Source organism: Panthera onca, chromosome F2, assembly GCF_046562875.1.
Source record: "Panthera onca isolate mPanOnc1 chromosome F2, mPanOnc1 haplotype 2, whole genome shotgun sequence".
In the NCBI taxonomy this organism is placed as follows: domain Eukaryota; kingdom Metazoa; phylum Chordata; class Mammalia; order Carnivora; family Felidae; genus Panthera; species Panthera onca.
In genome coordinates, this window is record NC_138356.1 from 61,185,052 (window position 1) to 61,329,230 (window position 144,179).

Here is a 144,179-nt window from a genome sequence, read left to right on the forward strand (position 1 = left end):
CATGCATACACACACAACTGAGAATGTGAAACAAAAATAGTTACAGAGAAAAATTACCAACTGATTGGTAATTATTTAAGATTTACACACAATTTTGTAGACCTATTCCTTTGAGTAGCCAAATTTTAAAAGGAGGGTTATTTTATAATATAAAAAATATAGGGGCGCCTGGGTGGCTCAGTCGGTTAAGCGTCCGACTTCAGCTCAGGTCACGATCTCGCGGTCCGTGAGTTCGAGCCCCGCGTCGGGCTCTGGGCTGATGGCTCAGAGCCTGGAGCCTGCTTCCGATTCTGTGTCTCCCTCTCTCTCTGACCCTCCCCCGTTCATGCTCTGTCTCTCTCTGTCTCAAAAATAAATAAACATTAAAAAAAATAAAAAAAAAATTCAAAAAAATATATATGGTAAGTAGGAGGCATTCGATTAGGAGAGATATAAGGCAAATGGATAGATGTTCAGGAGTATTTCAATGTTAGTAATGGGTGAGTAATGAGCATGTGGCACCAGAATTTTTAAAAATTTTATTTAAATAAAAAAAATCAAAGTATAAAATATTTGTTGCATGAAAGTTCTAAACTTTATTTAAGAAAATCTAGAGTGAATAGCCTCGTTAAGGTTCTGGACTAAGCAGAGAAATGGACAGAAAGTAACTGGGAAAACAATCGTATATTCTGGCTTTTCCTCTAATGTCAACAATATCCATTTTATCTTTAAAAGGGACTGGAGGGGCACCTGGGTGGCACAGTTGGTTAAGTGTCTGCCTCTTGATCTTGGCTCAGGTCAGGATCACTTGGTTTGTGAATTTGAGCCCTGCCTCCAGTTCTGTGCTAACGGTGCGGAGCCTGCTTGGGATTCTGTCTTTCCTCTCTACCCTTTCCCACTGTGTGTGCACACTCTCTTTCTCCCTCTCTCTCAAAATAAATAAGCTTAAAAACATTTAAAAATAGAAGGGACTTTAATATTTTGATCAAAGCGGGAATGCATTTTTTTTTTAACGTTTATTTATTTTTGAGACAGAGAGAGACAGAGCATGAACGGGGGAGGGTCAGAGAGAGGGAGACACAGAATCTGAAACAGGCTCCAGGGTCTGAGCTGTCAGCACAGAGCCCGACGCGGGGCTCGAACTCACGGACCGCGAGATCATGACCTGAGCCGAAGTCGGCCGCTCAACCGACTGAGCCACCCAGGCGCCCCAAAGCGGGAATGCATTTTAAGGACAACCATAGTCAAAAATATTATAAAGAGACATAGAAATTATATAAGAAGACATAAGAAATTATATCAGATTGAGGACAAAACATGGAAATATTAATTCTTAATGTGCTGAGGTATTAAGTAAATGGGTAATGGGGTGTGTGTCAGAGAGAGCTTTGTGAGCCACATAAATGGTAGATTTCATTCACAGCCCCATGCTTTGAGCATATGGGTTTGAGTCAGTATCATACACTGGAGAGGGACTGCAAATCTCTCTGTCCAAGTGTACAAAAGATCTGATCAGACAGGTAGGTGTCAGCAAAGAAAAATCACCAGAGGCGAGCAGGCCCAGGGATGCTATAGGTCTGTGGGCCAGGTGAGACTGTGAGTTTGTCAAGAACTGAGGTTGAGACCAGGTGAAGCTGCAAAAGCAGAAGCTGGGTAGGGGCCTATGCTAATCACTTGGACTTGTCTCAGAAACTTTCATCATACTAACTGCATTTCAATGCCGAGAGCAGTTTTAACTCTTTAGCTGGGGATTTTTGTCAGTGACTATTTTAATGCATTTCTTCTGTCTTCAAGCCCATCATCTCTTCTGTGCATTGTGCTGCACCTTTGAGAATAACGGGTATTTATCCAAAAGTAGATGGATAGTGTTTCTTCTGAACCCCTCTAATCATTGCAGAATGTGGGCATTTGTGTTGTTGTAACACTATATACTTTGTTCCTTTCATTTAGCAAAACTGCTTACTAAAAATAATAGGGCAAACTGGAAGAAAATTAAGCTGGGTAGGTCTCTTAAATCCTATACAACTATCAAAAATGTTAACATCTTAATGAAAAATCCTTGCAAACTTAAAAAAGACATACTAAGTTACCATGCATCAAAGACGTAACCTAGTAAATAGAGTACTTTTCCTAAAAAGAAGGGGAAGGTGGCTTGATGGAAGGGGTGAAAGGGAAGGTGGGAGCTGCTAAGTTAAGAGGCAAGGACAAAATGCACAGAGATAAAGGAAACTCCAGCAGTAAGCACTTTAGAGACACAGCATGTGGCTAAACTGAGCCAAGTACTGACTTGAAAGTGATTGGGAGTGATGTACAGTCTTGTGCTTTCTGTGGCTAGGTGCTCAACTGTATTAATTGCTTTGCATTAACTTGATGGGGGCAAAAAGTTAATGTGCTGGGGAAAGGAATCATATTTGAACTAATGTAATTTCCATGTTATTTGGAAATTATTCCCCTATCTGCTAATCCTATGTGAGGAATTAACATTATTATATAAACTCACACTAAAATATAACTGACTGAAATTCTTTCCCTAAAGAATAAAGGCGAACTTTATTATCAGTGAGGTCTGATATATTTATGGCAGAATGGCAGGGAATGATGCTTGTCCAACTTTAATAGATTTACAGTTCAGGAACTTGTTAAATTGCAGATCTGCATTTGGCAGTTTAGGGTGGGGTCCAAAAATTCTATTTTTTGTTTGTTTGTTTGTTTGTTTGTTTTTTTTGGCGGGGGTGGGGGGGCAAGATTCCAGGTAATTCCAAGGCTGCTGGTACACGAACCATATCAAGGAGCAAAGATTTTTACAGAACAGACTTTGGAACCAGGTAGACCTTGGTTTATATCATGGCTTTTCCATAGCTGTGTGACCTTCAGCAAGTTGCTCAACTTCTCTGAAACTCAGTTTTCTTATCTGTAAAATTAGGCTAAATAGTATCTATAGCCTCATGGCTGTGGTGTTCATTGCCCAAGATGAACTAAAGCATCTAGCTCAGTAAATCATAGTTACTATTTTAATATTATTGTAGTTGGATCTGATAATTTTCTCTTTCCTATTGATATAGAATAAAGGTCTACATTGAGTTCCATGCTAAACTGAGAACTACTTCCCACTCTCTTTCCCTTTTCCTTTAGTTTGGCACATGGCCCCAGGTAAAACATTACATTTCCCAAACTCCCATGCATGTAGGTGTGGCCAAGTGAATATGTTCTACTCAGTGATATGTGAGTGTTCCTAAAAGATTTCTTTAAAAGCAGCAACCCGGGGCACTTGAGTGGCTCAGTTGGTTAAGTGTCTGACTTCTGCTCAGGTCATGATCTCATGGTCTGTGAGTTCGAGCCCCACATAGGGCTCTGTGCTGATATCTCAGAGCCTGAAGCCTGCTTCGGATTCTGTGTTTCCCTCTCTCTATGCCTCTCCCCCACTCATGCTCTGTTTCTCTCTCTGTCAAAAATAAATAAACATTAAAAAAAAAAAAAAAGGAGTCCAGACTTCTTTTTCCTCCATTTTGCTGCTTGGAATGTAGATATGATAGCTGGTGCTCCGGCAGTAATCTTGGACCATGAGCACAAGGGTTATGCTAAGGATAGTAGAGCAGTGAGATGGACAAGTTTGGACCCATGATAACTTTACAGAGCTCTCATGTGACCTCTCAAGTGTCCATCTTCAGGCTTCTTTCTTATAACTTAGAAATAAAGTCATGTCTTGATATTTTTGTTTTTTCTGTTATTTGCAGCGGTATCCAATCCTCACTGATACAAACACACCTGGTTCAAGTGCTTTATAAGATACAAGGGATATAAAAATGAATGTCTGGTCTTTAACTTCAAGTAGCTCAGTCTTATATGTTACATCATTTAGTTGTCTTTCATAGAGTACTGTTTTATAATTTCATTGAAAGAATTTTGTCACCTATAAACTTCACTTTCAAGCATCCTGTCCCCTCATTATTTTTTTGGCCATGCAAATAATAAATCTTCCACCAAGTATGTTCTTCCAAGTCTTTGTCATATATTCCATTTTTCTTTAAAAAACCCATTTTAGGGGTGCCTGAGTGGCTCAGTTGGATTAGTGTCTGACTTCGACTCAGGTCATGATCTCACAGTTCGTAAGTCTGAGCTCCATGTCAGGCTCTGTGCTGACAGCTCAGAGCCTGGAGCCTGCTTTGGATTCTGTGTCTCCCTCTCTCTCTTCCCCTCCCCTGCTCATGCTCTGTCTCTGAAAAATAAACGTTAAAAATTTAAAAACCAAAACCAAAACAAAACAAAACAACCCATTTTAAATCATGAGGGAGAAAATCAGGACCCATCAATCAAAAGTCATGGTCAGTTTCTCCAGCATCTTCCTTTAGCTTTCCCAGTAACCACCTTCATGGTGAAGAAATAAATTTACATGTTTCATCCCAAGACTTGGCAATTCCCTATTTTAGACTTTAAGTTCACTGGCAATACTTCATGGTTTTCCTTGGAAGGCAGCATTTCATGTTATCTGAAACTGTTAGTACATGATGAATTTGTTGAGCCCCAGAAAGCTCTCTATTACATTTCTCTCCAAGATACTATCTCCCAAACCAAGCAGCATTTTTCTTTCGCATGTCAAGTCCATATGGGAAATCTCTGCACATACTGTAGAATTATGAAGGTGTAGCAGTCATGGATTATTCCTGGGAGATGTTTTCTCACTAGCACCTTTTCCTCCTTAGCATTATACGAGTATAGGTAACAATAACTGCTTCTTTTGATGGTCCACAATTGATCACCGTTTATTGGCAAAGGTGCATCTGATATAAAACTCTTTTCTTATGCACTGTACTTCTTGTCTGGAATCAGTTGGATTTAATTTAAGTTTTACTTCAACCACTGATAGGATTTTAAGTTGCAGAATAAAACTGGGCAATCTCAGGGCATCTGGGTGGCTCAGTCGTCTGAGAGTCCGACTTCAGCTCAGGTCATGATTTCACAGTTCAAGAGTTTGGGCCCCACATTGAGCTCTCTGCTGTCGGTAGAGTCAGCTTCAGATACTCTGTCTCCCTCCGTCTCTGTACCTCCCCAGCTCATGCTCTGTCTTAAAAAAAAAAAAAAAAAACAAAAAAAAAACATTAAAAAAATACATTTAAAACTGAACAAACTCTTTGTCCACTAGCTCATGGAAGGTCAGGTTCAAAAGGATGATAGTAAAGAATTATTTATTTTAGATATGGAATGGTATTGTGGTTATATTTTTATTTTATCATTTTTTAAATGTTCTGATGCTTTATGTCTTTACTGATTTTTTTTTTTTTGGTCTAGTTGTTCTATCAATAAGGCATGTTAAAATCTCAAGCTATAATTATGGAATTGAATATCTCTCCCTTTATTTCTATCAATTTTTAATTAATATATTTTAAAACTCTGTTATAAGACTTAACTTCCTAACAACAAATTCCTTTATCATTATAAAATGTCTTTATCATTGATAATGATCTTTGTCTTGAATTCTGTTTTATCTGCAAGTAATTCCACTCCACTCTTCTTATGGTTACTATTTGTATGGTATATATATTTTCTGTCCATTTACTTTTTTAAAAATTAAAAACACTTTTTTTTTTTTAAGTTCTTCCAACACATTTATTTTTTTATTTTTTTTTTTTATTTTTTAATATATGAAATTTACTGTCAAATTGGTTTCCATACAACACCCAGTGCTCATCCCAAAAGGTGCCCTCCTCAATACCCATCACCCACCCTGCCCTCCCTCCCACCCTGCCCTCCCTCCCACCCCCCATCAACCCTCAGTTTGTTCTCAGTTTTTAACAGTCTCTAATGCTTTGGCTCTCTCCCACTCTAACCTCTTTTTTTTTTTTTTTTTTTTTTTTTTTCCTTCCCCTCCCCCATGGGTTTCTGTTATGTTTCTCAGGATCCACATAAGAGTGAAACCATATGGTATCTGTCTTTCTCTGTATGGCTTATTTCACTTAGCATCACACTCTCCAGTTCCATCCATGTTGCTACAAAAGGCCATATTTCATTTTTTCTCATTGCCACGTAGTATTCCATTGTGTATATAAACCACAATTTCTTTATCCATTCATCAGTTGATGGACATTTAGGCTCTTTCCATAATTTAGCTATTGTTGAGAGTGCCGCTATAAACATTGGGGTACAGGTGCCCCTATGCATCAGTACTCCTGTATCCCTTGGATAAATTCCTAGCAGTGCTATTGCTGGGTCATAGGGTAGGTCTATTTTTAATTTTCTGAGGAACCTCCACACTGCTTTCCAGAGCGGCTGCACCAATTTGCATTCCCACCAACAGTGCAAGAGGGTTCCTGTTTCTCCACATCCTCTCCAGCATCTATAGTCTCCTGATTTCTTCATTTTGGCCACTCTGACTGGCGTGAGGTGGTATCTGAGTGTGGTTTTGATTTGTATTTCCCTGATAAGGAGCGACGTTGAACATCTTTTCATGTGCCTGTTGGCCATCTGGATGTCTTCTTTAGAGAAGTGTCTATTCATGTTTTCTGCCCATTTCTTCACTGGGTTATTTGTTTTTCGGGTGTGGAGTTTGATGAGCTCTTTATAGATTTTGGATACTAGCCCTTTGTCCGATGTGTCATTTGCAAATATCTTTTCCCATTCCGTTGGTTGCCTTTTAGTTTTGTTGGTTGTTTCCTTTGCTGTGCAGAAGCTTTTTATCTTCATAAGGTCCCAGTAATTCACTTTTGCTTTTAATTCCCTTGCCTTTGGGGATGTGCCGAGTAAGAGATTGCTACGGCTGAGGTCAGAGAGGTCTTTTCCTGCTTTCTCCTCTAAGGTTTTGATGGTTTCCTGTCTCACATTCAGGTCCTTTATCCATTTTGAGTTTATTTTTGTGAATGGTGTGAGAAAGTGGTCTAGTTTCAACCTTCTGCATGTTGCTGTCCAGTTCTCCCAGCACCATTTGTTAAAGAGACTGTCTTTTTTCCATTGGATGTTCTTTCCTGCTTTGTCAAAGATGAGTTGGCCATACGTTTGTGGGTCTAGTTCTGGGGTTTCTATTCTATTCCATTGGTCTATGTGTCTGTTTTTATGCCAATACCATGCTGTCTTGATGATGACAGCTTTGTAGTAGAGGCTAAAGTCTGGGATTGTGATGCCTCCTGCTTTGGTCTTCTTCTTCAAAATTACTTTGGCTATTCGGGGCCTTTTGTGGTTCCATATGAATTTTAGGATTGCTTGTTCTAGTTTCGAGAAGAATGCTGGTGCAATTTTGATTGGGATTGCATTGAATGTGTAGATAGCTTTGGGTAGTATTGACATTTTGACAATATTTATTCTTCCAACCCATGAGCAGGGAATGTCTTTCCATTTCTTTATATCTTCTTCAATTACCTGCATAAGCTTTCTATAGTTTTCAGCATACAGATCTTTTACATCTTTGGTTAGATTTATTCCTAGGTATTTTATGCTTCTTGGTGCAATTGTGAATGGGATCAGTTTCTTCATTTGTCTTTCTGTTGCTTCATTGTTAGTGTATAAGAATGCAACTGATTTCTGCACATTGATTTTGTATCCTGCAACTTTGCTGAATTCATGTATCAGTTCTAGCAGACTTTTGGTGGAGTCTATCGGATTTTCCATGTATAATATCATGTCATCTGCAAAAAGCGAAAGCTTGACTTCATCTTTGCCCATTTTGATGCCTTTGATTTCCTTTTGTTGTCTGATTGCTGATGCTAGAACTTCCAGCACTATATTAAACAGCAGCGGTGACAGTGGGCATCCCTGTCGTGTTCCTGATCTCAGGGAAAAAGCTCTCAGTTTTTCCCCGTTGAGGATGATGTTAGCTGTGGGCTTTTCATAAATGGCCTTTATGATCTTTAAGTATGTTCCTTCTATCCCGACTTTCTCAAGGGTTTTTATTAAGAAAGGGTGCTGGATTTTGTCAAAGGCCTTTTCTGCATCGATTGACAGGATCATATGGTTCTTCTCTTTTTTTTTGTTAATGTGATGTATCACGTTGATCGATTTGCGAATGTTGAACCAGCCCTGCATCCCAGGAATGAATCCCACTTGATCATGGTGAATAATTCTTTTGATATGCTGTTGAATTCGATTTGCTAGTATCTTATTAAGAATTTTTGCATCCATATTCATCAGGGATATTGGCCTGTAGTTCTCTTTTTTTACTGGGTCTCTGTCTGGTTTAGGAATCAAAGTAATACTGGCTTCATAGAATGAGTCTGGAAGTTTTCCTTCCCTTTCTATTTCTTGGAATAGCTTGAGAAGGATAGGTATTATCTCTGCTTTAAATGTCTGGTAGAACTCCCCTGGGAAGCCATCTGGTCCTGGACTCTTACTTGTTGGGAGATTTTTGATAACCGATTCAATTTCTTCGCTGGTTATGGGTCTGTTCAAGCTTTCTATTTCCTCCTGATTGAGTTTTGGAAGAGTGTGGGTGTTTAGAAATTTGTCCATTTCTTCCAGGTTGTCCAATTTGCTGGCATATAATTTTTCATAGTATTCCCTGATAATTGTTTGTATCTCTGAGGGATTGGTTGTAATCATTCCATTTTCATTCATGATTTTATCTATTTGGGTCATCTCCCTTTTCTTTTTGAGAAGCCTGGCTAGAGGTTTGTCAATTTTGTTTATTTTTTCAAAAAACCAACTCTTGGTTTCGTTGATCTGCTCTACAGTTTTTTAGATTCTATATTGTTTATTTCTGCTCTGATCTTTATTATTTCTCTTCTTCTGCTGGGTTTAGGCTGCCTTTGCTGTTCTGCTTCTATTTCCTTTAGGTGTGCTGTTAGATTTTGTATTTGGGATTTTTCTTGTTTCTTGAGATAGGCCTGGATTGCAATGTATTTTCCTCTCAGGACTGCCTTCGCTGCATCCCAGAGCGTTTGGATTGTTGTATTTTCATTTTCGTTTGTTTCCATATATGTTTTAATTTCTTCTCTAATTGCCTGGTTGACCCACTCATTCGTTAGTAGGGTGTTCTTTAACCTCCATGCTTTTGGAGGTTTTCCAGACTTTTTCCTGTGGTTGATTTCAAGCTTCATAGCATTGTGGTCTGAAAGTATGCATGGTATAATTTCAATTCTTGTAAACTTATGAAGGGCTGTTTTGTGACCCAGTATATGATCTATCTTGGAGAATGTTCCATGTGCACTCGAGAAGAAAGTATATTCTGTTGCTTTGGGATGCAGAGTTCTAAATATATCTGTCAAGTCCATCTGATCCAATGTATCATTCAGGGCCCTTGTTTCTTTATTGACTGTGTGTCTAGATGATCTATCCATTTCTGTAAGTGGGGTGTTAAAGTCCCCTGCAATGACCACATTCTTATCAATAAGGTTGCTTATGTTTATGAGTAATTGTTTTATATATCTGGGGGCTCGGGTATTTGGCGCATAGACATTTATAATAGTTAGCTCTTCCTGGTGGATAGACCCTGTGATTATTATATAATGCCCTTCTTCATCTCTTGTTACAGCCTTTAATTTAAAGTCTAGTTTGTCTGATATAAGTATGGCTACTCCAGCTTTCTTTTGGCTTCCAGGAGCATGATAAATAGTTCTCCATCCCCTCACTCTCAATCTAAAGGTGTCCTCAGATCTAAAATGAGTCTCTTGTAGACAGCAAATAGATGGGTCTTGCTTTTTTATCCATTCTGATACCCTATGTCTTTTAGTTGGCGCATTTAATCCATTTACATTCAGTGTTATTATAGAAAGATACGGGTTTAGAGTCATTGTGATGTCTGTATGTTTTATGCTTGTAGTGATGTCTCTGGTACTTTGTCTCACAGGATCCCCCTTAGGATCTCTTGTAGGGCTGGTTTCGTGGTGACAAATTCCTTCAGTTTTTGTTTGTTTGGGAAGACCTTTATCTCTCCTTCTATTCTAAATGACAGACTTGCTGGATAAAGGATTCTCGGCTCCATATTTTTTCTGTTTAGCACACTGTAGATATCGTGCCAAGCCTTTCTGGCCTGCCAAGTTTCAAAGGAGAGATCAGTCACGAGTCTTATAGGTCTCCCTTTATATGTGAGGGCACGTTTATCCCTTGCTGCTTTCAGAATTTTCTCTTTATCCTTGTATTTTGCCAGTTTCACTATGATATGTCGTGCAGAAGATCGATTCAAGTTACGTCTGAAGGGAGTTCTCTGTGCCTCTTGGATTTCAATGCCTTTTTCCTTCCCCAGTTCAGGGAAGTTCTCAGCTATAATTTGTTCAAGTACCCCTTCAGCACCCTTCCCTCTCTCTTCCTCCTCTGGGATACCAATTATGCGTATATTATTTTTTTTTAGTGTATCACTTAGTTCTCTAATTTTCCCCTCATACTCCTGGATTTTTTTATCTCTCTTTCTTTCAGCTTCCTCTTTCTCCATAACTTTATCTTCTAGTTCACCTATTCTCTCCTCTGCCTCTTCAAGCCGAGCCATCGTGGATTCCATTTTGTTTTGCAATTCGTTTAAAGTGTTTTTCAGCTCCTCGTGACTGTTCCTTAGTCCCTCGATCTTTGTGGCAAGAGATTCTCTGCTGTCCTGTATACTGTTTTCAAGCCCAGCGATTAATTTTATGACTATTATTCTAAATTCACTTTCTGTTATATTATTTAAATCCTTTTTGATCAGTTCATTAGCTGTTGTTATTTCCTGGAGATTCTTCTGAGGGGAATTCTTCCGTTTGGTCATTTTGGAGAGTCCCTGGCGTGGTGAGGACCTGCAGTGCACTTCCCCTGTGCTGTGGTGTATAACTGGAGTTAGTGGGCGGGGCCGCAGTCCGACCCGATGTCTGCCCCCAGCCCACTGCTGGGGCCACAGTCAGACTGGTGTGTGCCTTCTCTTCCCCTCTCCTAGGGGCGGGATTCACTGTGGGGTGGCGTGTCCCGTCTGGGCTACTTGCACACTGCCAGGCTTGTGTTGCTGGGGATCTGGCGTATTAGCTGGGGTGGGTAGGCAAGGTGCACGGGGGCTGGAGGGGCAGGCTTAGCTCGCTTCTCCTTAGGTGATCCACTTCAGGAGGGGCCCTGTGGCAGGGGGAGGGAGTCAGATCCGCTGCCGGAGGTTTGGCTCCGCAGAAGCACAGAGTTGGGTGTTTGCGCGGAGCGAGCAAGTTCCCTGGCAGGAACTGGTTCCCTTTGGGATTTTGGCTGGGGGATGGGCGGGGGAGATGGCGCTGGCGCCTTTGTTCCCCGCCAAGCTGAGCTCTGCCATCCGGGGGCTCAGCAGCTCTCCCTCCCTTTGTCCTCCAGCCTTCCCGCTTTCCGAGCAGAGCTGTTAACTTATGACCTCCCAGACGCTAAGTCGCGCTTGCTGTCGGAACACAGTCCGTCCGGCCCCTCCGCTTTTGCCAGCCAGACTCGGGGGCTCCGCTTGGCCGGCGAGCCGCCCCTCCGCCCCGGCTCCCTCCCGCCAGTCCGTGGAGCGCACACCGCCTCGCCGCCCTTCCTACCCTCTTCCGTGGGCCTCTAGTCTGCGCTTGACTCCGGAGACTCCCTTCTGCTAATCCTCTGGCGGTTTTCTGGGTTCTTTAGGCAGGTGTAGGTGGAATCTAAGTGATCGGCAGGACGCGCTGTGAGCCCCGCGTCCTCCTACGCCGCCATCTTCCGGCACTCAAAACACTTTTTTATTAAGTTTTTTATTTTAATTTCAGTATAGTTAACATACAGTGTTATGTAAGTTTCAGGCATACAATATAGTGATTCAATAATTCTATACATCATTATTCAGTGATCATCATGATGAGTGTACTCTTAATCTCCTTCACTTATTTCACTTATCCCCCTACCCACCTCCCCTCGGATATGTTTTGAGTGAGTACCCTCAGTTAAAGTAATTTTTTTCAACAAGAACATTTTTTACTTGAGGCATACTTCAGAATAGATGGTTCTAAAAGATAAGTATAAAACATTCTATCCAAGAAAAATAGAAAGAATATGCATTTTATTCATGTACACAAAGAAGAATCCTCTGGTTAAATCACATACAAAGAGAAATAACAGATATTACAAATTTAAGAAGACTGAAAACATACCAATTGTATTTTCCAACCACAATCGTACAAAACTAAAGATCAACAAAAACATACTGAACAATCAACAATGTAAATAAATATTAAATATTTAATTTGTAAATATTAAACAGTACACTACTGCACCAGCAATGAGCCGGATAAGAAATAAAATGGCAAATCAAAAAAATGCCTCAAAATAAGAGAAAAAGAAAACACATTATTCTCAAATCTATGGGATGCAGCAGAAGCAAATGTTAGAAATTTATGCTATAAATGCTTATATTAAGATAAAAATTTAATATAAACAACATTACATCATAAGGACCTAGAAAAAGAAGGAACTTAGCTGAAATTTATCAGGGAAAAAGAATAACAAAGAAGAATCAGAAATAAATAGGGACCAGAATAAACAATAACATAATATTGAAAGTAATCACCAGTTTAAAAAAAAATAAAATTGGTAATGCTTTACCTACATTAACTAAGAAAAAAAGAGAAAAGATTCAAAAACCAAAATGAGAAATGGAAGAGAAAACAATACAACAGATAACCACAGAAATAACATAGTATGATAACATTACTGTAAATAATTATATAATAACAAATCAGATACTTAGGAAAAAACCCAGACAATTCCTAAAAATACATAATTTATCAAGATTGAATCATGAATCTTTTTTTTTTTTTTTTTTTAAATTTTTTTTCAACGTTTTTTATTTATTTTTGGGACAGAGAGAGACAGAGCATGAACGGGGGAGGGGCAGAGAGAGAGGGAGACACAGAATCGGAAACAGGCTCCAGGCTCCGAGCCATCAGCCCAGAGCCTGACGCGGGGCTCGAACTCACGGACCGCGAGATCGTGACCTGGCTGAAGTCGGACGCTTAACCGACTGCGCCACCCAGGCGCCCCTGAATCATGAATCTTGAATCCAAGATGTGGGAAATTATCTTAGATCAATAACAAGAACGAATGTTGTATTAGGAATCAAAAATCTCCCAGCAAAGAACAGCCCAAGACTACATGGGTTCATTGGTGAATTCTAATAAACATTTAATTAATGGTAATCTTTATCAAAATCTTACATATAATGGAATAGAGAACACATTCAAAATAATTCCATGAGGCCAGTACTACCCTGATACCAAAGAAGGATAAAAACAAGACCAAAAAACCTGGTTTGTCCAATTTTTACATCTTTCTTTTTACATCCATTTGCATGATAAATGTTTCTCTACCCCCTCACTTTCAATCTGCAGGTGTCTTTAGGTCTAAAGTGAGTCTCTTATAGGCAGCATATGGATGGGTTTATTTTATTTTATTTATTTATTTAATTTTAATTTTATTTTTTTTTAACCCATTCTGGCACCCTATGTCTTTTGATTGGAGTGTTTAGTCCATTTACATTCAACGTAATTATTGATAGATACGTTTTTGTGTGCCATTTTATTACTTGATTTGTTATTGTTTCTGGAGATTTTCACTGATTCTTTCTTGTCTTTATTACTTTTGGTCTCTCCTTTGCACTCAAAGAGTCCCCTTTCATATTTCTTACATGGCTGGTTCACGAAATCCTTTAATTTTTGTTTGTCTGGTAAACTCTTTATCTCTTCTTCTATTCTGAATGATGGCCTTGCTGGATAGAGTATTGTTGCCTGCAGATGTTCCCCATTCAGCACATTGAATATATCATGCCACTACCTTCTGGCTTGCCAAGTTTCTGTCGAGAAATCTCCAGCTAGTCTTATGGGTTTTCCCTTATAAGTTAAGCCCTTCTTTTGTCTTCCTGCTTTTAAGGTTTTCCTTTATCACTGCATTTTGTAAATTTAATTCATGTTGGCCTGCTTTTGTTGATCTTAATGGGAGTTCTCTGTGCCTCAAGGATCTGGATAGCTATTTCTTCCCCCAGATTTGAGATGTTTTCTGCTGTTATTTCTTGAGATAAATTTTCTGCCCCATTTTCTCTCTTCTTCTTCTGGGTCTCCTATAATACAAATGTTATTATATTCTAATGGAGTCACTGAGTTCGTCAAGTCTATTCTTATGTTGCATAATTTTTCTTTCTCTCTTTTGTTCAGCTTCATTATTTTCCATTACTTTGTCTTCTAGGTCATTAATTCATTCCTCTATTTTTTCCAGCCTGCTGTTCATTGCATCAAGCTGTTTCCAATCTTGTTTATTGCATTCTTTATCTTTGATTGATTCTTTTTTAAAATTTCTTTGAGAGAGACAGAGAAAGCATGAGTGGGGGAGGGGCAGAGAGAGAGGGAGGCAGATAATCCCAAGCAGGCTCAGCTAGTTTAGCACACAGAGCCTGATGTGGGGCTAGAACTCATGAAACTGTGAGATCATGACCTGAGCCAAAATCAAGAGTTGGATGCTTGTCTTTCATTCTTTTCTCAAGCCCAATGAATATCCGTATGATTTTTGCTTTAAAGTCTTCATCACGCATGTTACTTATATCTGTTTCACTTATATATCTGACTGTGACCTTATCTTGTTCTCTCATGTGGGACACATTCCCCCATCTTGGCATTTTGCTAAGTCTCTGCCTTCTTCTGTGTGTTTTCTAGAAAAGCCTTTTTTGCCTCCTGCTCCTAAAAGTAATGGCTTTATGAAGAAGAGGTCACATAGCACCCACGGTCTGTGCTTCATGGAGTGTCTCCAGTGTGTACTGTATGTGCTCTGCTGTTGCGTTTTGGCTGCTCTATATCCTTTAGGCCATTCATTTGCAGAGGCTCTTCTTGCCTGCAGTGGGCATTGTTTGGTCCTTGGCCTAAATGTGGCAACTTTAACTAGGTGTGCTCTGGTCTGCTTGTAAAATGAGATCCAACACCAACTCCACCAGAACTGAGGCCCTGTAGAACTCTCTGGTCAGGAGACATGGTGTGGATAGGGGTTTGTGCTGGCGATGAGGTTTGGGGTGATGGTGGGGACAGCCAAGAAAGAATTCTTGAAGACATCTTTGGTGCAAAAAGGTGATTTTGTTAAAGCATGGGAAAGGACCCATAGGCAGAAAGAGGTGCACTGGGGTTGTGAAGAGTGACAGGTTATATACTATGGAGTTGGAGAAGGTAAAGTCAAGGGAAAGTTTTCAAAGAGATTTTCATATGCTAAAGAAGATTCACAGGATATTAGAGGTCTAGCTATTGTCAAAGTAAGGTTGTTTTTCCCTCCAGCAGAGCATTAACATTAAGAGAGTAGGGAGTTCCTGGAGAAATGTTCTGCTCTGCCAGTCCCAAGTATTTGTCAATGGGCTGCAGGTTATAAGGAAATTTAATTTTACCTGCTATTTTCCTTCTTGCCTTTGTTCCCCATATCACTATGGAGGGGCGATGTTGGGGCTCCAGGAAACTGAGTCTACAGGTTTCTGGAGATTAGGCTATTGATAAGATTGCCTTTTTGTTGTAATTTACTAAGATATTTGTAAACTGATGGAGACCCATGTATTGTATGACTGTGATCTCTATCAGCTAACCATTTGTTTTCTTTCCTTTCCTTTGTTCTTGGGCAGCCAGGAGTGCCTGAGGAATATCACACATATCCCACCTGGGGTGGTGGTGGTGGTCATGTGCTAGCTTGTGCTTTGCCCTTAGCCTGTGTTAGGTTTCCACATCACTAGTGTTCTTGGGAAAGGGTCTGCCATGCTGGTACTGAGGCAAGGTTGACTGAGAAGAGCCATCCCTCCAGACCGCAGTGGGGTGGGACTTGGTGTAAGCAAGTTAGGTAGCCTGTGTTGGAGCTGCGCTGCTTCCTGTGGGTGGCTCTGTGTTTATGCTGAGGGGTAGGAGAGTGAAATGGCACCAGACGGTCTTTTGTTCCTGGAGAGGAATCACTGTGAAAACTGCCTCACAGGGAAGCTCCTAGACTAGTGAATAATATCTGTACTGTGTGCCCCAGGCATTCTTCAGATTGCTGTTTTCACACTGTCTGTCCCAGCCCCTCCCCCTGTTGTTTGCCTGCCTTCTCTCCTGGAGCAGGACAGTGCCCTCAGGGGTCTATCCCAGCCAAGCTCACTGACTTTTAACACTACAGGCTTTAAGCCCTGATGGTTTCATGAACTCACAAAATTCAGCCCCTCTTGTTTTCCAAGCCAATGGCTTTGGGGAAGCATCCTCCTTGTGTGTTCTCCTGTGTGCTCCTCTCTCTCTCTCACCCTTTTCTGTGACCATGGCTCCCTTCCCTTTGCAGCACCTATGATCCATTTCTCCCTAAACCACATCCTGCCTTCCTGCCATCTTCGATGTGGCCTCTTCTCTCCCTTTAGTTGTGGAATTTGTTTTGTATTAAGGTCAATTTCCGGGGTATTTAGGATAATTTGATAGTCATCTAATTGTGTTCATGACACGAGATGAGCCTAGTGTCCTCCTACTCTGTTGCCATCTTGTTCCACTTGTAGTTATATTTTTAAAGAGCATTCTTATCCTTTAGAGATTCATACTAAAATATTTATATGTTAAATGATAGGATGTTTGGCATGTATTACAAAATAATCCCCAAGAAGGAGGAAGAGGAGTGGGTAAGGCTATAAATAAAACAGGATTGGCTCTGAGCTGACAGTTGTCAAATTTGGGTGAAGTGCATATAAAGGATCACTTTAAATTCTTTATCTTTGCATATGTTTAGAATACTGAACATTTTAAAAAAATTAAAAAAAAAATGAGATTGAGAAGTGAATAATTTTAACCTTAAATAAGCAAATTTCCAAAGATTCACAGAATGGTTTTCAACTGGCATTTGCTGTTGACCACTTGGAATTTATTAAAGTACACTTATGTATAAACACTCAGTTCAACAAATTTTTTCACCATCAATTGGAAACTGAAAAGATTTCTCATTTACATACCTTGTTGTTAAGCAGAGAGCCTTTATCCACTGTCTCACTATAGGAAGATCAACTGGGGTGAAATCTACTTGATATTTTAAGCAATGCATTAGTTAGGCTCTATGGTTTTCCATGCCTTATGTTGCTTCTCTCCTGCCATGATTCATTTCTTTAGCAAAGTGAGGCTATGAGTATCAGAGGCAAAGGTGGATCATGATGTCATCTGTCAAGGATCTGGAAGATCAATGGCAGTCTTCATCTTTTCATTCCCAGGTAAGCTCTGCCTACATCTAATCATCCATTCAATAAGCATCTATTTGATAACTGTTACATAGCAGCAAGATTTCCAATGTTTAAAAAACTTACTCGTCCCTCCACATCCCCTTTCAACTACTGTACCATCTCTCATTTTCCCTTTAGAACAAAACTTCTTGAAAGAATTGTTTATGTTTTCCACCTCCAATTCCTCTCCTTTCATAATTTATCTTTTTACTGTGGTAAAATACATATAAAATTCACCATTTAACCATTTTGTAGTGTACAATTCAGTGGCGTTTAGTGTAGTGCATTCACAATGTTGTATAGCCATCACTACTATCTAGAATATTCTCATCACCCCAAAAGGGAACCCCATACCCATTCAGCAGTTATTTCCTATTTCCTCTTCTCTCCAGCCCCTGGAAACCACTAATCTATGGATTTTCCTATTCTGGATATTTCATATACATGGAATTACACAATATGTGACTTTTTTTGCCTGATTCTTTAACTTAGCATAATGTTTTCTAGGCTCATTCACATTGTTGTCTGTACTTCACTCATTTTTATGGCTGAACAATGTTCCAGATATACCAGATTTTGTTTATCCATTCATAAGTTGATGAACATTTGTACTGGTTCTATCTTTTGTCTATTGTGAATAGTGTTGCTATGATCATTTGTGTACATTTGTTTGAATGCTTGTTTTCAATTCTTTTGGGTATATGCCTAGGAGTGGAATTGCTAAGTCACATGGTAATTACTGAACAGCATGACTCTTTTCCAGTGTCTGTACTATTTTAGATTCCTACCAGCAATGTATCAGAGTTCCAGTTTCTCAATATCCTTACCAACACTAGTTATTTTATGTTGCATTTAAAAAATTCTGAGTCGATATGAAATGGTATCTCCTTATGATTTTAATTGACATTTTTCTGACTAATGACATTAGGTATTTTTTCATGTCCTTGTTGGCCATTTATATATCTTCTCTGAAGGATGTCTATTCTAATACTTTGTCCATTTTTAATTGGTTATTTTGTCTCTTTGTTGAGTTGTATGAATTCTTAACATATTCTGAATAATAGATTCTTATTAGATATGTGATTTGTAAATATTTTCTCTATAATTGGTCATTTTTGACAAAGGATAGTGAAGAGCCTAAGGATCTCAAATGTTCTGATATTCAGTAGGATGGATTGCAAGTGTAGATTAAAAAATGTAGTTTGCCTATAGTCTCACTATTAGCAGGAATAAAAAATATTTCAAATTCTTGAGTTGTAGGCAATAGTAGTCCATTTCTGATACCCAAACACACCCCCAAACTTGAAATATGTAGATGTGCAATTTTTAAAAAATTTATTTTGGGAGTGGGAGGGGCAGAGATAAAGGGAGAGGGAGAGAACTCCAAGCAGGCTCCACACTGGCAGTGTGGAACCAGGCACAGGGCTTATCCTATGAATCTTGCAATCATGACTTGAGCTGGAAACAAAGAGCCAGACGCTTAACCAATTGAGCTACCCAGGTGCCCCGAGATGTGCAATTTAATTCTCAGACTGATATTTGAAATGTTGTCTTGGACCACAATTAAAATGAATCTTAATGAGTTTAAGGAAGATCACCACAACTGAAATTCAATGTTTTTGAGTCTTTCCTTTTCCTGGACCTTTGCAAAATAATATATATTGATTAAATTTAATGTACTGGATTTCCAGGTTTGGAAATTTGGCCTGACATTACAACTGATATTTGGAAGTTAGTAGACTCCTGACCTTTGTGTGAAATAAAGATACGCCATGCAGAATTCCTATGAGTGACCTAGAGATGATGTGTCAGTCAGGATCTATCCAGGAGATAGAAATCGCTCAGTAGTTTGAGTGGAACATTTTAACATAAAGTGTTACTATTTAATAATGAACTAATAAACTTATCCTATGGAATTAATTACTAAGGGATTAAATAGTTAACTAATGACAGAGGATTAACAACTAAGCAATAAAGAGAACTCAGATTACAAGAATAGTAGGTAGAGGGAATAACTTCTACAGCTCAGGATCAGTACCTATGAAAGGAAAAAACTTGAAAGGAAGCAAACACTGACATCCAGACCCTGATGGAGAGGGTGTGGCTGTGCCCTACTTAATGGCAGAGAAATCTGCTGCAGTGCCACCAGTCAGGGCCAGCTGAAAACCACCTGCCACCACCTGCTGGGGCCCCAATGAAACTAGGTGGTAATCAGTGTTCTGGAATGTTGGGGAAACTCACTGGGAAGCCACCCTCTGCGGTGCTAGACACTTTGCAGTGGTTCTGGCATTACTTGCTGGAGTGTGAACTCCCCTGGACGTCCCCTAGGTTTCTTGCTTTTAGGGGGTGGGGGAGCAAAAACTGCACAGAGGAACCGGGAATGCAGCCCCTTCCTCCAGTAATGTCTCTTCCACGCCCCCTACTGACAAAGCCTAACATTGCACCAGCTGCCAACCGGGAAAAGTTCACTTAGTCCAGCCCCTGTATCACAAAGCAAGACAAAGAAAGGTGGATTTGGAGCTGACAGACAATAAATTGATAACTGGCACAAAGGGTGTTTTGTGACTATTTGAGGGAAGAATGCAGAAAAAATATGGTTGATGAGGAAAAATCCTCAGAGGTGTTATGTGTGCAATGCATGGTAGCAGTGCGATTAATTTGAGTACGAAAGCTTAGCAATAGCTGAACCAGGAAACCTGTAATAATTAAAAAATAGATATGTTGAAGATTATCTGAATTTGTGAGCCAAAAGTTCCCAAAACAGGAAGTTCTCTTTTGGAGCAGACCCAAAGATAATGCCCAAAGCAGGTGCTATACAATCAATTATGAGTCAATATCACATGTTCTAGATAAAGTATTCCATTAAATGAAGAATTGCAGATATCAACAAGCAGATGACTTTTTTGTTTGTTTCTTTGTCTGGGAGTGTTGTGGTAAAGGGGTCTTGAAATCAGACCAGGCCTATTTTTGAGGATAAAAGATAAAATTTTCCTTTTAGGTGTGTATCAATTAAGAATGCATTTTTTTTTTCTGAAAGTAGTAAATGACCCCCTCCCCCACAAGGAATAAAAAACAGTGGTTTCAGGAATAAAGAATAAGACATTTAATTATCTCGCTTGACAAAACATCTGGTGGAAGAAGTTCTGATAGCCTCACAGTTCTGCTCTTTCATCCTTAAAATATTGTGGCTTCATGGTTGGAACATGGTATCTGTTGCTCTAGGTATCACTTCACCATTTAAGACAAGAAGAAGGAAGAAAGGAGTTGTCATATGTACCAATGCTCAGCAGACATCATTGGTATCAAACTGCGTTTGACAAATATTTTAATGAGCTATCATGTGCGTGGCAATGTGTCAGGCTGTGAAATTTAATGCTTTATATTCTGGGTCTTTCCTACATATCCAAATATGAAACTTGTCCTTCCTAGGGATTCCTTTTCCACTCTATGCATGCCTGACCTTGCGTAGCAGGGTCTTTCTCCAATCCCTATATACTTAAGGTAATTCCTCTGCTTTGAGCCTTCCTGGTACATTTTAAGAATTATCCTATTATTTATTTTTGCTATAAAATGTTTTTAGGATAACTTTTTCTAATTTTTTTGTGATAGAATTAATATAAAATCATTTTTAAAAATATAATTTATACTGATGGTATGAAAGATTAAAAAAAATTTTTTTCTTAACGTTTATTTTTGACAGGAGAGTGAGAGACAGAGCATGAGCAGGGGGAGGGGCAGAGAGAGAAGGGGACACAGAATCCAAAGCAGGCTCCAGGCTCTGAGCTGTCAGCACAGAGCCCGACATGGGGCTTGAACCCACAAACACGAGATTGTGACCTGAGCCAAAGTCGGATGCTTATCCAATTGAGCCATCCAGGTGCCCCTGATGGTAGCAAAAAATTTATTCTTTCTCTCTCCCCTCTCTATCTCTTCTCTTTTAAACCTAATAAACTATTATGCTAAATAATATGAAAGTGCCATCTTTCAGGCACATTCTTTGTTATGAGAGTCTGATTTCTATTTAAGCAGGGGGTGATTTATGGTTGATTTTGATGGCAGAAAGAATATTTCTTTTCTTTTAATAACTTTTACTAATAATGACAATTTCTTATTATCTTACAACTTTAGGAAGACTGTTCATTCCTTCTGTAATTTCTTGGACTAATTCTTAACACTCATGGAATAACTCTTTAAGTGAACAGAAAAAAACAATTTATTAAAAATTCAATATAGGTGGGCACCTGGGTGATTCAGTTGGTTAAATGTTCAACTTTTGATTTTGGCTCAGGTCATGCTCTCACAGTGGTAAGATTGAGCCCTGTGTCAGTCTCCGTGCTGGGTATGGAGACTGCTTAAGATTCTCTCTCTCCTTCTCCTTTCTCCCACCCCCCCTCCCCCACCAAAAACCCCCATAACATAGTTAACACATGTTATTTGACAACCTTGTATTACTAAGTTTCAAGTATCTATGAAAAAATTCATCCTCTGATATCTTCTCCTTCATTTGCTTCCTATATTATGGAATCCTCTCTTACCAAGTTTGTCTCTTCGGAGAAGTAGCCTGTCCTTGGCTTGTTTGTATAAACATTATATAAATAATGGAGAGGATTTCCCCCCGTGATATTTTTCTGAGATGGTTTTTTTCTCCAAAAACGTTTTCAGTTTCAAAAGCAAACTCCACAGATCCACGAAAGATAAGTAGACACAAAAACAGTTTAGCTGGTTCAACAGAATGTGCAAAAGACAGGAAGCAACAGCTAGATTCTCAGTCTTTCATTGTCCCAAATCACAGAAGTCATCAACTGAGTAATCACAGAAGGAAAACAAGCCACTTTTAGTTGCAAGAAGATTTGAATCCGTAATATGCACTGTAAACCCACAACGGATGTTTCATAACCATACCAAATGATTTTTGTGACTTAATTGGAGTTTCCCAGTACAACATACACTGAAAATTCCACAAAAATACCATACAGGATCATTGTGTAAAAACACTCAAATACTGAGATACAAGATTTTCTTGCCTCTTGGGAGCAGTCTTAACAGGCATCAGTAGCAGGTGCAAACTATTCCAGGCAAAGGGCGGCTGGAAAGAATATATGTATTCCTCAGTTCCAGAAATCGATGTTTCTGAGGGATTAGGAGGAGGAATATCTGGTACCAAGTAAATCTTAACTATTCTGAGTCACTGAAAGAGGAATCTAGAAGTGTTCATTTCGTTTGTGTGATCATATAAACTTAAGCTTGACTTATTGTTCTTTAGTGTTCCTGATGTTCAGCTTCCTAGTTGTAAAATGGGGATATACTGTTGTGTCTAATAGGCAGCATCTGGATAATCTAAGGTGAATGAGGTAGATTGTGGAGAAGGGCTGGCTCTAGCTGTGTCTCCAAGAGTGACTCTCAGAATATCAACTGAGGAAGAGTAACTTCTACCACTGTCAGGAAGCTGAAAAATCAGGAAGGCATTGTTGGGACACTTGGTTCCATGATCACACCACCTTGGCTTTGGATTGGAGTTCAAACTGCCACTAGAAATAGCGCTCCAGAGCCAGACCATGCCTACTAAATCCACTCCAGCAGGACGGATGTTGCTGGCATCCCCATCTTTCCTTCCTTTTTATTTACTAAACGAACGCAGCACACATTTATTGAATACTTACTATAACAAACAAGTAAAATATTTGGCATGTTAGACAGCGATGAGCGCAGTGGAGAAAAGTAGTGCAGGAAATGTGGAGAGTATCGAGGGGGTGAGGGAAGGCCCCCCAAGAAAGTGACATGTGAAGACGTGAAGGGAGTAAGAGGATGAGACGTGTGAGTTTTGGGGAGAGCGAACAAGGTGAAAATCTCTGAGACAGAAGCTTCCCTGCAAGTTTCAAGGAACAGTATGGAGACCAGAGTGGCTGGATGAAGTGAAGACATGAGATCTCAAAGTAGAAATTTCTTCAGAGATTTCTAAAGTAATTAATCTCTTGGTTTGCTATATTATTTGTATTTTGAACTAGGATATTCAAGATTCAAATAGGATTCAAACTAACATATGCTTCTTGAAATGAAAGAACTGATACCAATCTATTGGAAGCCATTGTGCTTTTAGATAACATTCTGTGCTATTAAAGACGTTATGTGTAGTTTGGTGTTTTCTTTTTATTTATTTGTTTTAGATATTATCAATGAAAAATTTAAAAATACATGCATCTTTTATGTAACATTTTTGTGTGAAGAATTGATGGGTTACATGATTAAATCAACCATTTAGGGGATTTTTACGATAGGCTTCAGGTTTATTATAGTACAGTCATTATATCTGAAGAAAATCTGAGTATAAGTTGTCAGATGCATCATGGAAACATGTCTTAAGGATGGAGAATAATAAGCAGGCTGTCTTTGACATACTACCTATTTCCAATGGAAGGCTAAGAGTGAGAAAATAAACTCATTTCTGTAGGAGACAGCAACTTACATTTATCTTTCTATGACAAATACTCCACCCTCACAAATAATATACATATTCTATGAATATTAGTTTCTGTCTGAGGCAAAAGAGATCTTATTGTAAAAACCATTGTGTGGTCATGTATAACTCTAGAGATTAAGAAAAACACATGGAAGGTGGGCTGAGAAGAAAACTACTCAGAAGATATCTGAGAGAGAAAGCATTTGAGCAGAGGTTCTCAGCCTTGGCATTATTGTTATTTTGGGCTGTACAATTATTTGTCATGGCAGCTGTCCAGTGCCTAGGATTTTTAGAAGTATCTCTGGCTTCCACCTACCAGATGCCAGTAACATCTCCCTCTCCCTCCCTAAATTACAACCAAATATGTCTCTACGCATTGCCAAAATGTCTCCTGGGGGCAAAATCACCCAGGTTTGAGAACCACAGAGTAAGAGTCAGAGGAGTGAAACAATTTTAAAAATAAATCTGAGCTTGAAATTTGGAAGAGACAGCTCCCTTCATGAATATGGGAGCAGAAAGACTCAGTGAAGAGAGACGTAGTGATTTAAAATTGGATCTTAGAGACAATTTTAGTATTAATTGCAGCTCTAGTTACATAATTATTGGTAATAATTGCTATTTTAATATCTAGTTTTCAGACTAGATTGTAAGCTACATGAAGGAAGGGACTGTATCTCTTACTGTCAGAGTCATATCATAATACTAAGTCAATCACCAGTTATTTACTGCATTGCTATTAGAGGTTTAGCAATGGGCTATTGTGCTTTGGAAATAAAACTGAGGATTTAGGCTTGAGTCCTTAGAATAGTTTCTTATCTAGTTGCACAGAAAAGAACTATTGTATATAAAACAACGAAAGAATAAGCCATGAACTCAATAGTACTCAGGACCCTTGCTGGAAGAAGGGTGAAAAGAATATGAAATAGACTTTCAGGGAGGGAGAAGGACTGGACTGGAGCTGCCTCTTGTTAGATGCACAAGTGGGTGGAAGAAAAAGTAAATGAGTGTCCAGATATGGCGACCAGCATAAGCAAACTCCCTTTGATGGAATATTTAGTTGGGAAGGTGGCCAATGTTTATTGGTAATAGGAGTTTGTGTTATCATAATAGGACTTTGTTTGGGGTATTTTAAGGCTAAAACAGGTCTTTGATGCCAGATATGAGTCTAACAACCAGACAACCAAAAGGACATATCTTGTCTGACACCAGAATCTTCATGGGAAGATACAGGCAAAGGCATATTTTTGGATATCATCTTCTAAGGGAGTAGATTAGACTATTATTAAAGGAATTAACCAAAAGAAGAATTGCTTGCTGAAGCCAGAGCCTTAAAGACACCAGGTGTTGAAGCACAGAACAATGACTAAAAGGCAGCAAAATGGGTAAGAGAGAAAGAAATCAAAAAGGAAGGAGAAGAACCAGGAAAATACAAGGTCAAAACATGTTTAGAAAGCAAATGATGTATAATCTTTAATATTTTCTACTATTCTGTGAAATACAAGGGAGACAAAGCCAGTTTGGGGAGCCCCTGAAGTCATCAGACCTGAGTAATTAAAAAAAAGTTTTAATGTTTATTTATTTTTGAGAGAGAGAGAGAGAGAGAGAGAGAGAGAGAGAGAGAGAACGAGCGAGTGAGCGCAGGGGAGGGGCAGAGAAAGAGGGAAACACAGAATCTGCAACAGGCTCCAGGCTCTGAGCTGTCAGCGTAGAGCCTGAACCCACGAACTGCAAGATCATGACCTGAGCTGAAGTCGGACACTTAACCGACAGAGCCACCCAGGCACCCCTGACCTGAGCAATTTTATCAAGAAGATGAAGAGCTCCATTTGACCCTTCAGTTCTCATGGCTACAAAACATCATGAGAGGATGATTCAGTTACCCTGTAGTTTGTATTTCTATCTGTGGTTACAAATTGGATGGTTTACACTTGGTAACAATTTTTATAGAAAAACAATTAAATTTTAAAAAAAGGAATTACTGTAAAAGGGTGAGTGTGGAAGGACAAGTGTCACATGTACAATTGACAATGAGATCTAACACAGATCATAACAAAGTTCTCTAAACATGCTCAGTGTTACAATGAGCTAGAGCAACATGTCTTCTCTCATGTATCCACCATTATAGTAACATACAGGTTTATTTTCACAGCCTTAAAAATCCTCTGTGCTCTGCCTATTCATCCCTCCTCTCTCAACTCTTGGCAACCCCTGATCTTTTTGCTGTCTCCATAGTTTTGCCTTTTCTAGAATGTCATACAGTTGGGATCATACAGTATGTGGCCTTTTCAGATTGGCTTCTTTCACTTGGTAATATATATTTAAAGTTCTTCCATGTCTTTTCATGGCTTGATAGCTCTTTTTCGAAAAGTGTTGAGGGGCATCTGGGTGGTTCAGTTAAGCATCTGACTCTTGATTTCAGCTCAGGTCATGATCTCACATTTCCTGAGACCCAGCCCCACATCAGGCTCTGTGCTGACAGCACAGGAAACTGCTTGGTATTTTCTTTCCCTTCTCTCTCTCTCTCTCCCCTGCTCATGCTCCCTCTTTCTCTCTCTCAAAACAAACATTAAAAAAAGTTTGTATAATAGTCTACTGTCTGGAGATACCAGAGTTTATTTATCCATTCATCTACTGAAGCAAATTTTGGCTGCTTCCAAGTTTTGGCAATTGCAAATAAAGCTGCTGTAAACATCTGTGTACAGATTTTTGTGTGGACATAAGTTTTTAACTCCTTTGGGTAAATGCCAAGGAGCATGATTGCTGGATTTTATGGTCAGAATAGGTTTAGTTTTGTAAGAAGCCGCAGCTATCTTTCAAAATGCCTGTACCACCTTGCATTCCTATCAGCAATGAAAGTTGATCCACATCCTCATCAGCATTTGGTGTTGTCAATGGATTTGACCATTTTAATATGTGCATAGTAGTATCTCATTGTTTTACTTTGCATTTTCCTGATGACATATGATATGGAGTATCTCTCTGTATGCTTATTTGCCATCATGCATTTTCTTTGGTAAGGTGTGTGTTAAGGTAGTTTGCTTATTGTTGAGTTTAAAAGGTCTTTGTATAATTTGGATAACATTCCTTTAATAGATATGTATTTTGAGAATATTTTCTACTATGTGGTTTGTCTTTTTATTTTCTTGATATCTGGAAGATCAGAAAACTTTAACTTTTTAAAAAGTTTATTTATTTTGAGATAGAGAGAGAGCATGCACGAGACAGGAGGGGCAGAGAGAGACAGGGAGAGGGAGAGAGAATCCCAAGCAGGCCCTGTGCTGACAGTAGAGAGCCCCATGCAGGATTCCATCTCACAAACCATGAGATCATGACTTGAGACTAACAAGAGTCAGAGGCTTAACCAACTGAGCTGCACAGGTCCCCCAGAAAATTTTAATTTTAAAGAGGTCTAGCTTATCAGTTATTCCTTTCACAGATTGTGCCTTTGTTGCTTTATCTAAAAAATCATCAACAAACTAAAGTTATTTAATTTTTCTTATAGTTTTGTGTTTTACATTTAGGTCTGTGACCCATTTTGAGTTAATTTTTGTGAAGAGTGTAAGGTCTTCCTGGTCTTCCTCATCCTCCCCCTTCTCCCTCTCCTCCCCTTCCTCTTCCTCCTTTTTTTTTGCATGTGGATATCCAGTTGTTCCAATATCATTTGTTGAGAATCTAAGCACATTTTAGGTGTTAATTTATTTAACCCTTATGAAAACCTTATGAATTAAGTGCCATACCCATTTTATAGACAAGGAAATTGATAGCAGAGAGGTTTAGTAACTTATCCAAGGTCACTAGGAAAGAGTGGAGGTTGTATTTAAACCTTTAGTCTAGGTTCATAGACTGATTGTAACCATTGGGCCAATGTTAACTCTTGCCAATAACTATAATAATGATATTGATAATCACTGATATTTCTTCAGCATTTTCTATAGTAAAGGAACTTTGATAGGTGGGGAGTGAAATTAGACATGGCACTATTTAGTTTCTAGAAAGAAATATTATATGCATATATTATGATATCTATATATTATTTATTCTGCTGTAGGTAATATTTTTATCCCATATCATAGCTAGAGAAACTGAGATGGAAGGAGGTTTAAATATCTGATAGTAAGTGGCAGACACACTCTGAAACGAGGTCTGTCTGACTCCATAACCATGTGCTCAGTTGTACTTGGCTTTTGGAAATTTAGTTTTGCCAGTTGTCTCTGCTGCATCCTGCAGGTCTTTCCCAATAAAAGGAAATAAAAACTCTGCCTGAAGTCTAAAGATGGGATTAAGAACCCAGTGTCTCCTTTAAATTGTGCCATTCCAGCCCATCTAGTGTGGTTTTACAACTCATCCCAGATTGCATTTATTATTCTTGTTCCAAATACAGGCCATAGAGACCAACTAGTCCAATTCGTGAAATATGGGAGAACAGACAGTCTTTTGGTTTTCTAATGGGGAAGTAGAGGATGCCAGCAATAACTTCCCATGTTTCCATTAAGATATATTATTGGTGTTTGCATTCACATAGTTGGATCCATAAATTTATGGAAAATTGTACTCATTTTTTCATCCCAGAAGTTGAAAGTTTCCAAGTAGGAAAGCAAATTGACTTTCATGTAATTTTCTTAGTTCATTTATGTTGAAAAGCCTTTTACTATCTGAAGTTTTCTGAGTGTAGCTCAGAGGCAAATGAATCTTTCACTTTAAATAGCATGAAACATCTGGGAGTTAGTTCTTATCTGTTAAATTAATAGTTCATGGAACTCCACTTCTGTAGAGTTTGTCCTAAATTCAGGGTTGAATGAAAGTCCTTTTCCCTGATGGAAAAAAACCTTTGCTGCTATGCTGAGATTGGTTTTGCCAAAGATTGAAGTCTGCTCATTGATTTAATTAGGTGATTCTCATTTTATTTGACTTTAAGAAGATATCTCTATGGGATTAAGTGAATTTTTTTTAACAGATATGATGCAGACAAAAATTAGCTATCAGCCAATATCAGAAATTGTTGATTCAACCATTAGACTGTCAAGCTGAAGTCACCTGAGGTTGAGATACTTTTCAGGAGCACTCTTCAGATGGTAAAAATTGAACAATGTTCCATACAAGTTCACCCTGTTCTATTAACCATTTCACTTTTTAGAATTCAGCAAATGGTAAACATGAAATTCTGTATTAAACACCTTTCTATAATAAATACTGTTAGACATTTTCTATGGAGAATTTATTTCACTAGAAACTTGCAAGCCCAAACATGCAATTCCATTCAACATACAAAACTGTCCCCTTTTGATCCAAACATAGCACTGTTCTTCAAATGGGGTCTGACCTTCACAGAATAAAACTGATTGATCTCCTTTCTCATTGTAAACCTTTAATGATAATATGGAAGACCCAAACATAGTGTAAAATAAGAAGTTACTAAATATTAATTGCATTTGAAAATAGGCTAAGTTCATATGACCTTTTTTCTGTATCCTACATTTAACCCATAATAAGCCGTCAATCAAAGCCCCTCTGATTTTTAAAATTATTATTATACCTGCTGCTGTTAAGTCACATCTCCCTGGATTTGTGCAAATGTTTCCTACATTTGTTCTTAGTTAACTTCTTATTTGTGAATTTTTGGTTCATCTTAGTTCATATAGGTCTTTTTCAGTTTTGATTTTGTTAACAGTGTCTTCTGGAAATTTTTTGGCTATAACCTTATCCAAGTCATTAACAGCAAACAATGAAGTGAATAAGAAATATTACCTGGACAGCACCAAGGACAGAGTCAATATCTAGTTAAAGCCTTTGGACTGATTCTGTTACCTTGTGTGTATATACAAGGACTCAACTTTAGCATTAACACAGACTTTTTTTTTTAATGTTTATTTTTGAGAGGTGGGGGGGAGCAGAGAGACAGAGAGGGAGACACAAAATCTGAAGCAGGCTCCAGGCTCTGAGCTGTCAGCACAGAGCCCAATACAGAGCTTGAACTCATGAACCATGAGATCATGACCTGAACTGAAGTCAGACACTTAATTGACTGAGCCACCCAGCTGCCCCTAACACAGACTTTTTAACTTACAAAAGACTAATTCACACACCAGAATGCCAATGGATTGATTTGTAACAGAAGATTTATATACTGTGACTAATGTTATCGTGTCCATCAGCTGAAATTCTCCTTCCTATTATCAAATACCTGGGACTTTAACTCAACTAATCAGAGTTGCTTTTTTGAGAATGATCTTGCTGAGCATAATCCAGTTGAATTTATCTAAGAATTATTTTCATCATTTTATATTCTCTCACACAGATAGCAAGAAGTCTTGAATTACCAATTGGCTCTGTTTCAAATGTCAACTTGGGATTTTTTTTTTTTTTTTGGTTAGAATTTGTAACATATTTTTTCATAAATAGTGACATTATCATGGTGGTTGAATTCCAAGCCATTCCCAAAAGATTTGCGTGAGCTGTCACATAGGTAAAACAATGTACTTTTAGCAAAAAATAGGTAGGAAATGATACCTATCTTATAACTAATGATTAAACAGACACATTGAATGAAAAGTGGTCCATGAAATATTCACAGAAATTCTCCAACCTTCAATTTCTCTTGTGTTAACCCAGTCCCAGTCTACTTTCAACACATCTCCATCTATCACACTGGATAGATTTATAAAGTGGCATTATTACACTGCACTGTAATTATCAGCTTATTTCACTGTCTTCTTTACTAGAAGATTCTTTTGTAAACTATGATGCTAATGGAGATGTTCAAAAAAGTTTTTGGAGGAGTTAATTATGAGCAAGACACAAGCAAAAAGGCATCTAGAAGTTTAATTCAAGGATTCAGTCTTGGTAAGGATACTTAAAGGAAAAGGGGATGATTATCTAATCTGTATTGAATCATAGAAAGTAATGTTTTGTAATAGTCACTGAGTGAGTCAGCTGGGAGGGTGGATGAATGATTGCTTTCTCAGAAGTCTTAAACCCATTAGACCTCATGAGAAAATGCTTATCCATTTTTTTCAGGAGGGCTAATTTCTTCCCAGAGGCAGGTTTGGAATAACATTACAAAATAGGGCTCTGTCTCATACTAGGCATTGATTTTTTTTTTTTTTTTTTTACAAAGCTAATGAGGTCTTGTATATATAAACAACATTAATGAAAAAATATGTGGTTTAGTTCAGTCTTGTTAATGAACCCAAATTTAGCTCTTCACTCTTGGAGATCACAGGTGTATAATTAATGAGGATATTACAGACAGAAAGTGTGTGTGTGTGTGTGTGTGTGTGTGTGTGTGTGTGTGTGTGGTATGTGTGTGTGTATAAGCTCCATCTCTACAGATATGAGATCAGGAAAACCTTGCCCTCAAGCACTGTGATCGTTTATGATAAGGCAGATGTTGCTGAGCACGTTGAAACAAATAGCAAGAATGCAAGTGTTAACCACATTACATTTCAAGCCAGTAAGGGCTAGTTCAAGCATATGAAGACCTTAAAGACCTGCAAGGTATTAAAATTGTGGAGAAATCATTTTTGTCTTAGCAAAATGATACTATAGCAATGTATCCTGAACAACAGAAGAAGGTGATTAATGAGAAGTGTTACCTAATATGTCTGGGTTTTAATGCCATGGATCTGATTTGTTTTGGAAGCTGCTTCTTTTAAGAATATATTTAAAATTGCCATTTCAATCATTATAACTCCCTATTTTATATGAGACCCTGGTTTGTGCCAACCTAATGCTTGACAAAAGTACGATTTTCCAGGATGATAGACCCCACAGGTTGACAAGAGATTAGTATATATATTCACCTAAGGCAGGGATTATCCCTAATTTGTTTTTGCTCAGTGGGTGGTTGGAAATTTTTCATGGGTGAACTTATTGGATAGAAGAGAAAATGTTTTCTGCAGTTCTGTTTAATCTATCAGGGGTTAACCAGTGCAGGATACTATGCCAAGTCACAGTAATTTGATGAATGAATGAATGGAATTACTATTGATCACCATATCTGTCTTTAGTAACTACTCATTTCCTTTACTCTTTTTAACATATCACTTAAACTAAAATATTTTACTTTTTCAAGAGGCTTTATTATTATTCCTTTTTATTTTTTAATAGCTTAAGAACAGCTATTAAAAAGATTAGACGGAATATAGACGTTAAAGTAATGTGATGCCATTACAGATTTGTCTTGTGATTATATTTTTCTACAACTAGTATTACTTTTTATATAAAAACACATAAAAATATCTTATACCTAATGTTTACTTACTTTCTTCTCAATTCCTGAGTTTCCTCATACCCAGAGCTAAATACTCACAAAACAACTGGACCCTATGCTCACATTCACGTAGCCCTCAGTAGATATACTAGAAGAATTGTAGTACAAGGAATTCAAACAGCAAAAATAAGATTGGACTAGATTTTATGTTTCTACAACATTCATGAAACAGCCTACATTAAATAAAATTTATTATTTATTTTTGAGAGAGAGAGAGTGTGAGTGAAGTGCAGAAAGACAGACAGAGAGAGAGAGAGAGAGAGAGAGAGAGAGAGAATATCCCACAAGGGGCAGAGATAGAGAGATGGAGGGAGAGAGAGGGAGAGAGTGCAGAGCCTGAAGCGGGCTTGAGCTCACCCAATGCAGGGCTTGAACTCACGAACCGTGAGTGTGCTGTGCCTGTCCTGTGCCAAAGTTGGATACTTAACCAACTGTGCCACTCAGGTGCCCCAAACAGCGTATATTTCTTTTAAGCACATAACTGGTATGATAAGGAAGACCAAGATAAATAAGATGCTGGTCCTATCTCCATGAAGCTTTTATGTAGGCAGGTACACATACTGTCTACAATTCAAGTAGTGAGTGATAGATGAGTAAAATTCCAGGGATGCTATGGAGTCCAGAGGATGTTGTGACTCATTGCACTGTCCCAGGAGTATCAGCACGTTTTAAAATAGGCAACTGATTCCTTTTAATCTGAGTGTTGAAGGTTTGAGAGTTGTGAGGTAGACAAGGGAGGAAGTTTAGTCCTGGTAATGAAGAAGGAACCTGTACAAACATGTAGCCAATGTCACAGATGGCCATGGTAGTAACATGGTTAATTTAGAATTGGTGGTCATCACAATTTCTGGGTTCACTTTCATTGTTGCCACTAAATGAAAGCAACTCACACAAATTGGCAATTGTTAAAATGATAAGACTCAATAGTACAATAGAAGAGGTTATATGTCTGTTCTCAAAGTATTAGAGTCCCCTTGACATCAAGAAAAGAAGTGGGGAGCCTGGGTGGCTCAGTTGGTTGAGCAACCAACTCTTGATTTTAGCTCAGGTCGTGGTCTCATGGTTTGTGGGATCGAGCCCTGCATTGGGCTCCATTCTGACAGTGTGGAGCCTGCTCAAAACTCTCTCTCTCCCTCTCTCTCTCTCAATCTCTCTCTCGCTCTCTCTCCCTCTCTCTGCCCCTCCCCTGCTCTCTCTCTCAAAATAAATAAACTTAAAAAATCCTGAAGTTTCAGTAACTATATGACATTCTATTGAAATGCTATTAAAAAAAAAAAAAAGAAAAGATTGTGAAGTGAGGCAGATAGTGCTTTTAAATGTAGATTCTAGAGTCAGACTTGCAGGGCTTCATATTTCCAGCCCCACCATCTGGTCCATCTTCCAACATAAGATTACTTGGCTTCTCTCTGCTTCAGTTTCCTCATCTGTAAAATGGGAATAGTTCAAAGTGACTATTTTACAGGGTGTTTGTGAGCATTGAAAAGTACAATATAAGAAAGATCACTGTGGGTTTCTGTGTGTGCATGTGTGTGCATAATGGAATATTACTCAGCCATAAAAAAGAATAAGATATTGCCATTTGCAACAAAATGGATGGATCTAGAGGGAATAATGTTAAGTAAAGTAAGTCAGAGAAAGATAAATCCCATATGATTTCACTCATGTATGAAACTTAAGAAAAAAAAATGAACAGAGAAAAAAGAGACAAAAAAAAAACCAGACTCTTAAATACACAGAATAAATTGGTGGTTGCCAGATGGAAGGTGAAGTGGGTAGGGGGATGGGTGAAATAGGTAAAGGAAATCAACAGTACATTTATCATAATAAGTAGTAATGTATAGAACTGTTGAATATTACATACCTGAAACTAATATAAGAAATTATTCTTCAATTTAAAAAATTAATGGAAACAATGAAATAGAAATAACCTAATGCATTTTTTTTTGCCTTCATTGAATGTTTCTCCTGACAATTTACTATTAGCACTACTATTGCTACTATTTACTCATAGCTTCTTGGAGAGACATTGTTTTCTGTTGGAAAAATCCCATACTTACTGAGTTATCCAGGAAACATTGAAAATTGAAGAATATATAACAAAGGGTTTGCTTTGGCCTGTTCATGAGTCAGTGTTTTGGGGATGCTGGTAATGTGCATTAATTTTATCAAAAAAAATTTTTTAATGTTTATTTACTTTAAGGGGGGGGGTGGGGAGAGACAGAGCGTGAACAGGGAAGAGGCAGAGAGAGAGGGAGACATAGAATCTGAAGCAGGCTCCAGGCTCAGAGCTGTCAGCACAGAGCCTGACGCGGGTTTCAAACTCATGAACTGTAAGATCACGACCTGAGCTGGTTGGACACTTAACCGACTGAGCCACCCAGATGTCCCTGTGCATTAATTTTAGACTTAATTTGTCTTCTTTACCCTCACATTGCTGGCGTTTTATTCTAGGAGGAGCTTCATGATGGTTTAACTCATCCTGCATTGTCATTCTTGATGGTATTCATCATGAAACAGAGACATACGGATGCAGCTCAGGATAAGAAACTAAATTAAAATTTGTTAGTTTGAAGTTAAGACTGGTTATAGTTGTGAACCTAAAACTGTCTTTATCTGGAAGTCAACCCTACCCATGTACCTTGCCTCAGATTTAGAATGCAATTCTTCTTTTTTATTTGATGTTCACATTTTTCTTCAACCCATGTAATTTATTTTTATGATTGGCATCTTGGTTAGATTAATTTTCATCATTTATGCTAGTTATGTTAATACTTACACATAACTTTATTAGTTCCTGCTTTGACAAGGTACAATTTATACTTAATTAATGAAATATCCTACCTAGGCTAAAGGATATTCACAGAGAATTGTAATAAATGTATCAGAGAAATAAAATATATTGAGTTATTTTTAGAAAGTGAATCAAGATAAGTTTTAGTGAGGAATAGCATTTTTTTTTACATCCACCCCTTCATTAATAATACTGTTTGATTGCTATTACTATTAAACATGTGCCTACAATGTTTCTTAATTAATATAATAAAATATTTCTACTGAATTTCATAATCTCAAGTAGTTACTAGAAAGACAAAAATTGATTCTCTGGTCCAAGACTCATAAATATCCATTGAGAGGTGTTTAAAAATTTAAACAACTTGTAGAATAAGATCTTTGGCTTATAGCTTTTTTATTTAAATAGAAATGTTCCCGTTCTGGTGAAATTTTTAAGGTATAAGACAGAGCCGATTTATAATGCTGACATTGGAAGAAAGGTTCACACCTGATTAATAAGTTTATGTATTATGTTTAGAGGAAAGAATGTACTATAGGAAGTTTATTTGACTCTCAAGCTGGTTACATAAATATGAGCCACATTTTTGCTTTCTGATTTGTCAAACAAAAAGAGCCACCTATTAATTTGCCATAAGAAATACAACTATCAAGCCAATCAGAACATTCTTATTATTTTAAAATTTTTATGTATGTACACACACACACACACATTTAATTTGAGAGAGAGTGTGAGTGGGTGAGTTGGACAGAGGAAGAGAGAGGGAATTTCAAGCAGGCTCCATGCTGTCAGCCTGGAGCCCGACATGGGGCTCAATCTCACCAACCATGAGATCATGACCTGAGCCAAAATAAATAATTGGATGCTCAACTGACTGAGCCACCCAGGTGCCCCTTTCTTTTTTAAATCAAAGTATAATTAATATACAGTGTACGATATAAGGATTCAATAATTCTATACATTACTCAGTGCTCATTATGATAAGTATACTCATGATCTCCTTTATCTATCTCACCCCTCTCCCACCCACCTTCCCTTTGGCAACCACCAATTTATTCTTTGTAGTTAAGAGTCTGGCCTTTTTTTTTTTTTTTTTTTTTGGTCTCTTTTTTCTCTGTTTGTTCATTTGTTTTGTTTCTTAAATTCCATACATGAGGGGCGCCTGGGTGGCGCAGTCGGTTAAGCGTCCGACTTCAGCCAGGTCACGATCTCAGGGTCCGTGAGTTCGAGCCCCGTGTCAGGCTCTGGGCTGATGGCTCGGAGCCTGGAGCCTGTTTCCGATTCTGTGTCTCCCTCTCTCTCTGCCCCTCCCCCGTTCATGCTCTGTCTCTCTCTGTCCCAAAAATAAATAAAAAACGTTGAAAAAAAAATTAAAAAAAAAATTCCATACATGAGTGAAATCATATGGAATTTATGTTTCTTGGACTGATTTCACTTAGCATTATATCCTCTAGATCCATCCATGTTGCAAATGGCAAGCTCTCATCCTTTTAATGTCTGAGTAATATTCCATTGTGTGTGTGTGTGTGTGTGTGTGTGTGTGTGTGTGTGTGTGTTTGTGCATACACATACCACATCATCTCTATCCATTCCTCTATCGATGGATACTTGGGTTGTTTCCATATATTGGCTATCATAAATAATGCTGCAATAAATATAGCAGTGCATATGTCTTTTCAAATTAGTGTGTTTTTTTTTCCTTTGGGGAAATACCAGTAGTTGAATTACTGGATCATATGGTAATTTTTTCTTAATTTTTTGAGGAACCTCCATACTGTTTTCCACAGTGGCTGCACCAGTGTGCATCCCCACAAACAGCCCATGAGTGTTTCTTTTTCTCCACATCTTTGCCAACATTTGTTATTTCTTGTGTTTTTTATTTTAGCCATTCTGACAGGTGTGAGGTGATATCTCATTGTGGTTTTTATTTGTATTTCCCTGATGATTAGTGATGTTGAGCATCTTTTCTTGTGTCTGTTGGCCATCCATTTATTCCTATGTTTTCTTTGGCAAAATGTCTATTCAGGCCCTCTGCCCGTTTTTAATTGGATTATTTGGTTCTTTTTGATGTTGTGTTGTATAAGTTCTTTATATACTTTGGATATTAAGCCCTTATTGGATATATCATTTACAAATATCTCCTCCCATTCAATAGGTTGCCTTTTTGTTTTGTTGGTGGTTTCCTCCAACATGCAGAAGCTTTTTATTTTGGTGTAGTTCCACTTATTTATTTTTGCTTTTATTTCCCTTGCCTGAGGAGGCATATCTAGAAGAATGTTTCTCCGGCTTATGTCAAATAAGTTACTGCCTATGTTTTCTTGTAGGAGTTTTATGGATTTAGGTCTCACATTTAGGTCCTTAATCCATTTTGAGTCTATTTTTGTGTATGGTGTAAGAAAGTGATCCAGTTTTATTCTTTTGCATGTAACTATCCAGTTTTCCCAACACCATTTGTTGAAAAGACTATCTTTTCCCCATTGTATATTCTTGCCTTCTTTATCACAACTCAAAATAATAAAGGTCATATATGAAAAACCCACAGCTAACCTCATACTCAGTGGTGAAAGTCTGGGAGCTTTCCCACTCTCATCATTTTTATTCAACATAGTACTGGAAGTCCTACCCACAGCGATCAGAGAAGAAAAAGAAATAAAAGGCATCAAGTAAGGAAAAAGTTAAGTTTCACCACTTGCAGATGACATGATACTGTATACAGAAGTGAGTTTGGTAAAGTTGCAGGATACAAAATTAATATACAGAAATCTGTTGTATTATTATCCACTAATAATGAAGTAGAAGAAAAAGAAGTTAAGAAAATAATCCCACTTACAATTGTACCAAAAAGAATAAAATACCTAGGAATAGACTTAACCAAGGAGGTGAAAGACCTATACTCTGAAAACTATAAAACACTGATAAAAGAAGTTGAAGATGACACAAACTAATGGAAAGATATTCCATGCTCATGGGTTGGAAAAACCAATATTATTATAATGTCCATACTACTCAAAGCAATCCCTATCAAAATACCAACAGCATTTTTCATACAACTAGAGCCAATAATCCTAACACTTGTATGGAACCACAAAAGACCCTGAATAGGCAAAGCAGTTTTGAAAAGGAAGAACAAAGCTAGAGGTATCACAACCCCAGATTTCAAGACATATGGCAAAGCTGTAGTAATTAAAATACTTTGATAGTTGTTACTGGCACAAAAATAGACACACAGATCAGTGGAAGAGAATAGAGAGCTCAGAAATAAACCCATGTGTATATGGCCAATTTTCCATTCAATTTTTAAATTATAATTTCTAATTTTTTGCAAAATTTCCCCTTAATTGACACACACCCATTATAGAAAAAGTTTCAAAATAAAGAGAAATCAAAAGCAGAAAAATATCCTATGAAATATTTACTACTTAAAGAAAAACACTCTAAATAATATTGTACACTCTCCTAAACAGTTTTAACCTAATATGTTCATACTGAATATACATTCAAAATGTATATTGCATTCTTTATTCAATATGCACACATATTATATTCTGTATTTTATTCATTTATCAATGTATCATAAACATGTATCCATATTATCATTTGTAACAATTTCACAGTATTCTGATAAGTATACAGTCCCAGAATACATGAACATTTTATTAAACTGATACATATAGACCAGTAGCTTTCCAAAGATTGTACCAATTTACACAAATAGATCTTCATATTATGTGGGAGTATTTCCCTATTTTTTTAAATATTAATCTGTTTTTAGATGGTTTGTTCCATTTCTTAGATCTCTTTATCAATTCTTTTTATTTTTTTATGTTTATTTTTGAGACAGAGAAAGAGAGAGAGAGAGAGACAGACAGAGTGTGAGCAGGGGAGGGGCAGAGAGAGAGGGAGACACAGAACTCAAAGCAGGCTCCAGGTTCCAGGCTCCGCACTGTCAGCACAGAGCCCCACATGGGGCTGGAACTTACAAACTGTGAGATCATGACCTGAACCAAAGTGGGATGCTTAACCAATTGAGCCACCCAGATGCCCCTCTTTATCAATTCTTAGGTCAGCACCACAGTTTAAATAATAAAGCTTTAGAGCGTGTTTTGGTTTTGGACAGGCAAATGCCCCCAAAGATTCTCCTTTTGCACCACGTCTTTAAAAAATGTATTAGGCTTGGGGCCCCTGGGTGGCTCGGTCGGTTGAGCGTCTGACTTCGGCTCAGGTCACGATCTCACAGTTCGTGAGTTCGAGCTCCGCATTGGGCTCTGTGCTGACAGCTTGGAGCCTGGAGCCTGCTTCAGATTCTGTGTCTCCCTCTCTTTCTGCCCCTCCCCCACTCATGCTCTGTCTCTCTCCTTCAAAAATAAATAAAAACATTAAAAAAAAAGTGTATTAGGCTTTCCCCCATAATAACATTACAATTGTTTCTAAATTTTTAAAAATGTTTATTCATTTTTGAGAGACAGAGAGAGAGACAGAGCATGAGTGGGGGAGAGGCAGAGAGAGAGGGAGACACAGAATCCGAAGCAGGCTCCGGGCTCTGAGCTGTGGGCACAGAGCCTAATGTGGAGCTCAAACTCACGAACCATAGGATCATGACCTGAGCCGAAGTCAGACGCTTAACTGTTTGAGCCACTCAGGCGCCCTGCAATTGCTTCTAAATGCAGTAAAAACAACCTTGCAATTTTTATTGTGTCTTATTGCTTTAAACTCTTTAATGACTTATCTTTTGTTTAGGGCAACTGTGCTTAGCTAGGGGTGACTTTACTCTCCAAAATCTGGCAATCTTTGGAGGCATTTTGGTTGTTGCATTTGGGAGGGCAGTGCTGCTAGTGCATCTAGTGGTTAAAGGCCAGGGATGTTGCTACACAGTCTTCCACAAGGGAAGGGACAACCTCCCTTGCAACAACACACAGTTTCTCCACATTGTTCAGTGTCAACAGTGTGGGAGTAGAGCAACCCTGGCTATGGGAGAAATTGCAAACTCCTTTGCTTGGCACATCAGTGCCTCATTCGAGTAACTTAGTCTTCAAATATATATATATATACATATACACCTTTGGTGGTCAGTTTTCAGATCCTCAAACTGGTCTGCTGGATCACCTGCCCAAGTTCAAAAAATATTTCTACATTAAAAGAGAGGGAGGCAGGGGAGGAGGTGAAGGAGAAAGAGAAGAAGGGGAAAAAGGAGGAAGAGAAGTAAAGAAGGAGGATAGAAGAAGCAGAAGAGGAGAGAAACATTTTTTACCCATCTCAAATCATACTATGCATAAATCCATGTGTCTATCCATGTGGCTTCAGCCTTTTTTTAAAAAAAGATGGAACACAGCATATTGGGTAAGGCTAGTCTTTAATTTTTTCTAGATAGTCTCACAAATTTATGATTACGTTTGAGCTTGAAAGCTGGTTCAGTTAAAAAAACTCAATTCACTGGCATAATTGGATTACATTGACTTTATGGATTAATTTAGGGAGTGTGAATGGCCATTTATCCTTCTTTTATATCCTTCAGTAAAGTTTCAGAGCCTTCTTTCCATTTCTTATTATTGTGAGTCAGATCTATTCTCCCTTGACATTTAAAACGGTTAGTGTTTGAATATGAAATTGATCTGATGTAGACTCCCCTCCCTGTGACTCTTGACCACACATACTTGTTTGCAATTCTCCAGCCTTGTGGGCTGGCTGGGTCTCACTCATCTTCGTATTCCCCATGCCCAGCAGGGTGCCTTATACATAGCAAATGGGCAAGAAATGTCTGCTGGATTAAGAACTGTTAAATGTTTGAGATAGGACGCCTGCATTGTAGTTCCAAGTACTTCACACAGTGCGGCGTTTCCCTCTAGTTTACATCCAAATTAGGATATAGTGCAACAATGATTTCAGGAATAGATTCCTTAATTCCCCTTACCCATTTAGCCCATCCCCTCTCCCATTACCTCTCCAGTAACCCTGTTTGTTCTCCATATTTAAGAGTCTCTTATGTTTTGTCCCCCTCCCTGTTTTTATATTATTTTTGCTTCCCTTCCCTTATGTTCATCTGTTCTGTGTCTTAAAGTCCTCATATGAGTGAGGTCATATGATATTTGTCTTTCTCAAATTTCGCTTACAATAATACCCTCTAGTTCCATCCACATAGTTGCAAATGGCAAGATTACATTCTTTTTGACTGCCGAGTAATACTCCATTGTATGTATGTATGTATGCATATTGCATACACACACACACACACACACACACACACACACACACACACATATATACCACATCTTCTTTATCCATTCATCCATCGATGGACATTTGGGCTCTTTCCATACTTTGGCTATTGTTGAATGCTGCTATAAACATTGGTGTGACCCTTTGAAACAGCATACCTGTATCCCTTGGATAAATACCTAGGAGTGCAATTGCTGGGTCGTAGGGTAGTTCTATTTTTAATTTTTTGAGGAACCTCCATACTGTTTTCCAGAGTGGCTGCACCAGCTTGCATTCCCACCAGCAATGCAAAAGAGATCCTCTTTCTCCACATCCTTGCCAATATCTGTTGTTGCCTGAGTTGTTAATGTTAGCCATTCTGACAGGTGTGAGGTGGTATCTCATTGTGGTTTTGATTTGTATTTCCCTGATGATGAGTGATGTTGAGAATTTTTTCATGTGTCGGTTGGCCATCTGGATGTCTTCTTTGGAGAAGTGGCTATTCATGTTATTTGCCCATTTCTTCACTGGATTATTTGTTTTTTGGGTGTTGAGTTTGATAAGTTCTTTATAGATTTTGGATACTAACCCTTTATCTGATATGTCATTTGCAAATATCTTCTCCTATTCGGTTGGTTGCCTTTTAGTTTTGCTGATTGTTTCCTTTGCTGTGTAGAAGCTTTTTATTTTGATGAGGCCCCAATAGTTCATTTTTCCTTTTGTTTCCCTTGCCTCCAGAGACGTGTTGAATGAGAAGTTGCTGTGGCCAAGATCAAAGAGGTTTTTGCCTGCTTTCTCCTTGTCCCTCTCCTTTTTTTAACCAAGTATTTAGATTATTTCAGTATTATGCAGGAAATACATGTACAAATTAAGCAATTGCCTTGTTTATGTTTTTCCCAATGACAATAGCAATGATAAACATTGAGCAGTTATAATATGCCTGGCATTGTACTAAGAGCTTTCCCTATAGATAGCTCATTCCATTCTTCCCAAAGCCCATGATGAAAGTATTGTTACTAGTTATATTTAAAAAAAAATAGACTATAATTTTTAGAGCAGTTTTAAGTTCACAGCAAATTGAGCAGGAAGTAACAGAGATTTCCCATATACCCCCTACCTCTGCACTCCCACCTCCAAGCCTCTCCTACTATGAATATCCCCCTACCTGAGTGGTACATTTGTTTTAACTGATGAACCTACATTGATACTTCTTCATATGTATACATATACATCATTAACATACTCATACTACCTTTGTGATTTTGGAGAACTGTATACTTTTTGTGTTTCTAGTTATAAAATGCAAATAATCTTTCCTGAGGGCAAAGAACAGGATCTATTTCCCTCTGTCTGAGGAGCTCTTTCTAGAATTATCCCAGAAGGTGGGTGGGAGAATTCGAGAAGTGTTGCACTTGAATACAGGGTGGGTGGGAGAGAAATGTGAATATCAGGTTCCCCGAGTAAACCAGTGAAATCAAATAAAAAAGCTAACTCCCACTAAAAGAACAAAAGAAAGACTAACCTCCTTTTCCCCCAAAAGAGAACACAATGAAAACACAAAACACTACACTAAAGTTGGTGGTATTATGATCCTTGTTTTATGAGGGAAACAGGCTCAGAGCAGTAACTTGACTCAAGTCATAAATCCATGAAGTATCTAGATTAACTCAAATCTATCTGATGACCATATGGTCAGTTTTTTTCCAAACAGCAGTCTTTTGGGTTTTACCTCCAGGTGTGTGTGTATGTTTCGAGGATAGTTTTGTCCTAAGCAATAATTTCAGGGAAATTATGTTTTTGATGTGTTAGTTATATTTCCCCCAAACAAGATTGAACACATTCTACCTGCAATTCTCTCAGAGACACTGACTTTCTGGTTTGTGTGCAGTTAGGAGCACCTTGCTTGAAAGGCTAACACAACAATAGCCCAAAGGCAGGGACATGAGTGTTGAGTCTAATAGGCTTCAGGGTCTGTTATGGAGGGAGGGACTAGTGACCAAAAGAACCCTTGTCCTCAAATACTTTACCAATGGCATTGGATTCCTGAGCTTGTCCTATTCCTACATCTTAGGCATCCAAGAGTGATGTGTCTTGTAAGTTATTCCTTCTCAGTCACTTATAGGAAATATCAGTCATTACACCAATAAAAATTATTTTTTAATACCACCTATGCTAATTAACACACCCTCTGGTGTAGATATCAATAAGCATATTTCAAGGACACATTAACCAATTCTTAATCACCTGTTGCAACCACCCATTACACAAACGAAAGATTATTTTTAATACTGCTTATGTTAACTAACACACCCCCTGGTATAGCTATTGAAAAGAGTACGTTAAGTACCAAATAATCTCTTAAAATGTCGATCATTTTTAGCACATTTGAGGTAGTAATTAATTGCCCCTACAATGTGGATTAGGGATAATTTGCATTACACTGCCAATTGCATGCCTACAACCCCCCTCCCCCTCTTTCCCCACCCCCCCCCACCCCTGCCCCATGCTATGTTGATGCAATTTAAAGTAAATGATCATGCACACCACAGAACAGCCTCAGCAAGTAGTAATTACTAGGGTATTCATCCCAATGTTATGTATACAAATGCATTTTATTTAAATGTCTAATAAGAATGGCTTGTTTTAAAAAAATCATGATACATTCTCAGGTTTCTCAATCGCAGCACTTTTGAAATTTGGAGCTGGAGAATTGTGGGGGATTTTCCTGTGCATTGTAGGATTTTTAGCGGCACCCTAGATGCTCACTTTCCCCAGTTGTGCCAATCAAAATGTGCCAATCAAACTTTCAAAATGTCCACTGGGGGCAAAATTGCACCTGAGAACCACGTATTCTACAGCACAGAATACTATACTATAAAGCTATTATATATACATTGTAAAGAATTTTAAGGGCCTAGGAAGATGTTCATAATATTTTAATAAAAAAATCATGATATGAAACAAAAGGTAAGTATGACTCCGATTTGCAAAATTAAAAATAATGGAGATAGGCGTTGAAATATAATGACAGCTAATCTTTTGTGTGTGTGCATACTCTGACCAAACATTAAGCTTTCACATGTTTTATCTATTTAATTCTCAGAATAACCTTATGAGGTTGGTACTATTATTAACTTCATTTAACAGATAAAGCAACTAAAGCTCATAGAGGTTAAGAAACTTTGAAAACCATAATATTAACAGCAGTCGTGCCCAAGTAGTGAAACTGAGTGGTATTTATCCCTCTGTATTTTTCAAGCTTTCCTCAATGAACATTACCTTTTATCAGAAAACTTAAAAAAAGATACAGAGTCATAAACCTTTCTTTTACTGAGTGCTTTCTGATTGTTTCATCTAATACCTACATCCTTAGTCTTTTTCCTATGCCTTAACTTTTAAAAAATTTTTCTTTTTTTATTGTGATATAACTGACACAATATTATGTTAGTTTCAGGTATACAACATAATGATTTAATATTCACATATATGTAAAAGGATCAGAAGTCTAGTTAACATTTGTTACTGTACATAATTACAACTTATTTTCTTGCGATGAGAACTTTTAAGATCTACTCTCTCAGCAATTTTCAAATATGCAACACAGAATCGTTAACTATAGTCACCATGCTGTACCTTGACTTCTTTCTAGATAACATTTTCTTATTTGATTACTAAAAGCTGTAATGAAGAATCTTCCCCATTATTCTACTCAGATGTATATTTAGTGCTTCAACCTAAAGCCTTGAATCACTAAAATAAAACCTTGATGAACTCCTTCTTGAGAAGCAAGGTACCCAGATACTTTGAAACATTTTTTTTAATTAACTTATAATTACCTAGAAAATCAAAAATCCCTGTTGAAGATCTTTTGAAAAGAGATCACCCAATGTCTCCCTCCTTGGTGAAGTATACTAACAGGCCGAACAAGTAAAAACAGCATTCCTGTTCTTTGAGGATGGAGCTTCCTTGGGGCTGTAGATGCATAGGTTTCATGATTAGGACACAATACTGATGTTGAGAAAAGACATTTCTGACCACTGGAAACTTACATATGTTGCTCCTTGCCTGTTTGAGGATTATTCAAAGTTGCAGACATAGTTGGTTTCTGATTATTAATTCAGGTATTTTCTGTATCCTACTTATTTATGTTATACTCCTGATAGGACAGAGAGAAGCCTTCATGATTGGCCTTGTCTTTCTCTTTTGGCCTTGACTTTTCTTGGCAATTCCTCCAATTTCCCGATCCTCATCCAATCTGCCTTAGTAGCCCTCTCTTTGTATTTTCCTAGAAGCCAGTGAGCTACCATCACAAATTTATCACAGTGCCATCAATGGAAATGTTCAACTTCATAAGCTGCCTCTTTCTGGAAGCAGGTCGGGGTATTAGTGATGAATAGGTATCAGCGTTGAGTGGTAAACATCATCCAAAGCTCACATTATTTTTTATATATTTTTTGATGAAAAAAATTACCAAATGATATTTGACTATAAGCTTCCATGCAAGTTCCAAATTATGGAACATTCAGCTCTACTTTTCAAGTTCCCATTCCTACAACCTGCTCACCAAGAAGATATTTCGCAAAATAATCATCAAACAAACACACACAGTTTTCACATGTATATTGGATCTTTGTCCAATATTCTCTTCATTCAATACCTTTTTCTTTGGAGTAATTCTGTAAGAAAATAAAAGTCAGGTATAAATTTTAGCCAAACGTACTTTAAAATAGACATCCAGAGATGGAAGAGCTAGATTCAGTATTAGCCATTTCATTACAATATGTTTGAGCAACCTTAGAATCAATGAGGTCTTCTCAGGTTGGTTTTTGCCTCTAAAGTAAATCTTTATCAGCAGCCAGGAAAGGACTCTGCAATCTGTGAGGTTCAGACCACTTTTGTCCTCTACCTATTCTCTTCTTTCCTATCCCCCACAAATGTACGTGGCTAGAGGTGAGAATGTTTAAAACATCTTAGTGTATATGATGGGAAAAAGGAGACAACTGGGGGAGGAAGGAGAATGGATTCTGCATACTCAAGTGCATTGAAATGTATCTTCTATAGAAATCAAATCAAATCAAAATGCTCAAATGTGTGTGCCAGTCACTTGTTTGAAATTATCTGCTAAAAGATTTTAGGTTAAAAATTAGCAAAGTGAACAACGGCTCAATCTATATTCAACTAGCATGCATTTACTAATGTATGTTACTAGTAAAACATTTTAATAATTCAAAAACATAAATTATCATTAATGTTAATTTGTATTTGCTCTTACAACATTCACTTATCTAATGATTATTTCATATGCTCATATCTTACCCTTCACAAAACACCTACTAAATGCTATTGTTACAAGTTAGGTAGTCAATTAATTATAGGTATTATTATTTCAAAGTTTTTTGGAGAAGAGAGTATTAAGAGTGTAAAACAATGGAATTATTAAAATTCATTTTGTATTATCTGTACAATGACTTGGGGAAAACATTTTAAATATTCAGTTCTATTACCACATTAGGCTAGATGGTAAGTCTTGTTCAACATAATGCAATTAATAGGTAGCTAGCTAAGCAGGGGCTCAAACCCACATGTCTCCAAAACCAACTCTTCCAGTTATTATGCCATTGGTAACCCAGCTTTGGTGGAAGAACACAGAAGTTGAGGTAGTGCTGTCAGCATTAGAAGACAACAAAAAGTCTGTTGAGCAGACTCATGACAAGATGGGAAAGAGAGATCAAGTAAGTCTCTTAGACCTGAAACATGGCTTTAGGACTTTAAAGGTCAAAAGTCCAGCAATTCTAGAAAGAGTGGATACTTCTCGAATGTTAGGAAACCAGTTAACCAAATTGATAAAACTAATGGTGAAATATCAGATGTCAGCAGAATGAAACAAGAGGGGAGGAGCACAGCCAGGACTTTTATCATGGTTCAGGTGTGATATAATAAGGAGCTGAACTGTAGTAGCACAGGGCTTTAAAAGGAGGACTCAGGCTGGATGCAGAAGCAGTGGGTTGGAAGGGAACACTTGCTTAAGAGCTCTGCAGCCAGAATTCCTGGTTCAAATCCCAGCTTTGGGCCCTGCCATATCTATAACTTAAGACAAGTTACTTAACCATCTTAAGCCTCAGTTTTCCTTTCACAAAAACATAACAGCTTGTCCTCAATAAGGGCTATTGAGACTACTGAGAGATTAAATGATGTTTAGTGCATGTGAGGAGCTTAGTGCAGTGCCTGACACATAGCAAAGTTCAATACATGACCATGATTACTGAGAAAGAGGATAAGGAGGAAGGACGGTTTGATCCAGGATGATGTGGATCATGGTGGTACCATTAAGAAAAACTGAAAACTCATAAAGAAGACTTGGGTGATTCTTAAGGAAGATGTTTAATAAAAGCAGTTGATAATGATGACCTGGTATAAGAGATGGTGAAAGTAAGTTTTTAAGGTTTATGTTAAAGTGTCTAACACCATTAGCCTGGGGGGAGGTTGCAGTATTTATTTTTATTTTTCTGGACAGCAGGGGGCTCCAAGGCACTGGAAAGCAGTAAGCAAGTCTACTGTTTTCTGTACTTTGCAGTTAACTTTCTTACTGCTGGCAAAAGTGAGCTGGCCTCGTCTGATGTCATGGTTAAAAAGAAGTTATGTAATTCTAGAATCATAAAGGCACAACTTTCTCTATTAGGTACCTGACATCCACTGAACCTTACAGAGCTGGAACGTATCTCAGTCTATAGCTTAACATCCATCCATCCAACAATCCATCCATCCATCCATCCTTTCTGCAGCAATTATGGAACAGTCGCTAGACCCCATGAATAAGACAAGATGCCTTCATCAGAAACTCACAGGTTAAAGGGGAAAACAAAGGAAGAGCATCTAGCATAAAAAGGAATAAAAGTTGGAGTTACAGATCCAGCAGTGGAAACTCACAAGAGGGAGGTTGTATTCCTGCTCAGGGAATTTGAAGACTCATCATAATAGCTGGGTAAGGTGAGAAGGGCATTCCACACACAGGAACAGCACATGTGCAAAGGCGTGGAGGAATGAAAATGTCTGAGAAGTGTTCCAGGAGGAGCAAATGTAGTTTGTAGAAAAGGAACAAACAGGATAAAGAGAAGTCAAAATTCAAGTGAATAAAGAGTCCACGTCTGTAGATTTCTAGTTCCCTACTTCCTTCACTTCACTGTTTTATAGAGAGTGGGTCACAGAGCTATGGGTGACTAAATCACAGATGCTGTAATTCTAGACATGGTATTTCTTTCAGCATATTTTTTAGTTACTAATTCCTTTCTTCCTCATTCAAAGAATCATGTCTCAGAAGTCACTTTTCTCTCTTTTTCTAATTTTGATATTACATTTTTTCTTTAATAATTTTTCTGTTATTTAAAAAATAAGTTTTAAAAAAGTGGGTATCTACATAGTCTGACTTTAACCCAAAATAGCAAACAAGTAGAATCCACTCCAGGTACTCACTTTTCATTCTCTTAGTTCACATTTAGCACTTACCTGTCCTAAGCAATGTGAGTGTACCTGTAGCCAAATAAATTAAAAGTCAACCAAGATGCCGGGTCTCTTTGAAAACTTTGGAGTCTAATCATTAGATGAATTTAAAGCAAGAGAGATGCTGTTGTTTTTGTCTTATTAGTGGAGTAGTTTCAGGTATGTAAGTTAATTTTGAGCATTACTATTTTTCAAGACTGAGAAATTTTTACTGTGTGGATTTGAAGGGATGGAAGGAAATAAAAGGTTAGTAAGGACAACCTAATTAATGTAAAAACAAAACAAAACAAAAACAAAAACAAAACCAACAGTGACAAGAAAAATGTCCACACTAGCATCTAGAGCACTGTGCCTGGCAAATAATAAGTGCTCCAAAATACTTGAATGTTGAATGAATGTTGATGCTCTGCCCTTTACCTCCATAAACATTAAAATCAGTGTGAATTGGTGCACATGAGTTTAGATGCTAGGCTATTTCAATACTGCATAGAAACCAAGCCTCTACTTGATAGCCTTGGTGTTTTTTTCAAAACAACAAACTGTAAGTTGAAGTACGAACTGTTTCTTCTTATCTTATGCCCATCTAAAATGCCAGGCTCTTTTTTTTTTTCTGTTATATGCATCATCATTTATTAAGTGTTTTTCTATTCTGTGTCTGCCAGAAGTTGTCAATATGGTTATGATGGTGATGACTCTATTAACTGTTCCTTTAAAAGAGAGATTCCATAAAAAGTAATACTGATGTGTAAATGAGGTGTAAGGAGCAATGCCCTTCATTTCTCTACCCAATAAGAGGGAAGAGTGACTAATAGAATTCTTTTAGAAATTCTGATTCTCTTTCTGATTAACTTGACACAGGTCAGATGGAAATGGTCTCTTGGTAGAAAACAATGGCATTTTTTGCCCAATGGAGAAATGGAGAAATCTTATCTGTTCCCGGTAAACTCCACTTGGTTTTATTGATCTATGAGTATTGCTAGGTTAAGTTATAGTTAAATGTTACCTTGTTTTTCCTACTAGAAATGTAATGTTTTCGAGACAGGTTGGAAGATGGGGGCATACGAGGACGCTGGGCTCACCACGTGTCCTGCTGATCACTTAGATTCCACCTACACCTGCCTAAATAACCCAGAAAACCACCAGAGGATTAGCAGAAGGGAGTCTCCGGAGCCAAGCCCAGACGAGAGGCCCACGGAAGAGGGTAGGAAGGGTGGCGAGGCGGTGCCCGCTTCACGGACTGGCGGGAGGGAGCCGGGGCGGAGGAGCAGCCTGCCGGCCAAGCAGAGCCCCCGAGTCTGGCTGGCAAAAGCGGAGGGGCCGGATGGAGTGTGTTCCGACAGCAAGTGTGACTTAGCGTCTGGGAGGTCATAAGCTAACAGCTCTGCTCAGAAAGTGGGAAGGCTGGAGGACAAAGGGAGGGAGAGCTGCTGAGCCCCCGGACGGCAGAGCTCAGCTTGGCGGGGAACAAAGGCGCTCGCCAGCGCCATCTCCCTCGCCCATCCCCCAGCCAAAATCCCAAAGGGAACCAGTTCCTGCCAGGGAACTTGCTCGCTCCTCCGCGCAAACACCCAACTCTGTGCTTCTGTGGAGCCAAACCTCAGGCAGCGGATCTGACTCCCTCCCCCTGCCACAGGGCCCCTCCTGAAGTGGATCACCTAAGGAGAAGCGAGCTAAGCCTGCCCCTCATGCCCCCGTGCACCTTGCCTACCCACCCCAGCTAATATGCCAGATCCCCAGCAACACAAGCCTGGCAGTGTGCAAGTAGCCCAGACGGGACACGCCACCCCACAGTGAATCCCGCCCCTAGGAGAGGGGAAGAGAAGGCACACACCAGTCTGACTGTGGCCCCAGCAGTGGGCTGGGGGCAGACATCGGGTCGGACTGCGGCCCCGCCCACTAACTCCAGTTATACACCACAGCACAGGGGAAGTGCACTGCAGGTCCTCACCACGCAAGGGACTCTCCAAAATGACCAAACAGAAGAATTCCCCTCAGAAGAATCTCCAGGAAATAACAACAGCTAATGAACTGATCAAAAAGGATTTAAATAATATAACAGAAAGTGAATTTAGAATAATAGTCATAAAATTAATCGCTGGGCTTGAAAACAGTATACAGGACAGCAGAGAATCTCTTGCCACAAAGATCGAGGGACTAAGGAACAGTCACGAGGAGCTGAAAAACGCTTTAAACGAAATGCAAAACAAAATGGAAGCCACGATAGCTCGGCTTGAAGAGGCAGAGGAGAGAATAGGTGAACTAGAAGATAAAGTTATGGAAAAAGAGGAAGCTGAGAAAAAGAGAGATAAAAAAAATCCAGGAGTATGAGGGGAAAATTAGAGAACTAAGTCATACACTAAAAAGAAATAATATACGCATAATTGGTATCCCAGAGGAGGAAGAGAGAGGGAAAGGTGCTGAAGGGGTAGTTGAAGAAATAATAGCTGAGAACTTCCCTGAACTGGGGAAGGAAAAAGGCATTGAAATCCAAGAGGCACAGAGAACTCCCTTGAGACGTAACTTGAATCGATCTTCTGCACGACATATCATAGTCAAACTGGCAAAATACAAGGATAAAGAGAAAATTCTGAAAGCAGCAAGGGATAAACGTGCCCTCACATATAAAGGGAGACCTATAAGGCTCGTGACCGATCTCTCTTTTGAAACTTGGCAGGCCAGAAAGGCTTGGCACGAGATCTTCAGTGTGCTAAACAGAAAAAATATGCAGCCGAGAATCCTTTATCCAGCAAGTCTGTCATTTAGAATAGAAGGAGAGATAAAGGTCTTCCCAAACAAACAAAAACTGAAGGAATTTGTCACCACTAAACTAGCCCTACAAGAGATCCTAAGGGGGATCCTGTGAGACAAAGTACCAGAGACATCACTACAAGCATAAAACATACAGACATCACAATGCCTCTAAACCCATATCTTTCTATAATAACACTGAATGTAAATGGATTAAATGCGCCAACCAAAAGACATAGGGTATCGGAATGGATAAAAAAACAAGACCCATCTATTCGCTGTCTACAAGAGACTCATTTTAGATCTGAGGAAACCTTTAGATTGAGAGTGAGGGGATGGAGAACTATTTATCATGCTCCTGGAAGCCAAAAGAAAGCTGGAGTAGCCATACTTATATCAGACAAACTAGACTTTAAATTAAAGGCAGTAACAAGAGATGAACAAGGGCATTATATAATAATTACAGGGTCTATCCATCAGGAAGAGCTAACAATTATAAATGTCTATGTGCCGAATACCGTAGCCCCCAAATATATAAAACAATTACTCATAAACATAAGCAACCTTATTGATAAGAATGTGGTAATTGCAGGGGACTTTAACACCCCACTTACAGAAATGGATAGATCATCTAGACACACGGTCAATAAAGAAACAAGGGCCCTGAATGATACATTGGATCAGATGGACTTGACAGATATATTTAGAACTCTGCATCCCAAAGCAACAGAATATACTTTCTTCTCGAGTGAACATGGAACATTCTCCAAGATAGATCATATACTGTGTCACAAAACAGCCCTTCATAAGTTTACAAGAATTGAAATTATACCATGCATACTTTCAGACCACAATGCCATGAAGCTTGAAATCAACCACAGGAAAAAGTCTGGAAAACCTCCAAAAGCATGGAGGTTAAAGAACACCCTACTAAAGAATGAGTGGGTCAACCAGGGAATTAGAGAAGAAATTAAAAAATATATGGAAACAAACGAAAATGAAAATACAACAATCCAAACGCTTTGGGACGCAGCGAAGGCAGTCCTGAGAGGAAAATACATCGCAATCCAGGCCTATCTCAAGAAACAAGAAAAATCCCAACTACAAAATCTAACAGCACACCTAAAGGAAATAGAAGCAGAACAGCAAAGGCAACCTAAACCCAGCAGAAGAAGAGAAATAATAAAGATCAGAGCAGAAATAAACAATATAGAATCTAAAAAAACGGTAGAGCAGATCAACGAAACCAAGAGTTGGTTTTTTGAAAAAATAAACAAAATTGACAAACCTCTAGCCAGGCTTCTCAAAAAGAAAAGGGAGATGACCCAAATAGATAAAATCATGAATGAAAATGGAATGATTACAACCAATCCCTCAGAGATACAAACAATTATCAGGGAATACTATGAAAAATTATATGCCAACAAATTGGACAACCTGGAAGAAATGGACAAATTCCTAAACACCCACACTCTTCCAAAACTCAATCAGGAGGAAATAGAAAGCTTGAACAGACCCATAAGCAGCGAAGAAATTGAATCGGTTATCAAAAATCTCCCAACAAATAAGAGTCCAGGACCAGATGGCTTCCCAGGGGAGTTCTACCAGACATTTAAAGCAGAGATAATACCTATCCTTCTCAAGCTATTCCAAGAAATAGAAAGGGAAGGAAAACTTCCAGACTCATTCTATGAAGCCAGTATTACTTTGATTCCTAAACCAGACAGAGACCCAGTAAAAAAAGAGAACTATGGGCCAATATCCCTGATGAATATGGTTGCAAAAATTCTTAATAAGATACTAGCAAATCGAATTCAACAGCATATAAAAAGAATTATTCACCATGATCAAGTGGGATTCATTCCTGGGATGCAGGGCTGGTTCAACATTCGCAAATCAATCAACGTGATACATCACATGAATAAAAAAAAAAGAAGAACCATATGATCCTGTCAATCGATGCAGAAAAGGCCTTTGACAAAATCCAGCACCCTTTCTTAATAAAAACCCTTGAGAAAGTTGGGATAGAAGGAACATACTTAAACGTCATAAAAGCCATTTATGAAAAGCCCACAGCTAACATCATCCTCAATGGGGAAAAACTGAGAGCTTTTTCCCTGAGATCAGGAACACGACAGGGATGCCCACTCTCACAGCTGTTGTTTAACATAGTGTTGGAAGTTCTAGCATCAGCAATCAGACAACAAAAGGAAATCAAAGGCATCAAAATTGGCAAAGATGAAGTCAAGCTTTCGCTTTTTGCAGATGACATGATATTATACATGGAAAATCCGATAGACTCCACCAAAAGTCTGCTAGAACTGATACATGAATTCAGGAAAGTTGAAGGATACAAAATCAATGTACAGAAATCAGTTGCATTCTTATACACTAACAATGAAGCAACAGAAAGACAAATAAAGAAACTGTTCCCATTCACAATTGCACCAAGAAGTATAAAATACCTAGGAATAAATCTAACCAAAGATGTAAAAGATCTGTATGCTGAAAACTATAGAAAGTTTATGAAGGTAATTGAAGAAGATATAAAGAAATGGAAAGACATTCCCTGCACATGGATTGGAAGAATAAATATTGTCAAAATGTCAATACTACCCAAAGCTATCTACACATTCAATGCAATCCCAATCAAAATTGCACCAGCATTCTTCTCGAAACTAGAACAAGCAATCCTAAAATTCATATGGAACCACAAAAGGCCCCGAATAGCCAAAGTAATTTTGAAGAAGACCAAAGCAGGAGGCATCACAATCCCAGACTTTAGCCTCTACTACAAAGCTGTAATCATCAAGACAGCATGGTATTGGCACAAAAATAGACACATAGACCAATGGAATAGAATAGAAACCCCAGAACTAGACCCACAAATGTATGGCCAACTCATCTTTGACAAAGCAGAAAAGAACATCCAATGGAAAAAAGACAGTCTCTTTAACAAATGGTGCTGGGAGAATGGGACAGCAACATGCAGAAGGTTGAAACTAGACCACTTTCTCACACCATTCACAAAAATAAACTCAAAATGGATAAAGGACCTGAATGTGAAACAGGAAACCATCAAAACCCTAGAGGAGAAAGCAGGAAAAGACCTCTCTGACCTCAGCCGTAGCAATCTCTTACTTGACACATCCCCAAAGGCAAGGGAATTAAAAGCAAAAATGAATTACTGGGACCTTATGAAGATAAAAAGCTTCTGCACAGCAAAGGAAACAACCAACAAAACTAAAAGGCAACCAATGGAATGGGAAAAGATATTTGCAAATGACATATCAGACAAAGGGCTAGTATCCAAAATCTATAAAGAGCTCACCAAACTCCACACCCGAAAAACAAATAACCCAGTGAAGAAATGGGCAGAAAACATGAATAGACACTTCTCTAAAGAAGACATCCGGATGGCCAACAGGCACATGAAAAGATGTTCAACGCCGCTCCTTATCAGGGAAATACAAATCAAAACCACACTTAGATATCACCTCACGCCAGTCAGAGTGGCCAAAATGAACAAATCGGGAGACTATAGATGCTGGAGAGGATGTGGACAAACGGGAACCCTCTTGCACTGTTGGTGGGAATGCAAATTGGTGCAGCCGCTCTGGAAAGCAGTGTGGAGGTTCCTCAGAAAATTAAAAATAGACCTACCCTATGACCCAGCAATAGCACTGCTAGGAATTTACCCAAGGGATACAGGAGTACTGATGCATAGGGGCACTTGTACCCCAATGTTTATAGCAGCACTCTCCACAATAGCCAAATTATGGAAAGAGCCTAAATGTCCATCAACTGGTGAATGGATAAAGAAATTGTGGTTTATATACACAATGGAATACTACATGGCAATGAGAAAGAATGACATATGGCCTTTTATAGCAACGTGGATGGAACTGGAGAGTGTGATGCTAAGTGAAATAAGCCATACAGCGAAAGACAGATACCATATGGTTTCACTCTTATGTCTATCCTGAGAAACTTAACAGAAACCCATGGGGGAGGGGAAGGAAAAAAAAAAAAAAGAGGTTAGAGTGGGAGAGAGCCAAAGCATAAGAGACTGCTAAAAACTGAGAACAAACTGAGGGTTGATGGGGGGTGGGAGGGAGGGGAGGGTGGGTGATGGGTATTGAGGAGGGCACCTTTTGGGATGAGCACTGGGTGTTGTACGGAAACCACTTTGACAATAAACTTCATATATTGAAAAAAAAAGAAATGTAATGTTTTCTTAAACACTTAATATTAATGATATTTAATTTTAATTTAATGTTTAGTAGCATATTGATGAAAAGGAATACTTTTTTTGGTTATAATCTTATGTTTAGTGTCTGTATATTTGATATTATTTATCAATCAGGATAGATTCTAAAAAGAATATAATAAAAAAGGAAGAAGTTATGTTTCCCTCTCTATTCAGAGGTTTAAGAAGAGAATCTCAGGTGTTGGGGTTCCCCAACTCCTTTTGATTAATGGTAAAGGAGCATTATGAAAATATTCTTGTGCAGATGGACATACAGAGTATACTTCGTATTCTTAAAAAAATTCATATAAACATTGTGGGTGTCTGTGTTTGGATTAAACAATGGATCCATTGTATGCTTGGCATTGATATGACTGAAGATTTCTACTGGCTTCCTGCATTTACCAATAGTCCACAAAGGATGCATTTACATACATTTCCTACCAACCCCACAGTACTTTGGCTGAGTTTTCCAAGTCAGGTAAACCTCTCCTATTGTTTATATTGGTGTCTATGCCAAAGAGAAGTGATTCAATGGAAAGGCAGTCTTGCAGCATATAGCTGCCAAGTTTCTGGAACATAACTATTTAAAAGATGTAAATTTGGGACAAATTCTAGAAGCAAGGAAAAATACAGGATAATGAATAGCTTAATATTTTACATTTTATGTCTCTATATAACATTTAAGCCCTAAGGAGAAATCACAATGAAATGTCAAAACAATGAATCTGAACTTTTAGACTCTATTTTAATGCAGTAAGTACACTGATGCATTCAGACTACTGCATAAGCATTCTTTACAAGCTACCTCCAATATTACTGAGGTAGAACTCTGTGTAAAGAAATCCCAGGGACTTATAGAATGGATTGTGATTGGCTTCTCTTTTTCTTCATCCCTATTATTTTTATAATACAAGTAATGTAGCATATATCTGTTGTTAAAATTGAACAGTCCTGGGCAGATGTTACGACTCCACAATGTTTTTGGGAATAGGATGCCTTCGGTGTTCTGATACTGAGTGTGGCTCCTATCCTCAAAGGAATATCATGGTCCCGAAATGTCTATTGGAACTCTAGCAATCAAATCTTTTTGATTTGAGCCTGCTTCAGATTCTGTGTCTCCCTCTCTCTCTGTCCCTCCCCCACTTGTGCTCTCTTTCCCAAAAAAATAACTAAATGTTAAAAAAAAAATTTAAAAAAAGTTTATATGTAGGATGATTGGAATGGAGGCAGAAAGAGAAGGTGAGTGGTGTTCAGAGTCCAGAATAGTTTTTGTGAGGGATTTGAGATGGCCAAAATGGAGTGAATTAAAGGATTATTGAACAATATGGAAAAGACAGCTGAGGCTGGGAATCATGTATTTATGATGAACATGGGCACATGGCAGTACTCGACTGCTTAGGAACAGGAGTGAAGACAATGGACAAATAGATTAAATTAGGGTTAGGACTGACAGGGTCGGGCTGGCAGAAGACCCAGAGTATAGAACGCTAGATGGTGCTGATATGAGTTAGAGAAACAAATTTACCACGGGGTTCTGGCTAGGAAAGAAGAAATATAAAGGCAGGAGAAGACTTCAAAAATTAATTTCTCAGGGCACCTGTGTGGCTTAGTTGGTTAAGCATCCAACTGGACTTTGGCTCAAGTCATGATCTCATGGTCATGAAATCAAGCCCCATGTCTGGCTCTATCCTGACAGCACTGAGTCTGCTTGGATACTCTCTCTCCCTCTCTCCCTGCCCCTCTCCACTTACACTCGTGTGTGCGCTCTCTCTCTCAAATTGATTTCTTTTGAATGAAATCAAGAGTCAGATGCTTAATCAACTGAGCCACCCAAGTGACTCTCAAAATAAATTCTTATAGGAGCACAGTAAGCTACAAGAAAAAACAGATAAATAAAAACAGGAAATTAATACATGAACAAAATGAGAAGTTCAGCAAAGATACAGACAGCATAAAAAACAAAATTCTGGAGCCGAACAATACAAAGATTGAATGGAAAAAATGCAATAAATATCTTCAATGGCAAACTGGATCAATCATAAGAAACAGCAAACTCAAAACAAGTTATTTGAAATTATCCAGTCAGAAGCACAAAGGAAAAAAGAATAAAAAAGAGTAAAGAAAGCCTATACAACTTATAGGACAACATCAAAAAAACAAAGATACCTATCATGGGATTTGCAGAGGTGAAGAGAAAGGGACAGAAAGCTTATTTTAAACAGTAATGGCTGAAAATCACAAAATCTGAGGAGGGAAATAGTCATTTGTATTGATGAAGCACAAAGGTTCCAAATAGGTTGAACCTAAAGAGGTCTATAATGAGAAACATTATAGCAAAACTGTCAGAAGTTGAAGACAAAGAGAATTTTGAAAGCAGCCAGGGGAAAATTACTAGTCAGATACAAAGGAATCCCCATAAGACTATAAGTAGATTTCTCAGCAGAAACCTTACAGGCCAGGAAAAAATGGAATGATACATTCAAAATGCTGAAAGAAATGAATTGTTATATCCAACAAAACTCTCTTTTAAAACTAAAGGAGTGGTAAAAACTTTCCTAGGCAAACAAAAACTGAACAGTTTCATCACCACAAGACTTGCCTTAGAAGAGGTAATAAAATGAGTTCTTCAAGTTGAAACAAAGTTGTTAAACAACAACATGAAACCTTATGAAATTATAAATTGTACTGGTAAATATATAGGCAAACAGAGAATAATGTAATAGTGGTATGTAAATCACTTTTAACATTAATGTAAGAGTTAAAAATACCAAAATATTAACAACTATAAGCACAAACAATTTGTTAATAGATACACAATACAAAAAGTAAATTATGACATCAATAACATACATGGGTTGGGAATAAAATGTAGCACTTTTTGTACACAATTGAAGTTGTTATCAGCTTAAGATAGATTGTTATAACAACCAAAAGTTTTTTGCAAGGTTTATGATAACCACAAATAAAAAAACCTATATAGACGTAAAAAAGATGAGAAAAAAAATCAAAGTATAGCACAATAAAAATAATCACATCATAAAAGAAGACAGCAAGAGGGAAAGAGAACAAAAGAACTACAAAACAGACAAAAAACAATGGATAAAATCACAATAGTAAGTTCTTACCAATCAATAATTACTTTCTATGTCACCAATCAAAAGATAAATAATGGCTGAAGGGATGAAAAAATAAGATTCAATTATATGAAGTCTACAAGACTCACTCTAGGTTTAAGAACACATATGCTGAAAGTATAGGGATGGAAAAAGATATTCCATACAAAGGATAACCAAAATAGAGCAGGAATGGTTATACTTATATCAGATAAAATAGACTTTAAGTCAAAACCTGTCACAAAAGACAAAGAGGTCATCAGTCAATGATAATAGAGTCAGTTCAAAAGGAACATGTAACAGTTATAGATATGTATAAATCTAACATTAGAGCACCTAAATACTTAAAGCAAATACTGACATATCTGAAGGGAGAAATAGACAGGAATATAACAATAGCAATAGAACTGAACAAAACAAACCAAATGGACCTCACTGATATAGAGGAAACATTCTAAATATATATTCTTCTTAAGCTCACATGGAACATTCTTTAGAATAGATCACATGCTAGATTATAAGACAAGACTTAACAAATTTAAGAATACTGAAATAATTCCAAGCATCTTTTATGACCAAAATGGATTGAAACTAGAATTAAAAAACAATATGAAAATGGAAAAACTCAGAAACACATATAAATTAACATATTATTGAATATCCAATGGGTCAAAGAAGAAATCAAAAAGGAAATGAGAAAATATCTCAACACAACATATACAAACTTGGGAAATGTAGCAAAATAAGTTCTAAGAAGGAATTTGATAATAATAAATGCCTACCTTAAAAAAGAAGATTGAAATAACCTAAATTTTTACCCCTACAAACTAAAAAAAGAACAAATCAAGCCCAAATTTAACATAAAGAAGGAAATAATAAGGATTAAAGCAGAAAAATGAAAGAGAATAGAAAAAAATCAACAAAACTAAGATTTACTTTCTTTAGAAGATAAATTCAACACATCCTTAGCTAAAATGAGAAAAAATTAGAGAAGACTCAAATAAATTAACCAGAAATGGAAGAAGAAACTGCATAACCAATATCACAGATATAAAAAAAAGATCATAAGCAAATATGAATTATACGCCAGAAAACTGGACAACCTAGGAGAAATAGATATATTCCTAGAAACATACAACCTGCCAAGACTGAATCAAGAAGAAATAGAAAACCAAAACAGACCAATAATAAATATGGAGATTGAATTAGTAATCAAAATCATCCCAACAAAGAAAAGCCCAGGATCATATGGCTTTACAGATGAATTCTATTAAATGTTTAAAGAATACCAATCCTTCTTAAACTCTTACAAAATATAGAAAGGAACACTTCCAAACTCATTTTATGAGTTCAGAATCACACTGATGTCAAACCAAGACAAAGATACCACGTGAAAAGAAAACTACAGATGAATATCTCTGATGAACATGGATACAAAAATCCTCAACACAATATTAGCAAGGGGAATTAAAGAGCAAACTAAAAGGATTATATACCATGGCCAAGTAGATTTATCCCTGGGAAGCATGGATGGTTCAATATATGCAAATCAATCAATATGGTATACCACATTGATAGAATGAAGCATAAAAATTACATGATCATTTCAATAGATACAGATAAAACCTGACAAAATTTAAAACCTTTCCATGATAAAAGCTCTCAACAAATCAAGTATAGGAAGAACTTTCCTAAACATAATAAAGGCCATATATAAAAGCCCACAGCTAACATGATACTCAGTGGTGAAAAGCTGATCACTTCCCTATAGAATATGGAACAGGGCAGGGATGCCCACTCTCACCACTTCTATTCAACATCATACTGGAAGTCCTAGCCAGAGATACTACGTGAGAAAAAGAAAGAAAATTATCCAAACTGGAAAGGAACAAGTAAAATTATCTGTTTGCATATGACATGACCTTATATGTAGAAAACTCTAAAGACTCCACAAACACACAAAATACTATTTGAATTAATAAATGAATTCAGCAAAGTTTCAGGATACAAAATCAACATACAAAGATCAGTTGCATTTCTATACAGTAACAATGATCTATCTGAAAAAGAAATTTGGAAGACACTCCCATTTACAATACCATAAAAAAATACTTAGCAATAAACTAAATGAAGGAGGTAAAATATCTGTATACTGAAAAGTATAAAACACTGATGAAAATATTAAAGAACACAGACATAAATGGGAAGACATTCTTTGTTTATGGACTGGAAGAATCAGTATGTTAAAAAAGTCCATATAACCTAAAATGATGTATAGACTCAATGCAATCTTTATCAAAATCCCAATGGCACCCACAAGTATATGGTCAATTAATCTTCAACAAAGCAAGCAAGAGTCTCTAATGGGAAAAAATAGCCTCTTCAACAAACAGTTTTGGGAAAACTAGAAAGCAAGCAACATGCAAAAGAATGAAATTGGACCACTTTCTTATACCACACACAAAAATAAATTCAAAATAGTTGAGAGACCTAAGTGTGAGACTTCAATTCAAACCATAAAAATCTTAGAGGATAACACAGGCAGTAAACTCTTTGACATTGGTTGTAGCAGCTTCTTTCTAGGTGCCTCTCTGGAGGCAAGGGAAACAAAAGAAAAAATAAACTATTGGGACCTCATTAAGGTAAAAAGCTTCTGCACAGCAAAAGAGACAATAAATAAAACTAAAAGGCAGTCTATGGAAGGAGAGAAGATATTTGCAGATGACATATCCAATAAAGTTAGTATCCAAAATACATAAAGAACTTATAAAACTCAACACTCAAAAAACAAATAATGCAATTAAAAGTGGGCATGAATAGACATTTTTCTAAAGAAGACATAGAGATGGCTAACAGACACATGAAAAGATGATCAACATCACTCATCATCAGGCAAATACAAATCAAAACTACAATGAGATATCACTTCACACCTGTCAGAATGTATAAAATCAACAATACAAGAAACAATAAGTGCTGGTGGGGATGTGGAGAAAGGGAATCCTCTTGTACTGTTGGTGGAATGCAAACTGGTACAGCCGCTCTGGAAAAACAGTACAGAGTTTCCTCAAAAAGTTAAAAATAGAGCTAATTTACCATCTGGCAATTGCACTCTTAGGTATTCACCAAAAGAATACAAAAATGCTAATTCAAAGGGATACATGCATCCTGATGTTTATAGCAGTATTATCTACCATAGCCAAATTGTGGACAGAGCCCAAATGTCCATCAACTGATGCACGGATAAAGAAGATGTGGTATGTATGTGTATATAATGGAATATTATTCAGTCATAAAAAAGAATGAAATCTTGCCATTTGCAACAACATGGATAGAGCTAGAAAGTATTATGCTAAGTGAAATAAGTCAGAGAAAAACAAATTCCATATTATTTCACTCATATGTGGAGTTTAAGAAACAAAACAAAGGGGGGGAAAAAGAGAGGGAGGCAAACCAAAAAACAGACTCTCAACTATAGAGAACAAACTGATGATTACCAGAAGGAAGCTGGGTGGGGGATGGCTAAGATAGGTGATGGGGATTAAGGAGAGCACTTGCTGTGTGAAGAGCACAAGGTGTTTTATGGAAGTGCTGAAGTCACTATATTGTACACTTGAAACGAATATTATATGTATGTTAACTAACTAGAATTAAAAAAAATCTCAACAGCATTTTTTAGAGAAAAAGAAAAAAAATCCTAACATTCATGTTAAATCACAACAGACCCAAAATAACGAAAGCAATTTTGAGCAAGAACAACAAAGCTGGAGGCATACTTCCTGATATCAAAACATATTATAAAGCTACATAATCAAAACAGCATGGTACTGATATAAAAACAGACATATAGATTGATGGAACAGATAGAGAGCTTAGAAATAAACATGTAGATAATTAACAACTTGTCTTCAACAAGGGTGCCAAGAATGCATAATGGAGAAAGGATAGTTTCTTCAATAAATGGTGTTGGGAAAACTGGGTATCTACATGTGAAAGAATAAAATTGGACCCTTATTTTACACCATACACAAGAGTTAATTCAAAATAGATTAAAGACTTAAGTGTTAGACCTGAAACCACAAAACTCATAGAAGAAAACATAGGGGCAAAGCTTCTTGACATTGGTCTTGGCAATGATTTCTTGGATATTACACCGGAAACATTGGCAAGAAAACCAAAAATAGACAAAGGGATTACATCAAACTGAAAAGCTTCTGCACAGCAAAGAAAACAATCAACACTATATAAAGACAACCTATGGAATCAGAGAAAATATTTGCAAACTACACATCTGACAGAGGATTAATATTGAAAAAATATAAGGAACTCATACAACTCAACAGCAAAAGCCAAAATAGCCTAATTAAAAAATAAACAAAGGAAGTGAATAGACATTTCTTCAAAGAAGACATTCAAATGACCAACAAGAATATGAAAAGGTGCTCAACATCACTAATCCTCAGGGAAATACAAACCAAAACCACAATGAGAGAAAACTTCACACATGTTAAGATGGCTATTATCAAAACAAAAACAAAGATAACAAGTGTTGGCAGGAGTGTGGCAAAAAGGGAACCCTTGTACACTGTTGGTGGGTATGTAAATTGTTATAGCCATTATGGAAAAACAGTAATGGAGGTTCCTCAAAAAATTAAAAATAGAACTACATTATGATCTGGCAATCCTGCTTCTGGGTATGTACACAAAGGAAGCTAAATCAGGCTCTGAAAGTGATATCTGCACTCCCATGTTCACTGCAGCAATTATTCACAATAGCCAAGACATGGTAGCAACCTTTACACCCATTAATAGATAGATGGATAAAAAAAAAAATGTAGTGTACACACACACACACACACACACACACACACACACACAGGAATATTATTTAGCCATGAGAAGAAAATCCTGCCATTTGTGACAACACAGATGAACCTACCACAGATGAACCTGGAAGACATCATGCTAAGTGAAATAAACCGGAGATAGAAGGACATATTCTACATAATACCACTTATATGAGGAACCTAAAATAGTCAAACTCAAAAACAGAGAGCAGAATGGTGGTGTTCAGGGGCTAGAGGAGTGGGCAATGGGGTATATGGCATACAGTTTCCTTTATATAAGATGAATAAATCCTCAAGATCCACGGTACAGCATACAGCCTATAGTTAACAATCTTATACTTACTTAATCCAAAGTTAATCCTATACTTAATCCAAACACTTAAAATTTTGATGAGAGTAGATCATTATTATCACAAATAATAAAAGAGGAAAGGAGTAAATTTTTGGAGGTGATGGATATGTTTATGGCATAGATTGTGGTGATGGTCTCATGAGCGTATACTTAAGTCCAAACTCATCAAGTTGTACACATTAAATATGTTCAATTTTTTGCATGTCAGTCACATCTCAATAAAGTTTGTTTTTAATTAAAGAAGTTAAACTTTACAAGCTTAAAATAATAAATATTTATTATCTTGAAATTTCTGTGTTCAGGGATTTCGTATTCTCTTGTAAGGATGCAATCAAGGTGTTGGGTGGAGCTACAGTGTCATTTGGAGGCTTGACTGGGGGAGGATTGTCGTTCAAGCTCATGCACGTGGTTGTGCCAAGATTCAGTCCCTCATGGCTACTGGATTGAAGACTTGAGTTTCTCAGTGGCTCCTGACCAGGGGCCTCCCTCTATTCCTTGCTACATGGGCCTCTCCATAGATCAGCTCACTGTACAACAGCTGGCTTTCTTCAGAACAAGCAAGAAAGGAGATAAAATTCACTCTTTTTGTAAATCTAATCTTAGAAATAACATCCCATTCCAAGAGACCATTTTAAAGGCTGCCTACCTCCAATACTAAAACCATTTCTGTCAGTTATCACCATTTCAATCAAGTTGTGTCATCAGTTACAAAAGGAATACATTTGTTAACATACTTCCTTGCTTGGGTATTCTTTGAATGGTGCATTGCACTAAGTACAGTTCAACAAACGTTTATGATGATTCCATAATATTTTGATTTTACTGAAAAGAAAATTAAATCTTAAAATGAGGTAGCAATGTTTTCCAGCAGATATTGCTTCTTGAGTACTAATAACTATTCTTAGAATTGAAATTGCCAAAGAAAATAGTTAACTTGTATATCTTATTCTAAAATATATTTATTAAAGCTGTTTGGACAAATTTGACATTTATTCTATGTCTCAAAACTCTTGAATGTCACAGTACACAAAAGGCCCTACAGAAAAGTGCCATAAGTTTTCTAGTTTCTATGATTTTCTGGTGTCATGTTTAGTTGAATCTTAGAAAAAGGCTGTAATTGAAATGTCTTCAAGATACAGAGCATGAAGAGAAGATAAACAGCCAATGCTATATTAAAAGAAACATATCTCTTTTTATACTTGCTATACAAATGAAGTTGTGATATTCTTTTCAGACTATAAACTGACAGCCTAAAATTATACAGTATCCTGAATATGAGCTTTAATATATTCTGTCAATAAAAAAGTTACTGTTATCTATATTTCATACATGACTTTCATAAGTCATTTAAATTCATCTAATAAAAGAGCAAATGTATTTGGACAGATACTAGAAATGCTTTGTACCTTACAAGAACTAGATTTTTCTTGTTTGAGGCAAATAAGCTTCTGTGCATCTCTACAGAAACTATTCAGTAAAACTTCTATTTATTAGATAAAACTCAGTCTTCTGGATGCTTACTTTTGCATACTACTTTCAGAAAAGGAAATAAATCAAAAAGAGAAACTGATACCAGGGCTTTCAAGAAAGCAAACATCCTAACCTCCTTGAATTACTACATATGTTTATTTCTCAATCAAGCTATATATTCATGACAGGCCAGCTTCCACTCTGCTTGATGCTATCTTCATTTCAGGACCCAGGATGAAGGAGCTGCCTGCCTTAAGACACTGAAGGAAAAGAAAAGGCGGATTGTGTGATGGCACCAAAGATGTCACTGGGAAGCTGCATATGTCCCTTCTGCTCACAGTTTACTGAGTTAAGCAAATCCTGTGACCAAGCTTGAGGCCAGTGGAGTGGAGAAATATAATCTTCCTGCCATAAGACACAGAGAATATCTTGAACAGTAACACAACTTACCATACAGTTACAAGATGCGATGGGCATGATTAAATGTGTCCTATATGATCACTGACAATTTAAAATGGTCATCCAACCCACTGGAATGGGCATTGTCCAACTCAATTTCACTGTTGTAGGTCAGACCTCATTCAGTTTCCCTCGTAATCCTAACACCAATTCTCCTGGATCTTTTAGATCACATAGTATTGTGATGTTCATTGATGCAATGTTCAGAAACATGTGCCCATGGCAAGAACCCCACTCACATCCCTTATGTCAGATGGAAGAACCACATTTATAAAGGTCCTATTTGGTTCAGTGAACTCTTGGGTACTTTAATCTACTCAGCCACCAAGTGAGAAAGAAAAGATTATTCTCATTTTACTTGTGAACAAATCAACCCAGACAGCTTATACAAAGTCACGTGGCTAGCAACATGTGAAACTGGGATTTGAAACCAGCATTTTGACTTCAGAGTTCTGGAAAACTGTCCTAGAAAGACAATGACTACATTTTGGACATTCCATAACCAATAAGGAATTTTTGCCAGCCACAAGACAACATGACTGTGTTCCCCAAACACTTTCAAATGGCTCAAGCCACTAAACTGTTCACTGAAAAAATTACAAGTATTTGTTTTAAGCCTTATAAGGAAAATTTCCTCTCTCTGATGCCTAGAGAAATATTTTTTTTTTTTCTTTTTGCACAGAGCACTCAGAGGCATTCTGTTTGCAGTTGGAAAACATAGGGCCCATTGCTCAAAAGAATAATTGTCAAGGGATGGTTGAAGACGAGGCAAAGAAGTGGAATTAGATCTAAGGTTCCTAAGGCACAGCTAAAGAACACATAAAAGGGGCACCTGGGTGGCTCAGTCGGTTGAGCGGCCGACTTTGGCTCAGGTCATGATCTCGCGGTCCCTGAGTTTGAGCCTCGCGTGGGGCTCTGTGCTGACAGCTCAGAGCCTGGAGTCTGTTTCGGATTCTGTGTCTCCCTCTCTCTGACCCTCCCCCGTTCATGCTCTGTCTCTCTCTGTCTCAAAAATAAATAAACGTTAAAAAAAAATTAAAAAAAAAAAGAACACATAAAAGAACTGGGGACTAGGTTTCCTAGGGAAAGGTGAACAGGCAGGAAAAAAAGATAAGAAATGAGTTGCAACAAAGGTAGATATTAAATGATGAATTTATGTAAGAAGATGCAGAGAGACAATTGGGCTTTTGTGTAAGGAGTTTCAGGCTTTTGTTTGGCTGCTGTTCTGCATGAATTAGGAAGGGAGCTAAGGAAGATTGGTCTAGGTAATAGGAATAAACAAAATTTAACTTTCAACTTCCTTTAGCTGAGTTTTAAGGCTTGATGTGGTATAAGGGAAAGAGCATAACCCTTGGAGCCACCTGGATCTGGAGTCAAATCCTACCTCAGCTGTTTCCCTGCCTACTATGTGACCTTCGGCAAGTTTCTTACTTTCTTTGAACCTCAGATTTCCATCTGAAAACAAAACAAAACAAAACAAACAAAACAATCTAACACAGAATTTTTGTGATTAAATGAATTGTATACCTACCTGTATCTGTGCCATATCTGTAGGGCATCTGTATGCTACATCTATATTTGTGTGTGTGTGTGTGTGTGTGTGTGTGTGTGTATACACATATATATCTGCATCCGTACTTGTATCTGTGTCCACATCTATCTAATGCTTAATAAATGCTCTATGAATGTTAATTGCCCCTGCTGTATCAATCAGTTTAACCAATATTTACGTGTATCTTTTATGCTAACATTGTGCTAGTTTCTAGAGAGGATGAAAAGGTGATGAAGATCCAGAAACTGTCCTTAAGAAGCAAAAATGAAAAAGAGACATAGAGACCACATAATTCCAGATATTACATGATTTCCGAAAGTTGGCTAAGCCTGCTGAGTTCAGAGACTGGCAGCTTGTTGCATTTGGAGTTGATGTCATGACCTCTCAATGAATCATGTGATCCACTTTATACAAGTACACTGATAAAATATGCTTCAAGGCCAGTTCTTTTTCTTTTCATTAGAAGATACTGTACTCTTTCAAGCAAGCCTGACTTACCATTTTGGACTCACTGTGGAAAATTTCATTAACTTACACATGTTTGCTTCAGGTGCTAGCCTAGTCAGTGCCTTCCTCTTTCTCTGTTTCCCCTTCCTCCTTTCCCACTATTCTGCTGTTTTCTTTCTCTTTCCTTCTCTCTTTTTCATTCACTTAACAAAATTTTATGTAGTGCCTATTAAGTGTAGGTACCATTTTAGGCATGGGGGATATAGTTAACAAGAAAATATTTGTTCTCATGGAGATTATGTTCTATTAGGAGAAAATAAACAATAGAATAGGAAACAAATATATGACAGTTGGTGTGTTAAGAGAGAAAAAGCAGGATAAAGATACAAAGAATGACGAAAATGGAGGCATGTATATACACTAGATCAGGGAAAGCCTCTCTGATGAGGCAATATTTGAGCACAGACCTGAACACAGTAAGGGAACTAGCCATCCACATAACTGGGAAAAGAGAATTCTAGGCAAAAGGAACAACAAATTCAAAAGCACTGAGATGAGAACAGCATAGAGACCAGGTGGCTGGGGTGGAGTAAGTGAAGGAAAGAGAAGAAGGAGATGAGATCAGAGAAATGGAAGAAATGCCATATAGGATGAATTAGGAAGAACCTTGTAGGCTATGGCAGAACATTGGACTTTACTCTAAGATGGGAACACACTGAAGATTTTGAATGAGGTGGTATGATCTTCTTCAAGGTGAACAATGTAGGGAAGAAAAATAAGGGCAATTACGCAGGGTAAGACCCTATGCCAATAGTCTAGATAACGGAGTGGGAAGATTAGTCTAGAATGGTAGCAGTTAGACACTCTTTGATTTTGGATCTTTCATAAAGTACAGCCATGTTGATAAATTGCATGTAGGGTGAAAGAGGGAGAAGCAAATTGTGGGTGATTCCAAATTTTGTATTCTGAGTAACTGACAGAATTGAATTTCCATTCTATGGGGATGGGGGACTGAAATTAGAATATATATAAGGGATGTGGGGAATCAAGATTTAAGAGTGAGATATATTAAGCTGAAAATCCAAGGGTAAAGATAGAGTTAGAAGAGATATCTGACCTAAAGATAAAAGTTTGAGATGTTGGCATACCACATAGATAGTAATAAAAGCCATAAAACAAGATGAAGTCACTATGCAGTGAGGAGAGAAAGAAAAGAGAAGAGGTACAAGGAGAAAACATGAAAACATTCTAAATATAAAAAACTCAAAGATGAGAGGAATCAGTAAGCAAGGCTCAGAAGGATGCTCACAAAAACTTCCTTCAGGGACCACTGTCCTTCTTTGCCTGATATCCAGTGTCATAAAGTCTGTTCTATCATATATTTTGTGTTTCTTGGTTGTTCAGAATTGAGGATAAATCTAGTTCACGTTACTCTATCTTTACAAGACACAGAAGTTGTATCTTTGTATCTAAAGTGCATCTCCCCTGTAAAAAAAGTAATTAAAAACAAACTGCATCTCTTTTAGGAAGAATATATTTGTTTCTTGCTTTTGTCATCTCTACCTTTTAGTTGGAATATTTAGTACATTAATATTTAATGTAATTTTTGATATGATCTAATTTAGATCATTTTACTTGTTTTATGTTTGTTCCCTTTCTGTTTTGATTCTCTGTACCCCATTTCCTACCTCATTTTGGATTAATTTAATGTTTCTAGAAAACCATTTTAGTTTACCTAATGGCTTAAAAAAACAGACTTTATTTTTAGAGCAGTTTTAGATTCACAGACAAATTAAGCCAAAAGTACAAAGAGTCTCCAATACTCCTGCCTCTCTCCAGCTACATAAACTCCCCACTATCAACATCTTTCACCAAAATGGTACATTTGTTACAACTGATGAACTTATACTGACACATCATTATCACCCAAAACCCATAGTTTACATTAGGGTTCACTCTTTTTTTTTTTTTTTTTTTTTTAATTTTTAAAAAAAAAATTTTTTTTTCAACGTTTTTTATTTATTTTTGGGACAGAGAGAGACAGAGCATGAACGGGGGAGGGGCAGAGAGAGAGGGAGACACAGAATCGGAAACAGGCTCCAGGCTCCGAGCCATCAGCCCAGAGCCTGACGCGGGGCTCGAACCCACAGACCGCGAGATCGTGACCTGGCTGAAGTCGGACGCTTAACCGACTGCGCCACCCAGGCGCCCCTAGGGTTCACTCTTGATGTTATACATTCTATGAATTTTGACAAAGGTATAATGACACGCATTCACCATTGAAGTATCATACAGAATAGTTTCACTGCCCTAAAAGTCAATATGCTCTGCCTAGTCATCCCTCCCCCTCCAACTCCTGCAACCACTGATCTGTTTACTGTCTCCATAATTTTGCCTTTTCCAGAATGTTATAGAATTGGAATTATACAGTATACACCCTTTTCAGATTGGGTTCTTTCAATTAGCAATATGCATTTAAGGTTCCTCTATGTCTTTTCATGGCTTGATAGCTCATTTCTTTTTAGCTGAATAAAAAGAAATGATAGCTCATTTCTTTTTAGAATTCCATTACCTGAGTGTACCACAATTTGTCCATCTACCTACTATATGATATCTTGGCTGTTTGCAAATATTGGCAATTATGAAGAAAGCTGCTAAAAACATTTATGTTCAGGTTTTTGTGTGGATGTATTTTTAACTTCTTCATACAAATACTAAGGAGCATTATTGGTGGATTATTTGGTAAGAGTACACTCAGTTTTGTAAGAAATTGCCAAACTATTTTCCAAAGTGGCTTTACCATTTTGCATTCCCAGCATCAATGAATGAAGGTGCCTATTGTACCACATGCTTCCCAGCATTTGGTGTTGTCAGTGTTTTTGATTTTGGCCATTCTAATCAGTGGATATTGATATCTCAATTGTTTTAATTTGCAATTCCATAATGACATGCAATGAGCATCTTCTTATATGCTTGTTTTCTGTGTATCTTTGATGAGGTGCCCAGGTCTTTTACCCACTTTTTAACTGGGTTATTTTCTTATTGTTGAATTTTAAGAGTGATTTGTATATTTTGGATCACAGACTTTTATCAGATACATATTTTGCAAATATTTTCTCCCAGTCTGTGGCTTGTCTTCTCATTTTCTTGATAGTGTGTTTCACAAAGCAGAAGTTTCTTTAATTTTAATGAAGTTCAGGTTAGTATTTCTTTTATGGATTGTGCCTTTGATATTATATCTAAAAAGTCATCACTATATCCAAAGTCATCTAAATTTTCTTTTATCTTCTAAAAGTAGTATAGTTTGCATTTTACATTTAGGACTATGATTCATTTTGAATTAATTTTTGTGAAGGTTGTAAGTCTAGGTCTAGATTCTTTTTTTTCTTCTTTTTGGCATATGGAAGTCCAGTTGTTCCATGACTATTTATTGAAAAGACTGCATTTTCTCCATTGTGTTGTCTTTCCTCTTAGGTCTATGATCCATTTTGAATTAATTTTTGTGAAGGTTGTAAGTCTAGGTCTAGATTCTTTTTTTTCTTCTTTTTGGCATATGGATGTCCAGTTGTTCCAGGACTATTTATTGAAAAGACTGCATTTTCTCCATTGTGTTGTCTTTCCTCTTTTGTCAAAAATGAGCTGCCTGTATTTATGTGGATGTATTTATGGGCTCTCTGTTCTGTCCCACTGATCTATATGTCCATTCTTTTGTCAATACCACACTCTTTTGATTACTGTAGCTTTATATTAAGTCTTATAGTCAGGTAGTATAAGTCTTCAAATTATGCTCTTCTCCTTTAATATTATGTTGGCTATTCTGGGTATTCTGAAATTCTGTATAAACTTAGAACCAGTTTGTTGGAATGCACAAAATAATTTGCTGAGATTTTGTTTGGTATTGCATTGAATCTATAGATAAAGTTCGAAGAACTGGCATCTTGTCAATATTGAGTATTCCTGTCCAGGAACATGGAATATCTCTCCATTTATTTAGCTAAGTTTCATTTTTTCAGTTTTGTAGTTTTTCTGATATAGATCTTGTACATATTTTGTTAGATTTATACCTAAGTATTTCTCTCTCTCTCTCTCTCTTTTTTTTTTTTTTTTTTTTTTTTTGGTGCTAATGTAAGTGGTAATGTGTGCTTTACATTTCAAATTCCACTTGTTCACTGCTGGTATATAGGAAAGTGATTAACTTTTGTATATTCTACTTGTATCCTGCCAACTTGATGTAACTGCTTCTTAGTTCCAGAAGTTTTTCTGTTGATTTTTTTAAATTTTCTACACAGATACCCATTCTATCAGTATTTTAGCTGTAACTCTTTGCACTATTTTTTGGTGGTTGCTCTAGACTATAAAATATATGCTCTTAATGTTTTATAGTGCACATAGGATCAATACCATACCACTTCACATAAAATACATAGCTCCATTTATCCTCAAGAGGTAACCATCGGTTTGTTCTTTATAATTAAGAGCCTATTTCTTTGTTTGCCCCCTTCCCTCTTGTTTTCCCCTTGCCCATTGTTTTGTTTCTTAAATTCCACATGAGTGAAATCATATGGTATTTGTCTTTCTCTCACTGACTTATTTCACTTAGTTCTCTCTAGCTCTGTCTACTTCATTGCAAACGGTAAGATTTCATTCTTTTTTATGGCTGAGTAATATTCCATTGTGTGTGTGTGTGTATGTATATATATATCTATGTATATATATCTATATCTATCTATCTATCTATATATATATATATACACACATATATATGTGTGTGTAGGTATATATATGTATATAGATACATATATACATATATATATACACACATACATATACACATATAGAGAGATCTATATCCATATCTATATCCATAATATCTATATCTATATCTATATCTATATCTATATCTATATCTACATCTAATCTATCTATCTATATATCTCACATCTTCTTTATCCATTCAGCAATTGATGGACATGGGCTGTTTTCATAATTTGGCTGGCTAGCTCAATTGATGGAACATGTGACCCTTGATCTTGGGGTCATAAGTCTGAGCCCCACGTTGGGTGTAAAGTCATATATTTTTTGAAAAACAGGAATGAAAGTCATTTATATATATACACAGACATTTATAATTTCTTATGATTCTCATTCCTTTGTAAAGGTCTAAGTTTTCCTCTCTTATCATTTTACTTCAGCCTGGGGTGTTTCCTTCAGTTAGACTGGTAAGAAATTTTCTTAGTTTTCTGCTACATCAAAACATGTTTATTTTGCCTTTGAAGGATATTTTTGCTGGATATAAAAATATCTGTTAAATCTTTCCTTTTTTCTTTAAAAAAATTTTTTTTAACATTTATTATTAAGAGACAGAGCATGAACAGGGGAGGGGTAGAGAGAGGGAGACACAGAACTGGAACCAGGCTCCAGGTTCTGAGCTGTACAGCACAGAGCCCAATGTGGGGCTCGAACTCACAAACTGCAAGATCGTGACCTGAGCCGAAGTCGGATGCTTAATCAACTGAGTCACCCAGGCGCCCCTTCTTTTTCTTTTGAGAGAGAGAGAGAGAGAGAGAGAGCGAGCATGAGCAGGGGAGAGGGGTGGGGGGGTGGAGGGAGAGAGGGAGGGGGAGGGGAGAGGGAGGGAGGGGGGGAGAGAAAGAAAGAGAGAGAGAGAGAGAGAGAGAGAGAGAGAGAGAGAGAGAGAATCTTAAGCAGGCTCCACACTCAGCATTAAGCCCAAGACAGGGCTCGATCCCATGACCCTGGGATCATGACCTGAGCTAAAATCAAGAGTTGGATGCTCAACCAACTGAGTCACCCAGGTGGCCCAAATTTTTCCTTTCTAAATCTAAAAAATATTGTCCTAATATCTTCTAGCTTTCAATTTTTCTAACAGGCAGTCAGCAGTCATTTGAATCGTTTGCATATATTTTTCCCATGGAAAATTAAAAATATATCTGCAAAGTTTTTGAGACACTTGAAAAGGTGGAGCCTAATTTCCCTCCATTTGAATGTAGTCCAGACTTAAAGACTTTATTCTAATAAACAGAATAAACAGTTGTGGAAGTGAATCTGTGTAACTTCTAAGACTAGTCATAAAAATGTAGTTCAGGAAACAAAGAGCTTCTATCTGGCTTATTCTTGATCTCTCTGTCTTGTTCTAAGGGAGGGTGGGCACCATAGTATGAGGACACTCAAGCAGTTCTGGGAAAGGGTTCCCAAGGAGAGGAATGAGGTCACCTGCTCACCATCAGCACCAATGCCTGCCATGTGAGTGATACATCTTCCACGTAGATCATCCACCAACCCCAATCACATCCAGCTTCAAATGACCACAGTTTTGGTGACATTTGACTACCATGCTATGAAAATCTCAGATCATAACCTTAGCTTTTTTCAAATTCTTCTCACAGAAAATGTGAGACATAATAAACATTTATTGTTGTTTTAAGCCAATAAATTTGGGGGTGATTTGTAATACAGCAACGGATAAGTACATTTCCTAACTAAAATGTCTCTACATGTTATAGTCACTCGAATTCACCAATGCTTCAATTCACTTCTACCAAAAAAACTGTAAAATTCAAGATACACTGTAGCTGAAAAAATCAATCTATGGAAGGAAATTATTAATTTTTGATAACTCCAGTCTATTTTAAAATACCATTTTGTCTTTCTGGTTTACCTTTCCAGCCTGAACACCTTGTATAATGCCTAGTATATAATAAGACATTGATTAAATATTGCAGAATGAATAAATGAATTTGCTCCTCCAGGTTTTAGCTTCTGGAGGGTAAAATCTGTGTCTTATTCATGGTACAATACTTAACACTGAACAAATAGGCCCTGTTTGCTGTTGAAGTAAGTCAAACTTACCTGAAGTTCTTGTTGAAGTAAATGATCTGGAAACAGAAGTGAAAAATCATGGCAGAAAACTCATTTTAAACATTTATACTGTACATTGACAAGTGCTTATTTTCAAGCCCCACCTCCTATCACCATAACAAACAAAAAACCCACCAAACAAAAATACCCTAAATTTATATACTCTGTCGGTTCCTCACAAACCTTAAGGATTTTTACAATCTCCATCACTAGAACCCATCTTCGAATATTTCTAGAGAATCTTTATGAAACAACATACAATGATAGGTATTTGTGCTTAGATTGTAAACTATTGTTAAGATGTTGAATTTGGCAAATTAGCCTCAGAGGCTAATTTGGTAATCTGAATTCCTCCTTATCTAGTCAAAGCCTTAAACCATTTTAGTAGAGCTGAATTTTATGAGCATAGGGAGTTTGAACACCTCACGCAACATATAAATTGAGCAACTACTTTTCCCTCTTGAGGCAGTGTGCATACTTAGGTGTGGTCCGGTGGTTTACAGCACAAAGCAGCCTTCCTAGGTGCAAATCCCCACTAGACCATTTAACCAGCATTGCGATCTTTGGCACACAGCTTAACCTCTGCCTTAGATGCCTCATCTGTAAAATGCAGAAACTAACAGTACCTCCCTCACAGGACCGTTGTGAAGAATAAATGAGTACATGAGAAGTGCATGGCACATCGTAAGCACTAATAAAAAATAGTTCTTATTGCCTTCAATGCCTACCACGAACCTAGATCGTTGCAGGGGACTTGTACATCTTTACTGAACAAATGAGTAAGATAAGAGTACTGTATGAACATCTCTGCCACATTTTTTGGAGGGGAGTGGGGGGGAATGTGTTCGTGAAAACACAAAGGTTTGGATTGTTTCTTTTTAGAAATTCTCCATTAGATCAAAATGAGGCAGTTGATTATGCTCATTGAAAGAGGACATACAAGTCATACTAGCACATGATTACACTGAATTGGGAACTATGAGACAACACATGTTGGGGTAAGAGGAATTTTCATGGTTCATTTCAGCCCCTTCATAAACTTCATGAAAGCGGCAGAAAGTCAAATATAAAAAGGAGCACAGAGTTTCTGAATATCAAGTGCTTTCTGCACTGTTGGGCACGTGGAAAGGCTATTCTTACTAACTCAGAGAGACAACTTCCCAGACTGTGAGCAACACCTGTGGAGAGGTTACGGGCCTAATTAGACTTTAAACCCCCAACACCAGGCCACAGTGCCTAACCGACAGGAGAAAAGTCAGAAAAACATATTTTACAGGAATGGAGTATTCAGTAATCAAGGCAACTGGGGCAGACTTTGTGGCAAGATATTCTACGTTTGGTCCCAAACCTTCCGTCTGTACCTCAACTTCCACCTACCTGGAGAGATACAAGTCTTCCTCTTAGACACTCCAAGGAGCAAGAAGTGATCCAGTTGCAACCTCTTCGCGGAGTTACGGGGAACCACCTCCTCCGATTGCCGCTAAAATGGGAGGAAGGCCAGAGATGAGTCTGGGAGAAAGGAAGCGCCTCCAAGCGGCTGAGCGACAGCGGCGTCCCACTTGCCAGCGGTCCCGTCGGCTCTGTTAGTTACCCCCGTCCCCGCCCTCACCCGCCCTAATTCTCGCACTTGGAAACCAACGGTTAGCAATACATGCCTGGAATGGGCCCCGCCGCCTCTGGAATGGGCCCCGGGGACTCCGGCAGCCGCAGAGAAGCGACTTCCCGGGGACCCCACGGAGTCCCAGTCAGTGTTGGGCTTTGGCCCCGAGGCCCTTGCCCGACGCGCGGCTCCCCCGGGGGCAGCAAGCGCACGGACGGCCAGGTGGAGGCCTCCGTCGCCCCCATGCCGGCTGCCGGAAGACCTCAGGCGGCGGCTGGCGGGCGCCTTCCAGCTGGCTGTGCCGCGAGGGGGCTCCCGGCGCCCCCCGGCGGAGGCGGAAGCGGAGGCGCAGGAGGAGCAGAGACCCGAGCGTCTAGAGCGCCCGAGCCGGGCTGCAAGCCGAGCTGGTGAGAGCGCGCGTGTGCGACCGGCTCTCGGCGACACCGTCGCCTTTCTCTTCCCCTCGGGCACCAGAGCCTTGTGGTCCATTTGAGGACTTGAGAGGCCGCGGGGAGCTTTTCCCGGAGAGGAAGAGATGAGAGCGCGCAGCGAGGTCGAGCTGGGCACTGGCCGTCGGTCTTCTGGCGCCGGCCCCCGGCTCCCGTCCGGACTCGGTGCTCACGCACCCACCTCCCAGCGGCAGCCTGGAGCGAGGAGGGCCTTCGGGACCCGGGGTGATGGCACCTGCCCGGGGCCGAGTCTACTAGAGACACACCCAAGACCCCAGTGACCAACCCCTCCAACTTGTTCTATATTTTTCTGCCATATGGAAAGCTCCCTGTGGGGTGGGGAGGAGGTGGAGAATAAAATTTCAAACAGATGAGGGTTCAAATCCCAGCATTAACATTTACATGCTCTTCTAGTTCCTACTGTGTCTAGGACTTCAGGAATGGTAATGAGCAACTTTGGGTTTCAGTTTACTTGTATATAAAATAGAGATAATAACCTCATAGGACTGCCATTAGGATTATATGATAATGTTATATAAGCATCTAGAACATAGGCACTATTCAGCAGCTATTATTATAATTATTATTTTTTAAAAATTTTTTAACGTTTATTCATTTTTTGAGAGACACAGAGAGTAAGAGCGGGAAAGGGGAAGATAGAGGGAGGCACAGAATCGGAAGCAGGCTCCAGGCTCTGAGCTGTCGGCACAGAGCCCGTCGCAGGGCTCGAACTGACGAACTGCGAGATCATGACCTGAGCCTAAGTCTGACGCTCAACCTACTGAGCCACCCAGGCGCCTCTTTATTATCATAGTTATTATTATAGACCTTGGAAACGGTACCAAGAAAACAAAAACAAAAACAAAACCCAGAATGACAAATACACAGGTATGAAAGATCAAGGTTTTTTTTTTTCCCGGAAAGAAGCCAGCAATTTTCACACATACACAGATATTCTGTTCTTGGGTTCTAGACCGTGGTCAACATCTTGATCAACCATTTCACCAAGGTGTATGACTGGTCATGAGGAAGAGGCAAAAGGGTCTGGTTGCTTTACCTTAACACCATCACCACTAGAAGAAGCAGTTTCTGATAAAAGGCTGTTACCAGATTTCTGTAGGAATCCACACACAACCATACGCATATGTCCATGTGTCATGTGTTAGGGTGGTATTTGTGTAAGGAACAATGGTGAACAGGTTCAGTTAATTTAGAGACGTGTTGCTATTTGTCAGTTATGCTATTATTTGTTGTTTGGTCTTCTTAGGATGCATTGATTTCTAGGGTCTGAATTTTGAGAGTTCCATATACCTAAAATTGTAGGCAAATTATGTATGTGCATAAGGTGCACTTCTGACCAGCTGCAGTGGGGGCTGGTGTGGAGACAAGTGCGGGAAATGAAGCTAGAAGACTAGGGCAGGACTGGAGAGCACCTGTGCGGTACTGGAGAGCTGAGGCTCCCTGGAGACAAGGGGCAGGGGCTTTCTGTGTGGCTCACTGTGTTACTCTTAGCGTGCTGTATGTTCATTTACTTTGTCCTTTGCGAATTCTCTCGCTATCAGAAAAGTGGTTCCAGGTGCTGAAGAATAAAAACAAAACAAAACAAAACAAAAAACCGTGGCAGAGGAAACTGAAAAAAATTTTTATCCAATGATTTTACTTTGCAAATTGGGGTGGGGGAGACCAGTATTTGCTTTTTACCACGCTGGTTTGTCCTGGGGTGGTTCTGTTGGTGAGTTGCTGAGGGTTTTAAGCCGAGAACAGGGTGCTCCTGTATTAAACAAGGCCCTAATTGAAGAAATTTGCAAACATTTAATTATTAGTTTTCAACCACAAAATAAAGATTATGTTGGACTAAGCTTTGTTGGGCAGTCTTATAGGTAAACTGCCCTAGAGATTTATTTTTTAATACATGAGGACCTTCATAAACCCCCACTGGAGGAGGGTATAAATCAGTCTTGCTGTATAACAGATTTCACTCTAGAGTGAAAATTGTTAGATTATATAAGTACATATAACTGCACATGTGCCTCTAAGGTGTCGTTAAATGGTTTTGCTCGGCAGGGTGACCATTTAAAATCCTAAAAACTTGAAATGACAAGTACCCAAGTAAATGGGCCCAGGTCCTGAGAGCTCAGGTGGCCCTGGGCAGCTATCCTGTGGCTCAGAAAGCTCATAAAGATAAATGATTTCATTGCAGATCACACGCCATTGCTTGAAAACAGCCTTCCGTGCACAGGAATTTTTCATATGGACAGCTTTGTGCGTCAGCTATTTTTGTTTTCATTTCAAGGCCATTTCAAAAGCTATTTGTATATCTGGATTTTACCTTGTCGCATAGAAAGTCAGTTTTATAGCCAGGCCAAACAGTCAGAAATGGAGAATAAGATGAGAAATACATCTTTCTTGATATCTTATTTTCCTTTCCTACAAAGTCCTTATTTTTCCTGTGCAGAAAGCAGTTTCATTTGACCCGTTATCTCAGGCTAATAAAAATCCTTATTCTTTTTCTAACTTTTAGCTGGAAATGCATTTCCAAAACCACCAGCTGGCCAGAACTTTCCTGGATTTAAACACGAAAATGTCGCAGTTGAAAAAGGGTATGAACTGTAAATTGTATCCGAATCTCAAAGCCCTGAGGAGAACGTTGTGACCCTGGAAGAAGAATATGCACACTTGAAGATCTGAACCCGAAAAGTAACACGACTCCAAAACAATTCTGCCGCTTTGAGAGAAAGGAGAGAGAAAATGGTGTGTTATCAAGTTTAAAAGTTATATATTCATAGTTTTGACTGGGAAATAGAAATGCAAGAAAAATATATTGAAGAATGCCTAAGGCCAATTTCTAGCATTCTGTCTTGTGCCACCTCAACTTTCTGTCATTACCTGAACTTTTAGAATCCATGCAAGTTTTTGTTTTACTTGATTATTCTTGGTTTGTCTGTCCAGTTAGCTCTCAGTATCTTCCCCTGCCTCTTTTTTATTTGATAATTATGTCCACCTAGATTCTAACCATACCCTTAGGGTAGAGTCTGTCAACACAGATGCCCTACCTCCCTGGATAGAGTCACTCAGATCAAGGCAGATTGATCAGCTTGTCCTAGGGGCTTTTGAAGTAAAACAAAAGAAGTGGATGAGTATTGCCTGATGGTAGAGGCCATGGGGTGGGGGGCTTGGAGGCTGCTGGTGACCACCATGTGAGAAAGTGCCAGCTCTAGTGAAGGAGGTTGAAACTGAACCAGAGTGCACAAAAGTGAGGGAAAGAGCCAATTTTCCTTGTCCCTGGGGTTGAGCTGCATAAAATCCCAGCCCTGAATCCCACATGAAAATACTGTGATATCCTCCCAATAAAATCTCCTTTGGCCTAAGTCAGTTGAGTTGGATTTTTATGTCTTGCACCCCAAAGATTCCTAACACAATTCCTTTGTTAAGTTTTTAGAACTTAAGAAGATTCATGTTGAATTAGAATATCTATCTTATCCCTAAAAGTATTGCCTCTGCAATGCAAAAAATAAAGTTAATAAAAAAAAAATAGTTGCAGATTTAAGTGATATTCACAGTGGTCATTATCTGTAAAAATAAATATTAATTTACAAGACATATAATTTTATTATTTAAAAATAAAAATTAGTTGTTGAAGAGAAAGGAGAACAGAATGGACATGGTCTTTCTCTTAAAACAAACACAAGTTGTTTTATGTGTGTGAGGATTTGAGGATTATCTGGACCACATTTCATTTGTCCTTAACTTTTTTTTCCCACTAGAAGTGAATCATTCAAGCCTTTTGGTACTTTATTTCTTCCCTCTGTAAAACTGAGGTATTACTATGTTCAACTTATAGGACATTGTCAGCAAGCAGTGGGTAGCATCCTGATATCTGATCTCTGGATTTCTTGAGAAATTCTCCATATAAGCTCTTGGCTGATAAATATCCACTGATTTCTTAAATCATTTTCATAAAATAGATTTTCTATATGTCTCTCCCTCAAAGTTACAGAAATTCTGGGGAAAGAGTGGAATTCCTTGTGATCTGTTCTTTGAAAAAAATTCTAATTTATTGGAGCAGTCATTCTCAAGTACATTTTTAAGGTTAATATTCATAAATTGTGATTTTGTGTTTAGAAAATATTCAAGATGATTCATTTTATGAGTTAAGTTCCTTACAGAATACAGAGAAGCTTATACTGATTAGTTTTCATGTGAATAATTCAATTATACTGATAATGTACTCTATCGGGAATCAAAAGAAACTTAAAAGAGAACTTCTTTAATGTTTGTTTAACTTTGAGAGAGAGAGAGAGAGAGAGAGAGAGAGAGAGCGCATCAGCAGAAGAGGGGCAGAGAGAGAGAGGGAGACACAGAATGTGAAGCAGGCTCCAGGCTCTGAGCTGTCAGCACAGAGCCCCATGCTGGGCTCAAACTCACTAACCACAAGATCATGACCTGAGCTGAAGCCACGCTTAACTGACTGAGCCACACAGGTTCCCAAAGAAGAGCTTCTAAATAATGGATCCCTGTCTTCCACTTTTTCAGACATAAAAGTGCTGATCAGTTTATTGTAAAGTTTTTGGTCACTGCTTCTCTGTCCCTCATCCTCCCTCTCCCAGTCTTCTAGTGATAAGCTTTGGATCACTGTATCTTTTAGGAGTGACAGATGCAGAAACAGAATAAGAAACTTTTTTCAAAAGCCTCTGGTTTGGGGGAGCCCTAACCGGTGGAACTGGCCTGGGATATCAGCTGGCCATACAGAGATTAATGAGAGCCCGATATGTGGGACACTACCGTTATTCCAGGTTTTTGCTTTGTTTCCCCTTGCAAAGTGAATTCTCTCATATGACATCACCTGGTTTTTGCTTGTTTTAAAGTAGCAGAAGCCACATTGTTTTAATATTTTTTCTTTACAGTGGCACTCATCTGTTTGTTGTTAGCTTGCTGGATTCTGGTCCTGTCCGCTGTGGCACATGGAAAGGCAGCAGGGACACTTTTCCGAGGGATGTGGATGTGCCTACAACAGCTACATTTCCTGGCTTTCCAGAGTGTTTAAACAAGCTAGGGCAATAGTGTGACATTTTAAGGAAATACAAGGTGGAAGGGACCAAACTAATGCCAGCTGGAGGGGAAAATGAGAAAATAATTATAGCCTAAATTATGCAACAGGGAAGCAGCAAGTGGATAAGCCAAAGAAAGTAAGATGTTCATACCAAGAGTGAGGAGAGAGGGCCAGAAGAAGAGGAACTTAAAAACAAAACAGTTCAGTGAGGAAAATGTGGTGTTAAGTTTTTTCAAATGACACAATTTCTCACAGCTTTAATTATGGAGGGAAAAACCATGTTAGCAGGAAATGGGCTTTCCCAGTACAATATGATACTTGTTTAGCACCTACCAGTGAAGAGGTGCCAAATTAATTATGACAATTAGAAGCCTCGCACAGGTTGTTAGGCATTAAATCCCTTTACAGGTGGCCTGGATGAACCCACGTTTTGTTTGGCTTGCCAAATGACGTCTGCTGTAACAGGTGTTTCTGGAGCTCCCATCTGGGGACAGATCACAGTAAACCCATGATGGCTGAGCCCACACCAAGTGTAATTACAAGAATCCCGCCTCCCCCAGCCCCTTCCCTGGCAGGGTATGGGCCCCCGGTGCAGCCATCAGCTCTGTTTATTTACCGCTGCAATCAATGCCGGAGTCCCTCCAGGCCCTGAGCCTGGCACAAGGCCCTCCAGGGCCAGCTGCTTTCTCTCTCGGTGCTCTGGGTGCTGCTGCCACCAACACAGCCATTTCCCTCTGCCTCTCGGTCACGTGATTAACGAGGGTTATGGGAGGATTAGAGACACGCATAGGTTTGGAGCGGAACCTTTGCCACCCTGCCTCCCTCTGGGTCTGGCAGTCTCTTGTTTCACCTGAACCAAGTGCTGGGCAATAGAACTCTGAGACGGGCACCGCTTCTCAGAGGGCCGCATACTTCTCGCTGCTTCCTGATCCTGGCTGGGATGAATGCTGAGGGTCAGGAGACTCCGCCTCTTCCTGAGGAGTGAGGGCGCCGCCATCTTTCCCTGCCGGGGCCAGTGCAGGAGGAACCATGGATTGTAAGGATAATAAGGAAACTAGCAGTGATATGAGCCACTACTCCTGTACCAGTCCCCATGCCGAGAACTGCATGCGTATTAGCTTAGTTAATCCTCACGATGATTCTAGGCAGGTAGAACAGAAATTATAACAGAAGCATGTATGAAGTATAGGGATGCTTTTTGCAAGAGTAAGTCAAAGACAGCTTCATTGAGGACATGCCTGCAAGTTGTCTGTGTCTGCCTGATAAAAAAGCCCTTATTTTGGGTCTCACATTCTACATAAACTAGCTGGGTGCTCTTAGACAGTAACTCCACTCTGTACGGGACTCATCCGTCACATTCGAAAATGAAAGAGTGGAGGTGGCCTGTAAAACATTACTCGAACTTATAGAAACTATTCTGTTCTAATCCTGCCTGTGGGAAGTGGACTCTTCAATCACTCACCTTCCCTCGCCCAGGCTTTCTGATACCTGTGGTGGCACAGTAGGTCACGGACTCGATCAGTGGCCCTGGCCACGAAGTGGACTCTCCAGGCCCCAGCCCTTGCCCTGATCACAGCCCTGGCTATTGCAGCCTTGATGATGACAGGAAGCAATTCTTGTCTCTCTGGGAAGCCTCTCTGCTCTTCTCACCCATACATGACTGCAGCCAGGGGAAATGTCACATTTGCACTTCAGAGGGAGACAGGCACTGCTCAGACTTTTTATGTGTTAGATTTTAGAAGCAGCCTGGTGGATTGCCTGCTGTGGCAGGCACTGTAGGCTGAGAGCAGTGTTATGTGTAGTGTGGAGAGCAGCCTCTGGAGCTAGACAATGGAGTTCGAATCTTGGCTTCACTGCTTTGCTCTGTTACCATCTCCGAGTTGAGTCTGCTTCTCTGTAAAATGGTAATAATTACACCTACCCCCATGGGCTTGTTGTGAAGATCTGATGGATTAATACACATGAAGTATTAGAATACTCTCAAGTAGTGTCTATTATTCTAACAGCCTACCCAACAGACGTTTTGCTCATCCTTCCTGCCAATTAGAAGAGCCCAATTCCAAGACAGAGACTGAGAATGCCAGCTTCACTTTTCACAGACCCCCTGGGGGCTCAGGTTGCCTATGGAACCCAATTTTGTCCAATAAGACATAAGGGGGGAAGTTTGCTGGAGGGTTTCTGAGAAACACGTGTTTTTCTTACAAAAGGAAAGACAGGAGGTAAGCTCTCGTCCTCCTTCTTCCTTTCTTGCTTAGGAACATTGTCACATGAGGGTGTAAAGCTTGTACCTGCTGCAGCCACCCTGTGACTAATGTGGGAGATATATGGACACTTTGAGGATGGGAAGATAGGAAGATGAAAAGAAGCAGTGTCTCTGATGGCATCATTGAACTGCTGAGCCAACCCTCAGATTGCCTACCTGTGGTTAGTCTTGACCTGTGAGGCAGCAGCAATGATAGGATTCTATTGTTTAAGCCACTTTCATTTGGGCTTTCAGTTTCTCGCACCTGGAGCATCCTGACACACTTAACAACCTCCTGGGATAAAGTTCAGGATGATGTGTTGGTCTGGTTGCAACCGTGCATATCATTAGAAACTATGGGCAAAGGACTCCAGAGACATCACCTGGGTGCTCAAGTGCCTCACACATGCCTTTAGTGAGAACCCATCTTCTGAAATAGGAGACCAATTAGAGTATACTGGGGGAGACTTGTCTGAGAGGAACAAGCCTCTGGAACCCTGTGGAGACCCTAGAATTCTACAGTGAATGTTCTGACCATCAAAGACATTTCCTCATTCTCACACTTGTTAAAAACAAGACAACATGGCGCGTGAGTGGCTCAGTCAGTTAAGTCCGACTCATGATTTTGGCCCAGGCCATGATCTCACTTTGTGAGACTGAGCCCTGCATCAGGCTCGGCACTGAGTGCTGAGTAGAGCCTGCTTGGGATTCTGTCTTCTCTCTCTCTCTCTGCCCCTCCACCACTTGCACTCTCGTGTTCTCTCAAGAAAACCAAAAACAAAACAGAAAAACAAGACAACAAGCCCAAAACTATATTAAGCCCAAAGTCACCAAACTGAGACTTATGGTTTCAGCTCCCCCAGAAATGGAATCTTAAACCAGTGAGACAACAATCGCCTGATCAGCACCATTAGGTAATCAGCCTGATAGACCTCTGCCGACCCCGAAAAGAAAGTGATTTTGCAATAACCAACCCGCTCGTTTTTGCCCAGTATGATTTCCTTGTTCATGCTGCCTTCTGCCTATAAAAGCCTTTCATTTTATATAGCTCCTTGGAGCTCCTTTCTATTTGCTAGATTGGATTCTGCCCGATTCAAGTCGATTTTTGTTTATATAAACTCTAAAAAATTTTTAACTCCATCAAGGATCTCCAAATGCCTATGGAACCTACCACCTACCTAATTCTGTCAGAGAAGCCACTTTCATTTGTCACAGTTGGTGATGGGGAAACACTGGGTTTCAGAGTGTCTATAGTGAACAATTAAATAAGAGAAGGGAACAGGAAAAAAAAAAGGATACTAAATTTAAATTCTCTATACTTTATCATTTTGCCTTAAGTTCAATTAACAACATGAATCTAAAAGTCCAAATGTTCTTTGTTTCTCTCTTTCTCTTTCTCTTTCTCTCTCTCCCTCCCTCTCTTCCTTTCTTCCTGTCTTTCAAACTTATTATTGTGTCTACTAGGTGTCAGGCATTATTCTAGGTATGTGTTGAGCACCCATTTTGAAATAAATATCTCACTGGGTGCTGAATTTAGGACAATAAACACGAAAGATGAGGTTCTCCTTCTCACTGTGCTTACACTGTAGATGAGGGGGCAGATAAGTCAGGAAGATATAATAGAAGATACATGCTGTGGTAGGGGAAAATTCAGCATGCTAAGGAAGTGAGTAAATAGGAAGCATGTTTAACCCAGATGTGATGGGAGAGGAAAAGCTTCCAGAAGCACAGCCAAGAGAAGGCTAGGAAAGGAAGAGGAGGAGCAGACAGTTTTAGGCAGAAACAATGGCTCAAGGAAAGTCCCTGAGGTGAGCAAAGTCATCATCTACTAAGAGGAGGTGAAAAAAGCTCAGTATAGTTGGAGGTTAGAAGGAAGGGGTAAGGGGTCAAGGAGCAGGACTGGAACAGTAAGTGGAGGTTGCTATAGATGACAGGTCTTTCATGCTCTCCTTTGGCTTTCAGACTATTTTTAGGAATAAGGGTAGCTATTAATGATACTTTAAAATTTAACTTTTATTATGGTAGTACATGTAAATAATACCTAAAAAATAATAAAGTCTTACACAAAAACTGTCAGTGCCCTAATGGTATCCCTATCCCAACCCCATACTGCCCCAAAGAAAACCACTTTCAGTTCTTTGGCCTTCTAAATAATGTGAGTATGCTTCTTTCTTTTGTTGATTTTAGACATGAAGCTTTCATTGTACAACAAAGGAAAATTTGAGTTCTCTTATACTCACTCTTTCAAATCCCTCCATTCTTGCATTTTTAGTATAGGGGCAAATGATTCCTTTTTGTAGATGGCCACAGACAGGTATCCACACACAACATAGTAGTAAGGGACAGTGAATGATTCCTTTTAGTCATGTAGCAGTTATTATAAAAACAACTCTATATGTTCATTAAAAATCAGCTAAGTATTTTGAGATACTGTGTGTAATTTGAGATACTAAGTAATTTGAGATAATTTCTGTCTACTTGTTTAGGAAACTCAGAGGGTAGAATCTGGAAAATTTCTACATAAGTTGAAGCAATCATATTTGAGGAACTGAGGAAAATGCAGGTTTCCACAACTTTAAAGAAAATTTAAAGTTAGGAAAATCTTTTTTATTTTTGTCTTAAAGAATGTGGAAGATCTTAATACTTGCATATTGTTGTGACTTATTTTATGCTTCTCCTCTTTATGTCTCTTATCTTAAATAATGAATATTCCTAAGATTTCCTCAGTGTCCTTAGAGAATAAAGGAAAGGAGGAAAGAAGGAAGGAAGGAAGAAGGGAAGAAGGGAAAAAGAAAGAAAGAAAGAAAGAGAAAAAGAAAGAAAGAAAGAAAGAAGAAAGAAAGAAAAGGAGGGAGAAAGGGAAAGAAAGGGAGGGAGAAAAGAAAGGGAGAAAAAAGGATGAAGTATAGTTGTTTATTTACTCATTCATTTAAGACATAGTTGAGAGGCTTTTATTTATATATAAAAAACAACTTGTTTTAAAAGGATTTATGTCAACCTCCAAAAACATATACAATGTAAAGGCAGAAAATAAGATACAGATGAAAAAGTGAAATGAAGAAAAACAAAACAGGGTGAACAGTTGAGACAAGGTTAAGATCAGTACTTGAAATATTAAATCTTGAGTATTTGCAAGTAATGGGCTGAATTTTGAGTTGCAGGATCTCTAACAGTTAACAACAATAAAAACAAAAAAATAATCTAGTCTATTTCTGGTGTACCATCGAAGACAAATTGTTTGCAATATAGGTGTCTGGGAACTGAATAAGTTAACTCATTTTATTGGCTCATTAACCATAAAGCAATTAGGATCAATGAAGGCTGCCGGAAATGATGACTTTTGGCTTTAGGATAGTTGAACAGTAGGGCTTACAGAGCAGTAACTAAAAATAAGGACAATTTTTTTGTGTGTGTGTTGGCTAATCTTTGGTTATACCAATAAAAGCTATGCCTCCTCCATATTGAAAAAAAAAGTTATAATTCTTTTCAGTAATCTCCCTTTTCCCCACCTCTGTTTTAACTTTCTCATTCTACAGTGATGTCAAGACATTCATGTAGATTTTATCACATCATAGCATTTATTCTCCCTGAACTTTCACAAAACTGTCCTTATTGATGCCTGCTCTAGTCATGCCGTTAAAGTCATGACATTTTATGAGCATCAATAGCCTGGGAGTAGTTTGAGTTTATGATGTTTAGCCAGTAGTTGATTCATTTTCAAAGAATTAAAAGTTAAAGAAAGATCAACTAAAGTCACAAAAATCTCATGTTGCTCCTGACATATCTAGATCAGACAAGGTCGGGCCGTTCAGGGTGGTATGGCCGTAGACACTCCTGATATATCTAATCACCAGGTAGGAAATAGTATAACCACAGCCATGTCTAAAGGCACTGCTTTTCTTGTATAACACTGCCCTGCAAAGATCTGGTTTCAGTTCATTGGAAGGGAAACTGACATACTGTTCTATGGAGGATTATTTGATGCATTACCAGGTCGATAATTTGGCAGCAGTGTATGGTTGTCATTTTAATGCACGAGGTAGAGTGATTTCTGACACCTCTCCTGTGTGTCCAGGCAGAGTGCAAGGACCACAGAAAAAGACATAAGACTCAAGGAACGTAGAGTCCGGTGGGGAAGGGAGATGAGCTAGCAAACGGTTATGACATATGTGGTAGTATTAATATATGTTCTGTATAATACCTATATTTAGGAATTATCTAAATTGGATCAGGAATGGGAAAGGTCAGGAAGTTTATTTAAAAACTTAGGAGATCTTGGGGGGTGTGTGGGTGGCTCAGTCAGTTGAACGTTTGACTTTGGCTCAGGTCATAATCTCGCAGTTCGTGGGTTTGAGCCCCGCGTCGGGTTCTGTGCTGAGATTTCAGAGCCTGGAGCCTGCTTCAGGTTCTGTGTCTCCCCCCTGCCCCCCACCCTTTGCCCCTCTCCTGGTGACTGTCTCTCTCTCTCTCAAAAATAAATAAACGTTAAAAAACAAAACAAAACAAAAACACTTAGGAGATCTTCAGGCCTGGAAGGAGAAAGCTCACTTCATGGAACTAGAATAACTTAAATTGAGCCTCATTTATTTCTCTGGAACACCAGATCTGAAAGGAGCCATGAGGCTGTCTACAATTCTCCCTAAGATTTCAGGCAGGCTTGTGGTGTTACCCTTCTGGAAACATGAGAATTAAACTTACTCAAAAAAAAAGGGTCTTTTAGAAAAATTGTGGAAGAATAAACATAAAGCTGACCATTAGTGATGTTTAGTACATTCACAATGTTGTATAGCCACCCTATCTAGTTCCAGAACATTTTCATCACCTCAAAATGAAACCCATACCCATTGAGAAGTCACACTTCATTTCCTCCACCCCACAGGCCCTGGAAACCATTAATCTGCTTTCTGTATCTATGGATTTGCCAATTCTGGATATTTCACATAAATGGAATCATACAATATGTGGCTTTCTGTGTGTGGCTTCTTTCACTTAGCATAATGACTTCAAAGTTCCATAATGATTTCTTGCATATTATAGGATATATGAACATATGCTATATTCATTCCCGTTATGGCTGAATAATATTCCATTGTATGGATATACCATATTTTGTTTATCCATTCATTAGCTGATGGAAATTTGGGTCCACTTTTTGGCTATTGAGAAGGTTCTGCTATGAATATCCATGTACGAGGTTTTTTTTTTTTTTTTTTTTTTTTTTGAACACCTGCTTTCAGGTCTTTGAGGCATATAAGCAGGAATGGAATTTCCGAGTCACATGGTAATTGTATATTTAGCTTATTATGGAATTGCAAAGTGCTTGCCACAGTAGCTGTACCATTTACTGAGCTTACTTTTAATGAGAAAAGTATTTCTTTCAAGGCTACCCTGTGTCTTGGTAATTTATTCTCTCTCCCAACTTCAAAAGATTGTTCTGAGGACTAATAATCTTTGTGATACTGTTAAAGGCCTTCTGAAAGCAGCCTTTATATAAATTAAACATATTATGTACTCAGGCATTCATTACAGTCTAGTTTGCAAGGAGTTTGATAGTTCAATAAATTTACATGAAATTCGATCTGTATAGGTGTAAGCTTTTACAATCTTGGAAGACCCGAAGCTGAAAGGAGACAAATTGAGTTGAATTAGTTTGCCTCCATTTGACCTGTTTTTCCTAATGAGATATTGGAGGCATAAAGAAAGTGCAATCCTTTTGAAGTATGGGCACGCTGATTCCGGTTGTTAAATCCATTAATTAATTTATCTCTATTCAGAACATTCTAATGAACTGAAACCCAAGATTGCTGTTAATTCAAAGAAGAAAAGCATGGCTGAGTAGAGGATGTTTGCTGCATTTTAGCAGACTTTAGTAATGGTTTTTGAGAGATAACCAAGTGAAAAACAAATTAGAACTATTTTTACGGCTTTAGACAAGTGTTTTAAAACCTCTTGTGAAGGGGAACACAGAGCTCCTATTCCATGTTTGACTCACACGGTGCTTTTGGGAAGCTCATCCACTCAGTATGTAGCACCTCTCCCCCAGAATGTCTGGGTTCCTGGATGCCAGACTGTCTGAGAAAAATCTGTTTCCTAGACCTGAATCAATCCAAGATGTGTATAATGGAGCAAGGTGTCAGAGAGGCTCACACAGCAGGCACAGAAACCAAAATAAAATATCAATACCTCTGTCTATATTTTACTTTCTCAATTTCAAAATTGCCTGACACTACATGAAATCTTTCTTTTTTTTTCTTTCTAAAGTTTATTTATTTTGAGACAGAGAGAGAGCAGGAGGGGCAGAGAGAGAGAGAGACAGAGAGAGAACACCCCAAGCAGGCTCCACCCTGTCGGTGCAGAGCTGGACACGAGGTTCAATGTGGGGCTCAAACTCACGAACTGTGAGATCATGACCTGAGCCAAAACCAAGTGTTGGATGCTTAATGGATTGAGCCACCCAGGTGCCCCTACACAAAATCTTTCTATAACCTACTCAAGCACTTTGTTGGGTAAGGTGCTTCACATACTTTACATATGTTAACTCAGCAAACACCGAACAGGATTCCAAAGCATGAAGTTCTTTGCAACACTCTACTATGTGTTATATATTTTATATTTCTTATTTTACATCTTTAAGACAACCATGCGAGTGGATAGTACTTTTATGTTTATTTTAGAAATGAAGAAACAGGGTCTCCAAAGGATAAGTAATTGTCAAAACTAAAATGCACACCGAAGGATGGCTTATTCCAAACTCTGAGATCTTGCCAATACTCCGGTAACCTTCTAATCAAATAAGAAAAAAAGTAAACATAATAACAAATATTAAAAAAATTTTAAATTTGCTCCTCCAAGCCAAGATATACATTAGATTATTTAAAAGATATATTGGATTTATCTTCCTACTACCTAGATGTCAGCTGAAGTCATTCTGTTCTTTGGGCTTTAAATGAATTTGACTGTATTCCTCATCCCTGTGAATTTCACACCTTCCCGGATTTCAAGGGGCTTATCTTTCACTGACTCACTCTGACTCCAAGCTACAACTTCTTCTGAAACAGTCATTTCTGGAGCTTTCCCTTTCATTTCTCTTCCCACTCCCACCCCCCTTCCAGCAGTGTCTGCTATTGGAATAAAGAAGGAATAAAGAAAAAAGTTCACTGGCTCAAGTCAATTTTGACTTAAATAACATTTTATTCTTTTTATGTGAAACTTGAGCAGAAAAATCCCTGAATAGTTCTTGTCACTAACCATCTTTCTACTACAATGAAAGCTCCTTATTAGAGGTTCTTCCTTAGGAATGTTTTTGATTTTATTTATTCATTTAAATTTTAGTTAGCACACAGTGCAATACTGGTTTCAGGAGTAGAATCCAGTGCGTCATCACTTACATACAACACATGGTGCTCATCCTTAATACCCATCACCTATCTAGCCCATCCCTCACCCACCTCCCTCCATCAACCCTCAGTTCATTCTCTATCATTAAGAGTCTCTTGTGGTTTGTTTCAATTCTTAATAAGGTGAAGTGAACTAAGGGTGCAGCTGAGGGCTCGGTACGAATCCCTGGGAATCTGTGGAGAGTGTGTGCTCAAGAGAAGGAAGACACTGAGGGTCTGGGATTTTATCATCTTTACTTTTCAGTTGAGAGCACAGGGGATCAGCGTGGGCTCTGGTTTGCTCTAGTTCAATGGCTACTTAAATAGATAGGAATTTTTTTCCTGGACTCCGCATTGCTACCATTGATATCTCTCTACTGACCCTTGATTGTGTCTTTTTCAGACCTCCTTGAGGTGACAGTTGGAGCTTCCAGCCCCATTTCCCTCCCCCACCCCCCTGACAAGTTCATCTAGCCCCAGGGGCAGAAGCAGTGGATGAGGCCATCACCCTGGGAATATGTTTCACCTTAAAGGCAATGCTACTAGTCTGTCATATATTTAATGAGGCCCTCCTCCTCCTTCTCCAGCATTCGCAGTCATGGGCAGCCTCTTAGCCTGTCACATTTTAGGTTCTCCAGGATCTATTAATTATAAGGAGATATAGATTCTGATGAATTTGGCCTTGGGTAACCTACTTTATAAAATAAGAATGAGAATATCAATATTTACAAGAATCTGATGTCAGATTCTTGTAAAATACTTGCTCACTTATGGAAGAAAATTGCCAGGAAATAAGAGAGGAGAATATGTTGTTACTTGGGTACAAAACAATGACAACAAAGGCCATGAAGACAATGAAACTAAGTCCCAGAAGACACTTTGCTGCTGGCTTCCCATCTCCTACACACACGCCAAACTACAAGGACCAAACATTTGAATGAAATGAGTCCCTGACTCATTCACCAAAGGGAGATTCAGGATAATTAGCAGCAATCTAGTCTCACTCCTTGAATGTTTCTAACTGTTCAGCCTGCTACTTTTGTATCTTCACGAGTAATGAATGGCTGCATCTTGTCATTGTCACAAGAGAAAAGTAAAGGTGTGCATTATAGAAAGGACCAAGAGATTATTGTGACTTACAAAAAATCCCTGAGGGTCAAGGAATGGACTTTTAAAAATGTGGAGTGAATACATTTTCAAGATTTCTCAGTCTTAAATGGTAGTCTGAATTTAAAAACACAAACAAAACCCATAAAAACCTTGGTGGTTCCAATTTAGCTTATATTGAAAAAGGAGATGGAAGAAAAGAGAGGAGATAATGAAAAGCTAGCATAAAAAAATTGAAGAACAGCCAGATAACTTTCCTGTATGATTTTTAAATTGCCTGGGGAATTAATTTAATTTGCACCAGTCTATACTCCATGAAGCAGGTTTGTCCAATCATACATTTTCTTCCATGTTGCCATGGAGATTGTCCACTCAGGATATTGGTAGTTAACAAGAGTGTGATACTTTCTGATTTCTATGTTGCTCAAGGTACATTTCAGTTCTATAATTTTGAGCCATCAAATTCAATTGGATTTCATAATCTTCAAAAGGTAATACTTTGTCTTTCAGTATTCACGGGGTAAGAAGTAGGTACCTAAATAAGCGGAAGTCCATAAATGAAAATGATTAATATTGTTAAAATATATAGTGGTTTTCTCATGGTGGCATATAGGTTTACAAAGCATAACCAGGTAGAACTGGAAGCGATAGTTCTTTCTAAATAATATAACTTACAATTGGAGGTTTTCAAGTTAGTAAAGACAACAAATTCTGTGATACATCCAGCAACTTAGCTCAGGCTGGTTGTAGGCTGGAAGTTCTGAGTTTTCAGACTCCAGTGTCACACACTCTCTGTAGGCAATATGGGTTTTCTGACATCTTCTCTTTCCTGGAAGGAGATGCGATGTGCTATCATGAGAAAGACTTGTGCTTTGAAATCACAAAGATCGATAAGGGTTGGGGATGGCTTTGCAACACTAATGCTGTGGTTTTGGTCAAGACGCTTAAGCTGAGATTAGTTTTTCCCTTTATAAAGTGAAGATAATGATATTTTCCTAGTAAAACATGTGAAGATATTTGGCTTATTCAGATACACACTAATTAGCCTCGTGAACTCTGAACAACAATGTATTATACCTGCAAGACCAGAGAATTCATTTCAACTCCTATTGGCACTCAGGAATTGCTAACTATATTAATCAGCTATGTTGCGGTAACAAATAACCCCAAATTTCAGTGGATTGAGACAACAAACACTTATTCTAGTCTCTGTTATATGTGAAGAGCTACGAGTTAGATGACTCTGCATCTATGTAGGACCTGTCTTATTCATAGCAGAGAGAGAGAGAGAGAGAGCAAGAGAGAGATTGAGAGACATGGAGGAAACACATGATGCTTCTTTAAGCATCTGTGGGAACTTGGCAGACCGATATTCCATTGGCCAAAGTCAGTCACGTGACCAACCCTGCCATTAATGGGGAAGGCAGGTGTACTTCTTCCCCCAAGGCACTAAATCTTAAGGCAATGAATGAGTACATTTAATTCTCTTACAGGAAGAGGGAGTGAATAGTCAGGAACAATAATATAATCTACCATAATAACTATTGCTATTGTCAGAGAGGATGCATTGGATGGTCAGTAAAAGCATAAGACTCTGAGCCTGGGTTTTATCCTACCTCCAGTGTTACTCGCTAGAAGAGCTTAAGCAAGTTACTTTACCTTTCTGTGCTTGTTTGCACAATTGGAAAATTGGGATAATATTATCTACCACCTCTCACAGGATTAATAAGAAAATGAAATGAGGTTGTGTGTGTATATATATTTACTTGGAACAAAAGTTGACACATATAGTGAGTACTTATGTGTTAGCTATTATCATCACTGGTTATATTGAAAGGATAGTAAATTTGTAGTGGTATTCCCTGTAGAAAACACAAATCAAATTAAAATAGCTGTGGTGGGGGATGTATATAAATTTCCCACATCTCTCAATCAACTGACCTTCTCTACAAAATTCAATATCACTTTCTTCTTTTGTCCTATAGTCATCAGTCTTCGGAGAGGGACTGGAAGATAGGGTAAGGAGAAAGATATGACAGCTCACATTATGGCATAAGCCACTAACTTTGTTTCTTTTTTTTGAGACCTTTGATGATATTCCCTATTTCAACAGCTTTCAGGCAAAGCAATTTGTCTTTCTGGAATATTTTTCTATGTTTTCAAAGAATCAAATTCAGAAAGATGTTGGTTTCTGATAATGAACATTAGTCTTTCTCTCCCCCATGGCTTGTTTCCTTAGACAATGAGCATTGCATTCTTGTACTGCTTAATACTCTTTTTTGAGGAATAATCAGATAGACAAATTGCCCAAATATCACTCTAACAGTAATAATGCACATGGCCTCATTGCCATAACAATGATGGTTCTATAATGCAAAACTGTGTGTGGTTTATACCTCTCCCTATATCACAGATTCTGCTTGAAAACTTAGCCTGGATTTCCTTTGAATAGCTCCTCTGAAATTTACTAGATAAGGAGAGATAGCTGTAAACTGAGATATTCATGCAAATAAATGTTTAAATGAAAACGTTCTTTCCTACCATAAGGCAAGCAGCCTAGTGAAAAACTAGCTCAAATCCCATAACTGCTCATTTCAGACACTGCAAAAGCATGGCTGAGTGAGAAAAGATCCACTTACACAATTACTTTTCTAAAAAATTTTTACTTTCTCCTCCTTCCCATGAAACATGCCAAATTACACCTTTATACCTCATCTTCTACTCATCAGAAATATTATGCAACATTCTTCCTATGCCTGGTGGCATGTGATTCAGGTGACTGGAGAACAATTTATAAATTTGCTAAAAAACCGGTCCAAGGCACCAGGCTTGGATTAGAGGTCTGGTCTGGGACCTGCTTTCTGCAGGCTGCCCACAAAATAAGTGAAATAGCGTCTGTGACCTTTTGTTGAACTGAGGCAAGGAAGTGAGTCAACAGGTGAATGACTTCAACCACGGAAGAATCAGGGACTGCTGTTTTTGAGCTGGTTAAGATGGTTGGGACCACCAGGAAAAGAAAGAGAAGGCAACCATGCACTCTTTTCTCAACGTAGATTTCCCACTTTCAGCGGACCTGAGCTCCCTGGAGAAGAAACACTTTAACTCTCGAAGGATGTTTGAGTTTTAATTATGATGCTTAACTAGACCTAGAAACAATACCTTGTTTTCTATTTAGGCCTGTACAGGGACCACTAATAGTTTACAGTCTTCCATCCCAACTGTTTTTCTTACTAGTGATAAGCCCCGTAACTTTGAGCTGATCAGATAGATGCCCAGTAGTGACCACATTCCCCAGCTCTCATTGCAATTCAGTGTGGCCATTTAACTAAGTTTGGACAAATGAGTATGGGCACAAGTGCTCTCTGCAGCTTCTAGGTCACTGCCTTAAAAACAGTCTTTTTTATTTAAATCTTCTTTTCCCTATGCATGGGTAATGGCAACTAATGAAACAATTTGGATAGAAGAGCTGTGCCACCAGCATTAGACTGCTTAGCTCTGGGATAGTATAAGAAAAATGAACCGTATTTATTTAAGACATTGTATATCTCAGTATCTTTGCTGTAAAGCTTAACCTGTACCCTGCTTACTATAGAAATTAGCATCCAAAACTGTGTTGCTATCATAACAAAACCCTAAAATATGTGTCCTTTCTTAGTGGTCAGGTAGAAGGTGACCAAGAAACATGTTAAGGCTGGAAGCCTCATGACCCTCCTGTAATGCTTTGGGAACATGTTCGGTAAAACTGTCACCTGCAGTGACATGGAGGGAAGACCATTTAACTTCAGGGAAGTGATTAGAAAGAGGTAGGCTCTGTGTCTTGACTGCTTCTTGCTGCTTTTAGCAAGGATTTCAGAAGAAAGAAAGGAGCCCAGGTGAGAATTCACCAATTTGTTAGTGAAGATGAAAGGAAACGAACGTGTGCTAAGGAAGCTTTCTCAGCCTTTAGTCTGTCCTCCAGATTAAAGGTCTAGAAATTTGGGCCTGCAAGATTGGAAAAGTCAACTTTATCTGTACCTGAAAGACCAGGAGAGAAGATTCATTCACAGCCTTTTTTGAGGGTGTCCCACTGAAACTGTTCAGCTAGAGGGAGATAGTTATGGCCTTCGGAATCAGGACTTCCTGTAGTTGCTGAAATAAGGGAGAGGAAGATGGGCTGAGCTAGAACTTAACACAGAAGGGGGAGGGGCAGGTTTAGTAAGGTTTTTCAGAAGAAATTTGGGTACGATTACTTCCACAGGAAACCAGCTGATAAATACTTAATAATCACTTCTATGTTTAAAAAAGCCTTGATTTTTATTGTCTGCTGATTTTCATGGGGCAAATACTCCTGCCACAGTCTATTTTAAGCTACTAATATGATGTGACAGATCAATCATGTGGAGTTGGGAAGAGATGTACACAGTATGTTCTCGCAAGCCGGTGTGAGCCAGACCCCGCACAGCCCTGCATGGAACTGACTAGAAAACAAGAGGCGGGTAGCTTTCTGAGTTTTGGGAGCAAGAAATCACAAGACTGGCTTACAAAGTCCTGTGCATTTTCTCATCCCTGAAGAATCCATAGAGCTCCCAAACTTTGTAAAAGCAGAAGATGCGTCATCTTGCAGAGCATACTCTCCAACATCTACAGATGGGGCCACAGAAAGTAATGGCTAAGGAAGACTCTTCCAGAGAGGAAAACCAGGGTCACAGACAGCAGTAGACAGGAGAGCCATTTCCAAAGAGCACAATCCAGGTTACCTACTTCCTGACAGAGCAGGAGGTCTTCACAATTACTGCTTGGCAGAGTGTCATCGGTGCTAGGGACCCTAGAATATAAAATAAAACAAGAAACCAAAAATCAACTCCACAGTGTTCCCCATTCTTTTCTTTTCTAAATGGGAGTTCCTACTGTGCACCTGCTGTTCCTGCCCTACCATTGTCCACTGGCTATGTGGAGGCCTGGAAAATGGGGAGGTGGAAGTCACTTGTCTACTGGTGTTAAAGTCACTGGACCAATGGAAGTCACCCTCAGACCTGATGCAGATTACCCTACGTCAGCTTGAGATTCTGGGAACTGGGCCGGATGCTGTAATTGGGCAGGGCTTAGATCTATTTCCTTAGGAGAAGGAAGGGGTATTCTGTGAATTGGAAGAAGGGTGATTGATCATGGATACTTTGGTGGTGAGCAAGGCACAATGCGGAGGCATTGATAATTGTTCCTCAGCAGCCAGTCTCCCTGTCTTCCTTTTAGTAATAACTCCTCCCATCCCCCCCCCCCCCCCTTGAGTTTTTAACTGCACATGAGGACAAATGTGCATGCCAATGGGCTTGCAATGCCATTTTGGACTTCGGAGAACTCTTCCCATGCTTTTGTGATTTAAATCTGAGAAAGGACCCATCCTGAAAGAGATTAACAATCCTCTTCTTAATCAATCAAATGATCCCTTCAAAATCTTGCCTTATTGAGGCAAAATACATTAGGTCTACCCTTTCACTTTTAACTCACTGAACTTGGTTTTGAGTACTGTGGCTCTCTTTTGCCTGACAAGAAATAAATTCAGCTTAGTTTTTTTTTAGCTCTGGTGGTTGTATTTTTATCCGCCATCCTGAAAGATAAGCTGCTTGCCATGAATCTTCCCTGTCTTCCTCTGCTTGATGGGAAATGGCTTCTTTTTGAAGAACCTTGGAGTCCGTGAGTTGAGGATGGCATATCTATCCTGCGAGCTTTGAGCTGTTCCCCTCTTCATTGTCTTGAACAAGAAATATAACCTTTCCATTGAAACCACTCTATTTTGGTCACTTTTTTATACCAGTGGAGGCTGTACTATAACTAGTTCTCCACATGGAAGTCCAAGTCTTTCAACATACTGTTTACAGATGTAAAGTCAGCACTGTGGCTTACATACTGTATGTTCTCAGAGTTTGCTATTTTTCACAATAAATATGCCTGTTGACCAACTGAATGGGGAACAGACACTTAAAATCTGTGTTACCATTAAAGATTTATTTGGGAGGGCGGGAGGAATTTCTGAACAGCATCTGCATCATTTAACAAAAAGCAGAAGCAACAACTAGAAAAGCATCAGCCATGAACCACTAACATTGTTTTCAGCATGCACTATGATTGATGCTTTATAAATATAACAAGAGATATGACCTCTTCTTAGCAGGCTCCTAACCTAAATGAGATGATCAGTAGTGTTGCAAACCAAGGATAAAATGTGGGCAAGTCTGACAGCAGGGTGTTGTTTGTTCTTCTTCTTCTTTTTTTTTTTTTTTTTTGCAGATGTTTTCTCCAAGTCTATAGCTAATCTTTTCATCCTCTTCATTTGAGTCTTTCACAAAGGATGTTTTTAGTCTCAATATAATCCAATTTATCTTTTTTTTCTTTTATGAATTATAGCCTTGGTATTAACTCTAAAACCCCTTCATCCAGCCCCAGACAGTACCTTTTAATGTTTTTTGTTGTTGTTGTTTTGTTTGTTTGGTTTTTTTTTTACTTGCTGTTAAAATTTTAAAATAGACTTACGTGATCAAATCTGTTGATCTTTTCATTTATGATTTCTGGGTTTATGTGTAGCTTAGAAAAGCCTTCTCCACCCCAAAATTATAAAATTAACCTGTGTGTTATTTTAGAAAGAAGTCTTTCTTTACTAATTTGTTTTTAATTTATAAAAGTAACACATGCCCATTAAAGAATTTCAAGTGCAGAAAGGTAAAGTTCAAAGAAAAAGTGCACTTTACCACTGCTCATTTTATTTCCTGAGGTACCCATTAATTTTTTCTTGTGCATCTTCCTAGAATTTCTCTAGACATATAAAAGCACACATACACAACTATCTTTCTTTAAACCCAAAGGGGATTATACTGTATGTACTGTTTTGTAACACTTAATATTTTCTACTTGACATATCTCTTGGTAGCAGTACATCAAGATCATTCTCATTATTTTTGACAGCTGCAGGGATAAACCATAATTTATATAATCTTTCTCCTAATAATAGACAATTGTTTATAGGAGTTTTATTTACTATGCTAAATAATGTTGCAATAAATTTTCTTGTACATATAATTGTACAAGTATTTATTAAGAATAAATTCCTGTATGTAAAATTCTTAAATCACAGGGTATGTGCTTTGACAATTTTGATAGTATTGGCAAACTGTCCTTTAAAAATGGAGCATCGGGGCGCCTGGGTGGCGCAGTCGGTTAAGCGTCCGACTTCAGCCAGGTCACGATCTCGCGGTCTGTGAGTTCGAGCCCCGCGTCAGGCTCTGGGCTGATGGCTCGGAGCCTGGAGCCTGTTTCGGATTCTGTGTCTCCCTCTCTCTCTGCCCCTCCCCCGTTCATGCTCTGTCTCTCTCTGTCCCAAAAATAAATAAAAAACGTTGAAAAAAAAATTTTTTAAAAAAATAAAAATGGAGCATCAAAATATGCTCCTGCTAATGATGTATCGAAGTGCCAATTTCCCAATATCCTCACCTACTCTGGAAATTAATCAATTTTTTATTCTTCATCTATCTGAAAAGTAAAAAATGCTCTCAGGTTTTTCTGAATTCTAAATAGATTTAAGAGATTGTGTGTGTGTGTGTGTGTGTGTGTGTGTGTGTGTGTGTGATTGTTAAGGAACACAGTTTTATATGTAACTCTATAAAATTCAAATTCTTTGGAATGTGTGCTGGTGGAGGTTTTATAAAATAAAAGAAACGATGTACTTCTAAAGCCGACAGAGATGAGTTTTACACTCTGGAGAGTCAGCAACTTTCTGCTTTGTTGTGCTATGAGGGAGCCAATGAGATCTGTCAAAACATCATCAGTAGGAAATATCCCATCCACCATATAGTTCCAGAAGTCTGACTGTATCATCTAGTAGTTGTAGAGTGAGGGAAGATTATCTATAAACAGAGGAATATCTGATAAATAGTTTCTTCTTAATTTATCTCAGGGTTTAATCATCCATTCATCCATCCACTCATTTGTTTGCTTAACTACTATTTATTTACCATCTAACTGGCATAAGCCTAGGGCACCAGGGATAGGAGGATTGTGTCTACTGACCCACAATCTGAAATGTGGGTGGGGAGGGAAAAGAGTAAACAAAGCCTTGCCATCCAGGAAGAGCCTCCAAAGACTCCTGGACAGGAAGTCAGGCCAAGACAGAGGAGGACATGCTTAAACCCCATCCTGATGAGCAGATGATTAGATACAAAGGGCAATTCTACTTATTGAACACTTCAGAAGCTGGATCGAAAACTTAATTAAAATTCAAATTAAGAGCTGAATCAAAACAATTTCCATTGATGATCTGTGGTGGGAATCAATCACTACGTCAGAAGATAGGCCTAAAAACAAACAAAATTAGCAGCTCATCTTGTATGGTGTTCAAAGAGAATTAATCAGTCATACCCCAGTCAAGAAAGTTGCCTAACAAGCAATGATCGCCTACTCAGCCATCAGCAAACACAGTGCAAGCTGGCAGGGGGTGAGGGGTGGGAAAGGCAGGCGGACGGGGATTTTATAAGCAGACAGATAGCGTGAGGTGGATTTTCACTACAATTTGTAAGGAAGGTCCTTATAAATAAGCATTTTCTAGTTTTATTTAAAAAAAATTTTTTTTTAACGTTTTATTTATTTTTGAGACAGAGCATGAATGGGGGAGGGGCAGAGAGAGAGGGAGACACAGAATCGGGGAGGGGCAGAGAGAGAGGGAGACACAGAATCGGAGACAGGCTCCAGGCTCTGAGCCATCAGCCCAGAGCCGACGCGGGGCTCGAACTCACGGACCACGAGATCGTGACCTGAGCCGAAGTCGGACGCCCAACCGACTGAGCCACCCAGGCGCCCCGCGTTTTCTAGTTTTAAAAAGACTGGTTATAATGAAGCCTAAGTGTAGACTTGAAAAAATCAAACTGCTCTACTCCATATATCTTTATTCCTCTTACCTCACCACCTTACATTTTCTAAGGAGGATGATAAAAAGATATATTACCCAGTCTTTTACAGATTTATATTATTACTGTTCGGTCCTTGTATGTGAAAACACGTCTCTAAGTAAAAGACATAATATGATATCCCACCAACAATAGCACATTGGTGTAGGAGCAAAATCAACTCTTAGAGTTAGAAATGGGATAAGTATTGCCCAAGTTAGAGGATCCAGTTTCTATTCATGTCATGGTATAGAACTTCTTCAGTAGAATATCTTTCTGAAATGCATCTTTTTAATAATGGGCAGGGGGTTCTGTGAATAATAGAGGATTAAAAGAAACATTTACTAGTCTGGACTTAGAAAAATTAAACCCCACACCTATGAAATCTTTGAATTCCTCTTTCAAGTCAATACCAATAAGAAGTTCCGTTAGCTATTTCATTAGCATCATATCCAGGCATCTCACCACCATCTACCAAAATAAATAAATAAATAAATAAATAAATAAATAAATAAATAAATAAATAAAAATAAAATAAAATAGAGAGAAATACATTTCCTGTGAGTTATATAAAGTTTGATCTATATTTCTATTTATTTAAATTTTAAAAAAACCTTGTTTTTTTGGTGGGTGCTCTGTTTCTGCACACTTAAACTGAGCTGCCCCCATTTGGTACTTTATTAAGTTAGGGCTGAGGTCCATGTTTTAGATTTACACCCTAGGACCATGTTCTGCATCATTGGGATCTTTCTGTCCTGTCTGGCCCCACCAGCTTTCTGCCTTGCATACTCTTACTCTGACAAACTCATCCATGCAGATGTGATCTCGATGGGCAACATAGTCAAGGGGCATTCCGGAGGCAATATCATGATCCAAAGGAACTCATGACAGGTGACTAGAAGATATTTGAGTGTAACCTCCATTTTTAATACTGTTACATTATGCTACACAGTCAGCTGGTGGGTTAAGTACTATGAAGCGTGGGTCTTCATCTTCATTCTTCCTTCCATACACTGCCTGGCTCTCCAGTGCCATTTTGCATGGGCAGCATCCTTTCCTCTTATCACACCAAATCTCTTTCAGGGTATACCATGCAGCCTCTGGCTTTGGAGGCTTCCCCCAAGCTCTTCCCTCTCTGAAGTGGTGTTCTGGTCCTATTCATAGAGTTACCTCCTATTCATCCTTTAAAACTTGGCCAAAGAGTCACTCCTCTAGGAAACCTGCTAGAGTTTTTGCCTTCGTTGCCCGTAAATTTTTTAGATGATTTTCCTCTTTGCTTCCTTAGCATCTTATGCATGCTCCTCTCAGAACACTTGTCAAAGACCATGCCTGTAATTTTGTTCATCCGGCACAGAGAAACCTCTGATTAAAAGCAATTATTGATATTATTGTTATTATCACACTACAATCCCCAGTCTCCAATAAAGCCCCTGGCATATACTTGGAATTTGATAAATATTTGTAGAATGAATGGATAAACCCAGACTCGCACTGGGAACTATACTTGCCTTTTGTGCTGCTTCCTTTGGATTATCTTAGAGGGAAGTGATCCCCTTCTTCCTAGTGCTTGTAATACTCTCCGCCATTTATACAGAATTTTCATTGCATTCCCTGATTTATGCAGATGTCTCCTTCTGCAGAATATAATTCTTTGAGGGAAGCAGCACTATCCCAGGAAACTTTGTGTCTTCTCCAGAGCCTAATACAAGTCACTGAAGAAAGTAGCTATTCAAAAAAAATTTTTTGAAAGCATAAAAAGTAGGTAACAAGCAGGATCACCTTGGTTGATTTCCTAGAATTACTGTATATTTTTGCTGAATTAAACACAGAAGAGGGGATGAATAAAGATACTCAAGTAACTCTGAATGTCCTATGCAATTCTAGCTCCTCAAGAAAGACCATTGAATAATACTAAAACATTTGCTGAAAACATGATGGTAGAGTTTGTAGCAATGTTCTTCAGTGCAGGAAACAAAAGAAATGATGTTAGGCTTCTACCTACACATCTACTACCAGCGCAGTTAATAATGAAAGAGCTCCAAAGCTACATTGGATAGAATTGGAAAAGATTCCTTCATTGGTCAGTGATGTCTGCCATGAGAGTGGGGATGGCATGCCCATGCATTTACCATTTTAGGACTATGCCATCTACCCAGTCAGTTGAATAGAAAGAACTGAAAATTAATTTCTAATTCCTGCAGTTAAGACTATGGCATTTAGGATTTTGTTCACTTGGGTTCTGCAATAAGATATACTATAAACTCGTTTTGGAGTTGTTACAAAACCTGAGTGAATGAGGTAGGGTTTTTCGTTTGTTTTTTTTTTTTTTTTTTGTTTTTTTGTTCTTTCATGCTTATTCCTAAGATCTACGTTTTGAAGTCATTTGTTGCCCCTTTAAATAGATAGAGCCTAATTTCTCCCATTGCCCTTGAGGATGGCTTCCAAAGAATAGCATACACAGAGGGAAATATATATATAACTCTCCGGTGAAGGAAACTGGCAAGCCCTTCCTAACCAACTGCTCAGGGTCAACATCCCCCATGATAAATCATATTGATGGCATGTACTCTTTGATACATGATAAGGGCACTTTGTGTCTGTGGTATTCCTCCATGAATCCTAAAACTCCGAGTTTAATCATGAGAAGCCATCAGCCAAACCCAAATTAAGGGGACATTCTACAACTTATCTGACCAATACTTCTCAAAACTGTCCAAGTCACACAAAACAAGGAAAGACTGAGAAACTGTCCACACCAAGATGAGCCTAAGGTGACACCACAATTAAATGCAGTGTGGCATCCTGAAAGAGAAAAAGAATGTCACAGGAAAACCAGGGAAATAAAATAAAGCCTGAAGTTTAGTTAATAGCAATGTACTACGTTGGCTTCTTGGCTTTGGAAAATGTACTGTGACAATGTAAGATGTTAACAATATGGCAAGCTTGGTGACAGATACCCCAAGTGAGGAACTTTTTGTTATCTTTGCAACTTTGCTATGAATCTATAATCATTCTACAATAAAAATTTTATTAAAACCCAAACAACTACACAAAATTTGTTAATGAGCTGTGTGTATTCTTTTATGGTGTATGTGCCTATGTGCGTGTGCACTAAAAATTCGTTCAAATACTATAGATCTGAAATCTAGCCTTCAGAATATTTCACCTGAGGGGAAATGTTCAGGTGGATGCCACTGGTGACCTGTTTAGTTAATATTTATCATTCTACTTTTGAGTCTTCCTTACCTCACAGTAGTTAGAATTTTTCTTCCTCTTTTTCTCTTTATAAATGAAGTACCAGAAGAGTCAGTATTTTCCTCGTACTTCCTCTACTTTCAAATACTAATTCCACTATCTTCTATCAAGAATCTATCCTTTTTGATGTCTTCCCGCATTTTCATGTGCTATTCCGAACTACTTTACTTTCTGTTTTCTTCCAATTTACTCGCAGAACTCAGACACACGTTTATCATTCATGACATCAGTTGTGAATCTTAATCTTTAAACCAAATAAAAGATTTGGCTTAACAATAGATATGTAAATTCAGCCCGTTTATCTTTTATTTTCTTACTGATATTAGTCAGTACACATTCATAATATTGAAGTTTAAATTACTTTTCCTGACTAGAACAATATATTCCCTCTGATTTATAGTCAGAGGGAATCATGCGAGGGTCTACTGCTAATGTGAAAAAAAGGATAACATGAGAGCCACATTTGATGATGCTTATCAAGGTCCATTTCATTCCATAGTTAAGTGTCCTGTGGCCCTGAAGACTGGCAGTACGGGGTCTACAACCTGGGAGGACATTCTGCTCTTCAACAGCTGTAAAATTAACTTAAAATTTATAGTTCTGGCAAATACTTCTGGCTTTTTATGTGTTAGTTATTAACTAAGAATATTTCACTGGGGAGATTTATTTGACTAAAATGCATTGAAATTACTTGCATCAATGAACTATATTATAGGTGAAGCACGGTATAAATTATGTAGGAGGGGATTCAAAAATAACAAGGCGACAAAACTTAGAAAAACCAGTCACGCCATCTCTTCCCTTGATTTGATTTTAGCTTAGTTTCACTCTAGGGCCAGAACTAAAAAATGGTTCTGGTAGAAAGTTAAAATGAAAATCCAAACAGAGGATTTTTGCAACGACAGAGGCACTTGTATCAGGCTAAGCCTTCCACTGAGAACAACTATCAGAGTTGAATTAAAGCACAAAACAAAGGACATGTTGATGTCTAGAAGTGGCCAGACTGTGACCAGAAGTATGGGGCCAAGATTCAATGGAGAAAGAACATATATCATAAGCCCTCAATTTGTCATGATTTTAACCCCTCAGAGCATTTGCCTCTATGCAATATGAGGCTTAGAAGCTAAGAAAGGGTGGTATCCTAGAGCTGGGGCAGTCTTATGGATGGGGGAGACAAAACTGGGAGAGCAGGATGACCAAGGCAATCCCAAAAAAGTGAGCCTGAGAGTTTGTATGCAGTTTCCCCATGAGGCATCTATTAGTTACAAAGGGCTGCATGTGTGGGACCGGAAGCTTAGAAACCAAGCAGAGGCTAAGAGTCATACACCTAAGGAGAAGAGACTTCTCTTAGCTGGTATTGGATTTACCCTATTACAAACATATGTAAGAGATGCACAAAATACCTAGAATAACAATTTGCGGCTATTGGACAGCAACCAGCACACAGAGCTTTAATCCTCGAGAGAAGGAAAGCATAAGACGTGATCCCCACATTCCTGGTGCTTTCTCTCTGATGGCAAGTTTCCCATTTTCAGAGCAAGAAAATGGAGCCTAAGCAAAGAATTGTGGTCTTGCTACATCATGGAGACAGAGATAGAAATTTTAGGCAGCCGAGGTGTCTGGGACTTGGGAGCATGGTCCCAGAGAAAAGGCAACCAAATTATTAGGGAGAAGAGTCCCCCAAATCTGAGTAAATAATTCTCTTGAAACCTTGGCCTACTCCTAAACTACGGGCACAGTGTGCTGCTCCTAGAGGCTTAGCGGAGAATAGTTGTGAGGCTTAGGTCTGAGCAAATATTTCAGAGGCTTCACAGGGCTGGAGAGACAGTTTGGAGTCGAAATCCAGGAAGATTGGAGAAATCCTGGAAACACCTTGGACTTCAGTTGACACAACACAAAGGCCACATGTTAGGAGTAAGGACAATGCCCAATGAATGTGGGCAAAACTAAAACCTAAGACCCACACTTACACAACCTAAAAGAGGTCAAGGTGATTTATTTGTAATTTTACTGTCCACCAGAACAAATTTAACATTCTTGAGATGGAGAAAATGTAATTCAAGCATGTACCATGCCTAAACAAATTGCTGACATGCAAAAAAGCATGCAAGGTGATCAATAATTTGGAGAAAAGATAGAGTCAGACCCCGGAGATAAACCAGACGTTGGAGTTCACATTTAAATATGTTAGAATAACCACAATTATTATATTAAAACATAGAAGATGAAAAATACATGAAAATATGGAGAATATTAACAGATATTCATCATCTATAAAAAAAGAGTCAAATGGACCTTTCAGAACTGCAAAGCACAGTATCTGAAATCAGAACTGATCAAATGAGTTTAAAGTAGACTGGATATAACATAAGACAAGACTCGTAGACTCAAAGACATGCCAAGAGGAAATATTCAGTTTGCAAGACAATGTAAGAAATAATAATAAAATAGAACATGAAATGAGAGAACACAATCAAAAGGCCTACACAGCAATTGATAGTTCCCCAAAGAGGAGGGAGACAAAATGGAACGGAAACAATACTTGAAGAGATATTGACCAAGAACTTCCCAAATCTGATTAAGAAGATTTTACTCCACTAATTCAAGAACCTGAGTAAATGCCAAGAAAAACAAACAAACAAACAACAACAAACAACAAAGAAAACCACACCTGGCAAACTAGAGTCAAACTGCTAAAATTCAAAGACAAAGAGAAAAATCTTTTTTTTTAATCCAAGTATAATTAACATATAGGTGTTATATCAGTTTCAGGTGTACAATATGATTCAACAATCCTATACATTTCTCAGTGCTCATGATGATAAGTGTACTTTTAATCCCCTTCACCTAGTTCATGCTACCCACCCACCCAGCAACTACCAGTTTGTTCTCTGTATTTAGGAGTCTGTTTTTTTGTCTCGTTTTTCTTTGTTCATTTGTTTTGTTTCTTTTTTAAAAAAACTTCTTTAATGTTTATTTATTTTTGAGAAAGACAGAGACAGAATGTGAGTGGGTTAGGAGCAGAGAGAGAGGGAGAGGGAGACACAGAAGCAGAAGCAGGCTCCAGGCTCTGAGCTGTCAGCACAGAGCCCAACGCGGGGCTCGAACTCACGAGCTGTGAGATCATGACCTAGCCAAAGTCGGACGCTCAACCGACTGAGCCACCCAGGCACCCCCATTTGTTTTGTTTCTTAAATCCCATATATGAGTGAGATAATATATGGTATTTATCTTTGTCTAACTTATTCCATTTAGCATTATAATTTCTAGATCTATACGTGTTGTTGCAAATGGCAAAATCTTATTCCCTTTTATGGCAGAGTAATACTTCACTGTGTACATGTATGTGTATGTGTATCACTTTTTCTTTATGCATTCATCTATTGATGAACACTTAGGTTGTTTCTAACCTTGGCTATTGTAAATAATGTAAATAAACATAGAGGTGTATATATCTTTTTGAATTAGTACTTTCATTTTCTTTGGGTAAATATCCATAGTAGAATTACTAGATCATATGGTAATTCTATTTTTAATTTTTTGAGAAACCTCTATACTGTTTTTCATGGTGGCTGCACCAGCTTGCATTTCCACCAACAGTGCATGAGGGTTCCTTTTTCTCCACATCCTTGTCGACACTTGTTATTTCTTTTTCTTTCGTCCTTCCTTCCTTCCTTCCTTCCTTCCTTCCTTCTTTCCTTCCCTCCCTCCCTCCCTCTCTCCCTCCCTTCCTTCCTTCCTTTTTAGGCCACCCTGACAGATGTGAGGTGATATTTCATTGTGGTTTTGATTTGCATTTCCCTGATGATTAGTGATGGTGAGCATCTTTCCCTGATGATTAGCGATGGTGAGCATTTTTCATGTGTCTATTGGCCATTTGTATGTCTTCTTTGGCAAAATGTCTATTGATGTCCTCTGCCCATTTCTAATTGGATTATTTGTTTTTTTTGTGTGTTGAGTTGTATAATTTCATTACATATTTTGGATATTAACTCCTTATCAGATATATTATTTGCAAAAGAATAAAACTGGACTACTTTCTCACACCATGTACAAAAATTAACTCAAAATGGATTAAAGGCCTAAATGTGAGACCTGAAAACATAAAATTCCTAGGAGAAAACACAGGCAGTAATTTCTTTGACATTGACTGTAGAAATGTTTTTCTAGATATGTTTCCTTTGACAAGAAAAACAAAAGCAAAATTAAACTACTGGGATTACACCAAATAAAAAAGGTTTGCACACTAAAGGACACTATCAACAAAACAAAAAGGTAATCTATTGAATGAAGAAATTTGCAAATGATGTATCTGAAAAGAAAACCTTAAAAGGAGCCAGAGAGAAAAAAAATACATTAGAATTAATAGCTGAATTCCTAATGGAAATAATGGAAACCAGAAAACAATAGAATGACATCTGTAAGTGCTAGAAAAATCAACCTCCCCTGCCATACCTAGCAAAATATTACTGAAAAAATGAAAGCAAAATACACACAATTTCAGACAAATTGAAGCTGGAAGACTGTCAGCAGCAGACCCACAGTTCCAGAAACAGAATTCTTCCTACTCAAGGAAAATGATCCCAGATGGAAGCATGGGAGCATAGGAAGGAATGAAGTATATGATAAAAGGTAATATGTGAGTAGTTATAATGAATATTGACTGACTGAAACAATAAAGTCTTTTGCAATTTATAACATCAATACAAGTAAAATATTTGACAGCAATGGCACAAAGAACATAAGAGAAAAATGGATGTAAGCTCTCTACATTTCTTGTGTTGTTTGGGCAGTAGGTAAGGTAACAACTTAAAGTATGTTATAATAGGTTAAGGAGGCGTATTATAATTTTTAGTGTGACCCCTATGAGAATGACATTACAAAGTATGACAAAGTGGCTAATAAGTGAGACATGAGACACAACAGAATATTAAAAAGACTTGATTAATACAGAGAATGCAGAAAGGAGGACTAAAGAAACAAAGAGCAGATGGAACAGAGGGAAAATGTCAAAATAACCGACAGTAACCTCAACTATATTAGTAACAAAGCTAAATGCATATGAACTAAAACACACCAATTAAAAATGAAAATTATCATATTTGAGTAAAAGAAAGTAACAGAAAAGAAAAAAAACATTTAGTTTACAAGAACCACATATGAAATCAAGACATAGGTTGAGTTTAAAAGCATGGAAAAACATATACCACACTAACCAGAAGAAATCTGGTATGTTTATATCTATATCAAAGTAGACTTTAAGGCAGAGCAATATAGGAGATAATGAAATATATTTCATGGTGATAAAGGGTTGACTCAACAGGAAAGTGGAACAATGTTAAGTGTAAATGCACCTAATAACATAGCTTCAAAATCTATAAAGAATTACCCAAAAGAGAGGTAACTCTATAATTGTAGTTGCAGGTTTTTAATACGTTTCTCTCTCACTGATGGAATATACAGACAGAAAATCAGTAAGGATATAGAAGATATGGGCAATATAATTAATAGACTTGATCAAATCAAAATACATAAAATGGTATAACCAACGCTTTAGCTAAAACTTCAGTACATACATTGTTTTCAAGTGCACATGGGTTATTTAGAAAAACATCATACTCTGGGACATAGAGCAAGCCTCATCATATTTCAAATAATTTAAGTCAGCAGCATATGTTCTCTGTCAAGTTTGGAATTAAGTTATATTTTAAAACTAGGAAGTATAAAAATATCCAAACGTTGAGAAATTAAGAAACACACTTTTAAACCATTCATGGATCAACAGAATGAAAATTATAAAATAGTTTGAACTGAATAATTTGCACACTAATGTATCAAAACTTGTAGAATGCAGCTATAGCAGAGATGGAGAGAAATTAATAGCTTTCAATGTATACAAGAAGAAAAGATAAAAGATTAAAACTAGTGATACATTATCTAACTCAAGAAATTAGAAAACAGGGGTGCCTGGGTGGCTCAGTCAGTTGAGCGTCTGACTTTAGCCCAGGTCATGATCCCGTGCTTCGTGGGTTTGAGCCCCACGTCAGGCTCTGTGCTGACAGTTCAGAGCCTGGAGCCTGATTCAGATTCTCTCTCTCTCTCTCTCTCTCTCTGTCTCTCTCTCTGCCCCTCCCCTGCTTGCATCTGTCTCTCTGTCTCCCAAAAATAAATATTTCAAAAAAAATTTTTGAAAGAAAACAAAGGACAAATAAGATACAATTAAGTATGGGATATAATAAATTAGAGCAGAAATAAATGAAATAGAAAACAGGCACACAACTGAGGAAACAAAGTCAAAATTTAGTTATCAGAAAATCTTATTAAGTTAATAATTGACTGATGAGAAAAAATTAATTAGCCTAATCATCAGGGGAATGTAAATCAAAATCACAATGAGATATCACCTGTCAAAATGGCTACTATCAAAAAAGAGAAAAATTACAAGTGGGAGGATGTGCAGAAAAGGAAGCTGTTGTACACTGGTGGTAGGAATGCAAACTGGTCCAGCCACTGTGGAAAAGTCTGAAGGTTTCTAGAACAATTAAAACTGGAACTAATCTATGGTCCAGTAATTCCACTCTTAGGTATTTATACCAAGAAAACATAAACACTAACTTGAAAAAAATATATGCACACTCATGTTCATCGCAGCTTTATTTACAATAGTCAACATATGGAAACACCTAAATGTCCATCCATGGATGAATGGATAAATAATGGAATATTACCCAGCCATAAAAAATAATGAAGTCTTTTTATTTGTGATAACATGGATTGTTGAGGGCATTATGCTAAGGGAAATAAGTTAGACAGAGAAAGACAAGCACAATATGATCTCGATTATATGTGGAAACTAAACTTCCCAACCCTCTAAAAAACCCCAGAACTAATAGATACAGAGAACCCAGATGGGGCAAGGGTGGGGGTTGGGGAAAATGGGTGAAGATAGTCCAAAGGTAGAAACTTCCAGTTATAAAATAAATAAGTCATAGTATATAACGCACAGCATGGTAAGTATAGTTAACAACACTGTATTGTGTATTTGAAAGTTGCTAAGAGAGTAGATCTTAAAATTTCTTATCATAAGAAAAAAATTGTAACTATGTATGGTGACAGATGTTAACTATATGTACTGTGATGGGCACTTTGTAATATATACAAATATCAAATCATTATGTTGTATACCTGAAATGAATATAATATCGTATGTCAATTATATCTCAATAAAACAATATATATTTTAAAAATAATGAAAACTAGAATAGCAGGAATAAGAAGAGGCATTAGTAGAGGGCCTACAGAAGATATCAAGATAATAAGAAGATATTATAAAAGTATAGTAACAATGAATTTAAAATTTTTAGACTTAATGGAAAAATTTTTTGAAAGTCATAATTTTTCAAACCTGATAAAAGAAATAGAAAATCTTAACATTCCTATATCTATTAAAGAAACGGAATCTATAATAAAAAATCTTAAACAAACAAACAACAAACAAGCAAACAAACTTCAGGCCCAGATAGCTTCACTGGTGAATTTTCCAAACTTTTAAAGAAAAAAAATATATATAACTAAATTCACAGAAATGATTCAAGGGTAAAAAAACAGAGAGAGTGTGGAGCAGGAGGCCCTCTCATAAATTGCTTGTAGGAATTTAAATTGATTTGTGTAACCACTTTGGGAAACTGTTGGTACTATCTACCAAGTCTGAACGTATGTAGGTGCCAAGACCATTTTATACCACATTTAGATATAGACTCAACAAATATGAGTACATACGTGCATCCAAAGGAATGAAGAGGAATGCTCATAGCCTCATTGTTCAGGATAGAAACAACCCAGATGTTGAGGCAGAGTCAAATGGATACATTGTGATCTAGTCACATGATGGAATACTATACAGCAATGAAAAAGAAATGACAGCTACACAGGTACACATTTCAACATGGATGCATCTCATAAACATATCGTCAGCTGAAAGAAAGGCACAGAACAGCCTAAAATTCTACAGGATTCTATTTGTTCATGTTAACATGGGCAAAAAACTAATGCTATGTGGAAGTGTGATTCCAGGAAGCATGAAGAGAGAGGCTTCCAGGCTCCTGGAAATATTCTGTTCCTTGATCTAGGATCACTTTATAAGAATTAATTACACAGATGGATCAGTTTTTAAGAATGAATCACATGGCAAATTTATGATTTATAAATTCTTTTGTTTGTATACCATACTTCAAGAAGAAGTCCCCTACCATCCGTCCCCAAAGCAAAATAGATCCTCAAAATTTAACATGAATAATCCCTATTTGACACCATGGAAAATAACATTTATATGTCTTAGCTTCTATAAGAAGGGGTTTCTTTAAATGAATTACAAACCTGATCATGGAGCAAGATTGCAAAAATGTAGTACAACTAATGTTAAGCTACTGATTGTTTTCTCTTTCTCTCCTTTCTTTCATTTGTGGATGTGTGCTCCCATCTGTAATTAGTAAGTCCTTGGAAAGTCAGGCTAATGCCTCTTCAGATGCTAGTGACAAAACACCCAGGAGTGTACCAGACACAGAGCTGCCTGGGAGAGAAACCTCGGCCTCTAAACTGATTCTGCCTTACTCTGCGATGGCTGTGATGAATTTTTCTGCCCCAGCGTGAGGTTTAATAGATGTTTATAAAGTGTTGGGAGATGCTTGGTTATGGTGAGCTTCTGAAATGCCAAGAATTCATTAGAAAGAGCATGGGTTTTAGACATGAAGGGCTTTTGAGCCAGATAAGTATCCAAATAGGCCACTAAGGGCCAAATTTCTACCTCTATTTAATCAATTCATTGTGACATCTCAAAGGTGCAAAGACTTCATTTCACTTAGATGTGACTGTCCACTGGCAGTATATAGCAAACTCACACTCACAATAATATCAAAGCCCTCTCTTCTTCCCTGGCTATGGAATTTAAATCTGGAAGTGCAGGCCGTGGAATATGTCTCTCTAGAAACCTTTCCTGGCGACTGTTATGTGCTCCTCTGGCTAAGACTCACACTGTGACTAGAGCCTAGGGTTACGGAAGGCTGATACACTGCTCACTGGGAACACCGGAGGTATGTGGTGGGGTGGGGGGTGGGGGGGGGCATCACTGTGTCCAAGGCTTCACATCTTCAAAACACAATAGTTTCTAATAAGTAAAATGGATTGTAAATACTTTATAGACTCACAAAATGTTAGTTCTGAAAGGGATCTTCGAAACTCTCTTGTTTAAAGCTCTCATTTCATGGAGGAAACAGGCTCAGACAGTGAGCTGGGTGAGAATTTAATGCCTCAGACTTTTAGTCCTGGACATCTTGCCATGGTGATCCTGTCTACTTCCAACTCCCTCTGTCTCTCTCTCCGTTTCTCTCTCTCTTCTCTCTCCTCGGTCAGAGAGGGCAACCGCACCTTTACCCTGAGGAGGTCTTAGGCCACCACCCTTACACATGAGTGCACAGGCAACCCCCCCCCCCCCCCCATGCATGCTGTTCCATGAGACACAGGCTTGTGAGACACCATGCAGCTGTACGTTTATTCGGTAGCCATGGAGCCTTGAAAGTTTGCCTGTACCATGGCCCCTACACAAGGGTATCTGGAAAGGCACATTATCATCAGCAGAAAGGTGCAAAACAAATGGAAACACAGCCCAACTCCAAAACTTCAGTATCTGTGCTATTTCCTAAATAGGAAGTGATTTAACAGAAAAGCCTGGAGTGCTTCAAGGTGGAAGTGTGCTCAAGCATCAGTTCACCCTTCAAAATCCAATTTAGTAAAGAAAATATGTACGGTGTTTGCGTCTCAAAAGGTGCTCATGACCAGAATGATATGTGAGCCCAGTTTCTGAAAACCTGTTTGCACATTGAACTGCCAGAAACAGAAGTCTACAGGTATGAAATTGGCTTCATAAGGCTCCTTCCTACACTTCCATCCACTTCCAGAAGCGTGACCAACCAGAGGACAGTGGGTTACAAGATGAGGAACTGAACAATTTGCCTGTTATTCTGGTGATAGTTTTTATGAGATGGGATCCCAGAGCATGCTTTACAATGTAATCTATAGTTCATTGCAGATGAACCATAAAATGCAAAAAACATTAATTTTTACAACAACTCTCATTATTTACAACATTTTCCCTGTCCTCTATTAAAAATATTTCTTTGTTGGGCGTATAGAATGTTCACAGCTGCTAGATTATTTACAGGGGGCATGATGAACAGTTATAATGTTTAGCCATTAGAAAATTAAAGCAGTTTAAAAAAGGTAAATTGTTTCTGAGCTGTTTTTACATCAAATTAAAACCAGAACAGGGGAATGAAATTTATTTACCAAAACATAATTGCCAAGTGAAATTGATCTAAAAATAGGACTTTGAAATTTTATTTTAGTCAGGGTACATAGCAAAACACCCCAGGTGGTGGTTTGAAAGTGAGGAATATTTACTGGAGGGATTTCTTTGGAATGAGGAAAAGGTAGAAATGTAATGAAATGGGACCCAAGACTTATGAAATTATTGATGTGGCTCTCTGCTCATTCATTCAATCAGTGAGTATGTAAGAGGCACTATTGTGCTAGATATTAGGGATATAACTATGAAAAATAGGGTGTCTGCTCTCAAGTGGTTCATAGTCTAAACATGAGATAAGCACCTGGAAATGATGCTATCTGTAGGCCACTGCTGCAAAGGAGCTGAATATACAGCAAAGAGGTCCACTTTGTCTGACCATGGTATCTGAGAAGACTTGTCAAAGTTGGGACACCTGAGCTAAGCAGAGGTTGCAAAGTGAGATGCTTATTTTGTTTGATTTACACAGTTGTCTAAAAAAAGTTGAAGGGGAAACCCATCAAGATGATGTAGTAAACTGATGCTTTGAGGTACCCAAACATATAGCAATGAGAGATAAAATGTAAACAAGGAAAGCTTAACAAACATAGCTAGGTTCAAAAACAAGGCTAACATCTTCAAGAACTGAAAATGGAACAGAAACATGAACAGGTGGTAAGACTTGAGTAAATGTATACTGTGCTCTTAACTGGCAGTGATGGTCAGGAATTTGGCTTCTTTAAGGGAGAGGGTTCTCTCTGAGGATCCTCTCCATGACACAGACATTGCTTTCAGAGCATTAAAAAAAAAGGGCTGGAAAAAATGCTGTTCATTACTGTCTGGGTCATGATACCTAGAAACAGCCTTGTGACTGGGAGCTGAATGAAACCATCCAATAGTTTGGTAGCTTGGTGTCTTTGTTCTTTTCAATGTAGTCATAGGGTCCATGACCTGTAGTGGGTTGAATAAGATCCCTCTTCCTCCAAATATATGGCCATCCAGAACCTCAGGATATGACCTTATTGGGAATTAAGGTCTTTGCAGATGTAATTAGGTAAGGATGTTGAGATGAAATCATCCCGGATTTAGGGTAGTTTCTAAACCCAACGACCAAGATGTCTTATAAGAAGAGAACACACAGAGACACACAGAAGAGAAGGCCATGTGAGGAGAGAGACAGAAATTGGAGTGATTCAACTGGCAGTAAGCAAAGCCACCAGACGCTAGCAAGAGGCAAGGAAGGATTCATTCCTAAAGCATTCAGAAAGAGCAAGGACCTGCTAACACCTTGATTTCAGGTGTTTGGTGTCCAGCACCGTGAGAGAATAAACTTGTTGTTTGAAGGACTGTGCCTGTGGTAATTATTACAGAAGCCCTAGGAAACTAAGATATGTTCCAAGCCTCCCAACCCTTGAAAGACCTGGTTCTGGACCGGGGGCATGTTGGGATAATCATGGAGGGAGGTACGTAGGGGCATATAGAGAGACGAGTACAGAAAGCAAGAGCAAGAGAGACATACACAGAAGCTCAGTTGAGAGTGTGTTTACATGCAGATCATAGAGAAAGAGACCCCAAATCCAAACTCAGACCAAAAGACTTGCTTTCAAAATAAGCCTGAAAACATGAATTCAGAAGCATATGAAGAAAACTAGCTTTATGAGAAACAGCCAACAAAATCAACTATGGGGACATAAATTTGGTTCGGATGCAATTAATTCTACAGCAGTGCCTGATACAGGCCTCGCTTATTTATCTCATTAATAAATGAAATTTCCCACATTTTACACCATGAATCCTATGATAGTTTATATTGATATAGGCTTTAAAATTAGCATGTTTAGGATGCTCAGAGATAAATTAAGGTTTCATATCCATAAAAAGGAAAATAAATTATGAAACAAAGCAAGCAGAAATGAAAAAATAGATGGATATGAAAATCATTACAGAGAACTTTCTTAGCTGCAGAGAGAATATACCAACAGAAGTATTTTCCCAAAAGTTTTCTGTCCATGAAAGAGTAATTCATGGGAAGATTTCTGCTCTATGAGCTAAGATGGCCCTGGATGCTTTGGTCTCTGGAAGATCCTTGGAAAATGTGGTCCTTTGTGGGGCATGCTTATACCTACTGAAGAAAGAAGCAGTAAAGCACCAAGAATATCTCCTTCCATTCATTTCAAGCTGCTTGAACTTGTTGCTCTATTTTAAATACTATGACTCAGACCCAAGCAGTGCTGGCTCTGACGTTTGTGTTATGCACAGCAGTTGTCATTTCTTTCTTTTTTTAAAAAATTATTATTTTTTATTTTTCAACATTTTTATTCATTTTTGAGAGATCAGAGACAAACAGGGCATGAGCAGGGGAGGGAAAGAGAGAGAGGCAGACACAGAATCTGAAGCAGGCTCCAGGCTCTGAGCTGTCAGCACAGAGCCTGATGCGGGGCTTGAACTCACGAACTGTGGGATCGTGACCTGAGCTGAAGTCGGATGCTTAACTGACTGAGCCACCCAGGTGCCCCAACAATTGTCATTTCTTAAAATTAGCACTGGTCTTAGAGTCAGGAGTAGAGCCGGTGAGGTGGGGTGCACATTAGTGGGGGAAGCTGCACAAACTACCATGACCCAGTGGTCTAGACCCGGGCTGAGCACACGTTCAAACCCTGTAAAGATTTTTAGCCGGTCCACTCATACTTGGGCCCTGACCCTTGACAGTCTGGTTCAGGCATATAGGGATTCTGACCAGGTTTGTTGTAAGGACCAAATCAAGCTAATCCCCGCATTACTCCATTGTCAATTATGAGGAGTTATAGAAATGTATACACTGTAAATTTAAAATGAAGGACAAATATTTATCTCCTCCAGTGCTCTTAGCGTTGTGCCTAGATCTCAACATCTGTTGACTTGAGAAATGACAACATTTATAATGTAGCATATTAATCCAAATTCTTTGGCTCTATTTACACAACACTCTAATGTTACAATTGAAGGTGAAAAAATGGGGGAAAATCACTGTATTGTTTTAGAAAGTGAAATAGTCAAGTGATTATTGCTCAAAGCTGATATTGGTTGGGGGCTCTGTGCCAGAAATTGTTCCAAGTGGTTTAAAAGTATAATGGACTTTAGAGTTGGGTGGCTGACTCCACCACAGTCACTGTGTGAACATGGTAAGGCTTTAGGCTCAATATGAGAATGATATGTGATAACATATGGTGCTTAGTATACTGTTCCTGGCATAGAATAAGCATTTAATCTTAGCTACTGTGGGAACACTTGTGGATTCCTTCTCCAGAATTCATTTTTCCCTTCATCGTTTTCAATTTATTAGATTTCTTAATCTTCAGTATCTCAGCTATGTAATCTGTGTGAGGGCAATTTCACCTCTTCTGTGTCAGATGTGGTCTCTGACTGGCCTAAGACAATCAGCTGGTTCTTCCACATTCTTGGTTACAAGTGTCATTTTAGGGCTAGACCGATGACCCAATTTAAACCAGTAGGGTAGGAGGAAATTTTGCTGGGACCTTTCTGTAAAGGAGCTTCCTCTTTGCTCATTGGGTGAAGGAGAAGGCGTGTGTAGCTTTGTGTGGCTGATAACCATATTGAGATGAAAAGCGGCATGTTTCATGAGGTTCATTCAAAGCAGACTGTAGAAATGGAAAGAAACGGAGTCATTGGTAAAATCATCAAGCAACTGGATCCAGTTGTGCCTGAAGCCTGAACTATCTCTCTACTTCTTAGTTATATGAGCTCATAAATTTTCCTTTTTGCTTAGGCTATATGAACAAAGTTTTTCTCTTAATTGCAACTAAAAGTATCTTGATACAATATTGTTGCAACACATCAAATAGCTGCCTCATTCTAAAAGGATGGTAATTAATGGCATTGTGAAATATATTCAGGTAGCTAAATCAATTTTTCCTTTTTCATGTGAACATTTATATTTTAAAATTGGACTAAGATCATATTTCTGAAATAATAAAATTGAGCATTAGCCACATTGCTTGGGAGATGGAGAAGCAATAAAATCAAATTGTGAAGGTCAGATTCCTCTATTGCCATAGAAACAATAACAGCATATCAGCTACTTTCTGTCACTTGCTGTATTCCAGGATCTCTGCTAGGCGCTTTGCTTACATTTTCCTTTAATTATTTTATATGAGGAAACAGAAGCTTAGAGAGTAGTTTCTTGTACCCAAAACAGTGCCCCGACTAGCTGAGCTCTCAATAAATAATTGTTGCATGTTAATTAGCTGCCCAAATACATACAAAACCAGGGTACAGACTCCTGTCTGCTTTCTTCTAACGTCTGGGCTCCTGTCACTATACTACATTCCTTCCATGCATCAAATGTTCCATCCCATTATTAGTAAAAGGCTGTCCACTGGTCTAATTTACTGGATTATTATCTAAGGCAAGTCGCTGTCAATTGAGAAAGTTTAGCTTCATCTGAGTCAATTCCTAATTTGATCACATTTACTATTTTTTTGGAAGCTAGTCTTCTTAGACCATTGCCAAGAGCAAGATAAGATATATAAACTCCAGGTTGCCAAGCTCAAGTGGTTTGCAGCCCTCAAAGGAATTCTTTCTGTTACAAATTACATGCCCTGAGTTGACATCCAAACCTTACCCCAAGGACTTTAAAAGAGAGCTGAAAAGTTGTATTCCAGACCTAAGTGGTTATTCAAAATAAAGTTCTGGAATTCTTGACCAGCTTTGAAATGCCCATAAAACTGAAGTTCTTTCAATTTGTCTTTAAATTAAAAAAAAATATTTAGAATAAAAATATGGGACTTACAATGAGGTTTCAGTAAATGTTGCCCTTGACACATGTTATTTTTTTTAGCATGGTGAAATTGCAATATTTTGAAACGTTTTGTCATGCTCATTTTAATCAACTTTGATCTCATACAGTAAGTGATAATCAAAAGTGTCTCATGTCTGTGAAGAGTGGACTTATTTTCATCAAGAAGAAAAGAGAAATGACGAATATGTAATCTTAACTGAATTTTATAGCCTTTGATACTTTGTGCTGCAGCTCTTTTGCTGCTGAGTCTGAATTTCAAGGTCCAGACTACCTAAAATATATGTAAATCCCAGGCCCTCTAAGATCACAGTGTTTAATATAGTCTTTGAAATTTCTCACCAGGGCCTATATGGTTAATCAGTAAACAGATCGGTATTGTCAGCACAAAGGTAATAAGAACTATTATTTATTGAGTACATCTTTTTTTTAATGTTTTATTTTTATTTATTTTGAGAGAGAGAGAGAGAGAGAGAGAGACAATGCACGAGAGGGGAGGGGCAGAGAGAGAGAGAGGGAGAGAATCCCAAGCAGACTCTGTGCTGTCAGTGCAGAGTCTGATGCTGGGCTCAAACCCATCAACTGTGAGATCATGATCTGAGCTGAAATCAAGAGTCGGAGGCTTAACTGACTGCGCCTCCCATGCGCCCCTATTTATTGAATACCTCTTAAGTGGCGAGTAAAGTGAAAAACGTAGGATAATGAATTGGAATATGTATATTTGCTGAAGCTTGAAGACTAGCTTATTAAATGTGCTACCATGGATTATTTAACTACCCATTTTCCTCAGCTTTACAATGGAGCATAATCATAACTACCTTGTAGGGTGTTGTGAGGATTAATAAATCTATATTACATAGGAGGCTTTGTATTTTCTAAGGTTTCAATATGTGTCATTATTGTTGTCATTATTTAATTTGAAAGGAAAAATTAGGTCAGTTAGCTACGAGTGGCAGAGCCAGGACTCAAACACTGATGGATGGTCTATTGAGATATACTTTATATTCTGCTGATTTTAAAATGTACTGTAGAGAAAGTTGGCACTATGGGACTTGGGAACAGGGGAAAACCCATTCTGAGTGGATATTCAGAGCTTCATGGGAAGGATGACATTTGATCTGCATCTTAAAGAGTAGCATTTTGATAAGTGAAAATAACCAGCATTTTACTTGTCCTCCAGTCTCTTTAGAATCTTGGTAGCATAAGCAGTGATGAGAACTATTAATTCTCAAAAGGTCCCCATGAATTTATTTAAAATAATTCATGGCAGCGTGCTGCAATTGATGAGTGATGTCTTTCAAGTAGGCCAAATGGAAGAATTTTGGCATCTCTGCCTTTTCTTGCCATTTTATGCAAGTCTTTTCTTTCCTTTCTTAATTTTTGGTCATTTTAGAAGAATGCCTCCATTAAAGTCAAAGTTTTGGAATTTGCATGTTAAAAGATCCACTTTATCCAACATGGTTTTACACAGATATGTTTAAAGAGACAACTAGATATCTTGTTTAAGTCAGACACATGGGGGCGCCTGGGTGGCTCAGTCGGTTAAGTGTCCGACTTCCGCTCAGGTCACGATCTCGCAGTCCATGAGTTCGAGCCCCGCGTCGGGCTCTGGGCTGATGGCTCAGAGCCTGGAGCCTGCTTCCGATTCTGTGTCTCCCTGTCTCTCTGACCCTCCCCCATTCATGCTCTGTCTCTCTCTGTCTCAGAAATAAATAAACGTTAAGTCAGACACATGGTGGGCAATATTGGAAATTAAAAATGACTTGTGGGATTTAAACTGCAGCAAAACTCAGCAGGGTTTCATTCCCATTCCCATCTTGGGTGTATACACCCGTATCCGGTTCAAGGGCATGGTCACAGTGGCCCTTGAAATTGCCTTTACAATCTGCGCACAGGTTCTCTGTGTTGTTTTCCAGAGATTTCATGCTGAAATTCCTATCACAGTGAAGGGATATGTTATTTAAAATGTCACATAGGTATTGTCGAATAAGCCTGTCTAGACAAGGGGCTGGAGGATACATTTTCAGGGGATCTTTTTCAGTCCTCTTCAAAATAGCTCTGCTATAATATCTAGTCTTTGAGAAAGTCCTGAGAAATATATACTAAGCTGAGGGTATATAACACTTGTTAGAAAGTCATTCCTCTTGGGATCTTTGAGTTCTCTGACATGAGTCATCAAATGTAAAGGGGCTTTGGATGACACCCACAAGCAATTCCCCATCTCAGTGGACAGAAGTCCTTCATATCCAAGGATTATTGGCACCAGAAAAGGAGCTTTGAAAGCAAATCCCCTTCACAAGGTACCAGCATTTCATGGAGAATAGTTAATCATTCAATCATCAAAAGGTTTGGTTGGAATGTTATCTTTCAACAGAGAGCCAAAACTGATGTGAATAAGGGTGCTCCATTTTGCATTTAATATGGTAAAGGTTATGAATCTGCCCTAATTAGAATGAAGAACGTACCAAATGTTTTTAGTTTTCTTTTTGCTGTAATTTTACTGGGTAAATTGTGTTAATAACACAAAAACCGTTTGCCTTTAGCAACTTGGTTATAAATGGGCATTTTTGTAAAAATATTCAGGGTTGATCTATTCTTCTGAGGGCCTCCCAATCCTCTGGTATTGTGAGCCACCCTCCCTCACTTTGTACAAATAACTGTTATTAATATATCACTCCCATGTCATACAATCCATCCATTTAAAGCATACAATTCAAGGTTTATATGTTCACAGAGTAGCTGTGTAACCATTACTGCAATCAATTTTAGAACATTTTTATTATTTGAAAGTAAACCCCATACTCATTAGCTGTCATGCCCCATTCTACCCGTGGCCCCTGGCCCCAGGGAACCATTAACCTACATTCTGTTTCTATAGATTTGCCTATTCTGGACATTTCATATAAATAGAATCATACAATATGGTATTTTGTGACTGACTTCTTTCACTTAGCATAATATTTTCAAGGTTCATCCATATTATAACAGGCATTAGCACCTGATGCCATTGTTTGAAATTCTGTTGTATGTATATATCACATGTTGTTTATCCATTTATCAATTCATGAAAATTTATATTGTTTCCACCTTTGGCTATTGTGAATAGGGCAGCTATGAATATACATGTACAAGTATTTGTTTGAATACCTGTTTCCTGAGTATGTACCTAGATGTGGAATTGCTGGGTCATATGGTAATTCTACGTTTAACCTTTTGAGGAATGCCTAGACTGGTTTCCAAAGCAGCTACAACATTTTACATTTCTACCTAGAGGCATTCTCTTTTGAAACACTTATTAACAAAAGCATTTTTTTTTCTTCTTCAACTGCTAACTTGTCTAACTCACCCAAATCCTCATTTATGGATAGTCTGGCAAAGAACCTGAGCAGTTTTCCAATATAATGTCACCAACTTCATGAAATTCTGAGCCTTTATCAGGATTTACCATTTCACTTTGTAGTGATAGACGCTGCATCCAATTTGCATATTTCTGGAAGCAGCTCTATGAAGTGAGCGTTATCAACTGCAACTTAAGGGTGAACAAACAGATTCAGGCGAGTTAAATAATTAGCTAGTAGGTAGTTGAATCACTAGGTGAACTATTGTGAAGAATGGAATTGGCTTTATAAGAAAAGTAATAGTTTCAAAGATAGTGTTACCAAGAGGTGCTACTAATCTTAGACCTTCCACTTAGGCTACCTTACTTATTTCCCCCAGGAATTCTAAGAAAGTAGTATAGAAGTTAGGATGTTTGTGCTGCAATTAAAAGAAAATATAACCACAGGTGGCTTAAGCCATTGTGGCTTATTATTACATTTTTTTTTTTTTTTAAATTCAAAGTCCTAGGGAAGGCAGTTCCAGAGTTGGTTTAGCAGTTCAACATTGCTAGGGCTTCTGAGTCTACCTCACTGCGATTCTATTCACTTCTCCCTCGTGGTTGCAAGATGGCTGCAGCATCTCCAAGCATCATGCCCTCACCTTGCTATTCCAAAAATAGGGAGAGATGGAAGACGTTTCTTTCTGCTTGTGTATTTCTCTCATTTTAGTGAAGGGGAAACCTATTCTTCAGAAGACATTTTCAGAACTTCCTCTTACATTTTAGGAGACATGTTTCCTTTTAATTATGAGAAAAGCCAGCGAAACCAGCATCTGCCACGTTTGGCCTCTTTATTTGGTGGAGGGCACTTCTGCCTTAGAAGAAGTGTAGAAGAATGTCTGCTGACTCAACAGTTTGCCATGTCTGCTGTAATTGGGAGTTAATATACCCAGATTAACGATGAGAACCTTAGAGCTCAGAGATGTTAAGGAACATCACACAGCTAGTTAGTGGTAAAGCTGAGATTTGAGTTAAGTAATTTGAATTCTAAAGTCTATGCTAGAGTGCATGGTCTCAGAGGCAGTATGTCTCATGGGGTAGATAAACTCTTGCTTCTCATGTTGCTACAAGTAAGAGAGAAATAGACCATTAAAAACCCTTTATGTTCTAGAATACAAGATGATTTGTGTTTATGTTGTGAAATAGGTTTTGGAGGCATTTGTTTCCTGATAAATTATACATGTATTTTTTTAGCTTCATAAAAGTTAAAATCTATATTCCTCTCACCTTTTTTTTTTTAAAAGTAGATTATTTTGGGAAGATGTAAACTGAGATTTCAGAGTTGGAAACATGCCATTTAATTAAACATCCTGGATTTTTGCTGGAAGGCAGGTGAACCAAGTGATTTTAGTATTCCTTTAGCCAAACTAAGGTATTTGCCTTCTGAATAGCCACGTGCTTACTTGGCAGATGAGCAAAACCTCATGGTAAATGTCTTTCAATTCCTTCCTTCAAATTCATGGTTTTGTTGGGAGAATTAAAGAGAAAACACTAAATTTTACACACCTGACTCTCAAGGCAGCCCTGTGGCCACCCAGTGATCTCCATTTATCCTTATAAAAACTAAGGGCATAGAGAGATTAACTTGTCTAAGGCCATACACTAGTAAATCGTAGAACTGAGACTTGAATCAAGGGGTATCTGATTGCAAAATCCATGTTCTTAATCAGCATGATACTATGTGAGCTCCATGTCTGTCATTCCAAGGTGAGAAAAGGTTAATACTTGAATTGTGATTAATGAATATACATCCTTGTATAAATTTTTTCTGATCTTGGGTCAACTTTGTCTAAATTCAACAGTACTAATAAAGACCCTATCGAACTTGGAGAATTAAAGTTGACCCTTGAAATAAATTTCCTACTTCAAACTCTTAAATGTTGTTGGTGTTGTAGAAAGAGGTACTATGGATAGCTATAGCAGTAAATAATCTCAAAATGCTATTATATTTGGGAATGAAGCTATAGCCACATCCTGAGACCTACTGAGAGGAGCACGTATGTCAGATACGTTTAGATTACTCCCCTCTGCACCTGTCTCCAAAGTCCCAACAGGGCAGCCCAACTCTGAGTGTAGGCTGTGGAAACTACTGGTAAGACCGACGTATCAGAAGGCCAAGAACCTATAATCCAGAGTAGACTAGCTCTGACCCAGAGGTTTCAATGAATTTATAGCTGTTTCTGGCCTTTCTACTTCATGGGGACTAATTATCTGTTTGTTGGGAAGGAGTCCTTTACCCCAGGACCCCTTCAACTTCATGACATACATTGTGTAATAGCCCCAGAGCCTAGTACCATGATGCTTAGGAAGCCAAATATTTGTTTATGTCTCAGTTCCTATTTGTTCTTCATTTTTCTACTTTGATGACATGTCCTTCTGTCCTTATATATTTTTTTGATTCTTATTTTTTCCTTCTCTCCTTATAAATAAGCCAAATGTTTTTAGAGGATGGTGCAGTTAAGTTAGGCAGGCCCACATCTGGAGCCCATGTCTGATACTTTCTTGTTATGCAACATTAGACAATTTACTGCTTCTTTAGAACTTAGTTTCCTCACCAATAAAGAAAGAATAATATGGGGATACTACAGGGTTAGCTGAGGATCAAATGAGATCATGTCTGTAAAGTATCTTTAACAAGCAACTGCTGTAACCAATGCCGGTTCCCTACCCCGTTCCTTTACCCCAAGTAATCAAAACCCCCTGTTTAAAAGCTGCTGGTAAACTCACTCACAGTTATCATGAGCTGCAATGGAGTAAGATGGTATAAAGTGTCGCTCTTGCCTTGGCCACCTTTGACTGACACGAGAAAATAATTTTTAATGGTGAAATCGCGATTATACTCAAGTCAATGAGGGAGATGTTTGGAAGATCATGGGACTCTTTCTGGAATCCAGAAATCATCAATCTTTCCTATTGAAAAATACTAAGAGAAGGAAAAAAATAAATGATTATTTTCTGAAAATTTTAGAAAGAGTAGATGTACTTGAAGTAGCCTTCAAGGGCTAGATGGACAGAGTGCTCTTTTTTCCTGTCTTTATTATGTGATTTCTGTTGCAATTCAGATTTTATAAGGTTAGGGAATGGCAACTTTGTGCCTATTTATCATAATAGGACTCAATGAATATTAACAGAGTCCCAGTGCCCTGAGAGTGCAGGACTCCACGGTTACTCTTCAGGGAAACAATTTGTATCTAAATAGTTTCTGATGTGCAGGCAAACTAGATGTTGTAAAACTCCATAAAGAAGAAGCTGCTAAGTACTGGCTGTTCATCACACAGTTTAATTTGCCAGGAAGGCTGGAAAGAGTAAACCGACATGATGAAGGCTTTCTGCTCAGCTTTGTAATAGAGAACATAAAATATTTACCTTGAAAAATTGATGACAGGGCCCACCATTCACGCAAAATTATGTTACCTTTTTGAGGATGTCATGGGAACATTTTTTTCATCCCCTGTTTGGAAGTTACCCCTTTTCAAGACTCCATGATACATTTCACAGTATCTCTTCGGCCTTAAGAGGGCAAAGTCAACAGACTTGACTTGAAGAGGTAGTTTACGATAAAGGTCAATAGCACGGGCTTTCAACTTGTTTTACATCGCTTCTCTGAAAACAGAAGCTGAGATGGAGTGTTGCGTATATGAGTTTTCTCAGGGGTGTGCTTGGGAACAACACATGTACAGAAGTGGGGGAAGTAGAATTAGGCAAAGTGTGAAGTTTAAATGTGATGCAGTTGCAACAGAAGCGTCAGAAAATGCCATGGGCAGTTCTTTGCATTCTCCCAAGTTAAGGCAAGGTGATTGGATCTTGGTATCTTTTATCAAGGGGGCATAACCCTGGGGGAGGCGTTTCCCTTTGTTGAGGGAACTCTGTTTGTGGGGGGAAATACTGGGAGAGGACATTTTATGGGCCCCCAGCAACCAACACAGCTCTATGGCTGGGAGTTTGTGTACTTGGTCTTACTCCCTCACCTGCCATGACTTAGCTGTTTACATATGACCAAGTCGCATAACTATGCTGAACCTATAAAATATGAGTATGAGATGGTCTTTTAGGTTCCTTTAAGGCTTAATGTGAAATGAATGTCTAGAAGAGGATGGGTTACAAAATAAATGTTTAGTATTATGACCATATAGATCCTGAGGTAGAGCTAGATTTTGGGATAAAGCTGGAACTTCTTCTTAGGGGAGATGAAAGGGACCAGAAGTGAGTGACGAGAGCTAATGAGGAGGTGTGAGGTGGAGCATAAACAGGAGAACTGAGGATCTACCAACCATAACATTTCTTACAAACTCCCACCCCCAAACTTTATATGTCCTAGACCGGGTATGGATTCAGGACACAGACTCTAACATCATCATTCCAACAAAGGCCAATTACCTCACAATGAAACTCACAATGAAGCCCGTACGTATTTCTTTCCCTCTGCACAGACACACAGATACACACATCTGTGCTTTTTTTTTGCTCGTTTTGTGCTGTGCATCTTTACGCTCCATGACATGGTCAAGTTCCTTTGAAGGTGGAAAATATACCTGGTTCATCTCTGTCTCCTTTTGGGAAAGCTGCATTTCCCAAAGTGGGTTCAGTGGGACATTAATGGGTATTATATAAAAAAAAAAGTAAGGGCCCTGTGTCAAACCAGTTTGCGAAACCAGAAGGGAATGTGGGTTACGGGGTTTCCTGTGCAGAACATTTTTTCTTGTGGTACCTCTCTTAAGGTTACTGTTTCTTGGGACACATGCTTAAAGTAGAATAATTTGGATTAAGTAGGAAGTATTAAATACAGAAGATGAGGGGCACCTGGGTGGCTCAGTTGGTTAAACATCTGACTTTGGCTCAGGTCATAATCTCATGGTTCATGAGTTGAACCCTGCGGAGCCTGCTTGGGATTCTCTCTCTCCCTCTCTCTCTGTCCCTCCCCCACTCATGCTCTCCCTCCCTCTCCCCCCCCCAACAATAAATAAATGAACATTAAATACAATAAACAAAGAAGATAACTTTAAGCCTCATTCTTCTCTTCAAATGATTCTAATTGGCATTACGTGTTATTTCACTGGTGTTGTAGAAACAGATACATTTGGGGTAGCCATGGGGTCATTTAATTGAATCAGTTGGCAGAAGTATTTGTTTAGTAGGTCAACCTCTGGTACAAGTGCTTAGTTATGTAATGATTTTGGAGAACAAGAAGGAGAAGTGGCAATGAATGCACTTGAATAAGAAGCATCAGGAGCAGACATTAGCAAGAGAAGGGAGTGTAGACCATCTTAAATGAGGCAGACTAATCCTGGAGAAGCCATGCAAGGCTGTCTGTCTAGACCAGGCAGAAGAACCCAGAAATCCAATCTGGGATATTGAAGGAAAAAAAAAGGGGTAGGTTCCCAAGAAATAGTTTGGGGAATAAGAATCTAGGAAACTGATCTAGTGTAACGCACATCAAAATGTTCAGTCAGTATTCATTGAATGAATGGATACCAACAGCAAATGGAAATTGATCATTAACCAAAGGCTTTTTGAATTAAGGGGTTTCACACATGCTTTCTTCTGACCATCAGACATGATATCAGACTGCGGATGTGCTGGGCCACACAGAGGGAGGAAAATCAGGTTATCTCAACTGAATGGGGGAAGAGAGGGGCAGGGGGCAATGCCCTTCTCAGCTGAATGTTGAGGCTGAGGTTGTGTGCAAATGAATGACTCTCAAGTTTCTGGTTTCTACTGTTCAAACGTGCCAGTTTAGTTTTCACTTTTGGTGGCCTGTTTTGTCACTGAAAACAGATATGTACATCATTTTAATAGGGAATATATGTAGACAGTACAAGTTGCACATATATTTACATAGAAAGTTTACAACCAATGGTAAAATTGCTCTGATGAGTATACAAGGCAAGAGATTAAAATGTATCCATGCACTTAAGGCTGAACAGAAAATATTTGTCTCATTTTCTTCCTGTTATGAGAAGATGCTTAAGACAATAAGAAACAGGCTTTTTTCTCCATTTGTTCTGAAGTTTTATAGCTCATTGTTATAATAATACTCCCATCAACTTTTAAAATAGATTTTAAAAAGGTATTTCTAATCTATGCCATGTAATACTCTTCAAGTATGTTCAGGATAGAATAACTAATAAAATCAGGAAAAAAATGTGAGGTTTAATGTACAGTCACATGACAAAGAGAGTCAGAATGCCTCAGTTGATACTCTGGCTCTGAAACGTACTGAGTGACCTTGGGTAAGTCACTTCACTTTCTATGCCTCAATTATTTAGTTTTGTTAAATTATTTATTATAGTCATTACTTACAACAAAATGAAGGTAATAATAATGTCTCTCTCATAGGGTTGTTTAGAGATTAGTTAATATACAAAAAGCACTTAGAATTCTGCCTGGCATGAAGTAAATGCAACAGAATGCTATTATTATTATTATTGTTGTTGTTGTTGTTAAAGAACATAGTAATAGGGGCCAGTGCCTTGGGCTAGATTTATCTTGTGTTCTATTATCAAGCTGCTTATAAGCTCTTTGCTTCAGTGTCTGAAGCTACTAAATAATACTAGAATGAAAACACTGATTTGAAAAGCTATATGCATGCACTATGTTTATTACAGCATTATTCACAATAGCCAAAATATGGAAGGAACCCAAGTATCTATCGATAGATGGATGGATGAAGAAGATGTGGTACACACTGTTCTCTATAGAAGCTGTTCATGCATTTCTACCCAGAGCTGCACATACACAAGCATGGGGGGCTTAGTTAGCTTGTACTCTGTATCTGGCCTCAGGATCAGAACTGCCCCCTTCTGCTCCTGATGATAAGAGGGATTAACTTGCCTCACCTCCTTGAACCAGACCAATCTGCCCCCCTGGAATGGATCAGGGAGGGAAGAGAAATATGGGCCAGATGTCCAGGCCCACAAGATTGTGACATATGACAAGAGAAACAGAGAAAAAACAGCTTGCTTGGGACTGCACTTAGGCAAACTTAATAAATCATACGTGGGTAGCATATATACTGTTTTGGCGGGAATAGCTAGTTGGAAATCTCACCTGTGGGGTGGACAATCCACCCAGGACCCTGAATTAGGACTCCAACCTGGCTGCTCCTCACGGGGCTTCCCCAGCCAGAAGGCTAGATGATGTAAGCACCCGATTTGATGTATTAAGTCTTCTTTATCCTTCTCTATATTTCTCTTCTTTATGTTTACTATAATTGTTTAATTCCTTATATTCCCTTTTCCTTATAATTAATAAAGTTTTCCTCCATGAAACCGAACGTGCTGGCTGTTGTGAATTATGAATATTCAGAACACACACACACACACACACACACACACACACACACACACTGGAATATTACTCAGCCACAAAACAGAACGAGATCTTGCCATTTGCAACAACATGGATGGATCTAGAGAGCACAATGCTAAGTGAAATAAGAGAAGGAAAATACCACATGATTTCACTCATATGTGGAACTTAAGAAACAAAACAAATGAACAAAGATAAAAGGAGACAAACAGAAAAAGGCTCTTTACTATAGAGAACAAACTGGCAGTTACCAGAAGGGAGGTGGGTAGGGGGATGGGTGAAATAGGTGATGGGGATTAAAGAGTACACTTATGAGGAGCACTGAGTCATGTATAGAATTGTTGAATCACTACATTGTGCACCTGAAACTAACAGAGCACTGCATGTTACTTATACTTGAATAAACAAAAACACTAGAATGCTTCCTCACCCCGGCACTTAGTTTTTCTCTCAGTTTCCTCAAAGCATCTCCTGTTTTAAATTTTCCATGTTTATAGTTCTTTCATTCAAAAAAATATTCACTTAGCACCTACTCTGTGCCTGACGTGGTTTCAGACCCAAGAGATGCCAGGCAAAGGTTAATGGTAACTTGACTCAAGACTGTGGTGAAAAGGGTGAGAAAAGGCTCTTCTCTGGTGGAAATGACATCTAGCTCAGGGAGGCAGAGAGTGAGGAAGGAAATAAACAAATATTACAATTTCAGAAATACTTGTGAAGAAAATAAAGCAACATGATACATGAGTGACTGAGTGACGGAGAGAAATCTAAATCCGATTGGCTTCCCAAGGAAGACTTTGCTAAAAGATTCTTGGTTGCATGGTGGAATACAGAAGAGAGGAAGTGCTTGTTTTGTTCTGTCGTTGTTTTAAACGAATTCATTTTGGACTATGGCTTCCCAGCCAACAGAGACATTATCTAGATCAGCGCTGTCCAATAGAAACATAATGTGAGCAGCCACTTGTATGATTATAAGATTTCTGGTAGCCGTATTTTGAAAAGTGAAAAGAAATAGGTGAAATTAATTTTAATTATATGTTTTAACACAATATATCCAAAAACCTATTTTTTGAGTTAATTTTTTTGAATATACATTAATTCATAATTATATGAAAAAGTATGGAGATATTTTACATTCTTGTTTTTCATGCAAAGTTATCAAAATCCTGTGTGTATTTAACCCTTCCAGCACAACTAAGTTTGGATTTACCACTTCTCAAATACTCAGCAGCCACAGGGGGCTAGTGGTCACTGTCTTGGGCAGCACGGGTCAAGACCATAGGTTCATGAACTTTGGCCTTTGGGCCAAATCTGGAAAGCCACTTGTTTTTTTGTTTGTTTGTTTTATGGCTTACCAGGTAAGCATTGTGTTTACATTTTAACATGGTTAAGCTTTAAATGGTCATATAAGAACCTACATATTAGCATTGGTTTTGTTTTAAAATATTTTCCTTCTGGTCTTTTAAGAAAAAGTTTTCAGATCCTTGATCTAGACAAATACAACAATTACCATAAAGACTCTGAGGCCCCAGAAGACAGAATCCATCTTACTCCATTTTCTTTTCCTAATAATCAGCACAATGCCTGGAAATGGTTGAAGCTCAACATATTCTTCTAAAATTGAATTGATTTATATAAAAATGCTCTACGTTGAGTAGATTGTTTGAGAAAATGCTAAAGCCTATGAGATGACTGGCAGGGGCGAATAAAGGAGGTGCGGTCCTTAAGGTAGGTCTAGTACATGTCTTCAAAGGACTTCCAGACATACCCGCGCTTTCAGGTCTTACTCAGAAGGCTAAGATTTCAAGCACTAACAGGGCCAGGCAGATAAGAAGACAGGCTGGGCACAAGATGACCCAAACTCAATTGGCAATCAGCCGCAGTGCAAGGAATGTTATAGGCAAGATTCAAACATCAGCACAGGGGAAGAAGACGGTTAGAACAGATAGCTTTTAATGTCCCTCTTCTAAACGAGAGAACCCTATTGGATTGTACGGTTAACCAAAGGAGCTGGTTTCATTTACTATCACAGAAAACAGAAACATTCTCATTCTGGCTAACTTGGAAATTTTGCAAAGTGCTTCCAGGTGGCTTTGAGTTTTTTTTTTTTTTTTTGATAGAGACTACTAGTTTGGTCCAACTGCTGGCATATTTAAAAAATGATTGCCTCTCATTTTCCATCTATGCTTAACATCAGGTAAAAGTACACTTATCAGTAAAATATGCAATTATCTAATAATGCAAGCACAAAATCTTTCCTCATGGTCAGATGCCCTATATTAATGTTTTTAAAATAATGAGCTGCTCTGCTATTGGGTAGGTATTATTCATCCAATAAGACTGCTTAGTTATTTGGAAGAGAAAGACCTTTACATCATGTCATCTCCCTTAATAGTCTGCAAACACAAAAATGTTTCTTAACTTAATTTTTTAAATGTCTTTAATTTTTTAACTTTGGGAAATAATATTTTTACACATTTTTTATTCTGATATATTTGATTTTTCTTTTGGAGTTTTCAGGTAATTCTTTGATCTCTTATAAATCAAAAGCCTTCTGAATTTGAAATATGCTTACCTACCTTCCAAGGTCTTGTCTTAAATACTTTTTTCTTTTTTTTCTCACAAGGTTTTCTATGATCTCTTTCCTATCCAAGTTAGGTGTAATTTTGTCCTCAGATCACTCATTGCTCTTCACCTGCCCCTTCCTTATGGCAGTTACATTTGCCATCCCGCAACATAATCCTTATTGTGCACGTATTATCTCCATGCTAGACTGTGACCTGAGGGAAGGATCCATGGGTGTGTGTTCAATTTCATGACCCCAAATACATCTAGTAAGTGTACGCTGAGAGCACTACACATTTGCTGAGGGGCCATTGCACATAGAAGACTCATCTTGCAGAATGGCTTGTTCTGGCATGGCTCAGAGGTAGGGAGAGAGACTCCACAGTCCCTCTCAATCATATAATAAAATCATATAATAAAATATATTTTGAGTGAGTGAACAAATGAATTGATGGTGAGTTAGGGCCAGTGACATCACTATTCTCTCCCCAGATAGCCAAAGGGAATGGGCAGCAGAAGCCCAAATACCTACTTCCAGTTCCATTTACATTCTCTTCGCCTGTACTTTTCTTTGCTTCAGGGCTGATTGATCCAATCTCTCTAGGGCAGAAAATTAAGTTGCCTTTTTACAAGAACCACAGCTCTTAGAATCTGACTAATAAGGTTTTACTTGCAAGGGTACCTGCCTGAACTTCTGGTGACCTTGTAAGCTAATCACATTTCAGGGAAAGATGCTTTGATGCCAAATGCCTGATGGATACTCTTCTTAGGAGAAGAAATGGCAGCGAATGGCCTCAGGCTTAAGGTTACAGAGATAGCACCAGGCTATCTGCAGCCTCTGGGCTTTCAGAATGTCCCCTGGCACGAGCCACTGAGAACGTTCCCTTGCCTTCTCAGGGTTGCAGCACGCTTGTTCACAGCATGGAGTTACATTTTAGGAGGTACGTAGGCAAGGCAGAAGGAAGACACAGAAGGGCACAAGGAGAGATAACTGTGTCTCCTTCACAGGAAAAACAAAGTGTTCATTCAGTGAATCTTCTTGATTGTGATCTCCTGGCTGACTTCCGTGTGGTTCAGTTATAATTAACTTCCATATATTTTACTGGGATTAGTACTTGTCAGCATTTTTGGAACTCAGTACTAAACATTCCATGGAATAACACTATTTATCTTCCATATGGGCACATTTTAGGGTGATGGATAAAGATAAGTCAAGAGCACCCACACAATTTCATCAAACTTCCATTTGTTTTTTTCCTTTTAAGAAAGCATGGGGCATGATGTTTTTTTTTTCCCCCTTCCTTTGCTCAGCAGAAACAGCTAAGAGAAATGCTTAATGGAAAGCAAGTATGCCCTTAAGACATTTTTGTGTAAGACTTTTTAGATCAATGCCCAAACTAATCCCACGCTCCCAGAAATTGACCTTCCTCTTGCTATACAGGATACCATCTCCCGTAGGGCAGAAACAGGTTTATTAACCTCCTTTCTCTTTGCACTGATCCACTGCGGTAGAGGGGATAAAAGCACTTAGATGAAGTATCCAAAATTTGAGGTTTAGCCTCTCCTAAATAGGTGATCTTAGACATGTTGCTTTATCTCTCCAATTCTCCCTTCCCCTGTATGCAGACTCAGCGGGGGTGGGGACAGGGGCAGTTACAGGATGTGCCGCACTAAGGGCTTATTACCTGCGAGGCCCTCTGCTGCGCAATCTGCACACTTAAACCTTGCTTAATTTTCACAGCATGAGTGCGGCGAGAGAGGTGTTCCTTTTTTTTTGAAATGAAGAAACTGGGGTCTAGAGAGATGAGACGACTTGTCGTCTGAGGTCACACACCAAGTGAGGCCGCTGAACTTTGATTTGTGCCCAGGTACAATTGGTACCACCGTCCAGGCACTTAGCCACTAGACTACACTAATATTCTGGTTGTGAGGAAAAGAGAAGATGCCCCAAAGTGTGTCAACGTTATCCCTGAGTAGCACTCACAATTGTTACTCAGGATTCTGTTCTGCAGAAGGTGTTGAATGAAAGCACAGTGTTTCCTGACTGAGGGCATTGTCCAAAAAAAAAAAAAAAAGCTTTGTACTTGGCTAGTAACAGAGGGAAGAAAGTAGAATGTAGGGACAGGAATGACACTCATACTTGCTGAAAGACCCCGCTTGGTCAGCCTCTATCTGCCACTCCAGCACCAGGATGACTGCTCGTAAGGTTTAGCGCCTGCTATTTGATTTCTTCCAAATCAAGCTCTTTCTTCTGTTAGGGCCTTTGCATTTGCTGTTCTCCCTGCCTAGGAAATTCTTCCTACAGCTTTCTGCTTCCTATTCTTTAGTGTCAACATCTCAGAGAAACCCAGATCACTCAACTATTTTGTTTCTATTTTTGTTAATTTCTGTCTATATTTTTGTTTGTTACTTGTTTGGTTTTCCTGAGTAGCCCTCTTGTTCATTGTGCTATATTGGTGACTGTCACAGAGCTGGGCTCTCGCTAGGTGCCCAATAAATTAGTCTTGAGTGAAGAAATCAATGACAGCACTTTAGAGGACCAGCTGAAGCCTGGCAGGGTCCTGCATCACACTCCTCCATGTCACTGATTTCTACCAATCATTTCTAGTTTAGGAACAAGAGAATAAAATTCTCACTTCATTTCTGAATAGGTTTCTCCTTCCATTTCACCCCACTTTTACCACTGTCTTTGGAGAAGGTGTAATTTATGGGAAAGAGTAAGGTGTTTGGACTTAACAAAGAACGGGTCAAATCCTGAATGAGCCTTTTACAGTGTGGCCTTTGGTATGGCACTCAAGATGTCTGAGCCTGTTTGTTCATGTATGAAATACTTGATAGGATTAGCCATGCTTAAATAAGACATTTACAAAAAATTTAAAACAGTATCCGGCAAATTGTTGTGTTTTTTTCCTTTTCCCCAAGGAATTTAACTTCCTTAGAAAGAAATTTTGGTCTTGAAGGATGCTGTGAGTTGGCTATCATTTGATATGTTGGTGTTGGAGGAAAAGAAAGGCAAAGAAAGAGGAAGAAGATTAATTTAATTTAATCTTATTTTTTACTTTAAAAAATGTTTACTTATTTATTTTTGAGAGAGAGAGGGAGATGGAGAGGGAGATGGAGAGGGAGATGGAGAGGGAGATGGAGAGGGAGATGGAGAGGGAGATGGAGAGGGAGATGGAGAGGGAGATGGAGATGGAGAGGGAGATGGAGAGGGAGAGGGAGATGGAGATGGAGAGGGAGATGGAGAGGGAGAGGGAGATGGAGATGGAGAGGGAGATGGAGAGGGAGAGGGAGATGGAGATGGAGAGGGAGATGGAGAGGGAGAGGGAGATGGAGATGGAGAGGGAGATGGAGATGGAGAGGGAGATGGAGATGGAGAGGGAGATGGAGAGGGAGATGGAGAGGGAGATGGAGAGGGAGATGGAGAGGGAGATGGAGAGGGAGATGGAGAGGGAGATGGAGAGGGAGATGGAGAGAGAGAATCCCAGGCAGGCTCCACACTCAATCTCATGACTGAGATCATGACTTGAGCTGAAATCAAGAGTCGGATGTTTAACCAACTGAGCCACCAAGGTGCCTCAGAGGAAGCAGATTAATTTCAGAGGAGATGGTTATCCACTGGAGGGCAAGGATTTTTATCTGATCTCATATCACAATCACTAATACTTCCTTAACTATTAGTAGGCACAAAAATACAAGTTAAGATGAAAAGTTTAGATAGTGATACAAAAAGAAGACTTCAGAAAATTTCACATCTTTTACGTAAGAAACCACTTCTGCCACTGCCTGGAAGTCTCTGAACATAACAAAAATGTGATGAACTGGTTCAGAAAAACCTTGAGAAGTACAAACATGACACTAATCCCCCCCACCCTGGATCCCAAAAGGTTGCTGGTACTGGGAACCTTGAAATTGGGAATAATGGGTATGTGCATATGTCCAACTTCATCAAGATGTATGTAAGAAATGTGTGCATTTTCTTTTGTATATCAATTATTACTCGATAAAGCTAAAAACCAGGAAAAAAGGAAGCAGCTTTAATGCTTTCCTAGGATTTTCTGACATGTATGGATCTCTGCATCTTCCTAACACATTCAGTTTCTTATTTTTGTAACTAGTACTAAGTTAGGAAGACTATTATAAGGAGAGATGTCCTTTTTTTGAAGTAAAAAAAAAAACACAAAAAACCCAATTCATCCAAAATTGAACCTATGAATAACCTAAAGTCACTGAGCCCCTTCATCCTTTCTTTTTAGCTTAAATCATCAGGTAGAAGGATTACCTAGGATATAAATATGACCAATATGTACATATAAGTATGTATAGTCATAGACATATATAAAGAAAACTGTAGGGGTGCCTGGGTGGCTCAGTCAGTTAAGTGTCCAACTTTGGCTCAGGTCATGATCTCACAGTTTGTGCGTTCAAGCCCCTTGTCAGGTTCTGTGCTGACAGCTCAGAGCCTGGAGCCTGCTTTAGATTCTGTGTCTCCCTCCCCCACTCATGCCCTGTCTCTCTCTCTCTCCAAAATAAATAAACATTAAAAAATTTAAAAAAAAAGAAAACTGTATATGATATATATGTTTGTAAATAATATAGAAAAATATAATTCATAGAGGTTATCCAATTATTGATAACTTGGTCTAAAATAACAGTGAAGGACACTGTTAAGGACAAGTTGAGCTAGTCTCAACTTATCAGAAAGATAATCAGGACGGGTTTTCATTTGTGCTAGTGACATATTACTTTCTAGTGAGCAAATAATGTCATTATTATTTTATCTTATCCCACATAACCTACTGCAAAAGAAATCAACATTGGGTGGGAAAATGCACTGATTAAAAAAATTTTTTTAATGTTTATTTTTGAGAGACAGAGCATGAGTGGGGGAGGGGCAGAGAGAGAGAGAGAGAGAGAGAGAGAGACAGAATCTGAAGCAGGCTCCAGGCTCTGAGCTGTTAGCACAGAGCCTGGCATGGGGCTTGAGCCACCCAAGTGCTGTGGAAAATGCATTAATTTAGAGATAACACACAGGAAGGCCAAGTAAGGGCAAAATTGCTACTTCCAACATTTTATAAATGGGCTTGGTGTCCTTTGGCCACAGAGCTGAAATTTTCCATTTCCTAAGGTATGGTGCTTTGGCTCTGCCAAGATTACTCAGTGTTTTCTCCATTTATTCACAGATAGTGCTATTCCAATGATTTACTTACCTTAATTGTGAAACTTTCTATTGGTCAGAGGGCACACATATCACTAACTTTTGATACTCAGGCCCTTGAAATTGCCATAGGAAATTCTCTCACTCTATTCTGGTAACCTATTCACCTTCTTCTTGTGAGATTTCAGTGGCTTCTGGCAAATAAACTATTTTTTTTAATGTTTATTTTGAGAGAGAGATGGGGGAGAGAGAACACCAGCAGGGGAGGGGCAGAGAAAGAGAGGGAGAGAGAAAAGCCCAAGCAGGCTCCACGCTGTCAGCACAGAGCCTGACATGGGGCTTGAACTCATGAACTGTGATATCACGACCTGAGCCAAAATCAAGAGTTGGACACTTAACCGACGGAGCCACCCAGGTGCCCCAGGGTTTTATTTATTTATTTTTTAAAAAAGAGAATTGCAGTATAATAAGAAATTTTGTTTCAGGGATAAACCTTCAAGGTTAGGACATCAGAGCAAATCTCAAAAAAAAAAAAAAAAAGACAGACAACCACAGAAACTATTTTGTTTGGAGCACTTCGACTTGCTTTGAAAACTAAAGCGAAAGCTTTTAATTCATCAACCCATAATTATAACACCCCCACATCCCCCAGTTGCTTTGCTAGTGGATCAATAGTTCTAATATTCCCTTTGCTTGCCGTGATGGCCAATGAAGATCAGTGTCTCTCACATAAAGACAAACAGCTAGTGCAATAGAAAGATAATTATAAACAAGCAAATTATTGGAATTGAACAGAAAGCCAATTTTAAGACACAATTTTTCTTCTGTACAAAGTTTTCTTGTTTGTTTGGAGTCATCTAACACTGTGAACAGATTCAAAATGACCCGGGCCAATGTCAGAGCATTTGACATTGAAGAAAAATTCATTCTTGGAGCAGTCACTTGGAAACCAATTATTAAAACAATGGAAGGGATGATTTTCCAAATATAATGGCAAGATTGAAAGTATGGAAGTTCCAAAAGGTTGCAAGGTTTGTTTGGTTTTTAAACTAAAGACCTTATGCCTCATTTGTAGGTGTGATGAACATGTAGCATTCAGTAAGGGCAGGCCATAGACATTTTCAGAGCACATTTTCTGCAGATTATAGTCTTAAGAAACAGCCACGGAGCAAATGAAGAAATGATCCTGAGTTGTTCATTGGTTTATCAGAGGAAATGCAGTTATACATCAATAGATAGCTAATGGCTAATAAGTTGTCAGATTTGGGGCAAATTAGCCATTATGGTGGGCATTTCTTGCTTTTGTTAAAAAAAATCTTTCATTAGGAAAAGATGTTCTTTGTGTTAAAAATACATACAGTAGTTTCTGCTTTCCTAAATTGATTGTTAATTTTCGATCAGGCATATTTCCTACATCCCAGGTATGGCTCCCATGACCTGTTTATGTTGCCTCTCATATCTCTCTTCATGTAAATTTAGGAATATTTCCACCGTTCTTACCAGGTCTTTTTTGAGTAAAGCCAAGGCATGCTCAGTGTGTGAACTCTATCTCTTTGGACTGTCCTCTTTGTCATACTGGAAGGAATAAACTTCTGCCTGGACACAGTTGTTACATGTGACCGATTTCTAAGAAAAGCCTTTAAGCCGTGTCAGGATAATCTCCATTTTTTAAAATTTAAATTCACCTGAGGATAAGGTGCCGTGAAGGCAGGTTTCACTTTTGCTAAGTTATTTAAGTAACCTGCAATGTAAAAGTCTAAAAAGTTGTGAGGCCTTGAACAGCAAACACTAGTGTAATATATTTGAAATTCTGTTAACACATAGGAAAGTATCCTGATTAAAAGCTTGAGTTCTCTCCCTCGTCATTCTTGACCTTTTTTTTTTTTTTTTTTTTTTTTTTTTTTAGGGAAATGCCCAAGAGACATAGGAAATATCATCACAGTGATGTGTGCTTTCTCAGCTGAGAATACTTCTTAGAGAACTCTCAAGAGAAGCAATCTATTTTGGGCTCCACAAAGACCCAGAAATCATAGATTTTTCTCCTTAAGCTTCCTAAGGAAGAAAAAAAAAAAAAATCTAGATCTTCTCAGGATTTCAATGATAAAGTTTTTGAGGCCCTAACACACCCAGAGAAAGTTGAATTATATAGTTTTTCCCAGGTAACAAACCAGTTTGAATCCCTAAAGCTTATTAAGAATAATATTAGACTACATTTATAAATGCTACTATGTGTTTAGTACTGTATGAGTAACTGTATGCACATTGTGGTCATTTAATCCTGTCAAAACTCTACAAGGCAAATATTTTCATGAGGCCCATTTTACAGATAAGGAAAGCAGTCACCTCAGCCCCTTTAATTCCAAAACGTATATGTTTTTATATTCTACTATGGAGTTTTCTATGATTTGGACAAATGCATTTAGAAATTCAGAGAAAATACCATTGCGAGGCCTTGAAACCTTCTAAATGATGCCCCCAGAAGTAGATCATATGTTCCCACAGGTGCAGTGATAAGTTGGTGTGGGCTACTGATAGCCCAGAGGACTCCCACTGTCAGGAGGGGGCTGCTTTCCAAGGGGATAACCACATGCTGGTGGTAGGCACTTCATTGTTGCCTGGTACTGAGAAAAACATTTACTTTTCACTTTCATCCTGTCATACTCCCCTTCACACACCCATTATTTCTAGATCCACTTGATTATTTAAGGATCCCCTAAGTCCGGCAATTCTGTAACTTTGAGCTTAGCACCTACACCTCAGCCTATGTCTGAAGACCACATTCCTATACCTGCTTTTTTTGATCAAGCTGAAAATCTCTTTTCCCATCAAGCCTTTTTTTCAGCTTCTTGCCACGATAAACTCCTCCCTCTGCACCCTGGTAACACTTCGTCTACACTCTGTTCTTAGCACATGTCACAGTGTCACACAATTATCTGCTTACCATCTGTTTTCCTATCTACATCATGAGTTCCCTGGTAACAGGGATCATGCTATTTAATCACTGCACAATGCTATGTAAATAGCAGGCAGTTAATATGTTTTTGCTAAATGAATAAAAGGGCTGATGTGAAGAAATACTTTATGAAGACTGTGAAATTGTCACTGTTTTGTTTTTCAACTTCTACAAGCCAGCTGGCTCATTTGACCTTACACTATTTCTCACACTTTCAAAACACCTAACATATTTTGAGCATGTGTCTGTTGTAGAGCAGCTCTATCAAAGTTTCTAAAGGTCCAAATCTCCTTAGAAAGCCTTGTCAATCTCCTAGGAATTTTTGGCAGTTTTGCACATGTAGGATATTGCTTTCTGTGTTAGTACATGTCAAAAGAACCCCTGTGATTGTGGGAGGTAGGATCAGAAGCCGGCTACGCAAAAGGGAGGGACTCTTGCTCTCTGAAGATGTATTAAAATCAGGGGTAACTTGGCTCAGCTGCTGTGGAAAATGGTTTAGTGGTTCCTTTAAAATTAAGGGGCGCCTGAGTGGCTCAGTCAGTTAAGCGGCCGACTTCGGCTCAGGTCATGATCTCGCGGTCCGTGAGTTCAAGCCCCACGTCGGGCTCTGTGCTGACAGCTCGGAGCCTGGAGCCTGTTTCAGATTCTGTGTCTCCCTCTCTCTGACCCTCCCCTGATCATGCTCTGTCTCTCCCTGTCGCAAAAATAAATAAAACGTTAAAAAAAATTAAAAAAAAATTAAGTGTAGTATTGCCATGCAACCCAACAATTCTACTCCTTGATGTCTATCAAAAAAAAAAAAATTAAAAACAGGTATTCAAATATATGTACAAACATGTTCAGAATAGCACTATTTACAGTAGCTGAAAGGTGAAACAGCCCAAATGTCTACCAACGAATGAACAAATTGTGGTATATCACGCAATGGAATATTACTCAACCATAAAAAGGAATTAAGTGCAGATACATGCGAAAGCATGGATGAACCTCAAAATCATGAAGTCAAAGAAGCCAGACACAAAAAGCCAGCCAGTCACATACTGTATGATTATATGAAATATCCAGAATAGGTAAATCCACAGAGACAGAAACCAGATTGATGGTTGTCACAGGGTAGAGAGAACAGCATATGGGGAGCAACTGTTTATTTAGCATGGGATTTCCTTTTGGGAGGATGAAACGTCTGGTAATAGACAGTAGTGGCTATGGCAAAACTGTGATTGCACCAAATGCCACTACACAGCTCATTTTAAAGTGGTTATTTTTCTATTGTATGATTTTACCACCGTTAAATAGTGGGTGGATGGGGGAGTTTAAAGACAAAAAGAGAAAAAAAAAAAAGAAAAAGAAAAGAGAAAGTAGAAGATGAGGTCAGACTGAGATGATGTGAAAGCGCTGCATCAGCTGACGCTGGCTTTGAAGAGGTGGGAAGGTCAGAAGCAAGAAATGAGGGCCAGCGTCTGGAAGCAGGAAAAGGCAAGAAACGAATTCTCCCCCAGCGCTTCCAGAAATGAACACAGCTCTGCCATCACCTTGGCTTTAGCCTGATGAGACCTGTGTTGGACTTCAAATCTACCCACCTGTAAGATAATACATTGTATTTTTCTAAGCTAAAAAAGGTAACAAAATATCAGACTCTGGCTTTGCTGCTGAAAAAGAACTTCAGGAGATCTAGTACAATCCTGATGAAAATAGGGTGAGAAAGATTACATTACTTTCCAAGGGCACATGGCTAGCTGTCCTATATGCTTCCGAAACAGTGCTTCCTTCCAGAAATAAAAAGCTAGGAAGGGAGCAAACAATGAAAGAGGTTATTGTCCTAACTTTATGGGAGAACACATTCAGTAGGATTAAGTAACTTAACCAGTATCTCGTACCTGGTACTGAGAAATTAATTTTTTTTAAGTATTTCAAAGATATTGAAGTAATGTAGGTACATGAATAATACTAAAATTATCATATCACAGAGGATAGAAGGACTTATTATGAGACCCATACATTTGTAATACATCTTAACTCCAGACCTGATTGATAGCACTTACCACTTCCTCTTCTAGTTATTTTTTGGTATAACTTAAATATCACTATATAATGCTACTATACAGTGATATCTAACAAATCCTTATGTAGTATTTAAGTCCTTTACAAAAATAACTCATTGAATTTTTTTAACAACTCTTTGAGGGAGGTACTAGTATTTGCCTTACTTTGTAGATGGGGAAATTGAGCCACAGGGTGGTTATGACTTACACAACATATTTGGGTTTCAGACCCTCTGCTCCTATTATACCAAGCTGCCTGAAAACATTAGCCTCATTTTGTAAGGGGGAAACTGAGGCTGAATGTGGCTAAGTTCATGGGCACATGAGTTTAGGTAGGTCCCAAGGCCCTGGTGCTTTCTGTTAAATATTTCTACCTCAGACAGGGGCTGTCCATTGAAAGGATAGAACCCCATAGCTGTCTTAACCCTGCCTAGGACTGGAGATGGACAGCCTGTCGAGAGTTACAGAGACTTCTAGCACCACAGTTTAAAGAAAAAAATTTTTTACTGTCAAGACAACAATTCTTTGATAATATATTTTCTTGGAATCATAAAAAAATTAAAACTCCTTTTTATTTTTACTTAAAAAACATAACAGGTTTTTTTTGGCAGGTAGTAACATGTTCAGCTGCCCTTCAACTAATGTGCTGCTGTTTTCCTGGAAGGCTGGTGCACAAAATGTTTTTAGTGTTCTCTGTAGCTCAGACAAGAAGACTTGAATCCTGGAGCTGTATTTTTTTCTAGCTCACCATAATACTTTGCCTCTCTTTCTTTGCCTTTTTTTTTTTTTTTTTAAATCTTGAGCTTGAGTTTCCCTTATTGCTGGGTTTCCTTGCTCTAGACAGAGGCTTTCAAATTCTACAGTGGAAACTTAGGCATCCATTAGTGACACTTCAAAATTTTCCATAGGGTGGGGGAAAGAGTGGAGAGTAAGGGGCATGTGTGGAGTGGGGAGAAAACCATACGTGTGGGTCAGCATCTCCCCCCAGTCCCTTAACCCAGAGAAGCCCTTGCTGACCCTATGGATATTCACACAAAATTTTGTTGGAAGAAAGTATTCTATTGGGGGAAAAATACCATAACGGGTATAGAATATTCAGAACTGAAGGAATATGGTCAAGAAGAGAATAAAAATAAAAACACCACTTAGAATAATGAGAAAATAAGGCACATACATCTAAGGTAGGTGTCTAAATGGTATTCCTTAGCCATGGAAAGGTTCTGGAAACTGACCACCCATTCAGCTGGGAAGGGGAAAACCCCACTTTTGCTGTG

The 144,179-nt window shown here is 38.4% G+C and overlaps 1 protein-coding gene and 1 long non-coding RNA gene across 2 annotated transcripts; one reads left to right on the forward strand and one right to left on the reverse strand.

The window, feature by feature from the left end:
- Positions 1-16,694: 16,694 nt before the first annotated feature.
- On the reverse strand, positions 16,695-75,941 carry LOC132664432 (uncharacterized). Its single transcript, XR_009603667.2, has 3 exons — positions 75,765-75,941; positions 74,379-74,404; positions 16,695-17,014 (listed from the first exon to the last, which is right to left on the reverse strand). It is a non-coding gene; the product is annotated as an uncharacterized LOC132664432 (long non-coding RNA).
- Positions 75,942-76,048: 107 nt separating this feature from the next.
- On the forward strand, positions 76,049-79,916 carry AARD (alanine and arginine rich domain containing protein). The gene is given in 5 exon segments (XM_081792017.1): positions 76,049-76,236; positions 76,238-76,350; positions 76,352-76,394; positions 78,958-79,033; positions 79,036-79,916. Coding segments are annotated over 5 exon segments (489 nt in total). The 5' UTR covers positions 76,049-76,068; the 3' UTR covers positions 79,125-79,916.
- The last annotated feature ends 64,263 nt before the right edge of the window (positions 79,917-144,179 follow it).